At 36.9% G+C, this 121896-nt stretch overlaps 3 protein-coding genes and 3 pseudogenes across 5 annotated transcripts; all 6 read right to left on the bottom strand.

The window, feature by feature from the left end:
- Positions 1–3185: 3185 nt before the first annotated feature.
- Positions 3186–14708, bottom strand: LOC103936660 (cysteine-rich receptor-like protein kinase 29). The gene is made up of 16 exons (XM_048580550.1): positions 14634–14708; positions 9750–9878; positions 9065–9230; positions 8858–8957; positions 8632–8756; positions 8480–8561; positions 8264–8396; positions 7428–7627; positions 6812–6831; positions 5356–6105; positions 4936–5055; positions 4637–4752; positions 4343–4553; positions 3964–4201; positions 3656–3806; positions 3186–3539 (listed from the first exon to the last, which is right to left on the bottom strand). The coding sequence occupies exons 1-16, from the start codon at positions 14706–14708 to the stop codon at positions 3213–3215; spliced, it is 2943 nt and encodes a 980-aa protein (XP_048436507.1). The 3' UTR covers positions 3186–3212.
- A 2965-nt stretch (positions 14709–17673) lies between these two features.
- On the bottom strand, positions 17674–18555 carry LOC103939595 (cysteine-rich receptor-like protein kinase 26). The gene is made up of 3 exons (XM_048580549.1): positions 18425–18555; positions 18117–18267; positions 17674–18000 (listed from the first exon to the last, which is right to left on the bottom strand). The coding sequence occupies exons 1-3, from the start codon at positions 18544–18546 to the stop codon at positions 17674–17676; spliced, it is 600 nt and encodes a 199-aa protein (XP_048436506.1). The 5' UTR covers positions 18547–18555.
- Positions 18556–47904: 29349 nt separating this feature from the next.
- On the bottom strand, positions 47905–49692 carry LOC103962026 (annotated as a pseudogene).
- A 123-nt stretch (positions 49693–49815) lies between these two features.
- LOC125475579 lies at positions 49816–50669 on the bottom strand (annotated as a pseudogene).
- A 2420-nt stretch (positions 50670–53089) lies between these two features.
- LOC103962020 lies at positions 53090–55937 on the bottom strand. Of its 3 annotated transcripts, XM_048580429.1 has the most exons (5): positions 55688–55937; positions 55493–55594; positions 55358–55408; positions 55111–55153; positions 53090–53994 (listed from the first exon to the last, which is right to left on the bottom strand). In XM_048580429.1, the coding sequence occupies exons 1-5, from the start codon at positions 55689–55691 to the stop codon at positions 53799–53801; spliced, it is 396 nt and encodes a 131-aa protein (XP_048436386.1). In that variant the 5' UTR covers positions 55692–55937; the 3' UTR covers positions 53090–53798. The 3 variants fall into 3 exon arrangements, with proteins under 3 accessions (XP_048436386.1, XP_048436385.1, XP_009372958.1); XM_048580428.1 differs by having other exon boundaries at positions 55493–55936; XM_009374683.3 differs by having other exon boundaries at positions 53618–54357; positions 55493–55936.
- A 20388-nt stretch (positions 55938–76325) lies between these two features.
- LOC103962031 lies at positions 76326–79320 on the bottom strand (annotated as a pseudogene).
- Between the last annotated feature and the right edge of the window lie 42576 nt (positions 79321–121896).

The following is a 121896-nucleotide window of genomic DNA, read 5'->3' as shown; positions in this document are numbered from 1 at the left end:
CTAAGTAATAATTATGCAGAACATAAAGAAACCCTACATTGATGGTGTCTGTCAGAATTGCCGAAGATTCCTCGTAAGCCACCAATGCCGAAGTTTACCTAGAATCTGGAAGGGCGCAAAACAGAAAATGTGAGTGGGTAAAAATAAAGTTTTTCAAAACCATTTATCTTCCCAAAAGTAATGATCCCTCACCGTAAAACCCGTATAAGTTTCCCAGAAAATAATGTTGTATACATATATAAAAATATGCTTGAGAATAACAAACCATGTGTATGCCATGTCAATCATCTCAACCATGAATAAGTGAGCTAGGTGAATTGTACTAATATAAAGTGACATATCAGCTGGAGTCACCTAACGTGACCTGTACGGCTAAAACTATAACTCAACGATCAAATCAAATCCTGCACATGAGTCGGAACCACCACTATGGTTTGTACGACAGGCTAGGTATAAATAAATACGCTCAAGTGCTACGATCACGTGAAGGCTGTGCAAAGTATAGCAAGTCACCTACAAATCGGAACCACCTAATGTGGTCTATACGATAAGCTGGCACCTGCCTTGGATCCAAGGTGAGCTTGTGGTGCAGGAGATGAACGATCACGTGAATGCTAGGCCTTGACCTTAGGCAGAGCACTAACACCTAGGTGCAGGATATAAATCACTAAATGCAATCCAACATAATAATACACAACATCATCACTACCATTAAAATATACTCACCTGAGGCTTACCTGAGCGTCTGCAGCGTCAAGCAGTAATATACAGAACTATACGAATGCATATTCTAGTATGTAATGCATACGACATGGCATTTAAAACGTAAAAACCATTTAAACAGTTTTTGGGAAACTTAAGGCACATATACATATATATATATATATATATATGTATATAACCAAAAGCCCACTCACTAATATGTAGCCGGGTCGTAAACCCCAAGTCTTGCGTGGCTGCACTCGTCATCTGGAAACGTTTCACCTATATGTGAAACAACTATTTTAACGTTACTTTTAAGCACATAACCAACACTTTGTAATAACTTCTCATACGTTACTCAATTAGGGTGTTTGAATATACCATCGTGGCCTACTCAACACCACGAGCATCCCCATATTTTTAGAAAAAAATTTCAACATCCCACGTGCCCTCATGTGCCGACCATGCATAGGCACGTGCTTGGCACACTAACGGATTCCTTAAGGGTGTTAGGGAATATTCTGTTAAGTAACAGCATATACCGTTAACTTTACCTGACACCGTTAGTATATTCCATCAACTTTGATGGAATATTCCCCTTTCTTCTTAGGTGGTTTGCCTGATTCCGGCACCGGACGCCTCTACACTCGCCGGTTTCTGGAAAAACTTTAAACCTTAATATCTTCATCATTCAACACCAAATTTCATGAAATTTGTACCAAAATGAAGCTCTCGACTAGGAGAACATATCCATACCTGTTTGAGGCCCTAAATTCAACGGAAAATGACCGGAAAAATCCTTGAAAATATCGACTACTCCTCACACCCACTACCGAGCTTATTCTGACGTCCAAACTTAACCAAAAGTAGTCTAAAACATTAGAGGAGTTGTAATAATACCTTTCTAAGTCTCAAAACTGGCTAAGACCTTTGCGATCACGTCAGAGAAATTACACTCCTTGCTGGAGCTCGAGTATCTCAAGTTTCCATGGTCTTTTCCTCAAACCAAGGGTATGGCTCGACTCGTGAGGTCGAGGGAAACACAATAATACTAACCTTACACTCGATCTGTGAGTGTGTGACAAGATTCAAAGGTTAGGGGGTTTGGTTGTACGGACTCAAAGAGGATTCGAGAAAGGAAGAGAGAAATGGAAAGAAGGTTACATGTGTGTGTAAGTGTGTGTGTCCTACGGGATTGGGCATTTTAAATTGTCCTAAATCCTAATTGGGCTGCATGACAAAACTCATGCAATTTGGGTTCAACCCAATTTCCTCTTTTCCTTCGTAATTCTTCCACTGCAAACCTGACTCAGCCCTGAAGTGTGTCGACATTCTTGTGACGTTGAGAATAATTTAATTATATCAACGAGAAAAATAATTTAAAAATTTTCTATGTACCACCATGTTACAAGGCCCATGAGGGCAAAATAGTCATTTCCACGCATTCGAGGATAAAATATATATTAATTCGAGATAGTTCGTCACATATCTGATGGAGAATAAAATTTTAAAAGATGTCAAAATGTAACATAGGCTGTTAAATTTAAATTTTATGTTCAAAATTTGACATTTGCTTTGGAGATGCTCTTAGGCAATGAATCTGGATCCTCGTTAGATCCTCTTTGTGAGGATCCCGAAGATCCGTTAATCGTGTTCGTTCATCGTACATTGTGCGATTAGAAATCATATTAAATTTAAACACAAATAGTACCTGACAAAAACTGACTGCACGATATACGATGAACAGACACAATTCATAAATCCTCAGGATCCTGTTGGTTAGGCAATAACCCCAAGTCAGTTTCTTCCTCAAGAGTCATGAGCCTTTACACCAGTCCCTTCATTTTTAGTGAATTTGTTTCAAATTTGTATACAATCTCACTTGAATTTGGCTGATGAATCGCCTAATTATCTAATAAATCACCGATTTTATCGATATTAAGTGGATATGTGGAAAGTATTGGCAAAAAGCATTTCGTCAAACACCTTCTGTGCAAGTTAAGAAGGGCAAATTCTTCGCCCTTCATGGTATTTCCGACGACGAAGGGGCGGCCGCCCCTCCTTGCCCTACTGTGGCTTTGCCACTAAATGTACAGTCAAATTTATTGGCAATGTAACATAGTTTTATTGTGGTTGATCCCACATATGATTTATTGGGAAACTTTTGAGTTTTAGTGATAATAGAGAGTCCACGAGTTAAAGTGGAACGAATTTTGAATTTAATCCAATAGAGTTATGATTTTTGAGTTACAGTCACGAAGTAAGATCAAAATTGAATTTCAAGAGGCGTAGTTAACAATAAGCTTTAATTTAACATCGACTACTGCTAGAATAACAGAAAAAATAAAAGAAAAAAGAAAGGCCAATTGATCCCAATAACTTGAGATTAATCAGAACCTGTATACCTAAACAATGAATCACATAAAAAAAAGGGACCAAAACTGTTACAAAACAACAAACATTTCATTGCATCATCGGTCAACCAGTGAGGTTGTGACTTGGAATCGAAGCTATCCATGCAGCAGATATTTCACGGAGCTACTTTTAGACAGACCTAACCTTGTCACACCAGAATTATCCTTCCATCCCAAAGGCGTGTCAGAGGAGGATTCAATGCCACCATCCATAAAAAATGCTGGTTGTGAGGGTACTGGAAGATCAACAGAGTTGGTAGTAAGCATGAGAATAACTGCAGCCATGGTTGGCCTATCAGCTATATTTTGTTGCACACATAATAATCCTATGTGGACGCATCTCATTATTTCTGGTATTGAACCACTCTTCAACAAGGGATCTATTAAATTTGAAGCTGTGTCCTCCTTCCAACTTTTCCATGCCTGCATAAGTTTGTGAATAGTTAGAGATTACAAAGTCAGATAGGACCTTTCTTTCGCTAGTTTAATCTTAATAAATTCCAGGGATAATGTATAGCCCAGCCTTCTGTGTAACTTACATAGCTTAGAAGGTCCTCCACGTTCCCACCGTGACGGAAAGAACTATTTTTCTGTCCAGTAATTATCTCCAAAACTAACACACCGAAGCTATACACATCCGACTTAACAGAAAAGTGCCCGCGCATTACATACTCAGGTGCCATGTAACCACTGCATATCAACAAAAGCAAGGTTAGCCTGTGTTATTATATTTGAAACTTGTAATGATTGTGCCACAATTATCTTGTTGTGTGTTCTTAATTTACTTGCATTGTTAAATGACATGAACTTTAAGATTACAAGCCATACAAGATCTGCTAGTACTTACTAAGTCCCTACAACTCGACTGGTATCACCTTGTGTTTGATCAAGATCAAACAGTCTTGCCATGCCAAAATCTGCAATTTTGGGCTGCATTTCTGCATCTAACAAAATGTTACTTGCTTTCATATCACGATGAATTATTCTGAGACGAGAATCTTCATGAAGGTAAAGGAGTCCTCGCCCAATTCCTAATATGATCTTGTAGCGACTGTCCCAGTCCAAATGTTTGCGCTTGATTGGATCTGCACATTCAAGTAAGAAGACTATTTTGTAATGGCTGTTATTGACTTTTGTTGCACTGTACTCTTTTTGGGAAGCATGTACATAGAAGAATTTTCAATACATTCCAAAATAAAACCAGAAATCCAAGTTCTCAACCCTACCAAATATGAAATGATCGAGGCTTGCATTAGGGACAAACTCATAGATAAGAACCCTTTCGTTTCCTTCCAAGCAGAAACCAAGAAGCCTTACTAAATTGCGGTGTTGAAGTTTGGCTACTAACATGACCTCATTTTTAAATTCTATATCTCCTTGTGCAGAATCTCTAGAAAGCCTTTTAACCGCTATATCTTCTTGGTTCAAAATCCTACCCTGCATTCAACCACCATCTGAATGTTAACTTATTTCTCACAATAATAATTTTAACTGATGTCTTTATTGATACGATTCATTACCCTGTAAACTGTACCAAATCCACCTCGTCCAAGCTTATTGGCTTCAGAAAAGTTATTTGTAGCCGTTCTTATGGAGGCAAGGTCGAACTGCAAGGCTTCTGTATTAAGAATTTCATCTGCTTTTTTGCATGAGAGAGAAGCAATATTAAACCAAAAACCAAATAAGGCCATTGCATGTATATTTAATTAAAAGGATACATATTTGTTAATGTGTGAGTCTAAGCGCTTACATCAATTGTAGGTGTTCCCTGAGGTCATTCTGTTTCAAGGGAAGTAAAAATTAACTGATCTAAACTTACCTCCAAGTTTTGCCTTTATCTTCTTCACTCTCAGATAAACGCAGATCGATACAATTAGTACCACGGAAACAACTGTGACAACCGTAATGATGACAGTCCGAGAAGTATTACTCTTCTTTCCTGCAAAAATCATAAATATAGCTTCTCTGATCATATCAGATTATGTATGGGTCTGAATTTTCAATTGGCTAATTCTTTTCTATCACTAGGTATAACGAATGATAATTTATTTTACTTTGAGAACCAAATTGCAAATTAACTTGTTTCTAGCTGGTGCTGCAATCCGAATGAAGTAATCAGACATATTGCTCAGAATACGCCGGATAGAAAAATGATGCCAAGATGTCCAATTTGATCTCAAATAATTAAACAACAATTTTTTATTTTTGAAAGAGTAATAGGACTTGATATATATAATACCTCCTGGAATCGCAGTATTGGCAGGTGGTGTTGCTAATGGTGGGGATGGTGGTGGTGTCTCATTTGTATCTCCAACAAAGGGGATAGGTTCATACCTTAAGCTACAGCTTGGGGTCACAATTCGCACACCAATTGATCCATTACAACATGATCCCAGACCTCCCGAAGCATACTCTAAGCAATCAATACAACTTTGGTTGGACAAATCTGGGGTGCACTGAGCAAGACCGTATATTGTTATATTAGAACTTGGAATGTTTGCATTTCCCGATGCAAACTTACGAAGATCACCACCCGTTGCTGCTTTGCCTCCTAATCCGTTAAATAAGCGAGAGACCTCTTGATTGAACGCATCCAAGCCTGTGGATACCTTTCCTGTATTGATAGCGTAGTAAGTCGGATAAATTTCCTTCATGTGATCTATGGAGCGGTTTGAGTAGCGTAACATACAATTGGGTAACCATCCAATTGCCTCCTTCTGATTGGTACACTTAATCGTGAGACCGTTTGCAGCGTCTGAAAGGCAGGTACCGCAAGCTTCCTTTGTAATATCTCCTCGACAGAGAGCGATTGCATAAACTCTGTCCTTGTTTTCGCCAAGGGAGGAATTGTAAAAGCCGTGGCCGTTGCTGGCATCGAATAAGGTGGAGAGGAGGCTATCGAGGTTTGTTTGATAGGTGCTGCCAGTGGTGTAGTTACCTTTGTCGTCAAAACAGTAGGCTGCTGGAATTCCAGGAGTTCCAAGCTGGGCTTCAGTGAAATTAACGTTGATGATAAGTAACAAGATTTGTGTACAAAGGAACAATAATCTGATAAATCTTGAGGAAACCATGGCAAAAGTTGAAAGAATAATGTGGTCATCAACTGCAGGCTAATTAAAAGCCAATGGGAGGAACATTTTCATGAGTCTATGATTATTTTAATTCTTTGAAATTTTGACTGGAATGAGTCTGGGGCGACTTCGTTCTGACTAAGACAACATGAAATATTGGGAATATTTGAGGTTTCGCCGCCGCGGTTGAAACCATCCAATCCAAGTTCTTGCATGTTGAAATTGTAGGTGCAGTTGCCAGTTGGATTAAAACGCAGTCCCTTCTGCGTATTAGTGAAGAACTAGTCAAAATGTTTGCTGCGGGACTTGAATGCATCAGCCTTAACCACATGAATAAGACACATTTAACTTGAAAAAAAAGTCAACATAATCGTGAAGGAACAAAAAAGATATATGAGTGAACAGTGTCGGTAAGGTATGTAGTTCAGCTTTTACATACATTCAACCAAGCGAAACAAAAAAGCAAAAAAAAGTGGGTTGTTCTTGTTTCAGCACTTAATCTTTCAAGCACTAATGTTCAAAGCAATGAAGATGCAGGATGCCTGTTTCCATGAGTTATAGAAGAAATAGATGGAAGATGCAGTCCACACATATTTTGCCTATGCATTTAAGGTGGCAAAATACATGCCCTGCAGGCCAGACACCTGTTTAAGTAGTTAACAAAAAACAAAAGCACTGTTCTATTGTTTTAGCAAATAAGTTTTCAAACACACATGTTCAAAGGCAAAAACATGGAGAACGGCTTTGTAGCAGTTGATAATGGAAACTAAGGTCATTCATTTTTTCCGTGGGCGGACATCTTTAGCACTATAGTACAAAACATAAACCATAGTTTAGGAAACACTGATGGGACGGATGTTATGCAGGCATGCGTGCGAAAAACAAATTGTAATTCACCTATCTTTGGTTTTTTTGGCTTGAGACTTTGTTCTTAGTGCGGCAATTGGCTCCTTGTCCACAAGCTCAATCTTAGGGACAACCAGATAGTGGAATTCTCTAGCAATTCTAGCAAAATTGGTTGTCTCTGTTTGCCCGATGCGAGTTTTTTTTTGCTGTGAATGAAGGTACAATTTATAAGGTTAGAGAGAATCATGATAGGCATGGAAAAGAGTGAAAGAGCGGTGCAAAAATATTGGCTAACAATTTTTGATAAGCGGTAAAACACATATGTATACCCAAAATAAGCAAGCATATTCATTAAGATTTACATATGAAACGATAATTGAGAGGAAAACTTAACCTGTCAGATTTGGCTGATTCATTAAGGAACAACACCCTCTTTGAAGTCTTGGCAGGTGTAACTGATTGGGGCTGTTGGTCCAGGCGTTGGGAAGGTGTCAATAGGACGGGGGTCGCTTCACTCATAATTGCTTTTCCTACGATGGCAGCAGGCATTTGTGGATCGATTGATGCAATCGATGGGTTTGAGGGCAACTGATCCTGGAGCAGTCCATAAATGATGAAGTCTGTCTCCGAAAGTCATTGTTTTGATTTTCGAAAGGGAGCTAAAATCTCTTTGTCTCGTCGACCAATTTTTTCAGAATGGGTAGCACCATGAAGGGATCCTCATATCCGTCCTCTATCACCAAAGTGTGGCAAGAAACATGAAGTATCTTTTCGTCATGCCTTCTTATCATGAGGACGTTGTGTTCATTCGTGCTATCTTCCACAATAAGATTTATTTTAAACCTATGCAAGGGTTGGATATTTTTATGTTAGACAACCATTACTGTTAATATCAACCCGAAACTACATACTGTTTAATAAACCATGTTTATTGCACTCAAACGATCCTGACGTTTTCTTGACAGCTTTATGACAAGACGGGCACAACTTGTACCACCAACCCCTAGTCAAATTGAATCCAACGACAGTAGCTCGGCATGCAAAACTTGGATTCTGTTATGGAATCACAGACTTTTTAAATAATGAAAGACATTTAACCATCACCTTGTCAACATGGAATATAAATGAATAAAGAAACAAAGCAAGAAGTAGCCAAGGAAGATGCACCAATAAAATTCTATTATTAAAACGATGCGATTTTTGTTAACAGGTTGGTGATAAGAGACTAACCTTGTGTAAAACAGGATCAAGCAGAAGCAACTCATCAATCGTTTTGGACTCATAATTAGGATCGACCGTATGGTCTGCATACATCTCGGCTGAGATGGGCAGGATTCGAACAGGTGATCTTAGATGCTCAAACCTGTTTCGTGCATGTTTAGGTTGAGAAAAATTAAACGAAGAAATATAAATGCCAAAGTTATTAAAGGAGGGTTGTCGATTTACTTTTGTTTGTATTGGGAGAGCTGTGGAATGTCCGGATTGAAAACACAAACAGTTGATCCCATGCTTCCAAGAACAGGGTTTCCTATAGATAAAACATAACAAGCAACAAACTGAAGCTTTAAGCAGCTAAATAAAGCAAGTTGGGGTATAACCTTGGTATTGTTTAACTTTGAGGCTTGTTAAAGCAATGAATATAGGTGGTAGAAGTGATTGCATTCCGCTGTCCTCAAAACTGGTTGCAGCTTCTCCCCATAAGGTGATCCTAACTGTTTCGCCCCTGTAAGTTTAAAAAAAAAAAAAAAAAAGTGATGTTTTTTTATACGTCATAAATACGACACGTGTAAATCGTAATTCAAACTTCACGAAAACAAGAATGACATGATATTTTGCAAGTTAAGATTTCTCTTATTCGCAATTCTTGAGTTTTTGACAGTGACGTCTTCAGTTGGTTGCATAGCCGTTAAACAACCAAATACATCTGCAAATGATATTCAGTGGTGGAAATGATTGTGCACCGAAGCTAACAAAAAAAATTATAATGATGATTTCAGATTTAAGTGCAGCACTTAAAACTAAATTTATTACTTGTCAGATGAGCATCGTTGTTGATTCTCTTATAAAGCTGATCAAGGTCAATATTGAACCATTGCTTTGGGATCTCCTGGTTTGTTTTGTCAATGGGAACGATTGCGGTTTTCTTGTTCAATTCAACCACGGCAGGATGAGGGACAACTGAAGCAATTGAAGCAACCTTGTAAAAGAACTTTTAATTATATTTTTATGGGTAAAAAAAAAAACAGACAAAACATATTAAGAAAAAGAAGAATTGATGGTTTCTACTCATTTTCGTTTGCACATTTTAAAAATCTTGTTCAAACAGAATAAAATATAATATCTTTAGTGAAATGCAAAGAGAACAAAAGTGTCCATGACACACATTGAAATTTGTTTTTGTAAGAACAAAATCGTAATCCATGCCATTATATGGAGAAGATGGAATTTTGATTTCTTGTGCATATGCATGAATCCATTGGCCCGGTATAAAAATTAATATTGAGGCCCATGATTGAATCCAATAAAACAATAAACCAGACAAACGTTAATCATGTGGAAGTGATGTATAATTGGGCAGCGAAATGCATAGAGCAGTTAGTTCATGAACTTTAGGGCATGTTTGACCACAAAATTTGTTGTACTAAGAACACAGCGTGCACACTTTGATACATAAAAACGTTAGCATCTTACGATAACAAAAAGGTGTAAAACTCACATGTTTATCGACAAACACACAATCAAGACTTTGAGGCTGAGGATCATCTCCGATGGTTTTTGTGACCCACATCTTTTGTTTGCTGGCTGGTATGGCCTCAAACAATGAACTGGCATCACCTCCATCAATCTAGATAGATAAAAAATTGAGAAACGAATTAAATTGAAAACTGAATAAGCTGATTTATCAAAGTAATGGTGGAGTCATGTTTAGAAAAATAAACAAAAGGACAAAATAATAACGCAAACTTAAAGTCATGCTAGCTCAAATGGATAACACAGGAAGCGGCATACCAAAGTCTTAATTCATAAGCAATGGCTTATAACCCTTACATCAAAGGCAGCAACAAGAGCAGATTATGATGTTGCGATGGGAGTCCGAACTAAAGTGCAAAAAATTAGAGAGATTCAGAGTAAGAATTCAAGGTGAAAACAAATGGACAGAGGGAAATAAACTTAATATGTGACAGTCTAATGGACTTAATCTGTGGCAGATTCCACATAAACAAAAATGCATTTGGACTTAATTTAAAAAAAAAAAAAAAAATGCACTGCATAAAGACCACCACTGAGCCACTCAACACTACAATTTTCTTTTCCTTTTCCCCCATTTTTCTCAGCCACCAACCAAAAGGTAAGCCTCAAAATGTCAACTTTCATTTCCCTGCCTACACTTGCCCTAACCATCCCTAAACTGACAGTTTGGAGAAGGAAAAGGATTGAACCCATTACCAAAACATAAACCTAGACCCTAATTATTAAATCAAATTTGTTTAACAACACACATCAAAATAATCCTAGGTTCTTTTGAAAAAAAAAAAAAAAAAAAAAAAACCCCAGGATTTCGTCAGTGCTTAAAACTTATGTAAGCAAGCACCAGAAAAATACAGAGAAATGGAAGAAACCTACAATCATATCCCAATCACAAAATGGCCAAAAAAAAAAAACCGTAACCAAACCAGCCGTAAATAAATCAAAGGCAGCAATCTAACCAAACCAGTAACCATGAAAAGCAATAAACAATGGACTGTCCCAAATAAAACCTCCAAAACATAAGCACAGACGAAAAAACATGCAGGATCACCCGTACAATAACAAACAATAGGAACATGAACAAAAATAGGCAAAACACGTATGGTGCGATTTTTGCAGTGGGACTGTAAAAATCAAAGATCAGCAAAGAAGGAAGAAAAAGAGAAATTAAGAGCAAGGTAGCAACCAAAAATACAAAAGTCAGTTAACAAATAGAAATCAGCACAAAATATCTCCCAACTCTCCTAATTTCATAATCTAACGACATTTCTTGTACTTCCAAGCAAAAGGTGACGACTGAACCAGAACCAAACAGTGAATAAACCATAAAGATAAAAAGATCCTGTCCAGATACAATCAGAAGATGAGCAGTCAGAGAGGGACACAAATAGTTTACAATAATTTGCTGCTTGGGTATGGATTTGGGATCCTCTTCTGAGCCAATGGAGAGGATCTTCCTGATCCATTATCGTGGACCGTTGGATTTTTATCTAACAGCTATAATTATTATAACTTTAAAGGACCCCCCTGTTTGTAGCCGTTGGATAAAAATCCAACGGCTCATGATTATGGGTTAGGAGGATCCTCTCCATTAGGTCAGTTGAGGATCCAAATCCCTTGGGTATGATATATATGTTGTAATCAATTCACTCAATCAACATCTCCAATGATGATATGTTGTCAGAGAATCTTGAAAATGCTCATGCACTTTCTTTGCAGGGAATTGATTATTTGAAGTAGGATAACTGTAATAATGATGACTCCAAGCCAACTTTTAGGTAAAATTCATGCTCAAATGAAATACATCTACAACTTTTGAGATGATAAATGTTCAAGTAAAATTTACATTAAATGAAGCAAGAATAAACTTGTAACAGCTACAACATTTAAATCACAAACCATGAAATACCAAAAGGATCCACCGAAGGCTAGACTTGGGCTCTTGATACTACTTGAAGGAAAAATCTTGTCTAACTAAGACCGTTTGAGCATACATACATAATAACTCTTAAAGTAAGCATGCACTAAAAAAACATTTCTATAAGTCATGAAATTCAAAACGTAGTGTTGGTGAACCAAGTTTCTTTACTAATTAAAGAGAGTAGAGTTTAGAGCTTTCACACCCTTGAAACTCATCTTTGGTTCACAGGGTTATCACCTAAGTAAAGAGCCTTCAAGTTCTCTCCAAGCTCCTTGTATGCTTCCTTGTCTTTGAAGTTCTCTCCTTGTATATTTGCTTATTATCTTCTCCTTTGCTCCTTAAGGATTTGAGGAAAGGACCTCCTAAAGCTTGCAAGATTCTAAGCCTCTACATCTCCAAACCAAGGATGAGAGGTGAAGACGAGATGGATTGCTTAGAAGAAGTTTGATGCTAGTAAACTTCTCTAGGAAGGCCAGCCCCTTTAGAAAGAAAATAGAGAGAGAGAGAGAGAGAGAGAGAGAGAGAGAGAGAGAGGTTCATTTTTTTGCCTTAAAGAAACCCTAATGAGGTTAAAGCCACTGTCACACTCTTTCTTAGCATGGCCGGTTTTGACTTTGGTTTTGGGTTGATTTCCATTTTGTTTTAATTGTCATACAACCAAAACTCAATGGGCCTTATGGACCAAAACTCATATTGATGCCCGAAACCTGAAACTAACATAAAGCCTAATACGAATCTTTTTCATATGATTAATTACATAACTAATTAATCTTGACTATACTCAATTAAACTATTTAATTGCTTATCCATGTCATTGATATTTCTTCACATTCTTCCTTACTCAGTATACGATCCATTAGGTTCCAGTTATTGAGGTAGTGGGCGATTGTAACCTTAACAATCGATTTTGAATTGAGATTAACTTTCAATTATCCCATTTGTTGAAGATTAGTGGTCGCTAATCTTCAGGGGTTCCACAAACTATGAGTGACACCTAGCAATATGTTATGGCTACCCAAGCTAGTATAAGTGGTTGGAGAACCTATTGAGTGACAACTATAATGCAATACAGTCATTCTCTAATTCAATACTCTTGACTACATTGTTTAAGTGATAGTTTGTTGCATGTCTACTATCCAATGTGATACTTCTCTATGTGATTCTATTGAATGTGATTTGGAAAATGCTTCCTTAATCTCATTCATAAGCTTTGGCCAAAAACTCTTGAATCATATCTTAGAGTATTCTCTTTCCACCATGGAAGGTTAGAGATGTAGGAGTTTTGAGACCCTCTTGTCCCACATCGGGCAACAATGTTTTTTCACTAGCCTTCATATAGGCTTATTCCTTCTTCTTCTTAGTAATTAAAACTTGGACCATTTAGAAATGGATTGAAGGTTTGGGCTTTATGGTTGTGTGGATTAGGCTTGATGATTATACTATAATATTAATATAATAAATTAATATTAATTAATCAAGACAAGGGTCTTGGGCCTCGGGGCACTTGGGGCCAAGGAATTAAAATTAATCTGATCAATTAGTTTTAATTTCGATTTAAGTTTTTAATTAAATTAATTAAAAACGTTTTGATTAATAGACACAACTCTTTGGAAAGAGTTGTATAGCTTCAGATACATCCAAAGGGTGTTTGAAGAGGTATGAAAGAGCCTATATAACTGAAGTCCTCAGTTCCATCAAAAATCATCTTTTCTTCCTCCTTGTCTTCCGTACAAAATTTCCAGAGAGTAAACACACAGAGCAATTCGCTAGAATTCTATAATCTAGTGTGCGGGTTGTAGAATTAGGTAGTTGTATCTTGGTCGAGCAGACATTGTAGAACCACAAGCACAAGAGTGGGACGGAAATACTATTCGAAGGACATAGCTTTTGCGCTAGCCTCTACCTTTGATTCATTCAAGTTAGTATTATTATAATTTTTGTATTTATTGTGTAATGGTATTCTGTATTGCAAGTGGTTTTGAATAATAAAGTATAAGTATTTCGATTCTGTATTTCTGTTATTTTTGTTGTTTCTAAATTATTCTCCAACAAGAGATTCCTTGTTGTACATTTTCATGCCTACATGGTTAGGTAGCTTAACCCTAACAATTTCGTGGAAATCCTCAGTGGAATGCCTTTAATATAGTCAAAGATAAGGGATCTAACTACTAGACATCTATGATGTCTCAGGTCAAAGGACTACCTTGTATTATTGTAACTTTTGTGTTCTAACACGAATGTATGTTAGAACTCTCTGTCAATCATTGTTTAACGTACTTAATACTCTTTTGAGCACCTATATGCTTGTCTGGGTGTCTAACATTTAATGACTTGAGACTAGTCATACTTCCACTTGAGTTAACATAACACAAACTAACCTTAGTGGATTGTCAATGCCCCATCGATAATCTTATGGTTAGAAATATTTTAGGAATGAACATAAGAGAAAGGTCTCATTGATCTAACTTGCTTAGATGACTTCTACCATAAATTAAATACATTTCTTGGATTATGTTATTGATTAAACACATCATACAGTATATAGAGATTCACATAAGCTTTCCCCTTTCATTAAACAAATAAGAGTTTAACATGATAAGTATTCCATAAGCTATTACATCAAATGAGTGGCATTAAGGGAATATGTCTAACAACATCATCCCACTCCATCAGTCCGACCCAAGGTAAGGTACTCATTATGTCACAATGATGATCTGGTGGCTAGCAAGTATCTCACAGTCACTTTACTGTTGAAGTCCTAACAGGGATTCACAGTCTATCGTCCTATAGGTTCTTTGACCAGAGTGGGTATTGAGGGTACTCTACATCATACTCAACAGCCCCTACTCAGATGCCAATTCGTTCAATCAAATCCCAGTTGCAAAATTCCAATTTCATGGTTGATTGGTCAGCCTGATTGGTTAGACTGACGTGAATGACCCATGCTGCGTAGAAGATAGACTGCTCTAACCCATGCGGCGCATAGGTTAGACTGTTATGAGCCATGTTGCAGAGGAGTTTGAGTGAATAGTGACATTTTCTTGACTTCAATTACTCTGATGTCTTAGAGAGTTGGCAGAGCACTCAAACCAACTCCTCAACACCTATAAATAGCCGTCTTGACTCCTCTCAAATGGTTAGACAATTGGAACTATCTCAAAATACTTAACATCCATTGTACCTACTTTCACCATTCTCTAACTTGATCGTTGAAGTACCTAACCATGAACCATTATTCCTGGTATTTGGTTTCACGATCTCTTCTGTCTTTATTTTTGCATGCGCGCTCTTCTATCATGAGCAGAATTAGGACTAACAATATTCTAAACCAAGATCGAAGAACATCAAGGTGTTAGAGACGATTGCAAGGTTTTGTTGATGGAAGCTATAGCCCTAGGCTTCTTGCAAGCCACCAGAAGTGTTGATTGAAGCATTGATCTTGATCAATGTTTTCCAGATTTGATCCATGGTGGGGACATCTTCTTCACCAGAAGTATCGTCCTGTTCTAGGTTGATGGAGATGCAAGGACTTTTCTTTGAAATAACATTGTTAGTAAAGTGATTTGGTTAAAAGGTTCTTGAGTTCAACTCTCAATAAAAGCACCAATTGTTGGAGCCAAATTTGCGCACCCCTATATGTAGAGGAGATGAAAAAACTTGTGTAGCCTGCAAGATAGTAAACAACTGTAAGCAAAGGACCGACAGGTGTATGCCAAAGGTTCTTTGACAGTCAAGTTAGTAAACAATATTATGAGACTTAATTATAGGCAAGAGAATAAGTGCACGATAATTGCTTTACTAGAGATGAACCTAGAAGGATGTATTTATACCAATCACGATAAAGTTCTTTTAGGATATGGATTCCGTATTAAACCGAGAGAATCCTTAAGAATATCTTGGAGTAGATATTTCATTCTCTTAAGAGTTGGATTACTTACGGTGCACGCCAATCCTTAAATCGTAGGGATTTCAAGAATATAGGAAACTTGGCTGATCCCAAACTGGATCAGGTTTCCGTGTTTTGCGAAACAAGTATGATCAATCTCAATGAAGTCTTCAGACTTCGCCCACTACTCCAGGGCAAGATGATGGTGGCAACGCTAATTCGTCTATCAACTTCGATGCGGAAGCTATTAAGTCCATGACCAAACTTCTGAGTTATTCGTATTCGGATCCCCCTTACTACGATCCTAGAAAATCATGGTCCCACATTTATAATGGGATATATATATATATATATATATATATATATATATATATACACACACAATTATATGTGAAAATACTTGAGGTTGTTCATAGAGCATGAGAACTTTAGTGTTGCATTATTTTGAGGTAAAGTGCACACAAAGACATTAAGACAAAAATGTCATTAGGGGTCACGTGATAAATTACATTTTATGCAGTATATAATCAACACGTGAAGATGAATCAAAATCATCAAATATCCTTTTTTCTACAATGAAGATATTGGCGATTATGATTAAAGAGAAAAGAGTGACGGACCCCACATTTCAATCTTAGTGTGTTACAATATCATATGAGTTCATGCTTTATGTCTAATTCTTTGATTACTTAAGAAATATATTATGATCATTATCTTCTCTTTTATACAAATTATTATTATATTATCTTAAACAAATTCAACTTAACAATTGGTCTAAGATTCAAAGGGGAGTGGTTGAGGAGAGTGAGGACAGGGCACGAACTTCCAAGGTTTGGCTTCTGCAATAGACCAAATAACAGATCCACGCAGCTGCAACAATGTGGAAGTTAAAGGAAAGGGAAGAGACAAATAAACGGAGAACAAGTCTAAAAGACAATAAAATAGAAGCTTATAAAATGTAAAAAAAAAGATATTTATAATGTCCTTGTACTTGGATCTTCAAAAAATAATATTGTCATGAATTATGTATCTCATTAGCTATGGAGTATATTCTTCTCATGTCGTTGAAGTGTCAAATCGGTATCCATCACAATGTTGAAGAATGATTCGACAGTCCGGTAAAACGTAATTTAGGAAGGTCTCCGCATCTCAAATCTTCCTTCGCAATGCTTAATTTAATTTAGGGCTTAATTTTAGCTATGCTTTTAAAATTAGATTTTAATTTTACTTTGTTTTATATAACTCAAAAATCGTCATTTTACTCTTTGAAATTCAAAGTTTGTTCCCCTTTGCTACATAGAACTCGATTTTGATCTCATTTGCCCCCTAAAACTTAAAAGTCATTATTTTAGTTTATAAAACTCACAATTCGCTTCACATTTGTCTTAGGTTTGTTAATTCCGCTAGGTGGGTTTAATTTGGTGTATTAGGCTAATCAATTTATTTATTTATTTTTCCTAATCTCTGCAACTTGAGCACAACAACCCAAAAAAATCCACTTCATAATTTCTTCTTGTAAAAGATTCACTTTATAATCAAATTCATTGACACATTTAATATAGTCTTATTGGGCGGTGGATCTCACATATGATCCACTGGATGACTTTTGAATTTCAGCGGAAAAAGAGAATACACAAGTCAAAGTGGAACAAATTTTGAGTTTCAGTGAGTAAAGTTGTGACTCTTGGGTTATAGAGGTAAGGTAAGACCAAAATCGAGTTTCAAGGGGCGTAGTTAAAAATAGGGAGTTTTAACGAAAAACCCACGGTACTGTTCACTTTAACGAAAAACCATATTTTTACATTAAAAAGTCAATCCTGGTACTATTCACTTTACAATTTATTTTGTCTTTATTATTAAAACTTAAAGTTTTAAAGTTATTTTCATTAGTTTTCCTTTAAAAATAAGCTTTAATTTAATGTAGACTATCGCTTGAGTAATAAAAAAGAAAGGCCAATTCACCCCAATCACTTAAGATTAGTCAGAAACTGTATACCTAAACAAGGAATCACATTTACATAACAACAACATAAACATTTCATAGCATCATCGATCAACTAGTGAAGTTGTAACTTGGAATCGAAGCTATCCATGTAGCAGATATTCTACAGAGTTTCTTTTAGACAGATCTAATCTTGTCACACCAGAATTATCCTTCCATCCCAAAGACGTATCAGATGAGGATTCAATGCCACCATCCATATAAAATGCTGGTTGTGAGGGTACTGGAAGATCCAGAGAGTAGCTAGTAAGCATGAGAATAACTGTAGCCATGGTTGGCCTATCAGCTATATTTGGTTGCACACATAACAATCCTATGTGGATGCATCTCATTATTTCTGGTATTGAACCACTCTTCGATATGGGATCTATTAAATTTGAAGCTGTGTCCTCCTTCCAACTTTTCCAGGCCTGCATAAGTTTGTGAGTAGTTAGGAATTAACAAAGTCAGATAGGACCTTTCATTCGTTAGTATAATCTGAATAAGTTGCAGGGATATGTATAGCCCAACTCTTTGTGTTACTTACATAACTTAGAAGGTCCTCCACGTTCCCACCAGGACGGAAAGAACTATTTTTCTGTCCAGTAATTATCTCCAAAACTAACACACCAAAGCTGTACACATCCGACTTAACAGAAAAGTGTCCGTGCATTACATATTCAGGTGCCATATAACCACTGCATATCAACAAAAGCAAGTTTAACATTTTTTATTATATTTGAAACTTGTCATGGTCATGCCCAAATTATATTGTTGTGTGTTCTTAATTTACTTGAATTGTTAAATGACATGAGCTTTGAGATTATAAGCCACACAAGATCTGCTAGTACTTACTACGTCCCTACAACTCGACTGGTAGCACCTTGTGTTTGATCAAGATCAAACAGTCTTGCCATTCCAAAATCTGCAATTTTGGGTTGCATTTCTCTATCTAAAAAAATGTTACTTGCTTTCATATCACGATGAATTATTCAAGACGAGAATCTTCATTTAGGTAAAGGAGTCCTCGCCCAATGGTGGTGTTTCATAATACCTGCTGGAATCGCAGTATTGGCCGGTGGTGTTGCCAATGGTGGGGATGGTGGTGGTGCCCCATTTGTATCTCCAACAAAGGGGAAAATTTCATACCTCAAGCTACAACTTGGGGTCACAGCTCTCACACCAGGTGATCCATTACAACATGATCCAAGACCTCCCGAAGCATACTCTAAGCAATCAATACAACTTTGCTCGGACAAATCTGGGGTGCACTGAGCAAGACCATATATTGTTATATTAGCACTTGGAATGGTTGCGTTTCCTGATGCAAACTTCCGAAGATCACCACTCGTTGCTGCTTTGCCTCCTAGTCCATTAAATAAGCGAGAAAGCTCTTGATTGAATGCATCAAAGCCCGTGGATACATTGTATACATTCCAAGCATAGTAAGCCGGACTAATTTCCATTATGCCATATATGGAGCGGTTTGAGTAGCGTAACATACAATTGGGTAACCATCTAATTGCCTCCTTCTGATTAGGACAATTATTCGTGAGACCGTTCGCAATGTCAGAAAGGCAGGTACCGCAAGTTTCCTTTCTAATATCTCCTCGACAGAGCCCGATTGCATAAACTCTGTCGTTGTTTTCGCCGAGGGAGGAATTGTAAAAGCCGTAGCCTGGGAGATCGAATTATACGTAGTAAAAAAAACAGGCCACCGTGTTGCCTTTGATTAGTAATTGTTGTGATTAAACACACTAAGCCTGGGAAATCAAATTATAGAAAGTTGGGTTGGGGGTTTGACAGATTAGGATAGGTCTCTTGGTTTAGGTTTGACTCTTTTTAATCAATCGTGCTGCCTTGGATTCATTACACTTTTTAATCTTCGGTTAATGTTTGTTCAGTTTTCTTTGCTTTTTTCACACATGGTTTATTTGTTCAGTTTTCTTTACTTTTTTGTTCTAGTTTCAAATGCAAGGATTAGTTTCTAATGTTATATTTTTATGGTTCAAAAAGTGTATAGATGTCGCAATTGATCACTCATCATCGTATTGTGACCAATACGCCTCCTGCATTATCACCATCTACTGCTCCAGCCGTGAGTGCTCCATTGATTGGGGAGCCTACACCCCTTAATGAGGCTACTTCTACGGCGTCCAAGGTGCCCGTCTCATCGACATTATCAGTGTTGGTTCAGCCGCTCAATGCACAGCGGCCTCACCGACTTTGCTGCGAGCCGGAGCCTTCTGATCACACTTCCTCGGCATCCAGAGTCAAGGATGAGGCCTCCCAGCTATGTAGTTTTTTCTAATTCTCACTACATTGTATTTTTTTTTTTTCATTTTAAACCTAATATTTTTATGCTGGGGAAAATTTGTTGGATTGTGAAAATGTGTTGCGGGTTATGAATTACTGTTATTTTACTGTTTTAAGGTTTTGAGAAATGCTATACTATTAGAGGAGGTTGTGTCGAATTTTTTGTACAAATTTAAGCTTAGGGTTTTCACCATTTAAGTATTTTTGGCCAGCTAAAAAAAACACCAGGGGCCCTAGTCGAATGCTGAAGCAGGCACAAAACGTACATCAAGCACCTTCAAGATGAAGATTGCGCATGACCCGCGACATCATGGAGCCGTTACCTCACAGCAGCACAGCAACATCGCTAATAGCTATGGTGTTGTTATTCGACAAAATTGTCCTTTTCAGTGGGAGTCTTGGGCAGAAATTCCGGAGGAGATGAAGAAACTGGTGTGAGACAAGTTGTCGGTTAGTATATTAATTTTTAGCCTTTATCATTTTTTTAATTTTGTTTACAAATATTAAAAACCAAAATATATTATCTTAATATTATTAAATTTCTTACTATTATTTTATTGTTTTTCATATTCGTGGGTCATTTATGATCTTCAGGACAGATCCCCCGAGACCATCGCCTACTTAGAGGAGACCTTAGCAACCTGGTACAAACAATGGAAGAACAATTTTCACACGTATTTTAAGCGATGGGATGATTTGGAGATTGCTCGCCTACATGTTCCAAGCGAGTTGCAGGACCGACCGAAGGATTAGGAGTGGCTCTACAAACATTTTACGGACCCAAATTTTGTGGTATGTACATAATATTTTAATAATAATTTATTATTGTTTTACTTATTTTTTTAAGCTTTTTTTTATAAATTTATTTCAAATAGTAGCACTAACATGTATATTGTGTGTTTAACAGAAGAAATATGTTGCTGGCAAGAAACTTCTCCACCATTCCTGTTCGATGCCCTTTTCGTATAGGCTTGAGGCACGATGTCAAGTAAAAGTATATTAACTTAGAAATTTTATTCAATTTTTTTATTATTATTGATTAATAAAATTTTCTTAATGTTTTTTTTCTTCAGGAGGGTTCTAAGTTCCCAGAGATTGACATGTTCAAGGATGTTTACATTCGACCTGGTAATGAGACCACTGAGCAGCTTCATGTAAGTACATGTAATTATTATTATTCTTATATGTATTAATCGTTCAAATATTATTTATATTTTGTTATTAAACATTATATGTTTTTTCTTTATTATTACAGGCTGCTATGGTGGAAAAGAGTACTGCTGTTCTCCAAGAAGCAACATCCCAGCTTTCCCCGAAGACCCCGATCAAGGAAATCACGGTACCTGAGGATGTAGGTTTTTAGATCATGACTGATGTCCTGGATCAGAACTTCGGTCGTCGTCATGGCAAGGTTGTTCGATGTATGGGGAAAGCGTGGGTTCATGAGATGAATGCCCCTTCTTCCAAATCGAACACAGCAGAGGTCGAAGGAGGAAGTGACAACCCTAAGGGGTCAGCTTGCGGTCCAGGAAAAGCAGATAAGGGCACAGGACGAGCAGATGAGGGTGCAGATAAAGGCCCAGGGCGAGGAGATGAGGAACTATGCCAGGACGGTGAGCTTGCGATCCAGGAAAAGCAGATAAGGGCACAGGGTGAGCAGATGAGGGTGCAGATAAGGGCCCAGGGCAAGAGACCTTGTATGAGCCATACAGATGTCCGGCCTCCAAGTCTCGCTACCAGCACTTCATCCTGCTCCACCTTCGACCTCAGAGCCACCTTGCCCTACCGATACCCATTAGCCTGATGTATCAAACCTAGAAGACTACTTGTAGTTTTTTCATTTTTGTTCGGACATCTTGTATGTACATTTTCATATATTTTATAATTAAGTACTTTTGCTTGGTTAATTAATTATTGTTTAGAATTTAATTACAATATTTATCAAAAATTAAAAAATATATATATTTTTGACCAAAATAAAAAAAATAAAAAAAAAATAAAAAAAAAAGGGTTTGCGCGACGCACTTCTTACGTCGTGCAAAGAGACTTTGCATGATGCATCCCTACGTCGTGCAAAGCCAGTTTGCACGATGCACCCCACTTTGGCTTTGCACGACGTAGGAGGTGCGTCGCACAAAGTCTCTCTGTGCGATGTAGGTTACTTCTTCGTCCCGCAAACCCTTTTGTTACTGCATTGGCACGACGGTTGGCGCACGACAAAGGTTCGTTGCGCTAATGTTCGCACGATAGTTTTTTAACTTTGCGCGACGAAGGACCTACGTTGTGCAAAGTGTTTTTTGTTCTAGTTTTTACATTCATTTCTCTGTTTTCTCTCTACTGCTTAAAGCTCCTTTTCTGCAATGCTTTGATTTTCTGCATAATTCGAAGACTGTTATCAATATGAAGATAAATGCTTGAATCCTAACATGCATATAAACAAATGAAAACAAGACTCAAAATATAGCTGATTGGAATGAGCTTCCATGAGACATGATATTCTTATTCAATACATAATTCAATAATCTTATCAAAATAATCTTAATATCCATGGAAATTGGAAAAGTGCCTCTCATCGACTAATAGACGGTTCCCTTCGTGAGGATTGGGACATGTGAAGGGAAGGCAAGTTCCTATGAAAACAACTTTACTTCCCCGGAAGTTAATTACTTAATTAACTCCATATAGTCATGAAGGAGAGCTGTCCAGAAATTGAATGATACATATCGAGAGAGCTGATGATCATGAACTGGTCCTAAAAATGATCAACTTATAACGTTGAAGTTTCAAAGCTGTATAGTATGGGGCTCGTTGATCGTGGTCGGCATTCTTTGCTGCTAACCCCGACTGCGAAGCAGAGAGAGTGGTACGGTGGGGGGACCTGTAAATTGCTCGAGATTTTATGCTCCAAAGACAGAGATAGTCATTGTATGGTTTAACAAGGAAGGTCTCTGAACTTTGTACCGGGACCATCTATTCCAGGGTAGCTAGTTTTATAAGTTCGTGTATTACTGTATGCATGGTACGTACGGGTTGTCATCGAGAGCTTTGAAATGCAACATGACATGGTGGCAAGTGGCAACACGTATAGCTAACCTAGCTTGATTATCCAGTTACATAATATATATATATATATATATATATATATATATATATATATATATATATAATACGCTTATAATTCTCTTAACACAGCTAGTTATTGAAATTCTTTGATTGACGACTTATAAACTCAATATTTGCAATATCTGTTCTTTCACAAAATACAAGATAACATAAAAAAAAAATGTACAAATTTTTTCAAGGGACAGATCCGTGACATTACTTTTTTTACACATATTACCGTTAGATTAAGGGTTTATGATTTTTTTGTAGAACCGTAAATGTCCATTTTCTTCACCACAAATGAATATCTTAATGGTTTTAGATTTATCTAATTTTTTGTAGGGATGGTCTATAAATGATGTTCTAAAAGATAGGTTGATAGGATCATTAAACTACATTACAGATTGGACCACAAAATGTGTCAACAGTTATGTAAAAAAAAGTGGTGTCACAAATCTGTCTCCATATTTATATATTTGTATACATTCTAGATTATTTTTTAAACTTAGGTCTTTTTTATATGTAACTAAACGGTATAATCCACAAAGTTTATATGTCAATGTTGTTAGAATATTGGGATTTGGTTACAATATATATTTACATATGTTTAATACAATCGTCATCTCAACTGTCAGATAGGGATTGCATTATATACATATATTCACATGTATTATATATGACCATTAACTAATGATTGTATTAAATATATGTAAGTATTATAGTCAATTTCAGAACTTTATACTATTACTGTCTAGGACCAATCCTTAACAATACTCATGACTTTAAATGGCAATTACATTGTTCGTTCGATCTATTGATCTGATAGAATAATTTCATTCAAGCACAGCACGTTGTCTAAAGACAATATATCTGGCGTGCCATGTCATGAAATAACATAATTTTGAACATAAAAGCTATTAGCTATTCACATATCAAATTATAAACTATTCAAGCAAGTTCTTGAACCAGAAAGGCGAGTGTCATGAGAGTAATTCTAATACTATAGATTTTTTATTGTCATCATAATTTGTACAGAAAAATCTAACTTTACAGGAACATCCAATGCATTTCGTTTCTAAACTATGTAGAAGATGTTTCTATATAATTAGATTAAGGTTTATAAAAAGTCAAATCGAGATTAGATTTTCATTAACCAGCCTTGAGTAATTTGGATTATGTAATCATTAATTTATCTTGGTTGAACCTTCTTTTGGCCACAAGATTAGGTCGAACTTAAAGAACTAATAATATTTATATGGATTCGCATTTAGGTCAGCAAAAGGGTGTGCTATCTACACATTTTTTTTTTTTTTACTTTTTACACATTCCTTGTTAGTTTTTATCCTTTAATCTTCTTCAATTTATCTGATCTAATAATCGAAAGTTTAAAAAAGTGTGAAAAATAAAAATAAAAATGTATGAATAGCACATCATGTCAGCAAATTGTCGCCATTTTTGGAGAATTAGGTATTGTTGTAAAATCGACTATGTGTGTACAGTGGAATAAATAAAACAAGACACAAAATTTACGAGGTTCCTCTACAGTCAGTGTGACTGGAGTACGTCCTCGGGCAGCAGTGATGCTTTCATTATAATTTGGAATAATAGAAGTACAAAGATAACTCTATGTATTCTCTTTTCTCCTCTTCCTCTCTTTCTTTTTCTGCTCTATCTTCGAAGCATACGGAGTGCTCTATTTATAGAGCAACTCCAAGCACACATCTTTGACAAATGATCTCCACATATCAATATTTTGCCAAGGTTTTCAACCCTTTGGCAACGTTTTCAATGTTGTGGCAGGTATTCAATACTGTGGGCATTCATTACCCACTAGTATTTTCAACACTCCCCCTTGGATGCCCACATATCAACATGAGTTGCCTCGTTAAGATCTTGATCTATTTTGGATGCTCCCCCTTGATGAGTATCTCCCCCTGATTTCAAATTATTTAAGCTGATCATTGATCCTGCTGCTTTAGTCTTTTAGCGGTGATAGTTGCCGAATGAAGTGTTTCACTTGTTGTTAACTTTCCACAGACTTGTTCTTGAACTGGGTTGGAGGGCCTTTCAGCTAGACTTCCTCCAAAGGTCTGAATTTACCTATTTTATCTGGAGCTGAATTTGATTCAAGGGTGGTGGACACTTGATCTTGAATCGGACTTGTGATTTCTTCAAAGGCCGTCTACACTTGATCTTGAATGAAATTGGATCATGAGGAGCTTCATGTGACAAATGATCTTAGACTTTGTCGGGGATGAACTGAAATGTGTTTGTTGTGCTTGTCTCCACATGCTTCAATGTATCATTTTCACTTGCCTTACTTGCTCTCCTTGCAGAAGTGATATTTTCCTTATGCAGGTTTGGCATCTTCTCTTGTAGTATTTGTCATCTGATACAGGAGTGGAATGCAAACCTTGTATTTGAATGGACCATCACTTCTTGGTGGCAGCGCAAGTTTGAGTGGAGGTTCCGACATATTGCTTTCTTTATCCTTGTCTTGGCAGGTAAGAACAAGGACAAAGGAAAGGACAGGGAGATTGCATGATATGAGATACTCTTGCTCTCGTCCCTGATGATATGAGATACTCTTGCTCTGGTGTGACTTGTTTGTAGAGGTATTCTCAGAGAGGAAGAAAACTGAGTATTTCGAGATACTTTGTGAAAGATGCATTCTCGGAGATGAGGAAGAGTTAGATATTTTTCAGTTCTGCCTTGCCGTGGAGGACAAAGGTTGACATATATATTGATTTTCCAATAGCAGGTAGTAAAGCTGTGCCTTTACTCTTGTCAGCAACTGTGGTGTAATTAGAACAGTAAGATTCACGCGTTTTCAACTTTATCAGAAATCTTTGACAAAGTTGCACGTGATATCCAAGAGCTGAGATTGCGTCTGAGAAATGTTGACAGACGTCATACAGGGAAATCCAGCTTTTGAGATTCGAAAATCGGTGTCTCTTCAATTTTTGAATAAGTGCTCCTGTTGTCCCTCCTTTTATAGAGATATCAATTTTGTTCAGTAACACTCAAAAAATTGTTGCCTGCAGAAATTTCCCTTTCTTGCACTTCTGAGATTTTATCTAACTTCCTTCATCATTTCTGAAAATGGCTTGCCCATCTAACATTTGTTTAGATTTGAGTCTCAGGATTGATACAGACGAGCAGCGTCAGGATAACATATGGCGCCCGTCCTTCTCAACTTCTAATGGTCCTCTTACGGTTGGGGACTCTGTGATGAAGAATAACATAACTGCTACAGTGGTAGCCAGAAATCTTCTCACTCCAAAGGACAACAGAATCCTTTCAAACCGGTCTGATGAGGCGGCCGTTCAAGACTCGTTGGCTCTCAGTGTTCAATGTGCGGGCTCTGTATCCAATATGGGACAGCGCCTACTTGCTCGAACTCACCAAGTTGAATCATTAATGGCTGAGGTGGCAAATCTTAAACAAGAGATTAGAGGGCTCAAGCATGAGAATAGAGTGTTACACATGCTTTCAAATAATTACTCTACGAGCATGAAAAGAAAGCTCGATCAGCTACTGGAATCTGAAGGTCGGACTCAAAATGACAATCGGGGGTTCGAGTCTTTATTCCAAAGACATCCATTGTCTTAGCTGTCTGGAGTTCCACCAAGTATTGAGACTCCAAATAATCAACTTCTGGTGTTTTCCCCTTCTGGGGTACTTCCGAGTACTGAGGCTTCACATGAGTAACCTTTGTGAAGGTTCCCTTCTGTTTGTTTGTTTTAACTCATGTGTATGTAATTTCTCGAAGATATTAATATATAAGCTTTATTTCATTCAGTGTATTGTGTTAAATACAATAAAGCATATATTTCACTAAGATGTGGTACTTCTGGACCAAATATCAATTTATCTTTACTCTTGCGAAGATAAATGATTATTCTTAGTGTCGAAATCATTTGAGTATTCAACTCATAATCTTCAATCCATATGATTCTTTAATGTCATAAACATCATGGATAAGATTCGTGTTGGCATATTGTTCGATTCTGCAGTTCGAGACAATATTTCTCTCAACACTTTATAATCTTTCTTGACTCTTCAGGAGTCCCAATTTAATATCATCAACTCTTGCAAGAGATTTTAGTATGTTGCAACAATACCATAATGAAAATACTCACTAAGGCAATTTATACCATCCATTGGTATTGAGTACATATTTTATGCTTTACCCTTATGGGGTTTTCTTCAAGCAATTTGAATCCTTCAGGGATTTTCTACATTTCATGACACATTTTCCTTTAGAATTTATACAGAGCAATTCGCTTCCATGTATATTTGAGGGATTTACTCATGGAGATATGATGTGGGCGACTCATAACCCTTTGTATATAATTCTCCATTCATATGAACTCCTTTACAACCTTGTGTCATATCATGTGAGTGTATTTCACAGTATTACAAATGCCCATATGTAACCTTCTAGGTTCAACATCTTTTGGCTATTTGTATTGTATCCAAGTATATAAGTCTATTTTTCCACGTTCTTACAAAATTGTAATGGAATTGCCTATTTCCATTTTGGCCCATAATTTCGTTGATGGAAAAAGAACGGGACTCAATATCACCACAGCTCATTGATGAATTTAGTAGCTACTTGTAAGAACCAAAATTACCATTGGTTATCATCAATTTTTTGATCCCATATTCTCATGTGCATGCGCATGCATAAAAACTTTTCATTTCTTTTGGGATATCCATTGCCTCTTCAAGGGCATTACACTATCTCTTCCAGGATAGTTATAGTTTAGAGAATACAGATCATAACCTCCTCTTGAGCGTTATAGAGCTTGGATTTTTAATCTCCACTTCGGGAGTTAAGTCATTGGAACTTATACGTCTGTCATGCTTCATGCATGAGACATCAATATTCCCATATCCGCGGATTAACCTTTTCGGGACAAGTATCCTTGCGGCAACTGTTATGCGTTTGGCATGTGACAGTTATGCAATAGTTCAGTAGTGCCATATTCTTCTTCTTTCGAAGGACTGAACCTTTTGAGTCTGAGGATCTGCCACGCTTCAGGCGTGCAACAGATAAATCATTTGCTGCCATATTATTTTGTTCAATAGGGACATTAATTCTTGTAGGCACACTTGCAGCAAGTATATGTGATTTTATCATTTTCGTTGCATCATTAAATGCATCTGGCATTTGATTTGCATATCGTTGCATCATTCAATTATTCTCACTTTGTTTTGTATATTGATTGCTTCATGAATCAAAATACGACAAATTCTCTTCGTTCTTCTGGAACGGTTTTTTCTCATCATTCTTCTGGAATGATATTTGCTCATCGTTCTTCTGAAACAAAGTTATTTTCTCCCCCTAACGGCAGGAAAACTGTCTTATCAAAATGACAGTCCGCAAACCACGCGGTAAATGTATCCCCAATCAAGGGTTTTAAATATTGAATGATAGATGATGTTTAACATCAATGCCTAATCCGCAATGATGCTTCATTTCAGTATGTTGTGGCAGTGCAATAGGCACATAGATAACCAAAAACTCGTAAATATATAATGTTTGGCTGGTTCCCAAACACGAGTTGTACTGAGAAGTATTGATGGTTGTCAACAGGTCTCAACCAAATCAATAATGCATCATGTAAAATGACATGTACCCATGTAAAAACGGGCAATTTTATTTTCGTGAGCAGAGCGCGGGTAATCTATTTCATCCGCTTAATAAATGCTTCTGCTAAACCATTTTTGAGTATGGACATAAGGAACTTCTGGTCCTTATTTAATAGTCTTACAGACCGAGACTCTTATGGCTTTTTTATTGCAATTAAGTTGAGGCACTGCGGCACTTCAAACTTAAGATACTTATCAAGGAACTTTATGTCCTAATCTTGAGGATCAAGGGACTTTATGCCCGATCTTTTTGTTTGATGGAACCTCAGGTCCAATCATTTTTATATGATGAGGATCAAGAAACTGCAGGTTCTGATCTGATCAAGGAACTTCGGGTCCAGTATGTACTCATCGTAACAAAAAGAAGTACAATAAATAAATTAAAGCAATAGGCGGTAATTTCAGCCATAATGAATAAATTGCATTTAAGTAAATAAAGCTTGTGACAAGGGCTTTAATTCAGCACCATTCACATAAATCAAAACTTAAAGCAGTAGGCGGTAAAACCGTCCATGATAAATAAATTACTTTAAAGTAAATAGAACTTGTGAAAGGGTTTTAAACCAACACAAATTCACATAAATAATAAGAAGTATCATACCTCCTTTTATTTATTATTTTTCTTTCGTTTGTCAGTACTTATTCAAACTTTACTTTTCTTATTTCTGTAGCATGGTGCCATGCACCAACAGAAACCATTTATATCATTTTGACTAAATGGTGTCATGCACCATTCTGCACCATTCAAATCCTTTATATATATATATATATATAATTTTTTTCTTATGTTGCAGTCAACATCCCTTTTTTTCTTCTTTCTCTGTCTCTGCCAGTCTCAAAACGCAGGGCCAGCTGGGTAGTTATGGAAGTTGCCCAAATTCAATTCAATCCAAAAGGCTACAAGAGACTGGCGTTGTTCTTGCATGACCCAGGGAACATGTCATCGTTAAGCAAGAACTTCCTTACAGAGACATAGATGATAGTGGGGTTGACAGAGGCACAAGAGAGGGAGGCCTGTGTGGATTCATTCTTGCCATCACCATCTCAAACAACCAAGTATTCATGGGAGTTCTCAAGATTCGTTGAAAACAACGTGATCTGGGTTTCCAAGTCTGATGAGATTCTTCTGGATCTCTGGAAACCAGTTGTCAAGTACGAGTTTTCTCATCTCGTGACGACTTCAGGTCGTAAATTTCAATTCTCACCGGAATTCGGTGGGGCGCTTCTGGCGCAGTGGGAGAGACGAAAAATGGACATACCTTTTATTCTGTGAGATTTTAGATGACGGAGGTGAGAGGTGGATAGTGCTTCATCGGATTTATGGCGTTGTGCTTTCCACTAACATGAGAGCTTTTCGTGCTGATAACGTGTTGTAAAATCGACTATGTGTGTACAGTGGAATAAATAAAACAAGACACAAAATTTACGAGGTTCCTCTACAGTCAGTGTGACTGGAGTACGTCCTCGGGCAGCAGTGATGCTTTCATTATAATTTGGAATAATAGAAGTACAAAGATAACTCTATGTATTCTCTTTTCTCCTCTTCCTCTCTTTCTTTTTCTGCTCTATCTTCGAAGCATACGGAGTGCTCTATTTATAGAGCAACTCCAAGCACACATCTTTGACAAATGATCTCCACATATCAATATTTTGCCAAGGTTTTCAACCCTTTGGCAACGTTTTCAATGTTGTGGCAGGTATTCAATACTGTGGGCATTCATTACCCACTAGTATTTTCAACAGGTATAATATTATATGAAGTGGCAGCGAGGCAAATCGAAACTCCAAGTTGCCCTCCAAGCCTAGAACTGTTAGAAACCAACAGGTGTAAGTAAAGTTGAAGAAAGACCATAAATTAATATGATAAAATAGTAGGCCATGCCCTTGCTAACAGCTGAAATGCGCTGCAACTATAAGTCTATATTCCATGAAGAATAAAGATATTTACCTTAGATTTTAGGGTAAATTACACTTTCATACCTAATGTTTGGGTCTATTTCAATTCCTTACAATATCTTCAAAACATTTCACTTTCATACCTTAAATACTATTTTATTTCAAAATAATACCTCCATTACATTTTCCATCCATTGATATGTTAAATGTTGACGTGGCTACCACATATATGCCACGTGGCTGCCAAATGTCTACCACGTGGCAAATAAAATAATTTTTTAATTTTTTTTAAAAAACCTGAATTTTCTCAAAAAAAAAAAAAAAAAAATGAAAACCATTATCCCTCCCCCCACCCCCCCCCCCCCAGCGACCCACATCCCTTTCCCTAACCCAAAACAAGAAGAAGAAGAGGGAGGAAGAAGGAAAAAAAAAAAACCTGCAGCAGCAGCAGTAGGAAAAAGAAGAAGGAAAAAAAAACCCCAAATCCAGTTCGTCCCCCACCCCCACCCCCGGCGCCGCGCAACCTCCCCCCTTCCCCGCCCTTCTCGGGTCAGGATCTCGTGATTTTCAGTATGGGTGGATTTTGAAAATACTTTGAGTTTGAGATGATTTTTGGATTGGTTTTGTGATAGATCCACCTAATCTCAGGTGGAATTTTTGTGGGTGATGGAGGATGGGAGAAAGGGGTGGCTCGGGTGGGAAGAACTGGGGCTTTTTTTTTTTTTTTTCCTCCCTCTTCTTCTTCTTGCACGTTTTTGGGTTCTGGGTTAAGGTCGCTGGGTGGGGTGCGGGGGAAGGCACTGGTTTCAATTTTATTTTTTTTTTCAATTTTTTTTTCTTTTTTTGAGAAAATTCAGGTTTTAAAAAAAAATATATATATATTTTATTTGCCACGTGGCATTTATGTGGCAGACACATTAGCATTTAACAAATCAATAGATGAAAAATGTAACGGAGATATTATTTTGAAATAAAATAGTACTAAGGTATGAAAGTGAAATATTTTAAAGATGTTGTAAGGAATTGAAATAGACTCCAAACATGAGGTATAAAAGTGTAATTTACCCTAGATTTTATTTCGCTAACCTGGATTGTGTATATTTCATTTCTAGCTCCTCTAGATCGTCGTATCCAAACACCATCATTCATTGAGGTTGTTGGGATCTTATATCCTCATTGACCCCTAATGCATTAAGTTTTGTTCTTCTTGTCTCTTTGGTGTCTTGCTAGCTTTCGACAAGTACAGATCAACATTGTCTTAATTAGATATTGCGGTACGTGGCTAGGATTACGCAATTTTAATTTAGGATTACGCAATTTTAATTTTACTCATTAAAATTCAATGTTCTCTTACCATCATATTACGATGAGTAAGAAAATATTGAGAATCACCCAATGATTCAAAGAGTCAACATATTTTAACTGTCCGCAAAATGAAAAACTAATTTCAAGATGTACAATTATTTTGGACCCAATCCCCTGCCTCCCCTGTCGCCTCTCACTTGTCACCAATGATGGGGTAGAGGATATGTCTGTTTGAGTAGTTTCTAGTTTGCCTTTAATTTTGGGTAAAATAAAGAATTAACGTTGTATTTTTGTTAATAGCCAGATCATTTATGCTAGGTGAAAATATAGAAAGCACCTAAAAGAATTTACCTTTTTTTTTTTTTTTTAACAAACGATAATGTGGAGCCAAAAATAATCGAGAAAAACATGGAGGCGACACATGGATTCTTAGGTAAAAAGATAAAATTATCCTCGAGGTAAATCGAAACTCTGACGCACAAACAGCAGACAATCACGACTCAATCAAGGTCAAAAGTGATCAAAATAGGTATTTATTCAAAACCTATTTCATCCATCCTCATCAAATCCTCCCCACAAGGTAACCTTCAATTATTCATTCAAAATAGGATTAATTACCTAAATTAATTGATTAATTTCCTAATTAATTAATTAATTAATTTTCTAATTGATTGCAAGATATTATTTTGACATATATCTTGCAATTACACCCAGAAACCACCATAAGTGGCCAGACCCCTTTTCTCCATAATAAGGGCTGGCCATACCCCTATAAATAGCTTTCATTTCTCCTAAAAACCTAATTCCAACTCTCTTGCAAAAAATCTCCAAATTCTCTGAACATTTTTCCCTCAAATTCCAACTTTGGCATCGGAGGTTCTTCCGTCAAAGCCTCCCCCCCCCCCCCAAATTCATCATTTGGGAGCGTGAGGCTCTTGGCCTTGAGCTAAGGTGTTAATTGTTTTGCAGATGCATTTTCATCCAAGAAGAAGAAGGCGGAAATTTGCATCCATAAATTGGTGTTTTCATTGAGAGTTTGAGTCATACGCTCGTAGAAGACTCTCGCATTCAAGATTTTTCGTTTTCTTGTTCATTTGTAAATTTTTCGTACGTTCTTATTTTTTAAATAAAAATTCTTCGATAAAACATAAAAGAAAAGTATAATGGCAAGAGATTCAAAAACCTCGACGAACGGAAATTCCAACGTTCAAGAATTAGGATCACGGCGATCCACAAGGCTCAACACGACGATGAGTAGAGCGGCACCACCATGGGGCACCACCGTAGCAACAACCATGGTGGCCACCACGGCAACCACCCTCGGTACAGCCCACGACGCCACGACCATTGCCCAAGCCGTGTCATTTAAGCCACACAGGCGGAAGACTAACGCGACCACAACGTGTTGCCGAACCAAGCCCAAGCCCAACACCCATATGTGCCACACACCGAGCAACCCACTCCCATGGTCTTTCAAGCAATTCCCACCGGTCCAAGACTGGTACAACCATCCCGACTTTAGATTTCTGGACCGACAATTGACGGGGGCATTTTTACCATATTTCTCCATGGATTTGACATTTCCCAAATTAAATCTCGCGCCCGGAGTCTACCACACTTCCACTGCTCAAGGAGACGCATTCCTTCCAACTATTCCAACCCAAATAGAGAACAACACTTGTCTTGACAAGTCATAGAGTTGACAAGGGCCTTCGCACAACAGACAACCTCGGTAAATCAGCTCTTGCAACTCACCGAGATGCAATGTGTCGCAGACGAGGTGTCCCGAAGTAGGACAAAGGCAGATGAAGAACTTTTTCAGCAACATCCCAGCAAACAGTTACTTGATCAACCACGAACCGAGCGTTCGAGCAGTGTACACTCTCGACTGGGGCCCCAAGATAGCGTATACTCCCGTCTTAGCGTGCGAATGAGCATGCACTCTCGATTAGGCTTACAGACGAGCATACATTCACAGTTGAGGCCACACTCTAATAGTCAACATGAGCAACTTTCTAGGCGAAGTGTACATTCGTGGTTAGGCCCGCAAGGAGCATCTTCCACCTCACATCGAAGTTGGCAGCACTAAGGACGGAAAGAAGTAGTCACTCAGTCTAGCTCAAGTTCAACCAACAGCCTGCGAAAAATTCCCTCACCTACAAGGAATGAACCACATGTATCGCAGTTGCGACATAGACGAATTGAGCATGTAGAAGAGAAACCTAGACTAGCAGGTCAAGACCAAGAGCAGCCAATAGCTCCACTACCCCCAACAAAGGCAGATTCAAGAAAAGGTAGAGAGACTCTAAAATAAGCAATTGCACGATTTCCAACGCAACGAAGTCACCGATGAAGCACTACGACGAGACATGATCAACATGAGTAGGTCACCCTTCATGGACGAGATCGAGCAGGCAAAGTCTACATGCAAGTTTAACATGCCACATTTCACATCTTTCAAATAAGGCATGCCTATATGCCTCAAGGAAGTCTCTAAACAAGTCATCGGATCTAATTTTGAAGTGAACAGCCTTGAAGTAGCCAACCTTGCTTAAAGACCTGCCTTGACGATACAATGGTGGCACACCATCATCATTCTTGTGGCTCGAGGAAAGACATGCTTGAAGAAATTCTACAAAGACGCGAAGAAAATTTGTTAGACGGCTGCTTGCGCAAAAAAATAAAAAAATTGGGAATACGGCGTAACAGGCCTTAGGGCCAAATCAGGGCCCTCGGCCTTTCTGTCTTCTCCCTCAGGCACAAGCCCGAGCCCAAAAAAAACAAATTTGGCACTCTTCAGTCTAATCAAGCGAGCCAAGCCTAGCGGCCTGCTACTCTCTTTCTCTCCTATCATGCACGGGGCCAACCCCAGCCCAATATATATATATATAAAATAAAAAAAAAAAAAAAAAAGGTATCAGGCCTCATGACCCAAAAGACAACAGCCATGGGGAACCCAGCCTGCGCTGGCCTTATCTTTCCATACAACCCATACATAAAGGCCCAGATCGTGGCGCCCCAGCACCCAAGCCTACCAACCGTGCATCGAACCAAGGCCCTTGCCGCCAACCCCTCAACCTAAGCCGAGCCACCATCGCACCAAAGTCGCCCTACTACAACAACTGTACTGTGGCTCTTCAGCCACTTTCTCATAGATCCTCAACCCCCGTCGAGCCAAATTTCAAGCCCCGAGGCTCCCAGAAATTAAGAAGACAAGGAAAATTAATTTTTCTTACCTTGGAGAGGCGTGGAGAAAGAAAACAACGAAAGACGGTCCTTTGCACGGGCATGTGTAAAAGATTGCTAGGGGAGGGGGAACAAATATCCTTTAGCCTTCTCTCTCTTGTAGGGTAGAATGAATTTCTCTCCAAAGTTGGTTTAATAATCTACTTAAGGTAGACTTAAATAGACTATGGGAGAAATTTATTTCCCTTTCCTAGAAGGATCTAATTTCCTATTGAAAAGGGAATCTACATCAAAATAGGAAACAATCCTATGTTTCCTAAAGCAAGAAGATCTTTACACCTGCTGCCTTTTCTTGCGAGTAGCCCAACAACTTTAATTATTAAAAATATGAGAATCATGAACATGTTCAGAGTATACCACTAATCAAGAATACAATGGAAAGAATATTATAAAAAGGTATGATTACAAAGAAAGAGGTCATACACAGAGAGGAAGACTCAAAGCTACCTATACAAGAATGCCTTAATGATGTGATCGTACGCCTCGTTTCTAAGTCCTAAAGGGGGCACAAAACAAAGAGTGAGTGGACCAAAGTTTATAATAATGTTAGTAAACTGCTTTTATTTAAACGTAGTAACCCTCAGTTTTAGAAAACTCATATAGCATAATATGTAGTAGGTTTTTCTGAAAACCCTAACATGCCATAAAACCTTCGTAAAACATATATCATAGTGTACTTATTAGTGGTATCATAGAAGCCCAAAGGCAAACTTATCACCCCGAGGTGAAGCTGTACTACACACGTCAGTGAAGAAATGTGGTCCATCACCCAAAGGTGAAGTTGTACAACTTTGGGTTATGCTAGAGAAGAAATGAAAGTTGTACGACACTGGGTTACGCTAGTGAAGAAATATGGTCCATCACTCATAGGTGAAGTTGTACAACTCTGGGTTGGGCAAAAGAAGAAATAAAACATATCACACGGACACTAGCCTTGACTAGTGAAGTTAGGAGTATAATCACAAAGTATCTCAATGCACGTAAACTGGGTCATATGGCCATGGATAGGTATATACCTGTGTTGTGTATGTGTTGTATGATTACCCACTAATTAAGCATAGAAACATAATTCAAATCTTTCATATCATAAATCTAGAGGAGCGTTCTAGTGCGAAAGATCGTCATAAACCATATTCATAAATATTTCAATGGACGTAAATTCGATAATTCATACGCATTTCATAAAACGTGAAATCATACAATTCATGTATCCATTTCTAGCATTAAAATCATGCATTTAGGAAGGGGTCCACTCACAGATACTTTGCCACCGAAGAATCGTTCAAGTTAGGGAGGATGGAGTCATCACTAACAAGCGCACCTAAGCACATAAAATGACCAATTAGTAAAACCCTGCTAAAACGATTGAATTTAGGGAAACGGATAATGGATTTGGAATCAGATTTTCAAAATACCCTAAAAAAGATACTAGGCAAATTTCATAAAAAAAGTCCACAGTCAACCAAAACGTCACCCAAGTCGCTAAGCCGATCAACTACGCTAAAACTTCGGAATTTCACTACACAGATGCCAAAAATGGACTTGGGGCATCGAAATTAACCTAGGGGGTTCTTGAGAAAGTTTCGTAAATATCAACACACATAATATTTAAGAGAATATTATGATTGGGTCAGATCCGGGTCATGGGTCAGGTCGACCCAGCTCGTTGGAAACCCATCGGTTTCTGCAGATTTTGGTTGGATTTCTAGGGATTCTTCAAAGCTCTATAACTTCTTCAATACTTAATTAAATTGAGTGATTCAAAATGAAAATCATACCTCGGAACAAGACGAACAAATTGGTACCTTTCTCGACGACTAATTCATTGTAGTTTGGTTGAAAAATGGTCTTAAAGTCGCGGAAGTCGCTAGAAACTGGGGGAAAACCCTCAGATATGTTTTCTGCGTCAAAACATCACCAATCTCTTAAGAATATCAGAAACAACATGAGGCAGTTATCTAGGACGTTCTAAGTTAGTTTCGAGGTTTACCTTTGTTGGAAATGACGAGAGCTCGTCGTGGGTTTGTCGGGGAATAAAATGGACAGTGGCCTCTGCCATTGTCGGGGTTCCAAGGCCTTGGCCTAGGTTCTAGATGAGGATGATCAGATGGTGGTGGTGGTCCAGCGTGGGTGAGTGGTGGTGGCGTCTCGATGCCTCTGTGATTCAGGGTTAGAAAGAGAATGAAAATATAGAGTGAAGTGAGGGGGAGAGAGATGAATTCCGGGCAAAAGGGGACAAAGGGACACGGGGAAGTGTGGGCCCAATTGGCTCACAATACAAGACCATAAAAGATGAAACGGGAAAATATCTCGAGAGACATGAAATTACTGAATTACTCTTGACGTACTGAAATTCATAAAGCTTTTGTTATAGCTCCGAATTCAATTATGCTTACGTTCACTCGTTCGTAACAACAAGTACTATAAGAATACGCTAAGAGAATGGGTCATACATCTTAGGACACAATAGTCAAAATATATCGCCTCTAAGGGCATTTTGGTCAATTCACTCTTTTCGAAGTAAAATATAGTAAAATTATGAACGGGTCCTAACATGGTTCATCCCACTCTCTCTCTCTCTCTCTCTCTCTCATTTCAAGAGATGTCTAAAAAAATGTCAAATGTAAATTTGAAGGCTTATGTGGTAATGCCAAATTTCCTTTTGCTCCAACCCATATGTTTTTTCTTATTCAATTAATACTTGTAGGACCTACTTGTAGAACAAATAAGGGTGTATTTTTTCTCGCCACCATAATTATGGTGTCTGCTCATCTTACACCTAATCATTTACCAAGTGTTTTTTCACCTAACTCTTAGTTAACTTTCACATTGAATGTTACTTTTTTTACTTTGAAAAAAAAATTAACCAAGGAAGTGAAAGGACAAGTGTCAAATAATTAGGTGTATAGTGATCATACATCAAAGTTTAAGGTGGTGAGCAATAATGCTCCCAACAAATAAATATAAACTAATTTTCATCATTTATGATTGTTGCATTACTAGGATCATACAACAAAACATTTAAAAAATAATTTGACATAAGATTTTCTCATTTCAAATTGGCAGAACACAATAAATATGTCAATGCACGTATGATTAGAATATCTGTTGGAGATCTGCCTTCAAATTTTTATTAAGTCGCATTCCACTTAGAGCAGCTCCACCGGAGCTTTTTTTGCCCAGCACCAAGTCCAAATAACAGCCCGGCATGCAGGAATGTGCTCCAGCCCGCCAACTTGCCTGGCACCCAGCCCGTGCCAGTCAAGAGCCCAGCCCAAAATGGACAGACCCATTCTCCGGTCTGTTTCTGGCACGTGCACAACACGCGGGAGGCGGGGCGCGTAGCCGACAGCTTTGCAGGCGCTGGGGCCCGCGTGCAGACCCACTTGCAGTCGTCCGGGTGAAGGATACGTGGCCTCCTCAGAGCCGTTGGATTTCCAACGGCTAGTTTTTTAGGCCGTTGGATTTCCAACGGTAAAAAAAATTTAAATTTAAATTTTAAATTGGACCGTCCGATCACAGATCAACGGTCCACGTTTATTTCACCAAAAATTTAAAAAAAAAAAAAAAAAAGGCCCAACGGTCAGAAATTTGACCGTTGGCCACGTGGCGTAATGAGTGCTGTTGGATTTGATTATTTTTCAAATCCAACGGTCCCGATTAATTACAACATTAAAATTTATTAAAAAATGTCAAAAATTTTTAAAAAAATACAGAAAAATTTTAAAAAATTAATTTTTTTTTTCTATAAATACCTAACCCTCATCTTCCACCTTACACCACATTTCAATATTTTCTACACTTTCTATACTTTCTACATTTGAATATTTTGTACACTTTGAGAGAAAAAAATGACTTCGTGGAAGCTCAGTGAAGATGTTACGTTGTGTGAATGTTGGGTTCGCACTACTCATGACCCGATTACGGGTAATGAGATGGATAAGCGAGAAATGTGGAGTAAAATTACGAAATCGTTCAACGATGTACATGGAAAAGATGCCAGATCTAGTCAAGGTCTTCAAGGTCGTTGGAAAAAACTCAACGCATCCTTTACTTGTTGGAAAAACGCCCTCTCTCATGCTTCTGGTAATTTGCGTAGTGGGACAAGTTTAGCGGATGAGGTAACAATATTTTTATTTATTTATATGCATTCCACCCACATCAATATTTTAATTTATTTAATTTCTTATGTAATTTTTATGTAATATGCATTCCAAATACTTATGTAATTTTTATGTAATTTTTATATAATTTTTATGCATTCCACAATTCTTATTTAATTTCTTATGTAATTTTTATGTAATATGCATTCCAAATACTTATGTAATTTTTATGTAATTTTTATATAATTTTTATGCATTCCACAATTCTTATGTAATTTTTATGTAATTTTTATAGACACTACAAGCACAAGCATTCTACAATGCAAAGAACCATAACAAATCATTCAACAAATGGGAATGTTGGCAAATTGTCAAAGATTGCCCTAGATACAAAATTGTGGCAACCGGTCCAGAAGTTGTCATGCACGGTATGGGTCTACACAGTTCGCCAGAAGCAGACACAGCCGAACAAGAAGCCAACACATTTGAAGACACGGAAGGGATGCCTGAACAAGTGCCAGAGACCCAACCGACTCGTCAGTCCCTCAGGCCTCAAGGTAAAAAGGCATCAAAGAAAAAAGGTAGTTCTTCCAAAAATGACTACACTAAATATATGGAGGAACTTACTCGTCAAGGTGAAATGAACATGGCATGGGAAAAGGCTAGAGATGAGGAAAAAGCTGCTGCTGTGGCAACAATTATTGCAGCTACTGAGGCTCGTGATGCGGCGTCTGAGAGACAAAGAGAAATAGTTAATCGAGAGAACGAGATGATTAGAGAAGCACTTCATCGAGAGAATGAGATGCTTAGAGAAGAAAGGATGGCTCAAACAGATCGTGACACTATGAACAAGTCTCTAGTAGGACTGTCTCCGAATTCAAAATATTTTTGGACATCAGAAAAAAGAGATGTCGTGCGAAGGAGGCGTGCAAGAGATGCCGAAACAAGTCAAGGGGGTTCCAGCTACAGAAATCCTAGCAACCAAGATCCTAGCACCACATATCCTAACTCCACAGACTTTGTATAATTTCGCATTTATTTGTACTACTTTATTTAATTTCTTATGTAATTTCTTATTTATTTTTAGAACTTTATTTAATTTCTTATGTAATTTCTTATTTATTTTTAGAACTTTATTTAATTTCTTATGTAATTTCTTATTTACTTTTAGAACTTTATTTAATTTCTTATGTAATTTCTTATTTATTTTTAGAACTTTATTTAATTTCTTATGTAATTTCTTATTTATTTTTAGAACTTTATTTAATTTCTTATGTAATTTCTTGTTTATTTTTAGAACTTTATTTAATTTCTTATTTACTTTTAGAACTTTATTTAATTTCTTATGTAATTTCTTATTTATTTTTAGAACTTTATTTAATTTCTTATGTAATTTCTTATTTACTTTTAGAACTTTATTTAATTTAAACTTAAAATTACATAACCTCACCATTTAAACTTAAAAAAAAAACCATTTAAACTTAAAACACCAAATAAAATTACATAAAACACCATTTAAACTTAAAACATCATTTAAACTTAAAATTACATAACCTCACCATTTAAACTTAAAAAAAAAAAGCAAACACACTAAATAAGGTTACTTAAAAAACAATACACTTTATTCTTCAACCACAAGCCTTATTTTAATTATTTTCGCCTTCGTGCAATCTCCACTGATGGTCAATCAAGTCATTTTGGCGGGCTATGTGCCAGTATGGCTCTTGCAATGAAGTGTATCGTTGAACGATCAATTCATTGTAACGTCCATCCCGTTCCAACGGCTCGTGTTGCACGGGATCTTCGGTCTGGTCATGAGCATAGTAGATTTGTGTTCTTGAGTTGTTCATCGGATCCGGCTCGTATTCATCGACGGCATCATAATCATACTCGTCTTCAACAATCATGTTGTGGAGAATAATACACGTCATCATGATGGATCGAAGAGCCTCGACATCAAACATTCTAGCTGCACCCCTGACAATGGCCCAACGAGCTTGCAGGATACTAAAACAACGCTCGACATCCTTCCTACACCCTTCTTGACACTTTGCGAAGTGTTTATCTTTTTCACTCTGCGGGTGTGGCACTGTTTTGACAAATGTTGACCACCTTGGGTAAATACCATCTGCAAGGTAGTATGGTCCCTCGTATTTAGTACCATTAACCCAATATGTGCATCTCGGCCCACGCCCTTGTAGCAGTTCGTCAAACACTGGAGATTGGGCAAGGACATTTAGGTCATTCTGAGCTCCTGGAACACCAAAAAAAGCATGCCAAATCCATGTATCAAAAGAAGCCACCGCTTCCAAAATGATGCTTTTGGCTCCTTTTCTGTCGCCATAAGCTCCTTACCACGCACTTGGACAGTTTTTCCATGTCCAGTGCATGCAGTCGATGCTTCCAATCATGCCAGGGAAGCCTCGCATCTCACCCTTCCTCAGAAGCCTTCGCATGTCCCTTGGCGTGGGTTGCCGAAGGTACTCATTGGTGTAGAGGGCTTCAATTGCAGAGCAAAACCGCATCAGGGACTCCAGAACTGTTGTTTTTCCCATCCTTGCGATCTCATCCACTTGATCTGCAGATGCTCCATATGCAAGCATTCGCAAGGCAGCCGTAATTTTTTGCTCAGGAAGAAGACCTAGCACATGAAAAGCATCCTTTTTTTGCACAAAATATGGATCATGGTTGCAAACATCACTCATGATTTTAGCGAAACTTCGTTGCATTCTAAAACGACGTCTAAAAACATGATCAGGGTAAACGTTGTTGGGAATAAAATAATCTTCCAAGAGATCTTTACCTCGTCTTTCCCTTCTTCTATCGATGTTTGCCGCACGTCCGGGTTTGGCTATCTGACCCATAGCTTGCATGATACGGCGGGAATGTGAGGCCCTCCGCCTTCTATGGTGATCATCCTCATCCTCCTCCATTGCGAAGACCTCATCTCCACCTCCATCTTGGTCAAGATTGACCAATTCTTCCTGTTGTGCCAACAACCTTTTCTGCTGCTCTTGCAACTGTTTATATGCTCTCCTTGAAGAAGACATTGTAAGAACTCAAGATTTGAAAACGATAAAGAAGAATTCTGAGCTAAAAAAAAGGATTGAGTTTAGTGTGAGGATGGATGTAGGGATGTAGGGTTTATATGGACAAAAAAGAAGAAGATGAGGTTCTGGACAATGCCACGTGGCACTACGTGATTGGTTGAAAATCTTAGCGGAAATCTATTAAAAAAATAGTACGTTCGGATAATGACACGTGGCGTGACGAGATTGGTTAAAAATCTTATCGAAATCTTGCCTAAATAATTGTAAACCGGAAGTGACACGTGGGTTGTCGGGATTGGTTGAAAATCTTAGCGGAAATCTATTCAAAAAATAGTACGTTCGGATAATGACACGTGGCGTGACGAGATTGGTTAAAAATCCTATCCGAAATTAAAACTATTTTTTTTTATTATTTTATAAAAAAATTATTTAATATTTTAAATGGACTGGGTGCCAGCGCATTTTGTAGGGGTGGAGATCGTTTGTGCCAGCGCATTTTTAGACTAGGTGCCAGCACATTTTTTTTTGGGTGGAGATGCTTTGGCCTATTACTGTTCATTGAGTCTGTTACTGTTCAATTAAGTGGATAAATGGGCTGGGTGCTGGCGCAAAGTGGATAGGGGTGGAGTTGCTCTTAGGATATAGCATTTCCCTTGGAGGCGGTCCCACTCAAACGCAAACCGGCGATGCAACCAAAGTACAGCAGATTCCTCTTCTCATCTGCAACCCGTCAAAATTGCTCATTCCTCTTCCCACTAGCCTTCTCATCCCTCACACCCAACAATTCTCTCACAAACCCATTAAACCCTTTCCATCTCTGCTGAATTGTGGTGCCTCGAACCGGGCATTAATGGCAGCGACCACTAGACTGGCGGTGGATGTTGAGGTGGCGCTAGTCACTGGACTGGCGGAGGGACTCAACGAAGGTTTAAGGGCAAGGATGTGTGGGCCTCATGAGAGGATGTTGTTGGACTCAGGGTTGAGCTCGAGCTAGCCGTTAATAGCGGAGAACGAGTTTGACTTCCACGGTTGAGTCAGGACAATTTATGCAACTATTCCAAAAACCGGCCCATTATGCTTGGCCATATTAGAAAATTTGCAGTTTTCGACACAAAACCAAGAGGTCCATGACTTTATCTTTTTTTTTTTTTTTTTTTTTTTTTGGTCGAAAGTGATGGATTTTATCCAAGAAGTCATACTTTACATCTTCAGCAAGAATATCAAATAAGAATTCTGAAAAACACAGCCTCATTGCAGCACCCCCTTCCCTGGAAGCCATTGAGGCAACCGCATGAGTTGCTTTGTTGCAACACCGAGAAACACAGGAGTACAATATGTTAGTGTTTGGATTGATTTATAAGTGATTTTATGGTGGTTTTTGTATGAAAATTCAACAAGAAATTGAAGAGCTCGATGAGTTGGAATTGCAGAAAAGTTAGAGAAGCTGAAATGAAGTTCGTTACTCCTTCAATTCCCTTGGATTTGATTACATCACACACAATGTGTGTGCCTGAGAATATAGTCATTTCCCACACAAGCAACGTCAATGTGACCACGTAAAGGCAAGTGTTGCAGGCATCGGGTTCATCATCTCCTCTTCAGGCCCCGATTGCATTAACTTTGCCTACGTTCTGTTGGGGATAAGAGGGAGATGTAAAACCCAAGCCTTCCCGTTAGCTGGGAGAGGGAAGAGAAGGCGATTGAAGTTTGTGTGGTCGGTACTATTAGTGGTGTAGTTACCATTGTAGTTGGAGAAACATTTGAATTGAAAATGTGCTGCCTGAGCAAGGACTTGTATGATGATATTGGTTATTACGATTAAGAGAGAAGGGAGACGGACCATACATTTCAATCTTAGTAATTTTTTATTTACTTAATGAACATATTATGACTATTATCTTCTTTTTAATATAATTATATTTCTAAAATTAAACTAAAAACTTGGTCTAAGATTCAAAGGGGAGTGGTTGAGGAGAGTAAGGACAAAGAACTTCCAAGGTTTGGGTTCTGCCATTGACCAAACGACATGTCCACGAGGTTGTAATGGCCGGAGTAGCACCTTACTCCGGCACCAAGTATTAAACCCATGGAAAATATTTTACTCTGCAATTGTCTTCGTGCATTGATTGGATTAAGGACGGGAAAGTGTAGTCTTGGTTCTGGAATGGCCTTCAGCCTTTATCTTGTTTTTGTCTTTTTGTCTATTCTTTTTGCCCCCATTTTAGAGTTACGGGTTTTGATATACGAAACATGACACTAAGGAAAGATTCCTTCCTTATTTTGAATTGCCTATCAATTTCCAGTGAGTTTTAAATGAAAGTTATTTGGGGACTTGGTCGCCTGCATGTGGATGAGAAACACCTTTGGAATCCTGGTCGAACCTGAGAGTTTCCAATCGAACTACCTTGGCTGACTTGGCTGAAGCATTTTCGCATATCAGAGCTCGGTTGGAATAAAATTCCACTTGGATTGCCTAGTCTAAATGCCCTCTTCAATGCAGAAAACCAAGAAGCCTAACTAAATTTCGGTGTTGAAGTCTGGCCACTAAGGAGACCTCATTTTTGAACTGTAAATCCCCTTATGAAGAATACTTAGAGAGCCTTTTCACAACCTTCTTCATTGAAAAGCCTACCCTGCATTTGAGGAGTTCGAAAGTTAACTAATTAAATGTTCATTTAGGCATATATAGAAAATTTCTGTCGTTAGTGATATGATGACGTTCCAATACCAACATGTTAATCTAGCTTTGCATTTTAGCTCTCGCGCGAGAAAATGTGTGGAGTCACTAAGACAAGTGTTGCAGGCATTGGGTTCATCATCTCCTCTACAGTCCCCGATTGCATTAACTTTGTCTACGTTCTGTTAGGGATAAGAGGGAGATGTAAAACCCAAGCCTTCCCGTTAATTGGGAGAGGGGAGAGGAGGCGATTGAAGTTTGTGTGGTAGGTACTATTAGTGGTGTAGTTACCATTGTAGTTGGAGCAACATTTGAATTGAAAATGTGCTGGCTGAGCAAGGACTTGAATGATGATATTGGTTATTACGATTAAGAGAGAAAAGGGAGACGGACCATACATTTCAATCTTAGTAATTTTTTAAGGGATAATTTGATATAGATCCAATTTTGTGAGTCATTACTATAATTAGTCCATTGCATTGAAATAGGTCCAATAATTGATATTCCACGTAAGCATATTTATAATTTGTACCATATTTATCCCTTAAACTTATAAATTGTAGTAAATATTCAAAATTTCTTAATTATATCATTATTTGTGATTTAACTAATCCCTTAATTGTAGGATTAGTTATAGCAATAAAATCTCAACCCCAAGTCCGTTTCATCCCTCCTTTTTTTTCCTTCTTCTAAACAATTTCCTTTGTTAGATCATGGAATCAATCATCCTCTTTCTTCTATCATATTTCATGGGTGATATTTTGTGTTCCTCCCTCCAAATTCTTTCATGACAATTTCAGTTTTTACATAGCTTTCACAATTTTTTTACATATTCGTTCGGCAATACAGTATCCATTGCAAGCAATAATACAGTATCATGCTTTTATATTTGCTCTATTATATTTTTGTGCGTATCATAAAGGTAAACTAAAACTTAGTATTTGTTCCTTTTTTTTTTTGTTTAGTATTTGTTCCTTTAATAGAGGTATATTATATCATATTTCTATTCTAATGTTCTGCCATGGAGGTTCAACATTTTTCTTCCTATACAATAGGTAGTTTATTTTTATTTTGTTGGTAGATTATATCTGTTTTGTAGGTATAAAGCATTTTTCTTCCTATACAATAGGTAGTTTATTTTGTTTTGTAGGTAGATTACATCTGTTTTGTTGGTATAAAGTATTTTTCTTCCTATACAATAGGTAGTTACTAAATTATAGGGATAATTTGATATAGATCCAATTTTGTGAGTCATTACTATAATTAGTCCATTGCATTGAAATAGGTCCAATAATTGATATTCCACGTAAGCATATTTATAATTTGTACCATATTTATCCCTTAAACTTATAAATTGTAGTAAATATTCAAAATTTCTTAATTATATCATTATTTGTGATTTAACTAATCCCTTAATTGTAGGATTAGTTATAGCAATAAAATCTCAACCCCAAGTCCGTTTCATCCCTCCTTTTTTTTCCTTCTTCTAAACAATTTCCTTTGTTAGATCATGGAATCAATCATCCTCTTTCTTCTATCATATTTCATGGGTGATATTTTGTGTTCCTCCCTCCAAATTCTTTCATGACAATTTCAGTTTTTACATAGCTTTCACAATTTTTTTACATATTCGTTCGGCAATACAGTATCCATTGCAAGCAATAATACAGTATCATGCTTTTATATTTGCTCTATTATATTTTTGTGCGTATCATAAAGGTAAACTAAAACTTAGTATTTGTTCCTTTTTTTTTTGTTTAGTATTTGTTCCTTTAATAGAGGTATATTATATCATATTTCTATTCTAATGTTCTGCCATGGAGGTTCAACATTTTTCTTCCTATACAATAGGTAGTTTATTTTTATTTTGTTGGTAGATTATATCTGTTTTGTAGGTATAAAGCATTTTTCTTCCTATACAATAGGTAGTTTATTTTGTTTTGTAGGTAGATTACATCTGTTTTGTTGGTATAAAGTATTTTTCTTCCTATACAATAGGTAGTTACTAAATTATATCAGTTTTGTAGGTAAACATCATTAGGTGGTTACTAGATAATATTTTAGTTAGTATTTAAATATTCAAAATTAAAAACTGAATAAATGATACAAAAATTAAAGAATTTAAATATTTTTATCTAAAATGGCAAAATTGGTATAAAAATATGTAATTGGATAACTGGACTTAGTTAAAAAATTACCTTTGTTTTTGGACCTAGATCGAAAAGCCCCATTTTTTAATTACTTAATGAACATATTATGATTATTATCTTCTTTTTAATACAATGATATTTCATCATTTTCTAAAATAAATTAAACTAAAAACTTGGTCTAAGATTCAAAGGGGAGTGGTTGAGGAGAGTGAGGACAAAGAACTTCCACGGTTTGGGTTCTGCCATTGACCAAACGACATATCCACGCGGTTGCAATAAAATGGAAATTAAAGGAAAGGGAAGAGACAAATAACATGGAAGAACAAGATTAAAAGATAATAAAATGGAATATTATAAAACATAGAAGAAAATGAAATTTATAATGTCCTTGTACTTAGAGCTTCAAAAAGTAATATTTTCATGAATTAATCGGTTTCCATCACAATGTTAGGGAATGATTCGACCGCCCGAGAAAGCATAATTTAGGAAAGGTCTATGCATCTCAAATCCTCCTTTCCATAACTTAATTTACTGTAGGCTATCGATCGAATAACAGAAAAGAAAGGCCACTTGATCCCAATAACTTGAGATTAATCGGAACCTGTACACCTAAACAATGAATCACATAAAAAAGAACGGCCAAAAGTGTTATTCGTTGCGTCATCGACAACTAGTGAGGTAACAATTTGGAACCAAAGCTATCAATGTGGTAGTTTTTGTACATAGTTGCTTTTAGACCGATCTAACCTCATCACACCAGAATTAGCTTCCCATCCCAAAGATGCTACATTACACTCCAAACATCTCACAGTGGAGTGCACATCAACAAGCTCTACCGAGGAGATCGTTCGGTAATTGAAACCTCATTTACCGACTGTTGGATAGAGCTACTTCGAGGTTGATCCAACCCTTGGATCGCGGTTATGTCTGATCCAATAATAAAAAATGCTGGTTGTGAGGGTAAAGGAAGGTCAAGAGAGTTGCTATGCTAGTAAGCATGTGAAGAACAGCAGCCATAGTTGGCCTATCAGCTATATTTTGTTGCACGCATAATAATCCTATGTGGATGCATCTCATTGTTTCTGGTATTGAACCGCTCTTCAACAGGGGATCTATTAAATTTGAAGCCGTGTCCTCCTTCCAACTTTTACATGCCTGCATAACTTTTTCAAAAGTTAGAATTAGAAATTAACAAAGTCAGGCAGGACGTTTCTTTCGTTAGTTTAATCTTAATTGCAGGGATATCTATAGCCCAACTTTTTGTGTTACTTACATAGCTTAGAAGGTCCTCCATGTTCCCACCATGACGGAAAGAACTATTTTTTCTGTCCAGTAATTATCTCTAAAATCAACACACCAAAGCTATACACATCGGACTTAACAGAAAAGTGCCCGCGCATTACATACTCAGGAGCCGTGTAACCACTACATATCAACGAAAGTAAGGTTAGCTTTTGTTATTCTATTTGAAACTTGCAATAGTTATGCCCAAATTATATTGTCGTGTGTTCTTAATTTATTGTATTGTTAATGACTTGAACTTTGAGATACAAGATCTGCTAGTACTTACTAGGTCCCAACAACTCGATTGGTATCACCTTGTGTTTGATCAAGATCAAACAGTCTTGCCATGCCGAAATCTGCAATCTTGGGTTGCATTTCTGCATCTAACAAAATGTTACTTGCTTTCAAATTGCGATGAATTATTCTAAGACGAGAATCTTCATGAAGGTAAAGGAGTCCTCTCCCAATTCAAAATATGATCTTGTAGTGACTATCTCAATGCAAATGTGCTCGCATGGTTGGATCTGCATATTGAAGCAAGTAGACTATTTTGTAATGACTGTTAATGACGTTTGATGAAGTGTACTCTATTTGCAAAGCATGTACATAGAAGAACTTACAATACATTCCAAAATAAAAACAGAAATCCAGTTCCCAACCCTACCAAATATGAAATGATCGAGGCTTGCATTAGGGACAAACTCATAGATAAGAAGCCTTTTGTTTCCTTCCAAGCAGAAACCAAGGACCTAACTAAATTGCGGTGTTGAAGTTTGGCTACTAACGTGACCTCATTTTTAAATTCTATATCTCCTTGTGCAGAATCTTTAGAAAGCCTTTTAACCGGTATATCTTCTTAGTTCAAAAGCGTACCCTGCATTCAACCGCCATCTGAATGTTAACTTATTTCTCACAATAATCACTTAACCGACATCAATGGGGATAAGATTCGTTACCCTGTAAACAGCACCAAATCCACCTCGTCAAAGCTTATTTGCTTCAGAAAAGTTATTTGTAGCTATTCTTATGGAGCCAAAGTCGAACTTCAAAGCTTCTGTATTAAGAATTTCATCTCCTTCTTTGCATGAGAGAGAAGCAATATGAAGCCAAAAACTAAATAAGGCTATTGCAAGCATATTCTGTTTCAAGGGAAGTAAAAATTAACTGATCTAAACTTGCCTCCAAGTTTTCCCTTCATCTTCTTCAATCTCAGATAAATGCAGATCGATATAATTAGTACCAGGGAAATAACAACCGTGACAACCGTAATGATGACAGTCCGAGAAGTATTACTCTCCTTTCCTGCACAAATCAGAAATATAGCTTCTCTGATCATATCAGATTATATGTGGGCCCTTCAATTAGCTAAATCTTTTCTATGACTAGGTGTAATGAATGATAATTTATTAAACATTGAGAACCAAATTACAAATTAATTTGTTTCTAGTTGGTGCTACAATCCGAAGGAAAGAATCAGACATGATGCCAAGATGTAATACCTCCTGGACTCGCAGTATTGGCTGGTGTTGTCTCGGTTGTATCTTTTAAAAAAGGGTAAATTTCATACCTTGAGCCACAGCTTGGTGTCATTCTCACACCAACTGATACACTACAACATGATCCAAACATTCCGAAAGTAGAATTTAAGCAATCAGTACAACTTTGCTCGGATAATTCTGGGGTGCACTGAACAAGTCCATATATTGTTATATAAGAACTTGGAAGGTTTGCGTTTCCTGTTGCAAATTTAAGAAGATCACCACCCGTTGCTGCTTTTTGTCCTAGTCGATTCAGCAAGTGAGAGATCTCCTGACCGAACGCTTCCAAGCCGATTGATACAGGTGCAATTTCAACATCTTTCAGGTATAAATCTGGATTAGTTTCCATCATGCCGTATGTGGAGCGGTTTGATCAGTAGCGTAACATACAATCGTTCTGCCATCCAATTGCCTCCTTCTGATTATTAGTACAATGTTCCCTTAGATAGTTTGCAGCGTCAGTAAGGCACTTACTGGAAATGTCCTTTTCAATTAGTCCCCCACGGAGCCCGATTGTATAGACTCTGTCAATGTTTTCGCCACGGGAGGAATTGAAAAAGCCATAGCCGTTGTTGTAAGAGTGTAAGTCAAAGAGGAGGCCATTGAGGTTTGTTTGATAGGTGGTGCCAGTAGTGTAGTTACCTTTGTCGTTAGAACAGTGGAATATTGGAACATCACGAGGTCCAAGCAGGGCTTGAGTGAAATTAACGCTGATGATGAGTAACAAAATTTGTGTACAAAGGAAGAATAATCTGATTAATCTTGAGGAAACCATGGCCAAAAATAAAAATGAGTGTTAACTGCATGCATGATAATTAAACGTCATTGGGATGGGGGAACTTCTGATTATTTTAATTAATTGATACATTGACTGAAATGGGTCTGGTGTAACTTCCGACTGAGTTTTCGCCGCCGCTGTTGAAACTATCCAAGTTCCTTGTGCGTTGAAATTGCTAAATTGGTGGTCAGTAGGATTAAAATGCAGTGAAGAATAATCATTATAAAAAACAAGGGTAAATTACACTTTCATACCTTAGGTTTGGAGTCTATTTCAATTCCTTACAACATCTTCAAAACATTTCACTTTTATACCTTAAGTACTATTTTATTTCAAAATAATACATCTGTTACATTTTTCATTCATTGATCTGTTAAATGTTGACTTGGCTGCCATATATATGCCACGTGGCTGCCAAATGTTTGTCACGTGGTAAATAAAATAATTTTTTAGTTTTTTTTTTAAACCTGAATTTTCTCAAAAAAAAAAAAAAAAAAAATTAAACCCACTATCAACCCCCCAAGATCCACATCACTATTCCTAACCCAAAACCCAAAAAACCTGTTGTAGCAGCAAGAAGAAGAAGAAGAAGAAGAAGAAGAAGATGGAGGAAGAAGAAGGAAAAAAAAAAACCTGCAGCAGCAGCAGCAGGAAGAAGAAGAAGATGAGGGAGGAAGAAGAAGAAGGAAAAAAAAACCCCAAACCCAGTTCGTCCCCCCCCCCCCCCCCGCCCCGGGGGAAGGCACTGGTTTCAATTTTTTTTATTCTTTTTTTGAGAAAATTCAGGTTTTCTAAAAAAAATTATTTGCCACGTGGCAGACATGTCAGCATTTAACAAATCAATCGATGGAAAATGTAACGGATGTGTTATTTCGAAATAAAATAGTACTTGAGGTATGAAAGTGAAATATTTTAAAGATGTTGTAAGGAATTGAAATAGACCCCAAATCTGAGGTATGAAAGTGTAATTTACCCAAAAAATAAAGAACACAAATGTAGTTTATGTGGTAAAACGTCACACACAATGAAAAAGTCCGCAAACACACTGCTAATTCCTAAATAAGGACTTTTAGGGGGCGTTTGTTGCGCCGGACTATCTCGGACTGGATTAGCTTCAAGGACTAAGCTGGATTGGCTTACACTAGATTAAACTGGACTAACTTAATGAAGCGTTTGGTGCAGTATTGGACTAAGAAGCTGAATAATAACAAATTCTAATATTATATTATTTAATATATAAATTATTAATATTTTATTATGATCTTATCTTTTTCTCCATCTTTTCCTACCATTTCCGTCCCACTCTTTACCTCTTCTCTCATCGTCCCACCCTCTCCCTCTTTTTTTCCTCTTAGACCTCTCAATTCATGTCTCTTTCTCATTCCTAGTCAAACTCCTTATTGATTCCAGTCTCTATTTCTCTGTCCTCCCTCCCTCTCTAGCTATGCGTTGTTCGAACGGAACCTCACGGCTCCAATTTTCTCGACGAGTTGCATGTTTCTTGATGTGTTTTCTGGCCAACCCTCGTTAAATTGGATGAAGTTAGCACCGCCAAAAAATTCATCACCAACCCTGGACCGAGATCTTAGCTTTGAATGCTCGAATCTGTCATGGATTTGAAGAAGCCCAAATAGGCCGAGACTTCCAGGCCATTTTCTGGACACATTCGACCACATTTTGGCCTTGATTCAAGTAAAATCGTAATCTTGTCACTCCCAGCTTCAATTTGGTATATTTTATATGAAAGTTGGTTGTGAAATGGATCTGAAAGAGAGTCTGAAAGTTAATGATTGATCTAGGTGACCGGAGATGACGAGGAGTCTGTCGGGAGTGGTCGTTGAGCATGACGAGGACGAAAGCGAGGTATTTAGCTAGTCCCATGTTATGGGAGGCCGCTAAGACCTCTTAGGAAGGGTTTTGTCTTCCCCTTTGTCTCATTAATGCGTCCAGCATGGAACAAACACAGTATTGGACTAGGTAGTCCGTCCATCCAATTGTGAGGCAAACAAAGCCCCTATCTATAACATAAATTAATTATCATGTAGTCCGACGACTCTGTAGAAATATTCATAATATTTTTCCGACTTATTCATCCATGCTCACACACACGTGGACCACTCACATGCCGTAACGTGATTTTGCTGATTTTGTGATTAGTTTTTATTTTTAAAAATATTACAATTGCGAAATTTGCACCATATTTCTCATAAAAATAAAACTCACATATGTTAATAGCCTTATATTAAGAGGTGATATAAATATAATACAAAAAATACGATAAGTGTAACATTATTTTTTATCTTTTGTTAATCCAAAGTAAAATTATTTAACTTATGCCTTCACCTCGAGAAAAAAAAAGGTACAACCACTTAGAAATTGTTGTGGCCTATTCTGAGGGGTATGGCAAAGAAGAGACAGTGTTGAACAACAAAAATATATAACATATAAAGAAAAGATAGAGTCCATACAAATTGGGTCAAACTCCAAGACAAAACAAAAGATATAATTCAGCTCAAAAAAATTAGGATGGACTTTACATACAGATCAACATCCATAAATAAAATAAAAAGAAAAAGAAAAGAAAATATGTATTTCTTCCTACAAAAGGGGGAAGTAACATGCAACAGGGTCTCCTATTTTTCTGCAAGGCGTGGAAAAACTGCACAGTTAGCGGGAGAGGTTAAGAGAAAGTGGCAAGAGGTCATGGCCTCCATCTTCCCCCACGTAACAAACTCTAGAGCCTTCCTAGGATGCCTATAAACAGGCATCAGCTGCAGCAAGAGAAGAAAAAAAAAACAGAAAGAGAGGGGATACTCTGCAGAAAAATAGAGAAACTTTGAGAGAAAATACCAAAAGCAACGAAGTGCTGCCGGAAAAGTGAACAAGGAGTTCAACCATTCGTGCTTTCGAATCAAGATCCAAAGAAGAACATTCATCACCAGGTATGAAACAAGTTCTGTTAATTTATTTATCTCTCTTGTTTAATGTTGTGTTGCAGACAAAACTGAAAAATGGGGCATAATCAACTACCTAGGAACCTGTAATCTTCAGTTTATACAAGATAATTGCCAACAAGCCACCATAAAAGGTTTCTGTTCAAGAAGGGTTTCTTAAATGGTAGCCCGACTACTCTTCCATACCTGCAACAACAACACAAAGCAGTCCAAAAAAAAGGCAGCCACATGTTTTCTTTCTGCCTAAATCTGAAGAGAACAAAAGTACACAAGAGTTCCACTCTTCGCCACTGCCGTCATTCCCTTGAATTTCTTCGGGGTGGCCTAGACCATCCCGTGAAGTTCCAATCAAGTCTAAGTAATCCATGCTTGCCGTCCATGCCAAGAAAGAAAGGAGCAATCGGTGTCACGACAAGCAAAGGTTTTGGATAAAGAAAGAGCAAAGTTTCATTCGACTCTGAATATTGACGGTAAGTCTTCTAGGTAACATGAATGCCATTCACATGGTTATCATGTTGGGCAAAGTTAAGGAAACTTGAAAAACAACAAAGGATCATTCTAATTGCCATCGGTCAAAAATCAAGCCAAGGAAGCAGATATAGAAAGTCAAGTCTTATATGTAAAGTCATTCTTTGCGGTCCAATGAGAAAATAGATGCATTTGTGGACAAATAAAAGGGAAAAGAAGCCAAATGCAACTTTTGTTCCCCTTGACCGACTCATGCTTGGTCTCTGTGAAGAAAAATAACAAGGGATCAGCATATAACAAAATGCAACTCAAAAGGAAAGAAATTGTTCTGTTTGTAATTCTTTGATATTTTCTTTGCTACTCACGAGTACAAGACGAGGAGAAGGCCTTTGCATAAAATCTTATGAAAATTCACTTGGGATAAGAGTCCAAGAAAAAGGAGAAATTAAAAGTGATGATGTCTCCCTTTCTATTTGTAAAGCTCCAGCAAAATATAATGGAATGGTGTTTGCACAAGTATTTCAAAAATAGACCAAAGTCAAAGCATGGGACTTTACCCAAAGAAAAGTTAAAGCTTGGGACAAATAGCTGCTATGTTTGGAAAAATGGTGCAGCTATGTTTGAGGAAACATGCCATGTAAAACTCTTCAATATCAAACCATATTTACTCATGGGTACTGACAACAACTATACTTGACTAAGATGTCACAAGTAGCTGCTTTGTTTGAAAAAATGGAGCAGCTATGTTTGAGGAAACATGCCGTGTAAAGCACTTCAAATATCAAACTATATTTACTCATGGATACTGAGGACAAAATGTTATGGATGACTAATGTTGATGAGAAAGAAAAGCAAGCAGGACAAAACTAACGACGAGCACGGCTATTATAAAACCACTCACTTGACATTCAAATGGAAAAGTATAGTGCCTATTCTGATTAAGCATAGAAGGCAACACGCAAATAGAAGCAAAAAGAAATGAGGGCGTCCTACAAATTTTAGAGTGCAATTCTCACCTTTGGAGCCATGAATCAACGCTTGTTTTCAACGACCTCGATGCTGCAAAATAGTTGGTCCAACAACCATGTCAAAAACCAAGTCAAACTGATACCGAAAAACTACTCGTGATAAACGAAAAGCTAAATGAATTTAGACTACAAAAGCTACCAACAACAACTGGGCTTTGTCATCTACCAGTACACAAAAAAAAAAAAAAAAAAAAAAAAAAAAAAAAGGTTTGGACGATTCAATGAAGCTCATTACCTAAAGGACACAGCAACAACCAAATCGAAGAGATACTGTTGCTAGTGACGCCTGCACGACATAATTAAACCAATTAGTTGCAGTTCATAGTTTCAACACACTCCGAATGAAACCCAGAAAGCGAAAATGAGTAACCTGCTTGATCTCTCCCCTCCTCTTCGTTTTGAGTTTTAGATCCACAAAGGAAGCACACGAGCAAAAGAACAAGGCAGCAAAAAAAACAAAGGCTCTCGTGACCTGCATAGAAGAAAAGAAAAAACCTCTGCAATATAGGAGCAAAAGAGAATAAATTGGGGCAATTCAAAAGAGTTTGAACTCCACCAATCTTACCCATCTTCGTTTGGAATTCAACAGCTAATAAACTTAAAAGGAATTTCTACAAAAAAAAAAAAAACAAAACAAAACAAAACAAAACAAAACGAAAAAAAAAAAAAAAAACGAAGAAGAAGAAAACATTGCGAAATCGACGGGAAGCTCGAGTATATCGACATCCCTGTTTGGAGGAATGAATACCGGAGCAGGGAAGATTTCTGATTGGGTTTTGGAACTGTGCATCTCACGTGGGACTTGGAGTCCCACTTTCTACTTAAGGAAAATACAAAGTCCTATTTCACTTTGAACTGTGCATCTCACGTGGGTTTCTACTTGAGATAAAAACGAAGTCCTATTTCACAAAGGCCTATTAGATATTACCAAAGGTCATAAATGGGTTTTAAATAAATCCAATTGACTTCCAATTGACTACTCATTTTGCCAAGTCCGAACACAAGTAGGCAAATCCAAATCAAGCATATTTACAAACTAAGCCGGTTTGATTCCGTTAACGATACATAGACAGTCTGATATTAAATTTTAGACACAATCGTAAAACTGAAACAAATTCCTGGTTTATATAAACTAAATTCACTTCTACTACTTTGATCAAGTAAATTCTACAAAGAGTAAAAGAGAAGTCTTCAAGCACAAATTCCTAGATTTCCAATTAATGGATGCTGCTCATGCAACAAAGTTTCTAGTTTTTTAGGGAATGTTGCTCCATATGAGATTGAAGTAAAACAACAATTTTGTATTCACTGTAAGCCTTATATTTTTGGACTCCGTGAATAAAAATAGAGCCGCTCAAAAGGCACGAAGCCACATCAAACTTCAAATGACATAAAGCCAATTCAAATTACAAATGGCACAAAGATGCCTCGAATGGCACAAAGCCGTATCAAATCCAAAAAGGCACGAAGCTGAAGAAAAAACTCAAATGGCATGAGGCCGTATCAAATATCAAACGACATGAAGCCGCAACAAGATTCAAATCGTACGAAGCCACATCTTGCTCCAATGGCTCAAAGTCTTCGCCCACACAAGCTAAAACTGCACAAGACATGAAATGCTCCTTGCCAGCACGAGCTGAAAGGCATCAAACCCCAACAAATACATAAGGAACTACAAGTGACTTGATCCCTCATGAGGGTACATACGCAATCTAGGGCTCTACCTAGATGCAGTCACAAAATTAAATAAACATCCAAATCCCCCAAGTTACGATTTATTCATATTAGAATCAAAGGGTATTCATTTCCCTAAAGAAGGGTTGTAATTAATAGGCGTGTAGCCTAGAATGGGTCGGACTCAAATTAATAAAACCCTCTTTGAAAAAAGAACAAGGGTGAAATTGTGTCGAGTGAATTATTTGTTTAAGCTTTTTGTCGTCATTGGAAGAGGCCTGGCAGTGCTTGCTATGCAAGTTATGGGCGTTGCTGGCAACGGTCTCAACGTGGGACTAACAAGGAGGAGGGAGACGGCGAGAGGAAGCTGGGTTTGGGTTCGGATGAGTTTGCTGGGATTGGGTTAGCCGTAGTTGGGTTGCTAGGTTTTTGATAGAGGAGGAGGCTACAAGAGAGAGGGAGGGTAAAAATGAGGGAGCTGAGGGAGAGAGATGGAGGGTAAACAGTGGAATTAATGAAAAAGATGAGGGATATTGTTGTCCAAAAAAATTATAATTTTGTGTTCCATAAGCTGGAACAAGTTGTTCTAGGGTGGAAGGTGGAATGAAAAAATGACTAGGATTTGTTCCATGGGACAGCGTGTCCCAGACAATTTGGCGCACCAAACATGGGACAAGTGTGTTCCGTCCCATTGCATTCCATCCCATCCCACGTACCAAACGGTACCTTATTTATAGTCAACCATGAGTAAGTGAAACATGTTTTCTAAGTAATACAAATCATAATATGAAACAATTAGTAGCATAAAGAGTAAACTAATTGTACCAATGATTTACACACACACACACATTTGTACTAAAATTTATACCACAACACTTTCCCTTGAGTCTATAAATACTTAACTAGTTGTTGCATCAGATCTTCACAGATGATGTAGAAGCAGTTGGTGAAGTCGTCTCCTTTAATCGGCATAAAGAGCGAATACGAGTCGTCAAACAAAGAAAGGAATGCATAAAAGGTAAAACTCATAAAACCTCGCTATGGTAAAAATTCAGTGTAGGATAAAACCCATAGTTTAGAAACATGAGAACCTGCATCAAACCAACACAAAACTTCTTCAAGATGCAAGTAGAACACATAAAGGTATGACTAGCACATGATGGGTGCCTTGTTAAAGCCTAGTCGGGTAGCAAAAACCCAATGGGAAAATACTCCTAATCATAGGGAAAAAGAGTACATTAAGGTTAAGTGAGTATACTTCTGATACTTTCCTCAAGTATACTTCTAAAAAGGTCGACTAGGTTATCTAGGGAACTATTTGCTTAACTTCAATCTTCTGATGCTTTTGCTACTGATGTGAGAAAAAAAACTATGCGCAATATGCTTGGTGTTGTCTCCTTTGATGTATAATTTCGTAATCAAATCAATAGAAGCTACGTTATCTTCATAAATAGTTGTAGGGACGTCAATGATGGAAGAAAGTCCGAAGGTGATTGAAACATGCTCAACAATAGCCCTCAACCATAAGCAATCACACAGGGCTTCATGTAGTGCGAGAAATTTAGCATGGTTCAAAAAAAGTCGCAACTAAGGTTTGCTTGGTTAACCTATAACATATTGCGGTGTTTCTAATGGTAAAGACATAACCTATTTAAGAACGTGTATTGTGTTGGTCAGATAAGTAACATACATTAGCATAACCACAAGGCATGAATCAATTTGAGGTTCAAGGGTGGTGGCTCCTTTTGAGGATGCATATGGATAGAATAAACCAAATCTGAAGTACCCTTAAGGTAACGAATGATGTCTTCAACACCAATCCAATGTCTACATGTAGGCACATTGTTATATCTTGATAAAGAATTAATAGCTAAGCAGATGTACTGTCAAATACATTGAGCTAAGTAAAATAAAGCAGCAAATGCATTAAGGTATGAAACTTCAGGCTCCAAAACCAATTCTTCATCGTTTTTAGGACGAAAATGATCTTGTTTTGCATCTAGCGTACAAACGACTATAGAACTCTATCTTCATTATAACGACACAACACTTTCTGGTGTAGTTCGATTGATGAACCAGAATACCATTCGAACAAATGCTCGATCTCCAAGATGAGACAATATTGAGTTTTTCCAAGAACTTTCATCTCAAATTCTAATTTTAGGTTCACAGCAAGTTTCTGAAGCTCTTTAGGAATCCTAATGAAATTCATGCCATTGACTTAATGTCACGCCCTGATCCAGAAATACGTCCAGGATCGACACGTGACGTCACCAAGTACCATATATCTAACATACCCTGCCTCCAGGATATGTACAAAACATAACTCGAGATCTAACTACGTAATAATTTTTCATATACTTTATGACTGCATCTAATCTACTCGTTAGACTGCCTATGTACCCTTAATAAGGATCAAGCCATTCGTAGTTCATCATTCACAAAATCAGACGTTTATCCCACTGAGTTCAAGCAGAAAAGCCTAGCATTCTTCAATCATTTATTATAACCTGACAGCATGAAATTCCTGGACTCAAGCTACATAACAAACCTTCATGAAAATCACTATTTCTCTTCCATCCAACATATAATTCATTATGTCTCATCATGATTTTGCAATTCACAACATACATCATATTTAAGAACCGACGAAGCAGAAAACCATTATCTAGCCACATTAATTAATTAATCTGATTAAAATAATAACCATCATTCCCATATCTTGTAAATTCATACTTTATGAAATCATAATCGAATCATAGAAAATTCTGAAAGAGTCACTCAGACATCTAACAACTTTTCTAACTCAATTCACAAGATTCTCAAAACCATTGTTCACAAATATATAAAAACTATGGTTAGAGTAACACAGTTAAGCCAAGCTTGCTTCTCCAAATAATGGGATTTCGGGCCACTCAACGGAACCAAACTAAAATATGATCGCCTATCAAATGTACCAAGTACAACTAATCCTCATCACTTCTAGAACACTTATGGTCCCCCAACGCTGATATACCAAGCATAACCATATGGATAGTCTAATAATATAGGCAATGATCACCCAACGTGGATATATGAAGCATGATCACCCCTAACAATCCCCCAACACGGATATACCAAGCATGATCACTCCTAGAATGCGTATGGTCCCTCAACGCGAATATACCAAGCATGGCCATAAACATAGTATAATCATGCAGGCGGTGATCACCCAATGTACGTATACCAAGCATGAGCACCCCTGAATAAGTATGGTCCCCCAACGCAGATTTACCAAGCAGGACCATCCATGTACCTCTGCTACATAGTTCAGTAACTTCAACACACAACTTATCCACACCTCAATCCCTGTGAGTTACAATGTAGTCACCTACACCATCAATTTCTCAAGGCCATCACTAACATGTCACACAAGCATATAAGTGCTACAACATATTTCTAATAGGATTCTAAGATCACATTGTCATAAAAATAATCATACACATCATTCACATTACTAAAAGATAATTAAACGCACATATTACACAAGCGAAATCAATTTTAATAAACATAGGTCTATGCCTAAATATATAAAGATCACATTCCAATAGGAATCACATTTATAAGACCAATTCATATTCGTAAATGATACTAATATAAGAAATTAAGGTAAGAACCATATCCCATATATTCAAGTCACTCTCTAACCAATGTGGGTCCACTAGACTTCACATCGTCTCCCATAGTACCAATTTTAGTATCTAAAACGTTTCGAGACATGTTGACCAAAAGTCAACTCTTGATCAAAGGTAGCGTCCCCAACTCTACGTAATTTGATCTGAAAGATGCACCCATCAGATTTTCGATCCATAACTTCCTAAGGTCCTCATTATGCTCATAGAACATCATAGTAAAATCTCACCACAATCCGACAGTCAGATCTCCGCCAATCACAATTTTCGGTGGCAGTCAACGTTTTATTTTAGAAACTTACAAATTGAATTCGAGAAGATCCGTACAACAAATTTGCGATCTGTAAGTTCCTGGTGTCCTCAAATGTTACATACTATAATGTATTAAATTTTGGTGACGATCCAACAGTCGGATCATCAATTCAATTAATGTCCAAGTGGCGGTCTCTATCAAAACTATAGTCATAAAGGTTTCGTCAATCGAACGTCACATATAGAATCAGGGTATCCAAATTAGTCTAGGAAGGGCAAGTGGGGTCTCCAACCATGTGTTGCCACACGAACCGCCGCACGTGCCGGTCGACTGCCCTGTCTCGTCGGAAAATTCAACTATTCCCAAAAATTACCAAATTTTACAGAATTGTATATCTTAATGAGGGGAGAAATTTTTATACCTGGGTCGAAGTCCAATTCGGCCGGGAAGTGGCCTGGAAATGCCTCGATCCACCAAAAATCCTAGAAATGGGTACACTTTGATTCGTCTTCTTTGGTGTTCCACCGCCCCTAAACTTGTTTGGGGTTTGTTCCTGGCCTCAAGAAAAGTGGTTTGGTAGTGGTGGTAATGATCAAAACTTGCAAAGTCGACGTATTTCGCCGGGACACCCATAGAACCAATGGGTTCTGTTTCTCCCAAAATCGAGGCTAACCAAGGTGCATTTTGGATGGAAATGGAAGAGGGAGGATTGTGGAATATTTTCCAGGTGGTTTCTCAGCATGATTCGCCAGAATTTGGTCACAGAAAACACCGGATCTCATCGTTCTCGCCGGGTTGGTCGCATGAAAGACGGGTCGAATGGGGGTTCGGGTTCCCCTCATTCTCTCCTTTCCCTTCTCTCCCTCCTTTCACCTATCTCTCATTGGTCAGTTCATCTCCTTCTCTTCCCCAATTCATCCTTCCCTCTTGTTCTCTCTTATTCACCCTCTCCTTTTCCCTCTACCCCGCTGCCATCAGGCAATTTTATTTTATTTTTTTATTTTTTATGAAAATAAAACTTCTAAAATGTCCGTAACATTTCTTTATCGTCCGATTCACGTACGACCTTTGTAATACCTTGAAAATCTAAATATATGAATTAGATATTCATAATTACGAAAATAGAATTGGAAAATTTTAAAGTTTTGTTTTCGGACATTATTATAATTAACGTTGTAAAATCTATCGATAAGTAGAAATGACGAAAATACTCCTAGGCGGCTCAATGTAATTTTACAAGGACATATTTTATCCTCATATGTTTTGTCATATTTCTTAACTTATCTGGATAGAGTTCGATCATATGATCGTGTAAGCAAAAACTGTTCGTGAAACAGAGTTATAACGAAGAAGATATAAACGAACAAAGCTAAAGGCAAACTGGTCATTTAACCATAAAGCTAGAGGGCTCTAGATTTTCTGGAGAGCCACGTGTCATCTTGTGATTGGGGAAGGAAGAAAGAAAAAGAAAGAAATGAGGTTTGTAGCCCAATTGGGTGGGGATAGGAATGAAGAAGGAAAATAAATAAATAAATAAATAAATAGAAGGAGGAACCAGTCAAACCAGATCCAATGGACCCGCCAACCCAACCCGGTGCCATCTCCCTACTTCGGCCATCATTGACGACAGGGACAGTGTCAAAATGACCTTCCCTTTGAGGTCAATCGATACCTCTCTCATTTTCACCCTAAAACAGATGAAATGAGGTTCGATTTCACAAGGAACCCTAACATGGGTGCGGCGGGTTTGGGTGGAGATTCACCAAATTTGAAGCTAATTCAGGAAATCACTACCACCAATACACTTCCCTCAACCTCAAGAACAAAGGCCATGCATTGGATGGGGCGTTAGAGTTCGTTTTGGTGTCGAATCAAAACCACCAAATTCTAGGGTTTTATACGGATCGAGGCTAATTTCATGGGTTTCCCGGGCGAATTGGACTTTGGCCCAGGTATGAAAGTTGTTCCTCTCATTGAGATCTATCTTCCTGTAAACTTTGGTAAATTTTGGAGTTCGTCGAAAAATTGGGTTCCGTTCGCCAGAAATCGCCACTCGCGGCGGCGCGTGGCCAGTGAGCCAATGCTGTTTATTTATGTGAATTTCAATATTTTAAGAATGTATTTGATATTTATTTGGCATGTTTCGGTTATTAACACTAATGTTGGATTTTTCCAATAATTGAATAATTACTATAAATGAATAAACGGATGAATGGTGAACTATGAAATGCTTGATCCCGCTCAAGGGTACGTAGGCAGTCTAACAGGGTTAGATGCAACCTTAAATAATCGAGAATAAATCTTTAATTGGTAAATTTGATCTAAGAGATAACAATGGTGATTAATTGAATCGTATGTGTTGGTAAGAGAATTATGGTTATAGATCATGTATGGGATTAAGGGATTTAATTAAAGAATTGCGATTAATGGTAATTAATTAAACGAGAGCTTTGTTCGGGCCTATCACCGATATTACTTTCCGAAATAAATATTTCGGGGCAGAGCGTTACAATCTTCGCCTATGTGCTCGTGGGGTCGAGCACAATTAAAAAAAAACATTAAGAGTGACCCCCGAAGGTCTACGGATTTAATAATTATTTTCAAAAATTCAAACTTTGTAATTAAGTAATTAAAATCTAAAATTAATTTAAATTCGTGAAAATACTATAAAATCCTGCGAATATGAAATACGTAGATTACAATAGTGAAATCCATGAACAGGATTTCACACTTAAACTGCAACTATCACAAATCTAAAATATTAATAAACAAGCATGGTCATAAATCCTTACTCACATATACTGGACTAATCGAATACTCACTCATACGGTTATACCACATCCTCCTAGATTGTTTCAATCAGTAGATTGAGCGCCTCATCATAATTGGTAAGGTGTTTTGTGGTCTATAAGTATTTGATACAATGAGTGTAAGTCCTTCAGGACCTTTCATAAATATTTTTCGTATCAAGTTCCTTATAGAGATATTGGTTATCACATCCATAAACTGCATATTTAGTTTTTCAGAAGCTTTCAAATTGATAAGGTAGTGGAATGTCATAATGTCTTTTTTGGGAGAATGTGTATCCTCATAATCAACCTCAAGGCATTGAGAGAAGCCTTGTGGCATAAGAAGTGCCTTCTATCACATTATTTCATTTTTCTCATTATGATTCCATATGAAAATCTACTTGTAGCGAATGGGCTTCAGATGTGGAGGCGTAGGAACTGCAGACCCAAACAACTTATGTTTCCCGAGTGAATTAAGTTCGACATGAATTGCTTCTTTCCTGTTTGACCAATTTGTTGAATGTTGACACTCATCAACAAAACGTTGTTTGATGTCTTCGCTCAACATGGTATCAGTAGCTAGTGTGTATGCAAATGTGTGGTTGCCTATCATCTCAATCCAATTGCAAACCTCATCCAAGCTAGCTTTGTCACGACCTGATCCCAATACACGTTCAGGACTGACACGTGATGTCACCACGTACCTATTCATCTATCATGCCTTGCCTCCGAGACATGACCAAAACAAATAAAAAATTCAATGATGTAGTAACTTTTCTTTTTTATTTCGTAACTGCATCTAACCTTCATGTTCCAAAAGACGAGATCAACCAGTCGTAGTTCACAATTGATAAAATTTGAAATTTCTTATGGCATTAACAGGAACATAAATTTCCAAAATCCTTGAAAGAAACTCAATGAGCATGACTCACTAGATTCCATACCATATAACGAAAACATATGACAACTAAAATCCTCATTTCCTCATCCACATAGATCACAATATTATCCATTAACAAACCACAATCAACAACATATAACATTCCCATAAACCAACGATGCACAACATTAATCTTTAACCACATTGATTAACGAATAAGATCTAAATAATTTATAAAACCATACTTTAAAAAATTATAAATAAACTAGCTGGAAATCCCAAAGTAAACACACAAACATCCATCGTTCTTTCTTAATCGATTCAAAGGATTCTCAAGTCTTTCATTCATAAACATGCTGAAAACTAGGCTAGAGCGACACAGTTCGACCTCACCTTACAACTCATGTGTTTCTGCATTCTAGACACATCCAAAAAAAACCCAAGTTTTCGACAAGTTTCTGACCAACTTAATGGAACCGATACGAGAAAGGATTTCAAACCACTTAACGGAATCGAGACGAAGCAGGGCATGCAGACAACTTAACGGAACCCTACGGGAACGTAGTTCCAACAACTCAACGAAACCAAATTAGGAAAGATATTCTAGACTACAAAACGATCGAGACGTAGCAGGATATCTAGACCATTCAATGGAACCCCAGTGGAACATGGTTCCAGACCACTTAATGTAACCGAATTAGGAAAAGGATTCCAGACCACTAAACGGAATCCTAACATAATATGATCCCAAACCACTCAACATAATCGAGATGAAGCAGACTACCCGAACCACTCAACGGAACCTCAGCTGAACATAGTTCTGGACTACTTAACAGAATCGAATTTGGGAAATAACCCCTCAATGCAGATTAACCAAGAAGAGTCATCCTAAAATTTGCATGGTCCCCAATGCGGATTAACCAGGCAGAACCATCCACGTACCACACTGCTAAATGGTAGAAATGTCATCACATATCATGCAACATACGTCAAACATCTTACATCCCACATCAAGACACATGGTTTACACTGTGAGTACGTATAATATCAATTACATAGGACAAACAAATTTCTAGTCACACACATATACAAGTTATACTGGATAATTCTAATATGATCTCTAGCTCATATCCTCACACTAACGATCATACATATCATTTATCTCACTTACGAGTCCAATAAACACTTGTATCTTGGTAAGGTGCCACATGCATGCAAACTGAGATGCATATCCCTAGGATGGTCCATTAAACGACGTAGGCCCACTTAGCTCTATAGGGCCCTAGTAATGCTAACTTAAGAATTTAAGAATGATTCAGAGCATGTTGACCAAAAGTCAGCCCTCAGTCAACTTGGATAGATATAGGGTCAACAACCCTACCCAAATATTCGGAAGCTGTACATTAGATTTTTGATCTGTAAATTTTTAAGGTCCGCAAGTGATACACACACCAGCATACTATAGTTTCATGATGATCCAACGGTCGAAATCTTTGTTTATTACAACTGTTATGTGGTGGCCATTTACAAAACTAGGCTCAAACAAAAAAAATTGCATCAAACGAATATCAAAATTGGATTCAAAGCATCGAACTCAGTCTAGGAAGACAAATTCATATCACTGGCTCACTCGCCGCCGCCATGTCCTGTTGCACGAGGCGGTCAGTGATCCCACCTTGCCGAAATTTTCAACAATCACCAAAATGGCTCAAAATTTAACTAGAGGTAAATTACAATGAAGGAAGTAATTTTCATACCTTCCTCGAAGTCTAAAATTGGCCAGAGATAGGTGGAAATCGCCATGAAAGTCGCAGATCACTAGAATGGTATAGCTTCACCACTCTGCCGTGGCTGCTCGAACGATTAATCAGGACCTAGGTTCTTCTTGCCAGGGTCAAGAAATGCCATCTGAGGATGATAGTTGGCTTAAAGGTGGAGGAAGAGGACGTGGTCGTCGTTGGGGAAACCGAAGATTATCGAACTTAACCCATCTAAAACGTGGCCATAGGACAAAGTTTTGGCTAGCCTTTACTCGTCATGGAAAGAAGAACAGAGCGGTGGTGGTGGTGACAACTTTTGTCATCAGAGCTCATAGAAAAGACGTCGAAAAAATGTGATCAGGAACTGGGTCGAGGTTACAGACATCTAGGTCACCCGAATTGGCCGCAGATCCATCTACCAGAAATGGTAAGGTCCTCAAAAAATCTGGGGCCTTGATATTTATAGAGGTCCAAATGAACATTTTACCCTTGATTTTACATGCTTATTTCTCCTTTGTTACAACTCCGTTTCACGGGCGGTTATCGCTTCCGCATTTGTGGATTCGAGCTCTATTCAAAGGTAATATGATTGACCACAAAAGTCTATGGATTTATAATGACTAATTATGAAAATCAAACTTTGCAGTTAACTATAATTCTAAAATTAACGAAAAATAAAATTTAATTCTAGAAAATACAAAATTTAAATCTAAAACTCAATGGACTAAAATCTCACAATTTTGGAGAGATGGGAACATACTCTTTCAGGACGCTTCCATAATCTAGAATAACATCATGTGTTGTAATGCTTGAGTAGGCGATGGTTGGATTCACACTGGTTTCACTAGTTTGTGTTGAAGGCTTCCTCTTCCAGGGTTGTCAATCTGGTGAACTAACGAGTCTACCATGCTTCAGGGTAGGAGCTGATGATTGGCTAGTCACAAGTATACTGAGTCGTGCAACCAATTTTCCTTAAAAGGCAGCTTATATTTTAAAGGCAATGTTTTGACGAATGTGAGGTACATATATCCTTGCATGTGCATTTGTAGAGGGTATATGTGAGGTCGTTATTTTCGCTAGATTATTAAAGGCATTAGGTATACTTTTGAACAACGCATTATAGATCTAAAATATGTTTCACTTTAGTTTCAAATTGGGCAATACAACGATCTAGATGATACATAGTGGGTTAATCCATGACAATTCTTGGCGTTTTTTAGGAACTTTAATGTTCGTATCTCCTCATAACGATGGGAATACTGTCTCATCGACGTGAAAATCTGCAAAACGTGTGGTAAATGGATAGTTTGTCAAGGGCTCTAAATAGCCAATGATTGATGGCAAATCATGACCAACATAGATTTTCATTATTCTCTAAGGACCCATTTTAGTACATAGTTGTGGCACTATTGGCACATAAACTTCACACTAAAACACACGTAAGTACGAGAAGTTAGGCTCGTACTTAGTAGCCAATTGTAATGGTGAATAAAGTTGGGCAGCGATGGGTCTCAATCGAACCAACATAGGTATGTGCAGAATTACATAGCCCCAAGCAAATTCTAGAAGCTTGGTGCGGATGACCAAGAACTGAGCAATCAAGTGATGGCATTTTTATGGATGCTTTTGCTTTGCCATTTTGAGTATGAACATGGGGTACATGATGGTAACTTCAACCCCGACTAACTTGCAATAATCATCAGAAGTCTGCGACGTACTCTCTAGCATTATCAAGTTGAGTTGACTTAATCGGATAATCAAGGTGGGTAGCCCTAAGCTTAGTAATTTGTGCCAGGAGTTTTGCAAATGCGGCGTTGCTTGTGGATAGGAATCAAATATGCGACCAACGTGTCAATGTATTAACCAACATCCTAAAGTAACGAAATGGTCTACATAGTGGTTGGATAGGTCCACATATGTCCCTTTGAATCCTCTGAAGGAAGTTTTTGAACTTTATTCAAAGATGGGCAAGTAATAAACTTAACCCTTAGAACAAGCTTTGCAATAAGCGCTGCCAGGAATGATGTGATTAGTTTGGGGTAAGCGAATGCCAGTGTATAGTTTTGAGGATACAACGCATCATCATGGTTCCTGGATATCCCAAGCGATCATGCCAAAACATATTTTTCACTGCAACCACTCATAGGCCTGACCACGTGATGGTCTGAGGCACGAATGGTTGTGACTTACAACACATTCAAAGAGCCATAATCACATAAACTGATGTGAAGGAATACATCTTCAATGGTTTCATCATGATAATTATTATCCCAATATCTTTAAGGCTCAACAACATTCTTTAGGAATGGGGTGACTGTATGTCTTTGATGGTTAACTAAGTACCATTAGACAACATTATACGACCAGTACCATACCCCTCAATCAAGTTGGATGGGCCTGAAAGGGTTGTCAATGAATTTTTTGGTATGGAGGTAGTAAAATAGTGATGTTCACGCAAGATGGTGTGCGAGGTTGTACTATATGTCAAATAACTAACTTCCCCACAAGACAACTTATAAATAAATTAATTGAATTGGTTAAATTTATAAGGAAATTAAAATTTCAGATTCAGTCAAATCAATTAATTATTTGATAAATAATATGCATAAAGTAATTATCCAAAAAAAATTAAAACACCTACGAATAATCCAATTACATAGAAAATTGTTTGAAAACTTAAACCAAATTTTTTTAGGGGGGAGGGGGTTTGGCAACTAGTGGAACTCAGCCACATATTGGCCCATGTCTAAAAGTTCTAACCTTGTGACAATCAGAAATCTCTAAAGTGGTATCTTTAGGATAATCTACCTGAACAAAGTTAGTCTCCATGACTTTACGAGGTGAGATTCTTAGCAATAATGTAAATGACATTGAGCAATAACATGACTAGGCCTAAGAATTAAAATGATACTCAACAAAGTTAGTCTTCCAATTTGCATGCAAACAAATTAAAAGGATGTCAAGCTCCAGACTAGATGTCTATAAAAAAAAAATTAAATAACCCCGCACCTAGTGCGTGAATAAAAATAAAAATAAGAAAATAAAAATATAAACAAAATTATACAAATAACTCCATTATCCTTACAGGTGTACAAAAAAATTAAAATTCTTAAATCTCTCTTCTAAGGTAATTGCAACTCATCTACAACTTGTCTTGTCAAATAACTCATTTGTAAAATAAAAGGGTGAGGGGTGAGCAGCAATCATCATCGCCTAGTCAGTGGATATATAATATGTCAGTCAAGCAATGTCGTTTTATACACTCTAGAAAATATAATAATAATATCAAAGCCTTAGCCAGAAGTGCCATATCGCATCATCCCTTCATGTCTTCATATATCCTTCATAAATTGTAACTCACCACGTGATCCCTAATGGTCATTCTGCCATAATGTTCCCTTGTGCAGTTTACATTTATCCCTTGGATTAAAGCAACACCAAAGTTCTCATGCTCCATGAACATTGCAAGTAATTCCACATAGATTGGATATATCCCATTATAAACATTTACACAAATCAAACATGCTTGACTTGAAAATAGAGAGATATTTATAAATAGAATAAATCCCACAATGTTTGTGGTTTTCATTTATCAAAAATACGAACTTTTAAACATATTACATAAACCACTCATCTTGATCGATAGCTAAAACCTCAACAAGACAAGTCCCCTATCACTCTCCAAACATCAAACCCTCTAACCTTAAACTCGTTTTCTTTCTTTCTTTCCCCTCACTCTCTTTTCTTTATATTAAAATATATACATATACAAACATGCATATAATATATATACAATCCTATATAATCTGACTATGCATGCATTGCGGCCAACCTACGTTTCTAATATGAGTTGAACAAATGAACGAAAGCAAGTCCTTTTATAGTCGAAATGGACGGTTCCAACACTTAAAGAGCCAGGAAAAGAATATTAATTTAATGTAACATACAGAAATATTAGGAGGAGGATTAGCCACATATAGGTCTATGAATTTCTAGACTGAAAGGATGGCTTGCATGGGTTGTGCCACCACTCATGCTATCTCCAAGTCCAGCTTAAGAAAATGGTGACTAACTATGCTTGGTTCAAAATTGGGATGGGTTTTCCCCTTATTTTTACAGCACCTACTAGTTAAAACACTAGTCACACGCACTTGTCTACTGTAGGTAAAACTTATGACACCTCTACTTCAAAGAGTGCTTACAAGCACCTCATATCTAATACAAGAGATAGTTAACACCGAATGCATGCCACGTCCAGCTATAGAGAGTGTTCTCTAAGTAACTAGAAAATTGCATGTCCATCGTTTCACATACATGCCACTATTTCCTTTTGTTATCACATATGCAACTAAATGAAATCCAATTCTCGCTAAAAAGACAAAAAAAATTTAGCTCTAGCTAATTTGGGCCAAAATTAAATAACCTCGACTATTGGGTCAAGTCACAACTTCATGTTATTACAACTAGAACCCAAAAATTTCAACAATTACAAAAACTTCATTAAATGAGCAAAACAATTTTTACTTTAGACCATCTCCAACCCATGAGATAAAGCTTAAATATAAGCTTTAAATTCCCTATTGAAATTGAGTCTGGCTTAAATTATTCTAGACTCATCAAACTTTTCAAATCATTTTTTTTGTTTGTACTTATAATCCAAAGTTTGTGATCAAATGTGATCAAATCTAATGGTAAAAAAAAATAAAATAAAATAAAATAATGGCCCATAATTATTTAAATCAAATTTCACTTGAAATTTACAACTACCTGTGTATTTGTATGACTTTTAATTATTTTCTGAATTTAAATTCTTATTTTCAAAAAAGTTACTAGAAAAAAAAAACTATAATCATTATTTAATAATTTCGGGCTAAAATTTTAAACGATAACCATTGGAGGGGGAAAACAATTTTTTGGTTATGGCTTAAAATTTTATGGCTTAAACTTTTAAGCTTTATCCCAAGATGGTCTTAGGGATTTTGGACCTTTTTGTAAAGCATAAGCTTTTAGGTCAAAGTGTAATTACACAAAAGTATCAAAAGCTAATGTGCAAGGAAGCCACAAATGTGCCCTACTTTACTAGGGTGGCCGATTTTGGGATACCAAAAGTGTGAGTGAATATTTGGCAAAAGCTCAAAATTCAAAAAGTGAAAGAAAAGTGAGAGGAAAGTGTGAAGATGAACAAAACAAGAACAATGAAGAACATCAATTAAAAGAAACCCAAAACTCTCTCAAACAAAAGGGGATAAAATTTTAGGTTTCTTTGAAATTTCTACGTCACTTTAAATCTCATTTAACAAGACAAATAAGAACACAAACCCCCTCTCCTAAAATAGACAAGGCTGACCCTGTCATACAACTAAAACTCAATGGGCCTTATGGACCAAAACTCATTTGATACCCGAAACCTAAAACTAACATAAAGCCTAATATGAATCTTTCGTATGATTAATTACATAATTAATTAATCTTGACTATACTCAATTAAACTATTAATTGTTTATCCATCTCATTGTATTTCTTCACATTCATCCTTACTTAGTATGCGAACCATTAGGTTCTAGTTACTGAGGTAGTGGGTGATTGTAACCTTAACAATCGATTTTGAATTGAGATTAACTTTCAATTATCCCATTTGTTAAAGACTAGTGGTCACTAATCTTTAGGTGTTCCACAAACTATGAGTGACACCTAGCAATATGTCATGGCTATCCAAGCTAAGTATAAGTGGTTGGAGAACCTATCGAGTGACAACTAGAATGCAATACAGTCATTCTCTAATTCAATACTCTTGACTAAATTGTTTAAGTTGCATGTCTATTATCCAACGTGATACTTCTTTATGTGATTCTACTGAATGTGATTTGGAAAATGCTTCCTTAATCTCATTCATAAGCTTTGGCCAAAAACTTTTGATTCATATCTTAGAGTATTCTCCTTCCACCATGGAAGGTTAGAGATCCCTTGTTGTACATTTTCATGCCTACATGGTTAGGTAGCTTAACCCTAACAAATTTGTGGACATCCTCAGTGGAATGTCTTTAACATAGTCAAAGATAAATGACCTAACTATGATGTTTCAGGTCAAAGAACTATCTTGTATTATTGCAACTTTTGTGTTCTAACATGAAATGTATGTTAGAAATCTTTGTCGATCGTTGTTCCATGTACTCAATACTCTTTTAAGCACCTATATGTTTGTCTTAGTTTCTAACATTTAATGACTTGAGACTAGTCATACTCCCACTTGAGTTAACATAACACATACTAACCTTAGTGGATTGTCAATGCTCCATCGATAATCTTATGGTTAGGAACATTTTAGGAATGAACATAAGAGAAAGGTGTCATTGATCTAACTTGCTTAGATCACTTCTATCTGAAATTACATACATTTCTTGGATTATGTTATTGATTAAAAACATCATACAATATATAGAGATTCTCATACGCTTTCCTCTTTCATTAAACAAATAAGAGTTTAACATGATAAGTATTCCATAAGCTATTACATCAAATGAGTGGCATTAAAGGAATACGCCCAACAACATCATCCCACTCCATCGGTCCAACCGAGAGTAAGGTGCACATTATGTCACAATGAAGATATATTTGGTGGCTAGCAAGTATCTCACAGTCACTCTACAGTTGAAGTCCTAACAAGGATACACGGTCTATCGTTCTATAGGTTCTCTGACCAGAGTGGGTATCGAGGATACTCTCCATCGTACTCAACAACTCTTACTTAGATGCCAATTTGTTCAATTAAATCCCAGTTGTAAAATCCTAATTTCATGGTTGATTGGTCAGCCTGATTGGCCAGACCAACGTGAATGACCCACGATCCTCAGAAGATAGACTTTTCTAACCTATATTGTGCATAGGTTAGACTGTTACGAGCCATGCTGCAGAGGAGTCTGAGTGGACATGGACATTCTATTGACTCCATTACTTTGATGACTTAGAGAGTTGGCAGAGCACTCAAACCAACTCCACAACACCTATAAATATCCATCTTGACTCCTCTCAAATGGTTAGACAATTTGAACTATCTTAAAATACTTAACATCCATTATACTTACTTTCACCATTCTCTAACTTGATTGTCGAAGTACCTAACCATGAACCATTATCCCTGGTGCTTTGTTTCACGATCTCTTCTGTCTTTATTTTTTCATGTGCGCTTTTCCACCGTGAGTAGAATTGGGACTAACAATATTCTAAACCAGGATCAAAGAACATTAGGGTGTTAGAGACGATTGGAAGGGTTTTGTTGATGGAAGCTACAACCCTAGGCTTCTTGCAAGCCACTAGAAGTGTTGATTGAAGCATCGATCTTGATCAATGTTTTCTAGATTTGATTATGGTAAGGACATCTTCTTCACCAGAAGTATCATGGTGTTCTGGGTCAACGGAGATGGAAGGATTTTTCTTTGAAATAACATTGTTGGTAGAGTGATGATAGGAGCATATTTATGCGACTTAGTTAGCTTTTTTTCTTGCATTTACATAGTTAGTTTCTATTTATTATAGCGATTTAAGCTATTTTCATATGTTTGTAGGTTTAAATGACAAAGTTGGCAAGAAAGTGCAATTTGGAGCTATTTGGAGCAGTTTTGGGCTTGGAATGGATTGCACATGCATAGAGCAAGGTGGATGGACGAAATTGAAGTTCAAAAGAGGCTAGGAATGTACTTAACATCTGGAAGAATTAAATCAAAGACTTGGAGGATAAGGAATTAGCTATGAAGAAGGAAACATTATCCAAATTACCTTATCTTATCCAAACCTTATCCAACCTTATCTTATCTTATCCTATCCTAATCTTTTGCTACCTTAATTCCTGCTACAAAGAGGACATCCAAATGACATTAGAACACCTAAATATCAGGTTTCTAGAAGCCCTATCCTTCTACATTTGTGCCGCACCTTTCATCCCTTTCCTTCTAGAAATCTGCCACAATACCCTTTCTAGAAGGCCTATTCCTGCTGCAGGTTTTGAATCCCTTTCCCCTTTGGTCTCTGCCGTGTAACCCTAGTCTTTTTCCCCTAGGATTGTGCAATCCTTTTCCCTTCAGAAATTGTGTGAACCCTAGCCTATAAATACCTCATTATGCCGCACAAATCAGATCACCACCCTCTACCATCAGATCACCACCCTCTACCATATCACCACCATCCACACTCAAGAGCCTAAATTCAGAAAATTCCCATTGTGTCGCAGCAAGGAAGGAAGGAGGAGCCACCTAGAGCCATACTTGCCATTCAAGACGTTGGATTGTTGGAGCGTTTCTAGGTGTATTCTATCTTTGTTTTCAATGTTTAAATTTAATTATCTTTGTTTTGCGCACATGAGGAACTAAATTCGTTTTAGTTAGAGGTGAATTCAAAACCATGAATATATATATATATATATGTGATATGAATTAATTTCCTCTTGTTATTGTTTCGTAAAACATGAATGCGATTTACGTATTTGTTTGATTGATAACTTATTCTTATATGTTGATTAAGGAGGCCTACTTCGTTTTCATGCATGGATTTGATGCTAAAATATAAGGGAATTTCACCTAATCGTTATGATCTTATATTTACAAGTAGTGGAGGTTGCTAGTCACAATCATTTTAAGTAAATCCTATTTGTATTCGGATCCGCCTTACTACGATCCTGGAAAATCATGGTCCCACATTTATGATGGGAGGTAAAGTGCACACAAAGATATTAAGGCAAAAATATCATTAGGGATCACGTGATAAATTACATTTTATGAAGCATATAATGAACACGTAAAAGGATGGATGAAATCATCAAATACGCTTTTGCTCTACAATGATGATATTGGCGATTATGATTAAAGAGAAAAGAGTGACGGACCCCACATTTCAATCTTAGTGTGTTACAATATCATATGCTTTCATGCTTTATGTCTAATTCTTTGATTACTTAAAAATATATATTATGATTATTATCTTCTATTAGTATTATATTATGTTAAACAAATTAAACTTTAAAATTGGTCTAAGATTCGAAGGGGAGTAGTTGAGGAGAGTGAGAACAGGGCACGAACTTCCAAGGTTTGGCCTCTGCAATAGACCAAATAACATATCCACGCTGCTGCAACAATGTGGAAGTTAAAGGAAAGGGAAGAGACAAATAAACGGAGAACAAGTCTAAAAGACAATAAAATGGAAGCTTATAAAATGTATAAGAAAATGATATTTATAATGTCCTTGTACTTGGATCTTCAAAAACTAATATTGTCATGAATTATATCTCTCATTAGCTACGGAGTATATTCTTCTCATGTCGTTGAAATGTTCAATCGGTATCCATCACAATGTTGAAGAATGATTCGACCGTCCGATAAAACGTAATTTAGGAAGGTCTCCGCATCTCAAATCTTCATTCGCATTGCTTAATTTAATTTAAGGCGTAATTTTAGCTACCCTTGTAAAATTAGATTTTAATTTGACTTTGTTTTATGTAACTTAAAAATCTTCATTTTACGCTTTGAAACTCAAAATTCGTTCTCCTTTACTATCTAGAACTCGATTTTAATCTCATTTGCCCCCTAAAACTTAAAAGTCATCATTTTAGTCAATAAACTCAAAATTCGCTTCACATTTGTCTTAGGTCTATTAATTCCGCTAGGTGGGTTTAATTTGGTGTATCAAGCTAATCAATTTTATTTTTATTTTTTTTCATCTCTACAACTCAAGCACAACAACCCAAAAAAAAACAAAAAACAAAAATCCACTTCATAATTTCTTCTTGTAAAAAATCCACTTTATAATCAAATTCATTGGCACGTTTAACATAGTCTTATTAGGCGGTGAATCTCACATATGATCCACTTGATGACTTTTGAGTTTCAAGGAGAAGAGAGAATACACAAGTCAAAGTGAAACAAATTTTGAGTTTCAGTGAGTAAAGTGGTAATTTTTGGGTTATAGAGATAATGTAAGATCAAAATCGAGTTTCAAGGAGTGTACTTAAAAATAAGCTTTAATTTATGTAGACTATCGCTCGAGTACAAAAAAGAAAGGCCAATTGACCCCAATCACTTAAGATTAATCGGAAACTGTATACCAAAACAAGGAATCACATTTACATAACAACATAAACATTTCATTGCATCATCGATCAACTAGTGAAGTTGTAACTTGGAATCGAAGCTATCCATCTAACACATATTCTACAGAGTTGCTTTTAGACAGATCTAACCTTATCACACCAGAATTATCCTTCCATCCCAAAGACGTATCAGATGAGGATTCAATGCCACCATCCATATAAAATGCTGGTTGTGAGGGTACTGGAAGATCCAGAGAGTAGCTAGTAAGCATGAGAATAACTGTAGCCATGGTTGGCCTATCAGCTGTATTTGGTTGCACACATAACAATCCTATGTGGATGCATCTCATTATTTCTGGTATTGAACCACTCTTCGATATGGGATCTATTAGATTTGAAGCTGTGTCCTCCTTCCAACTTTTCCAGGCCTGCGTAAGTTTGTGAATTGTTAGAAATTAACAAAGTCAGATAGGACCTTTCATTCGTTAGTTTAATCTGAATAAATTGAAGGGATATGTATAACTCTTTGTGTTACTTACATAGCTTAGAAGGTCCTCCACGTTCCCACCACGACGGAAAGAACTATTTTTCTGTCCACTAATTATCTCCAAAACTAACACACCAAAGCTATACACATCGGACTTAACAGAAAAGTGTCCGCGCATTACATATTCAGGTGCCATATAACCACTGCATATCAACAAAAGCAGGTTTAACATTTTTTATTATATTCGAAACTTGTCATGGTCATGCCCAAATTATATTGTTGTGTGTTCTTAATTTACTTGATATGTTAAATGACATGAGCTTTGAGATTATAAGCCATACAAGATCTGCTAGTACTTACTACGTCCCTACAACTCGATTGGTTGCACCTTGTGTTTGATCAAGATCAAACAGTCTTGCCATTCCAAAATCTGCAATTTTGGGTTGCATTTCTCCATCTAACAAAATGTTACTTGCTTTCATATCACGATGAATTATTCTAAGACGAGAATCTTCATGAAGGTAAAGGAGTCCTCGTCCAATTCCTAATATGATCTTGTAGCGACTGTCCCAGTCCAAATGTGTGCTCTTGACCGGATCTGCACATTCAAGCAAGAAGACTTTTGTAATGACTGTTAATGACGTTTATAGCAGTGTACTCATTTTGGAAAGCATGTACATAGAAGAATTTACCATACATTCCAAAATAAAATCAGAAATCCAAGTTCCTAACCCTACCAAATATGAAATGATCGAGGCTTGCATTTGGGACAAACTCATAGATAAGAAGCCTTTCGTTTCCTTCCAAGCAGAAACCAAGGAGCCTAACTAAATTGCGGTGTTGAAGTCTGGCTACTAACGTGACCTCATTTTTAAATTCTATATCTCCTTGTGCAGAATCCCTAGAAAGCCTTTTAACCGCTATATCTTCTTGGTTCAAAAGCCTACCCTGCATTCAACCACCATCTGAATGTTAACTTATTTCTCACAATAATCATTTAACTGACATCTTTAGTGATACGATTCATTACCCTGTAAACAGTACCAAATCCACCTCGTCCAAGCTTATTTTCTTCGGAAAAGTTATTTGTAGCCGTTCTTATGGAGCCAAAGTCGAACTGCAAGGCTTCTGTATTAAGAATTTCATCTCCTTTTTTGCATGAGAGAGAAGCAATATGAAACCAAAAACTAAATAAGGCCATTGCACGCTTATTTAATTAAAAAGATACATATATGTTAATATTTGAGTTTAAATTCTTATATCAATAGTAGGTGTTCCATGAGGCCATTCTGTTTCATGGAAAGTAAAAGCTAACTGATCTAAAACTTACCTCCAAGTTTTTCCTTCATCTTCTTCACTCTCAGATAAATGCAGATTGATATAATTAGTACCAGGGAAACAACAACTGCGACAACCGTAATGATCACAGTCCGAGAAATTTTACTCTTCTTTCCTGCACAAATCAGAAATATAGCTTATCTGATCATATCGGATTATATATGGGCCTGAATTTTCAATTATCTAAATCTTTTCTATCACTAGATATAACGAATGATAATTTATTAAACTTCGAGACCAAGTTACAAATTAATTTGTTTCTAGTTGGTGCTACAATCCGAAGGAAAGAATCAGACATATTACTCAGAATAAGGTGGGATAGAAAAATGATGCCAAGATGTCCAATTTGCATATCAAATAATTAAACCACATTTTTTTTTCAAAGAGTAATGGGATTTGACGTATATAATACCTGCTGGAATCGCAGTATTGGCCGGTGGTGTTGCCAATGGTGGGGATGGTGGTGGTGTTGCCAATGGTGGGGATGGTGGTGGTGTCCCATTTGTTTGTCCAACAAAGGGGAAATTTTCATACCTTAAGCTACAACTTGGGGTCACAGCTCTCACACCAAGTGATCCATTACAACATGATCCAAGACCTCCCGAAGCATACTCTAAGCAATGAATACAACTTTGCTCGGACAAATCTGGGGTGCACTGAGCAAGACCATATATTGTTATATTAGAACTTCGAATGGTTGCGTTTCCTGATGCAAACTTCCGAAGATCACCACTCGTTGCTGCTTTGCCTCCTAGTCCATTAAATAAGCGAGAAAGCTCTTGATTGAATGCATCAAAGCCCGTGGATACATTGTCTACATTCCAAGCATTGTAAGCCGGACTAATTTCCATTATGCCATATATGGAGCGGTTTGAGTAGCGTAACATACAATTGGGTAACCATCCAATTGCCTCCTTCTGATTAGGACAATTATTCGTGAGACCGTTCGCAGCGTCAGAAAGGCAGGTACCGCAAGTTTCCTTTGTAATATCTCCTCGACAGAGCCCGATTGCATAAACTGTGTCGTTGTTTTCGCCAAGGGAGGAATTATAAAAGCCGTAGCCGTTGTTGGCATCGAATAAGGTGGAGAGGAGGCTATTGAGGTTTGTTTGATAGGTGCTGCCAGTGGTGTAGTTGCCTTTGTCGTTAAAACAGTAGGCTGCTGGAATTCCATGAGGTCCAAGCTGGGCTTGAGTGAAATTAACGTTGATGATGAGTAACAAAATTTGCGTACAAATGGACGATAATCTGATTAATCTTGAGGAAACCATGGCAAAAGTAAAAAGAATAAGGTGATCTTCAACTGCATAAATGCTAATTAAAAGCCAATGGGAAGGATATTCTCACGAGTTCTTGAGTATTTTAATTGATTGAAAGATTGATTGGAATGGGTGTGGTGTGACTTCTGATTAAGACAGGGCGATCGTTTCAAGGTTTCACTCTAGTGTGACTTCTAACTAAGACAACGTTGGCGGTCATTTTAAGGTTTAACTCTGATGTGGCTTCTGACTAGGACAACATTGGCGGTCATTGGAGGAGGATTATGTCCTCTTAATCTCTCTCTCATTCTCTCGCCTCCAACTTAAAATATTATGATTAAGTCACGTTATCATCTTATATTGATTTTTTTTTTAGATACAAAAGGACAAAAACCAAAATTTGAGAGGAGGGGAGGGAAGGGAATGAAAATAGAATGGAAGAAAATCCTACCCCTTAAAACAATCCAATCCAAGTTCTTAGAGCATTGAAATTGTAGGTGTAGTAATTAGTATTAAAATGCAGCTTCAGCGCTTTTGCGAGTGAAGAACAAGAAAATAATGTTCTTGTGTTGGTGAGGGATTAAAAATTATATGAAAGATTGTGTGATATAAGATTATTACTATTTACGTTAGAAAAATTTTACAAGCAAAATATTTAATCAATAAAAGTCCACATATAAAAAAACGTAGATTTTTTTCTATTTACGGGCATTATGTGTATATAAAACTAATTTACCATTTTTGTCTTAAGCAGCAAAATTCCCATTCCATCAGGTTATCATTCCACTTCTTCATATCATCTGCAACAAAAGAAATTATATCAACATAGAAGTGATACTCATCAATTGAAGTCCACATTGTAGAAAGCCTTGCCAGAAAAAAAAAGGACGGAAAATTGAAAACCCAAAACATGATACAATTCATCAACCAAAGGTACAAAGCGGACTATGTGATTTTATGTGAAAACATCATATATTCACCATTTATTATCAAGCACAAATCCAGCAAGAGTTTACTTTGAAGTATACATATATAAGAATAAAGTTTAGTAAGAATAAAGTTTAGTAGATTTATACAGTATAGATAAAGTTTTACAACATCCAATTCTTAAACTGATTAAAATTAAAAATTAGCTACGTATTGATCAAATATGAAAAAAAATGGTGATCATTTCAAAAGTTAAGATTTATAAATTCATTATTTCAACTAAACTTTTAAATATTTATGTTGGTGTCACTTTTCTAGGTTAGCTATATTTGAGTCTTCAGGACCCAAATGCAACCGAGAAGAAATTAGCATATATGGTCGGCAGGAAAATATAGAAACCTTGTTACATATACAAAGCATTGGTACTCACTATGTTCCCACCACTCTTCTTGTATTGGTTTTCGTCTTATCCTTACCAAATATCAATGTTCTAAAAATCGGTCTAGGCGCCGAGCGATGGCCAATCATCGGGATTAACTCTTAATCGGGAGAAAAATCAGGGAAGCGATGAGGTGGGCACCGAGGCAGTCTGGGTGAACCTTGGGCGGCCTAGGCAATCGACTGGTTGGATTAGGCGGTCTAGAATTTCAAATTTTTTTTTTTTTCAAACTTGAGAAAGGATGAGTGCAGTGTGTCATGGAATTTCTGAGTTTGCTAGTTCTTATGTTGTGAAGACAAAAGGAGGAAAAAGGTGAGAAAATGAGTTTCTCTCTCATCCTTTCTGACACGCCCCAATATCCCCAAATACCAGGATAGGCACGTGCTGACCGACACATGAAGGTGATGAAACCATTTTAAACATGTATGTAAATTAAAATATGTAATTAGAAAGAAATATATTAATGCAGGAACGTGTTCAAAGTATACAACTAATTAAGAATAATGTGAAAGGATGATTATAAAAAAATATATGAACCAAGGAATGGGTACCACACAGAGAAACCTCAAAGATCCCGATGTGAAATTTCCCTGACACCAGGACTGTTTGCCTCGATTTTAACTCTTGAGGGGTCGCAAACCTGAAAATGTGATTAGACCAAAGTTTATAATAATAATACTAATAATAAGAAAACCATTTTATTTATAAACATACAAACCCCCTGTTTTGAAAACATATATTATACTACATAATAGGTTTTTCTAAAAACCCTACCATGCCAGGAAATCATTCGTAAAACAAGTATGAGTAAAACCATGCTCAATAATGATACAATCATCGCCTGAAGGCAAATCCATAAATCTCATTAATCTTGTACTCTCTAAGGGTATCATAGTCGCTGTGGCTAGTGAATCTCTTCGACCCTGCTTTCGACAGTGAAGCTGGGGGCATGGCATAAATATCATCAACTCCTCATCCGCCCAAAGGCAATACTTCTCCATTACCTGAAGGTGAAGCTGTACGACACTAGGTTACGCCAATGAAGAAACATGGTAGGCCTCATCACTCGCAGGTGAAGCTGTACGACTTTGGGTTACGCCGAAGAAGAAATATATACACCGAAAACATATCTCAAAAACTCATATCAAATCCAGAGCTCTAAAGCTCAAAGCCTTATCTCATAAATCCATGATAAATCATATCCGTAAATCCACTTGAATCACAATCGTAAATCCAATATTTCATAACCTTTAGTAATACATAATTTTAATGAATCGTAATTATTTAGTAAACCACAAATATAGAAGTTCGTAAAGCATAATATAAAACATACCCAAATCATGAATTATGAAATGCATGCTAGGCTAATATTTTATAAAAGCATATAAGTTTAGAAGGGATCCACTCATAGGTATTTTATTGCCTGGGAACCTCTCGAGCTAGCGAGGATGACTTCGTTTCCTGCCAATGTGCCTAAACACAATTAAGGACCATTTAGTAAAACTCTACAAAAGCATTAGAATTTGGGAAAACAGACGGCGGATTCAGATTCAGCACGTTGAAAAACCTAAGGAGGGACCTCAGGTTTCCCCCTAAGCGCCACCACACCAGCCGCCACTAGGTGGCGACCAGCAGCCTCGACTTGTCGAAAAATTCAATAAGTTCAAAAATTCCCAAATTTTACAGAAATAAAGATGTCATTGATAGGAACAACTTTCATACATGGGCCGAAATCCAATTCGGCCAGAAAGTGACCCGAAAATCCTTTAAACCGTCAGAAACCTAAAAAATAGGTGTTTGTCGATTTGTCTCCTCCGATTGTTCATCGCCCCCAAACTTGTTTGGGGTTTGATCTAGATGTCAAGGGGAGTCGAGTGACGATGGTGGTCGATGGTGATGATTGCAGAAACGGTCGAACGCCACCGTGGTGTCCTCGAAGCCGTCAACGCGAAACCCACAAACCTAGGCCTATAATCCATCAATTAATTGATGAAAATGGAAGATAAGAGGTCACTGAGTAGGTTGCAAGTGGTGGCGATGATCAATTCGTCGGGAAAACGCCAGAATCAATGTCGGGGTGTGTGGAGTAATCGGGTCGGGTCATGCAGGAATTGGGTCGAAGGATCCGGTGCTTCTCTCTTCTTTCTTTTCTCCTTTCTTTCCTCTCCCATTGGTCCATTGTTTTCCCCCTTTCTCCCCATTGGGCAGCTTCCCCTCATTTCTCTTATTTCCCTTACCTCTTCTCTATCCATCTCTCTCAGTTCCTTCTTTTATCCTCTCATCCTTCCATCTTGGCCACACACGTGGCACCATCTCATTGCTCCAACAAAGTCTAGAGCCTTCTAGATTTCTGGTCAAATGACCATTTTTCCCTCTACTTCGTTTTTTAATAACTCCTTTGTTATAACTCCAAATTACGTTCCGTTTGCACCCACGCCTTCGTAGCGACGAGTACTACGAGGATACACCAAGAGAACGGATCTTATGTGACACAACAAGGTGATCAACAAAAGTCAACACATCTGCCTCGAATGGCATTTTCGTAATTTCACATTTAACAATTATAAAATTCATAGTAATTGAGGACGGGTTGTTACACTTTCACTCCCACGTGACCACCCTCAAACTTTCCCATTTAATTTATTTTTTAATTTTGTCCAATCACGTTTGGACAGCTAGCATCAATTTGATCTTCCCAAAAAAGAAAATGGTTTGTCAATACCTAGCACCAAGTTACTATTGATTGTTTTCATAAAAAACATAGGTCGTCAATCCCTAGGTGTGTTTTTGCTAATTGGTGTGGCTCCCCTCTTTATGTGTCCAGTGTCTCATTTTGCTTTCTACACCCACATATTTGACACTTTTATTTGTTTTTAAATTCAATATAAATTAATATGATCTCTAAAAATATTAAGTTACTACGAACTTGTTTATCTTATAACTTAAATTCATCAAATTACTAAAAATATATAATAAATTTACTTAAATCCGCTTAGTCCACCTAGTCGCCTAGGCGCTAAGCTCCATCATGCCGCCTGACTAGAACCTAGCGTTTTTTAGAATCTTGACAAATATTATTTGGAGTTAACCACGTTATCCTCACCAACAATGAGAAATGAAATATATGTTATAAAGGTAACTACGTACTGCACAATCAAAAGATTAGCTAAAGATAACATATCCAAAATGTATGTTAGAAATTATTGAAATTACAAAAACAAATCCAAAAATGAAAAAGAAGAAAAATTGTTGAACAATTGGCTAATGATTAAACTTAACATGTTACTTACTATAATTCTCCGCAAAATAATACTTTTCACATAGATCTGAACCCATCTTCCATTTTTAAAATTGCTCGCAATTTTTTCTTTTCCCACAATTCTTTTCTTTTGTCCACATCCATTTATCACACATAATCCAATACAATAGCAGCTCGAAATACAAAATTAACAAAAGTAAAGATCAAACACTGAACTGATGACATGGATGCGCTACAAGCGCTCTCTAACAAAATCGCTTCTTGAAAAGTGAAACCAAACAAAGAAGCCACAATTAGGAATGTCAATTCTAATCGTTAAAATCAATAATCTTGAATAACCACCAAAATGAATTGGATTTATGTATGGAAATTTGGGTATATTTTTGGATATGGGCAAAAACCATGAATAATATTCGATGGTTTTGGATATGGTTATAGGGTCCCCAATCCGTATCCGTTCCCGAATCCGAACCGAATTATGTATAATATAATAGTATTTATATATAATTATATAATACATATATATATATATATATTATTCACCGAATCCATGACCTTGAGGATACAAAAGTTTCACTGTGTGAGTTGTATTTTGTGGGCAAGTTAAAAAGTTTTGATATGAATCAAAATCTATAATAATCCAAACCAACAGTACTTATCGGAGATATCAAAGATCAGCCAACATTATCAATATTTAGCTTTAATTTTTATGCTCCACAAAATCCATTCATTAAATCATTTTATACGTCAAATATTTAATGACGAAATTAATATTTACTAAATTATCATGCGTCAATTGAACAAATATACTTTTTGTATTGACGAAAATGAGTATAACTGTTAACCAATGATGAATTTGCTACCCGGTGGGTATGATTATGGATAATACCTGATGGTTAATTGGCGGTTATAGACATGGTTAATTTTTCATGATTATGAAGATGGATATAGCATTTCGGTCCTCAAACCGAACCGTTGTCATCTTTAACCACATCAATTTAACTCCATTTCTATAATTCCAAGCATTAAATTCCATAGAAAAAAAATATAACAATTAAAAATCCTGAATGAAATATATATTGAGAAGTTTGAAATCCAACAAACAGAAACCAAACACAATCAGAACAATCCGAATTGGGCACCCATTCCATGAAACAGAGGCTACGATTGTGAGATCCCCAAATCGAAGTGGGTATTGTGAGTTCCCCAAATCAGGCACCCACTCCATGAAGCCTTCAACCCTACCTTCTTTTTCTCTCCCCTAAATTGTGCACCCACCTCATGAAGCCTCTCAGAATGACATCGATACCAAACACCCCCCACCTAAGTGGAAAATGACCAAAGTAGTCCCAATTCCTGTCTGTTCGATCCAGATTAAATAAAGAAAAATAGTCATTTCCCCTACCCACAAGGCATCAGACTCCGGGCCCAAACGCAATAGCCTAAGCCCTTTTTTTGGTAGAGAAGGGCTTAAATGTAGAAACTCGATGGCAAAACCATGAATAACTTAAAATCAAATCCTAGATAAATAATGCAATCACATCCTTCAACTTTTCTTCTTTTCTAAGAAACTGGAAATTCATTACCAGGGAAAAAGCCAAAGAGAATAAGGGAATCCGAAAAATAGCGGCCAAATGAGTTACATAACAACAAAGAAGGATTAAGACAAATAAGGTACCGCCGCTAAGGCACAAGCAAGGCACAAACGTCAACCCAAAACTTGCAAATCCTATAACCAATAAAGGGCAAGTCTGCCCATCCTTGTTCAGGATTCTCACCAGAAAGGATGGGGGCTTATCGACTCAAACCACTTAGCGCATTCCCGACAGTTGTTGCAACGCCACAAAATCAGCCACTTCATTTGATGATTTTCACACCTAAGACAAGGAGCAAGACTAAATGGTCCTCACAATCTACATCACATGGCTCAAGATAAGATAGATCTCCCAATCACAGCTCTCCAAACCGTGTTTCAGAAACAAAACAACAAGCTTGGAAAAAGATTCCACCACAACATCCGAGAAGTTCCTCCTTGATTGCCCGAGCTTCTGCCATAATGACACTCAATATGGCCATCTCAACCCAGCCCACCTCCAAACACCATCGACCACCGTCCAGCATAACAATCCCTACATGACACCTAGCCTCTATCCCAATCCAGGTGTCATCCACGTTCACCTTAACGGAATGGAGGGGAGGGGGAGACTAAGGAAGAGACCTGCCAATTTGATTAGTCCTGACGACCTGCCTAAAATGAGAAGTCTTCGATGCCATAAAAAAAACAACCCCAACTCGGTAGAAATCGCATGAATAATGACGGAATGAGATAGGGGGCATTGCTCAAAGATGGCTTTGCATCTTGACTTCAAAAAGTACCAACAAGTGAGAGCAACCAAGGAGAGGAATTTAACGTTGTCCTTGGTGTTCCCAACTGCCACCCTACCACAACCCAGTAGCCAAGCATTAGTGGTAAAGATTGAAGCATGGCCAATTCGGAAGCTAAGATGACCACTGAACCAAATGGCCTCCACCCATGGCAGAGAAGGAGAATGTGTTTAACAGATTCCTCCTGATCATTACACAATGGAAACAAAGAAGAGGGAGAACATCTTTGATTAAATAAGTTTGATTTTATGGCCAAAGCCCCTTTAACCCCATGCCACCAAAAAAAAAAAAAAAAAAAAAATCTGAACTTTCGGAGTAGTATCCAAGCTCTAAATAAGCCTTCATACAAAATGATTCACGATTTAAGAGGGGTGTCGTGAGACAGGAACTCCGATTTCTATTTTTTCCATGTTGCCACCAATACCCGGATTTAACTAAAGTATTTCCTTTTTTTATCGAACAACCAGATCGCATGCACCTCCTTAACCAGGATGACCTCAGAAATAGAGTCCAACTGCAACACCCTATATTCTTGATTAGTGATAGAACTCATTGAATGGTCCAAGGCCACCGTTGCCCCATCCATAAGATTGGATTACCTATAAGTAAGACCAGGGATCCACCGATCCCTTTATATATTAACATGTGCCCCACTAAGAATTTGTCAATGGGCCCCCTTGAGAATCAGATCTCTTCCGTCTAGCAATCTGGACCAACTCATGCCAATTGATACATTGCGTGCTGCAGGAAAAATTAAACTTAGCCAACTAGAATTTCACAATCACAGCATCAATATCTTTGCAAAGGTTCTCCGGAAACACGTTCATCGAATAAGACAGCACTACCAAGGCAACCGCCTTAATCAGGACCTCGTGGCCCGCCTGGGATAAAAACTGGTGCTTCCACCCTTGAGTCTTTGCAGTAACCCTCTCCTTAACATATCCCAAGGCCTCACGTTTATATTTCCCTCAGACCGTCGGAATGCCAAGATATGTATCAGGATCCTCGACTTTAGTCATATTCAGAATAGTACACGAAGCATTTCGAAGTACTGATGAAGTGTTGGCACTTAAACATATAACCGACTTTTACAGGCTTACCTCTTGTTCGGAGGCTTGGCAAAAAGCTTTCGATAAACAAGAGATATTCTTACATTATCCTCTGTAGCCTTTAGAAATATGAGAGTGTCGTTTGTGAATAAGAGATAAGATAAGCGGGGCCCATGAACACTAATCTAAATCCCATTCAAACCCCAGTTCGCCACACTAAGTAGAAGGTATGAAAGGACCTCACTAACAATAAAAAAAATTTAAAAAAAAAAAAAAAAAAGATAAGGGGAGAGCAGGTCACCTTGACGAAGTTCCCGTGATAGTTTAAAATTTTTTTCAAGGCACCCATTGAGAAGGACCGAGAACTCTACAATTGACACACTTCGCATAACGAGGTCCACTCAATGTCTAGCAAACCCCATTTTCACCATTACCGCCTTAAGGAAATCTCACTCCACATGCTCATAGGCCTTATTTATGTCTAATTTAATTCCCAACTCGAAATTGCGCTTCTTTTTTCCAGAGCTTGAGGAAATGGAAGACTTTGTGTACGATTACAATGTTATCTTGGATCTATTAGCCTTGCACAAAAGCATTTTGACTAGGTGAGATAATCTTCGGCGAAAATAGTTTCAACCTATTAACCAATATCTTGGAGAGAACCTTGTATGAAAAGTAACAAAGGCTAATTGGCTGGAATTGGTTCACAAATTCTGGATTGGGGGTTTTCGGGATTAGCAAAATGTGTGTGGGATTAAGGCTACGTGGGCAAGCCCCAACGTTCAAGCATCTAACTGCCAACCCCTTAACTTCCCCATAAATGAGATCCCAATATAAGTGGAAAAATATGCCTTGAAACCTATCAGGCCCCAGAATTTTTTAGCCCCCCATTTGAAAAACAGCCTCCTTAATCTCGAAATCCTTAATTGGTTAGACCAGTGCCTCATTCATCTAGGACATGATAACCATGTCCACACAGTCTAGCAGATCACCCAAATCATGATGACTTACTGAAGTGAACAGGTTTTGAAAATTACTCTCTACCATGCGCTGAACCCCAAAAAGACTCTCTACCTAATTGCCCAGCTGGTCCCACACCTTGATCACGCAATTATGCCTTTTGTGCTGAATGGTGGACTAATGAAAGAAAGCCTTATTAGAATCACCAGCTTAGAGCCATTTAATACGAGCCTCTAGTGCCAAAATTACTCATCTTTCTTGAGCATGTTTAAACGGCTAGTGGTTTCCTTTATCACATCCAGATTTTCCTCCCAATTTATTTGCAAAGATCCAGATCCTCTGATAAGTTAACGATCATCAACTTTCTTTCTTACAGGTTTTCTCTACTTCATTTCTTAAGGTTCTCTTTGGCACCCCAATTTTCCTTCACCACTTGTATAGCCAAGTACCCTTGATGTGGTGGCTCCAGCTATTAACCACAACCTTTTGTAGCCCACATCCAAAGTCCAGAAGGCCTAAACCTGAAAAGGCATGATCTTTTAATCAAGTTAGGGCAGGAGTTGACGATTAGAGGAGTATGATCAGATGTTTTCACAATGGCATGGGTGACCATAGTTTGTAGCCAACGCTCATGCCAATACCCATTTACCAGCTCGCGGTCCAATTACTCTTCCACCAGCCTGTTGTTCCGAGTCTTTCTCCATGTAAATTTAGGTCCACAAAAGCCAAAATCTATCAATTCCATCTTCGCCATAAAATCATGCAGGTACATGGGCTGAAAGTGCGACCCCTGATTTTCGACCTCCTTCTCTTAGTCCCAAAGAAGTTCATTCAAATCACCACCACAGAACCAGAGATGATTAGAAGGCTGGAACACCTCCACCTCCCATTTCCAAAACTTATCCTTCTTAGATCTATAAAGGTTACCATACACTCAAGATGCATGAATCCATTCATTATGTCCCTCTAAGCAAAGTTCGGAGTGGATCAATTTTTTTGTGAAAAATACTACTTCACAAGTATCGTCCTACCAGAGACTCAAGCCACCCTATGCCTTAATTGGAGGAACATTGAAGCCATTGTTGTAGCCTATCCACCTTTTTACCTCATCAATTTTGTTGCCTTGAACTGGATTGACATAACTTATAGCACTCATGGGCACGTCAGAGCTGGACCAGTTTGTTGGGCTATCTCCAGATTGAAATATCTCTTTTGTCACTCTAGGGGGCCCTCGTCCACAATTTCTTCAATTTGGAGTCTCTTATTATGAGGATTATTCCTCACCCTTATAAAGCGCCACGTTTTCTTGACAACAAATCCATTCCTCATAACCACCTAATGTGGTCTACCTATTGAACCCCGAGCCATTGGACCATGAATAGTTAAAATCTTCTCACCCATATATCTGGTTCTATCTGGGCTATCATGCAAGACATTCATCGTGCTTCAATCATGAAATGTTCTGTCCTAAACCTCCAGGGGCTGCAGGTTATCCATCCCCAGATCTTCTTCCTTCTGCACTCCTGCTCGAGAATGTTCCCTTTCTCGCCTATTAGGTATTTCGTTTCTCCTTGCTAGCCCCAGCAGGCCTACGATCTCTCTGCAACATAGGTAGAGTATTGGCCAGCTCCAAGAAGTCTCGCACCGTCTTAGTCATGGGCCAATCCCCATAAGCAGCCACGTCATTGTTACTAGGTAGGAATGTACATTCATTGACAGCATGCCCAATTCTTCCACATCTATAACAAAAGTCCTAAAGTCTCTTGTATCTGAACTTTATCCATGAGTCACGATCACCCGTGTTTGCTAACCAGCATCCCTTGGCAAAGGGAATCGTGGTATTAACCAGGACGCTCACCCTAAGAAAACCTCTGGCAAGAGATATGTCTTCAAGCTCAAAGAACTCTCCCGCTTCCCCATATAGCTTCCTCACATTTTCCTATGTTCTAAGGTTAAGAAGAACCCTTTTCATTTGGATCCATAAATGAACTAAGTGCATATATATCTCCTCCAAAGATAGTCCTATGGACCACATCTTCACAGATAGGTTTTGTTTCATTACCGCCCAAGGAACCTGCATCAAGATACGGTTAGCCACATCTTCATCCCTAACAAAGATGATATACATATTACATATTGTCATTGACTTAATTGACTTGTGTATCTCCAAACTCTTTCCAAGAACTTCTCAGAATGTTACATACCCCCCACTTTTTTAGTTGTTAGTCCATTAATACCGAGCTAACCAACTTGATTCCTTGTTCCATGCTCCAGAGCTCTAGAACCCTCTCCAATTGAACCGCAAGCTCTTCAACGTTTTCTTGTGCCATAATCCTTATGTTTCCCATCCGTACTCTGTTTTGCTTTCTTACTATTCCTCCAGTAGCAAAGATATCCCTTCCAAAATCTCGTACTTTGGAGCTATTAAAGCTTCCCAGGTGATTGTGGTTCTTAAATCCCTGAGTAAAGCACCAATGAAGAATATATCCAAGAAAGATAATCAGGCAGGCAAAAAGTGTTATCCCTCTAGACAATGTTTAGATTGAAAGCAAGATCTGGGCCCAAATCTTGTAATTACTCCATTGTTCTGAATAGTTAGCCATCATATCGCAAACTAAAGGTGCTAACACGGATGTTGTTGTCTTTCTTCCCATTAATCAGCCTCCAGCCACTAAGACTAAGACAGGGGAACCATGAGATAGGGGAGTTAAAGGCAATTAAGAGAATGAGGGAACCAGGGCAGATGATGTAAGTGGGCAAAGAGCTTCGATTTAATAATGAACTTGAAGGTGGTTAGGACCAAAGGGAACAAAAGGAAAATTTCAAAAACCATCACCCACCAACAAAATTAAGGCTTGCGAACTCACAAATTGGGGAACAAAGTTAAGAATATAGGTAGATTAGGACTGTGAAATAATAAGGAGCCTTGTGGGTAGATAAGGGCAGAGACAGCAAAGGTTAATTGCCAAGAAATGCATCCACCAACAAATCTAGGGTTTGTGTGAAACTTAAGTGGGGAAAAACGACAAAGAGGACCCTAGCTTAGACCCCACCCCAACACAGACCCCAACTACACAATCTCCCAGGGAAAGAGGTACTGGACTTTGTTGTATGAGGAAAGATGCTCACGGCAGAGAATAAGGCTCTCACAAAAAGAGAAAAACTCTCACAATAGAGAGAGACTCTCACACCAGACAGAAATATTGACAATTCCTCATAATATAGCATCCCCAACTTTAGACTATAGTAATAACTACAAATATGTAGATACAAAGAACAAAGATTCACATAGTATAGCACACTGCTAGTTCCACTAATCAAGGAATAAGGATTTTTACAAGTCTCAATAAGACGGACACTTAAATTATCACTAACAAAACAATGTGTCTGCATCGATTTTTAGAATATCTTTCCAACATTTTAATTATGAATTTGAATTTTCTGACTAAAATTTAAGAAAATCCTTAAAAATTAAAGAAATTTATGTGGCAGCAAGTGACAAATGCTCACAAACATGTAGAGCACTAACATGCTGACATCACTATCAAGGTACGCAGAATCGAAATCGAACTGAACTGAATGTGAGTTCAGCGTGTTGATTGCATGCGTAATTTGTTTAGATTTTCGAGATCTCTTTGAATAGAAATGTTCATTTTCAATTTTGGGGGCATGTGAAATTGAAGATTTGATAGTTGCATTTTGGTTGATTTGTGCTGGTAGGTTGTGTAATTGATTGATCACTGATTTTTCTGTTGCGTAATGATCTGATTCTGTAAGTATATGCAATTCTTTGTGATTACTGATTAGTGTACCCCACCAATTTGAAATTGTGTTTATTGTGTATTACAAGTTCAGACATTGTGGAATTTCGCAGCTAGATGTAGTTGGACTCTGCTTAAGACTTTGATGTTCCAAAATGAAGTGTCATTAGCTATGGTCAAATGTCATCGAAAAAGACATTTTTCCGTCTAAATACGTATTTTCCGATAGAAAAAAAATAAATAAATAAACCCTTGCTAGGTGTCAGAAATTGTCAGATTGGAAATTTTTTTTTTTTCTGACCAGCTGTCGAAAATACTTTATTCCACACACAAGATTTGTCGTTAGTAGTTAGTTTTTGTCAAAATAAAAATTTGAAAACAACAAACTTCTTTCGTTTCCAACATGTTAATATGATCACCAACACATAAATTGTTAAACCCCGCCCCCAAACTAACTGTAAATTCATTTTTTTTCCCCTAAAGATTTATTGAAATTACAATTATACCTTATATCCCTTACCCAATCCGGGTTTCTTTTGGGATATTCCTCATATTTTCTCTCCTCTCATTGCCTGCCACGTGACAGCCCACTAACTCACCCTATATATATCTCTCTCTTTTTTCCCCAAGCTCTCTCTCTTTCTCTCTCTCTCTCTCTCACTCTCTCAACTCACTCTTCTCTCTCTGCCCTTACCCAACCGACGACACACCCACACACACCCAGGCACCCCCACACCCAAGGAGATCCAACAGGGACGACAACACCACACTCACCACCGTGGAAGCACTCTCTCTCTCTCCCTCTCTTTGTCCATGTGGAACACGGTGAACCTTGGCGAATCCCATGGTGTTTGAGTGAAAACCCGGCCACCTCCAATTGTTTCATGGTGAATCTCAGGTTCCAACCTTTCCCTCTTGTCTCTATCTTTAATTTGCTAGTTAGATCGGAGATTAGTAGGTTGGTTTGCCATTGATCGGAGCACAAGAGGCTCCGGCCTCTTTCCCTAATGAGAAACAAAATCAAGGCCTTTGGGCCTAAACCAAAAGCCCAAGCCTTAGGGTAGCACAAAACCCAAACCCTTGTCTTTTAGGCCTTCGGGCCATTTAGAACTCGGACCTTGGCCCGTTAAACCCAAATCCATATAATTATTTATTTTATTTAATTTCCAAAACCCAAAGGCACTTGAGCCGGGCTTTCAAGCCCAGGCCTTTTGACCCAAAACCCTTAAACCTTTTTAGACCGAAGCCTTCGAGCTGTGCATAGCTTGGGCCACCAACCTAAGGAACCCAAGCCCAAGATCTCAGGCCTAGGCCCAAACCCTAAGCCCAGTTGTGGGTGAGCATGCGTGTGACTGGCGCATGGGATACACGCGCCATCAACTTTTCCGGCGACGCATGACCATACTCGAGGTTCCATTTAATGTTTTTCGACGTCCTAAATCTGTTTATGACGTCCATTTCCTGAAATTCAATCATTTGAGTATAGTTTTATTAATTGTACCCTTTATGTGCTTAGGTATGAATATTAGAGACAATTTCATCATTTCTATTTCGTACGGCTCTTCGACAATGGAGTATCTGCGAGTGGACCCCTTCTAAAATGCATGTTTTAATAGTAGAAATGCATACATGAAAAGCATGATTTAATGACTACATTTTATGAAACACTTTATGAGATATTATGCTTACTGAGAATATTTTGAATTACCATATTTTATCGAATTGATGTTCTTTGCAGTATATATGATGGATGACTATATACTGCTTACAAACATGTTTTTACACACTTCTTTATAGTATATATGATGGATGACTGTATGCTATGAAGATGTTTTTGAGATATATGTACCTATGTTTGGAAAGTGTATATTCAATGTTTTTGCGCATATCTAGTGGTCACTAGTCTACCTACAGGTGAAGATAAGAGTTGGCTTTGGGCCGGGAGAAATAATCTCTAGCTTTGGGCCAAGAGACCTGGTAGTTGACTGCAGGCTGGGAGATATAATTATTGAACACCACGGGTTACTAGGATACCACTAGTTAGCACACACTATATACGAGATATGTTTCATGAAAGGTTTTATAGCATGCTAGGGTTTCGGAAAACCTATCACATATTATGCTATTAGTTTTCAAAAAACTTTTGGGGTTAGTATGTTGATAACTGCTTCAGTATTATATATATACACACACACACACACACCAACTTGGTCCACTCATGTTTGTTTTGTGCCCCCTCAGAACATAGGAATGAGGAATACGATTCGAGATACAAGACGTTCCCCTACCAGTGATACCACGCCATCCTCTCTGCTTTGACTTCTATTGTAATAGCACCTCTCTATTTTATCTTCCGTTTGTACTCTGAATTAGTTGTACGCTCTGAACATGTCGTGCATTATCTATCTTTTATCATTGTTGGCAGTTGAATATTAGTATATTATTTTTGTAATGCGAACGAAATTTATACGCATGTTTTACATGTTCTTAGCATATGCATTTATTAAATAGTTTGTGTCACCCTCAGGTGTCGGCCACGTGGCCATCCCGATGTCCCTCGAACATCAGGATCGGGGTGTGTCATAAATGAGCATCGAAAATACTTTCCATGCAACATCTATTTTTTGCGATGATGTATTTTCAACAAAATCTCAGGTTTCAGAAATTTTATTTCCAACAATGAAATATGTATTTTTGATGGCCTAGCTTGTTGTAAACAATAGGGTAAATTACAATTTACCCACTTAAGTTTAGATGCAATTGCAATCTCATACATCTTTAAAACATTTTAATTTCATATTTTGATTATTATTTTATTGCAATTTCATACATCCATTAGTCAAATCGTCAATTGACCAATAAGGGACGACGTGACATATAAAAAATCCACATATTTAGATGATGTGGTAAATAAAAATAATTAAACATTAAAAAATTCACAAAAAAAAAAAAACAAAATGGGCCCCACCCATTTTATTTTTTACCATGTTCAGTAGTCATTAACGAGAACGAAAAGGCATGAAAAGATACAAAAATATTGTAAAAGAATTGAACGAGATATTTTATATTAACGAAATCACCTACAAGTTATCTTAGAAAAAAACCTAAACTAATAAATTTAAAATACGTATTACAATCCTAAAATATGTCCTATAACAGTTGTCTGTTTCCACTTCCAAACAAACATTGAGGAGTTTGGTTGCAGCTTTCAAGTCTTCATGAGTTCACGTGTGGGGACTACAACAATTGACCATATAAAATAAATTTCTTCTACGACAAAAAACAATGATTTATGCATTCAAACCACGATAAATTGACCATATGAAATAAATTTCTGCTGCGATACATTTCTGCTCGAAGTAATCTACCTCATGATTGCTAGAATCTCCCTCATGATTTCCTTGTCCCTCTTTTCCAGCGACACGCGCGCTTAAATCAAACAGAAGAAAATAATGAACCATGATTCAGAAATGAATAAAACAAATTGTAGATTCATGCAACACAAATTGTAGATTCATGCAACACGGGGGACATATTATTTCCGTCTTCAAAACTGAATTGTTGTCATCCCTACTCTTCTCAAAAACCTCCCTGCCGGTCTCAAAGCTGAAGTTTCACCTCTCTAGAACTTCATTGGTTACCTTACTCATTATGACCAGAACAACCCTGTAATTTGCCCACTCGAAGGGCTCCCTGGTTCAACCTTGGAGCTTCCATGACGCAACTTCTCATCTAAAGAACGCATCTCATCTCAAAAATCCTATTCAGGTTTTCTGCCAGATGATGAAAAGGATTACCAGGAGGATTATAGAGCATGGCATTAGAAAAAGTCAGCATCAAATTAACCAAGGATTGTATCCAAATTACTAAATAAAAAGAATTTACAGAACTTCAACATCAAATTAACCAAGCATCAAACCCAACTCAAATTTGTTGACTTCCGAACTATCCGAGTACAAAAAAATCACGCCATTGACTTATAACGCAATTTGGCCCCAAATACCACGTAATTACCAAAATCCCAAAAACATAAAGCACCAAAAAACACCATACAAATTCATCACACCACCGCCACCAGAAAAAGAAAAACCCAAAAATTAAAAGTAACAAGTAGGGGTGGGCATAAAAACCGTGGAACAGAGAAACCAAATCGAACTGCGACAAAATAAACCATGTTGACAAAAAATAGTCAAACATAGGTTCAAGAACTAAACGAACCGTTCATAGCGGTTCCAGTTTCGGTTTTCATGTTGGTAGAACCACTTTTAACTGAACCGAACCGAACCGAACCGTGAATATAAATAAATAATTAAATTTAATAGTTGATACAGGTGTCACTAAATAAGTGGTGAAACCCAAACTGGTTTCACCTAGTGTGACAACATTTCTCTTTCACTTGCATGATTCACCTGTTGAGATAAGGCACATAATTGGGAGGACAAACAAAAAAAAAAAAAAAAAAAAAAAAAAAAAAAAAAGGGTCATTTTCACTCATAGATCTCCAAATTTGACATTCAGGTCTCGATTTCATATTTTTCTTTGATACAATGATCTTAAGTGTTCGGTTACATCTTGCTTTTTTCTTTCCCTTTTTCTTGGGATTTATTTTAATCTCTTGATAAGTCCCTTTTATGCTTAAACTATTGTATTCGTACATTCTTATTGCATAGTGGGTGTATTTGTATGTGTGGATGTATATTTGTATTATGAATGTATATGTACATTTGAATTGTGTTTCTTTTTTTGTTTGCTTGGTGTCAAGGACATTTGCATTTGATTTAGTATTTGTAAAGGATATGTTTTGGTTGTAACTTTGTATAACCATTTTAGAAGTCGTATTTGAATGCAAGCATCCAAAAAACAAGAAAAAAAAAAAACCAAGCAAACTTTGAATACCATTTTGATTTGGTATTCAAATGGTTTAGTATTCGAAACCGTAAGTCAGCATGAACCAAACCGGAACCCTTTGGATAAAGTGCATGTGTTTATATATATTGTTACAGTTATTATTTAAATAGACATTGAATTTGTAAATTCCTAGTAGAGTGTATATAGGAATCCTATCTTATTCCTATAGGCTTTGTATTACATGTGAGGCAAGTAAGCCCACAATGTTTACTCTCAATAAAGGCATAAGTGATAGGAATCGGCATCGCAAAAATTACACAAACTCTCTCTTTTCTCTATCTTTGTCGCTGCTCTCTCTCTCTTTACATTCATTTAAATTAGCCTACAACACAATATCAAGCACGCTCTCGATGCTATGCTAAGGATCTTAACAATTACAAACCCATTAACTATATCCATCACGAAATCCAAAAAAAAATCTAAAACACAGTTTCAATTTTGATATATTTTTTTTTCAGTCTTGATTGCATCAAACATTCACCATGAAGTATGAACCCAACTTTACGTATTTCGAATTATAGATTATGTTTAAATTTAGTTCGCAATTATATCATTATTGAATGTAAATTGAATATGTGTGAATAAGAAAAGAAAAAAAAGAAAAAGAAAAAAGAAATCTGTTTTTTCAAACCCTAATGCGTACGAGCCGCGACCTATAACCACCGAGCCACACTAAGCTAGCCCGCTCCCTATAAACGATGTTGTTTTTGCATCGTCCTCTCTACATAATTGGGCCGTCGCTCAGGCTTGCCTAAAGAGCTCAAGCTTGCCTAAAGATGATCTTGCAGTCATCTTTTTTACCGTTTTCTTGTGAACCCATCACCCCCGATGGCTAGAAATCGTCCCTCACAGTGAAAGCTCGTCATCTCCAACCACCTATATCGAGATTTGAAAGATTTTTGTTGAATCTCTTTGATTTTGGAGCCCCTTCTCGTGAATACATGCTCGCCGACGACCACCTCGATCATTTTTTAGCTCTAGGTGTCGTTGGCCTTCGATCACAGCCATAATGCATCTACAACAACACCTGTGACCTTCTCCTGCAAATTCGAAACCATATGGATATGGGATTAAATTTAGTGTTTCATTGTATAATCGTATTCGTCAATTTTCTTCACTATAAATGAATGTTTTAATGGTTTTATATATGTCTAATTGTTTTGGAAAGATGAAGTATGAATAATGGATAGGGTTAGGAATGAGGATATCTGAGGTAAAGTGGAGTGGCCACAATTGAAGATAAGATGAGAGAAAATCGGTTAAGATGGTTTGGACAAGTGGACCGCAGACCTACAAATGCTCCGGTTAAAAGATGTGACTATGAGGTTAGGCTCAACACAAATGGGGTAGAGGAAGACCTAGGAAGACTTTGAAAGAGACGATAAGAAAAGATATCAAGTATTTTGAGCCAATGAAAGACTTGGCGCAAAACCAAGCGAAATAGCATTATAAGATTCATAGAGTTGACCCCATTTAGTGGGATAAGACTTGGTTGTTGTTGTTGTTGTTGTATGATCTATGAATTACTTAAGTCTAAAGTAGGGACAAAATTGCATTATATTCATCTTACCTACGAAAGTGGACTTCAATTTTAAGTTAATTACAATTGTGCCATTATGTTTGTGTGGGTTGTGCTTCAGCCGGGTTGGGCCTTTTTCTTTGGGCTGACATAACCCATTGAAAAGGTTTAACCCCTGAAGGGTCAAATGGCATTTGTGCCCTCTTTACATTCCAAATCTAACAGACAGATTGGCATGGGTCTTTAGGTCATTCAAGATTTTGTTGGGGGGGTTTGTCTGGGTTTAATGGGATTAAGGGAGTGGATGAGGACTATGGTGGTGTTGCAAGGACAGAAAAAGCGAGAATGAGAGAGACTGAGGGAGAGAAAAAAAAAGTGAGGGAAAGAATGCTTGCTAAAGAGGACATAGAAGGGGAAAGAGAGAGAAAGAAAGAGAAAGAGTGAGCGAAAGCGCACACAAAGACATGAAGGCTGGAAATTGAGGACGAAATCCATGCTTACAGAGAATGATTGAGATTTGAAGCCCTGCCTGCCTCAGCTGATTGAAAATGTGATAGGTACCAATTAATCGAAGCTGGGTTTCGACCTCAATCTGTTGCAATAATGGAGGAATATGGAGATAGAGATAAAGAGCACAGAAAACGTGTTTTGTATTTTTTAATATATTTTTCATATAACTGTTAGTAAAGTGAGAGTGTTATTGCTCCATTTAAGAGCAACTCCACCGGAGGCTATAGCCTAGTGGACATGCAACCCAAAAGCTTATCTCCCTTGCTCCAGCCCATGCGGGCAATTGGGCTCGGGGAAGGCCCGGTGGACAGGCTAGGTAGGAATCCACAGCCCGAGAGCCTGACGGCCAACTGATGCAAGATTGACGTCATGATGACATCAGCCATGTTATAAAATTAATAAAAAATATAAAATATTAATAAAAAATGTAAAAATTTAATTAAAAAATGTAAAAAAAATTAATAAAAGGGTAAAAAATTAATAATTTTTTTTAAATGTAAAATATTAATAAAAAATCAGAAAAATAAATAAAAAATAAAAAATAAAATTGATTTAATTTTGAGAGTTTTAACGAAAAGCCCACGATATTGTTCACTTTAATGAAAAACTACATTTTTACACTAAAAAGTCAAACTTAGTACTATTCACTTTACCCTTTATTTTGTCCTTATCATTAAAACTCAAAGTTTTCAAGTCTTTTTCATTAGTTTTCCTTTTAATTTTTCTATAAATATGTTATCATTATCTTCAAACTTACACCACAATTTTATATTTTCTCAAATACTTTAGTTTGTAATTTCTTATTTAATGACACGTGGTACAATGAGACTGAATAAAAATCTTATCAGAAATTACAAATAAAATTATTTTTTATTATTTTATAAAATAAAAAATACTAATATTTTAGTGTCTATTGCCATGGCTATTCAATTTAGGGATAGAGATGCAAAAGGTAGTTACTATTCATTAAAGGCAATTACTATTCACTAGGGGATTCAATAATAAGTTGCCCTAGGGGGCCTTTGATATGCTGAAGTTGTTCTAAAGGGACTAGAGACGGAAGTGCCAACAAGGCATTCCACTCACTAACAAACTCCATAAATGACAAAATAAAAAATTACGATAAAAAACTATTTTTCTTAGTGATCGAGCAATTCACTAAATAAAGGATCCTATCATTACTCCCTCCTTATGACAACCTTGTCCTCAAGGTTCACAACTGAAACTCTAGAAACTTGATCTTGAATTCAATGAAATCTTCCCAAGTTGCATCATTAGCAACTTGACCAACCCAATCGATGAGCATTTCCGTAAAGGCATAACTCTGCCTGCCATTCCTAAGGAATGCATGTCGCAAAGTAACAACACTGTTTCAGATCTCCAATTAGTCTTAACCAATTCATATTATTAAGATTTTTCCATTTCCCAAAACTCTTATGTAGATCCAACTCCGCCCGCATTTCCTAGGGAATGCAGGTTGCAGAGTATCGATTCGATGTTAAAAGTCATCCAACAAACCAATTCGTCATCGATGAGGTACCATCTCGACACGAGTTTTCTTTTTTTCTTGAATACGATGTGACTATTCATGCAGTATGAAGGTTGCACAACCGTGCCGAAAAACAACAAATCCGGAAGTCGTGACATCCAAATGATGTCATGACCAACACACTACTACAATAACAGAAGATCCTAAGTATGCTCTGATACCAAATTGACATGCCCGACCCTAATATTCTCTCAAACACCAGGATAGGCATGTGCTGGCCGACACCCGAAGGTGACGAAGCCATATTAGAATGCATGAGAACAAGAAATATGAATAAAATAATACAAATTTAAATATAATAAATATGCATTTAAGGAACGTGTTCAGAGCATACACTAATCTAGAACACTAAAAAGAAATAATATAAATTGAATGAACCAAGAGATGGGTCCTACACCGAAAGGACTCGAAGATGTCGATGCAGAAGTGCCTTGATGCTGGGATTGTACACCTCAAATCTAAATCCTGAGGGGGCGCAAAACAAACATGAGTGGACCAAGTTGATATATATATATATATATATAATACTGAAATAGTTATCAACATACTAACTCCCAAAATTTAATGAAAACTCAATAGCATAATATGTAGTAAGTTTTCCGAAAACCCTAGCATGCCATAAAACCTTTCATGAAACATATCTCGTTTATAGTGTGCTACAGAGCTGTATCCAATAACAATTTTCCCGGCCCAATGCCAGCTCCATGTCTCTAGGCTGAAAGCCAAAGATTATTTCTCCCGACCCAATGCCAATAACCATATCCCTCGCCCGTAGGTGGAACAGTGACCACTAGATAGGCACAAAACCATTGAACATAGTCTTTCCAAACATAGGTACATATATCTCAAAACATCTTCATAGTATAAAGTCATCTATCATCTATACTATAAAGAAGTGTGTAAAAACATGTTCTAAATAGTATATAGTCATCCATCACATATACTACAAAGAACATCTGTTCGATAAAATATGGTATTTCCAAAATATTCTCAGTAAGCATAATATCTCATAAAACGTTTAATAAAACGTAATCATTAAATAATGCTTTTCATGTATGCATTTATACTATTAAAACATGCATTTTAGAAGGGGTCCACTCACAGATACTTCGTTGTCGAATAGTTGTAAGAAATAGGAATGACAGAAATGCCGCTAACAATTACACCTAAGCACATAAATGGTACAATTAATAAAACTATATTCAGACGATTGAATTTGGGAAAACAAACGTCAAAAATAGATCCAGGACGTTGAAATTAGTCTAGGAGGGGTCCCGGATGAAACCTGAAAAAAGTCAACAAAAGTCAACATTGACTGTTGACCGATCAAGGTCAAAGTCAAAGTCAACGGGTTAGGTTAACCAGGTTAGATCAATCGGTTTAGTGGGTTGGATCCGAATTGGGCCTGAAGGAGTGGGCTTAGGCCTTAAAGGGTTACTGGGTTTAGGGTTTTGGGCTTTGAGCCCGGCCCAAAGGAAAAGGGTTTAAGGTTACTAGGTTTAGGGTATAAGGCTTATGGGTTGAAGCCCTTTGGTCTTGGGTTAAGGGTTTAGCGAGCCAAAGGCCCTAGGTTTCTAGGCCCAAAGGCCTTGGTTCTTTTGGGTTTTTAACATAAAACAAATAAATAAAAATAAGTAAATAAAATAGGTGGGTTGGGCTTAACGAGCTTAAGGCCCCGAGTTCTACGAGGCCCAAAAGGCTTGGGTTCAACGGACTCGGGTCACTCGACCCATTTCTTATCAGGGAAGAAGGCCGGAGCTTTTCGAGCTCCAGTCACCGTCGTTTGGTCACCTTAACCTACAATCTACCTACAAAATTGAAGGTAGAGGTGAGAGGGAGAAGTCGGTTACCTTTGTTTCGCTGAGAAATGGTCGGAGGTGGCCGGATCTTTGCTCGAAATTCACTAAGCTCGCCGGAGTCTGGGTTCTCAACCTCGTCGAGTTTCTCAGAGACTAGAGAGAGTGAGAAAGAGTCCACGATGGTGGTGGTGGCCATGTGTCGTCGTTGGGGTGTTGGGTTCGAAGATGGTGTGGGTAGCTTGAGGAGGGAGAGTGCGAGAGAGAGAGAGAGAGAGAGAGAGATGAGTGAGGGAGAGCGAGAGTGAGTTGTGAGAGAGGCTCGGGAAAGGAGAGAGAGAGATAAGGAGAAAGTACTCACAAGGAGAGGAAGAAGAAAATAGAAGGAAAGGGAATTGGGGACAAATGTGTAAGGGTGGGTCCCATGTGGCTCACCTATTAAGGCCAAAAGCCAAAAATTCCAAAAATATCTCACCCAAAATCATGAAATTACCAAAGTGCCATCCCGTTCCAAAATCCGTTTAAATAATCGGGATGGGTTGTTACAAATGGTCCTTTAATGATTATAATGAGTATAACGGTTCTTTTTTCTTATGACACTTGTATGATCAGTTGACGTCACATCATTGTTATAAGAAATGACTTTTACATGTTAGAAGTAAAGTAACGTTTTTTTATTAATTAAAAAACCCCAAGTTTTGGGCCTTAAATTGTCTTGGGATCAGTTGGGTTAACTTGGGCTGGCCTAAACTTGTCTACAGTGGGTAGGCAACGATCGATAGGCTTCCATTGCAAATTTGCAAGATAAGGAGAGGCTGCGACTAGTCCACGCAGAAAACTTCGATATCAAATCAAGATTGTGTTGAAATATAAACAAGCATAAGCTAGCTAGCCCTAGCTGCATGCATATCCCTATCATTTTGTTGTATAAAATTTACACAAAACCAGGTATAGTCGTAATAAGGTTTCGCTTTGTTTCTTTGGGGGCTTTATCTCAGATCTAACCGTCCAATAAGCTGATATACCGAGGTCTTTGTAATTGAATGGGCCACTTTGGACGATGACTTCCTCTATCTAGGTATATATGATTCAGGGTGTGTGTATACCCAATCATAGTTTAACATCTACTTTAAAAAAATCGAAAACAAAAAGATGACAGTAGTCGGAACCTATCAAACGTCTCATTTCATCTAAATGATAAAAAAAAAATTAAAAAAAAAAAAAAAAAAAAAAAAAAAAAAAGAAAGCCGGTGCTTTCATTGAAATTTGTAGCAGGGGAGGGAACTACGAGCGATGGTTTTTCAACGTAAATGTTATTGATTAGCACTCCCTGTATGTTGTAGCCCACCCTAATTTAGAGAAAATGTACCAGTTCTAAGCCACCACCCCACTCTCACCCCTCAGCCCACATCCCTTCGAATTCCTACCTCAAAGACTCATCCAACCTCAACATATCTAAGTCAAGCCACCACCCCATTCTCATCCCTCAGCCCACATCCCTTCGAATTCCTACCTAACCCAACCTCAACATATCTAAGTCACCGAGTGCATGATGATATGTTTGAGAGAATTTACTTTTCAGAGTATTTTTTTTTTTATCTTTTTATGTTTTCATAAAAATAAAAAAAAGTTTATCCTAAACACGGCAACTGATGTTACCATCATGTAGAATTATTATTTTTCATTCAGAAAAAAATATATATCTTAAAAATGGAACATATCAACATTATCGTTCACATTTGTTATAACATGTGAAATAATTATATATGTTTCAGATACACATAAAGGTTTCTCCACAAAAAGGGAGTCGGCAAGAATTTACTTAATAAAGCAAAGCAAATCTCCTCCAATGCATATGCATGTTGCAGACATGCAGTAGATCTCTCTTATAAAGCAAGATCCCAGGTTCCCAGTTGAGCAAAATGGATGATTGCGAGAAGAATTAGCCATGATGAATATAGATATTATTGAAAGCGCAATGAGATCTATTCCGGCATGCTGTATCCAATATTTGAATTATGGACCCACTAAACAGTTTTGTAGGCTACCACATGCCATGCTTATATATGTATCCAACTTTCAAGGCTTGAACTGGTATTGTTGCCCTTCAACTCCCAAACCCTAAAGCTAGAGAGAAAGAGAGAGAGAGAGAGAGAGAATATTCTTTCCATTCATTGCAGTCAGTCTCATGATTTTATTGCTTGGCAAACAGTGGGAATGGGGCCATAAAGATTTGAGGAACGCACGCAAGTAGTAATATTCTTCACGCGGTCATGATCGTCCTGACGAACCAAACGTTATACGCTGCAGGGATCACAGCCTTTCTGATATCTAGATGCCAATGCAGTCCATTAACTTGCTTTTCGTTGGCTTCTTATGTATATATGATTGACAGTAAGAACATGAAATCCAAGAACACGTCTTCGTATGTCTATATGATTGACAGTAAGAACATAAAATCCACGAACACTGGATAGTAATATCACTATCAAATTTGTAAACTTTGGATTTTGTCCGCTCACTCTAACTCGACAATATATCGATTCTTTGTGAGGCTAATGCTACAAATTCGAAATTGGTCTATGAAAATTGTACATGTTGTTCGCAAGAATTCTTATTTTACTCTATTGAATTTGTTGAACTTAAAAGCACCCAATCGAAAACCAATGCGGGGCATGTTGTCGGTCGATAAAACACGAGACAAAACAAATTATATTATGTTACCATATGCAATGCTCATACCATGCATGTAGAAGTTAGTGGTTTTCAAAGTCAATTAGACAAGGAAGAATCTAGTAATATACAATAATGCGTATTTGAATGCATGGCTTTACTTATTCTCTCAGTATAAGAATTACTCAAAACTCTCCTAGTTGAATTAATTAACATGTTATTATACAAACAGCAACGGTGTAGAATTAACCATTTCATTTTTAATTTTTCTGTTAGAAATAAAGAAAATTAAGGGGAAAGAGTCAGAAGACATGAGAGGAATGACACATATAGAAGAGTAGAGGAAAGTTAGTAAGACAGATGTAAAATAACTGTCTGGAAATATACACCAAATGAAAATTAAAACAAAATACAATTATTGGTACTTTAGTACTACGGTCTAGTGGTATTTCTCTTCACTTGTAAGTGAGATGTCTTAGGTTCGATTCTCGCCAAAGACAAATTTGAACCACATTATTGCTAGCCCATTATAAGCTAAGTCCACCCCCCCCCACCTCTCCATTAGTGTGTATAATATCGTATGTTCAAAAAAGAAAAAAAAAAAATTATTAAGTTGTCTTCACTTCTAAATTTGTTTTCCTTCATTGTTTTTTTGTTTATTTTCTTTCATCACGTGATCCCTTTTCAATCATTTTTTCGCCAACATACTTTTCTCATCTTCAGGTGAAAACTGAACTAAAAATGAAATGATTAACCAACAAGTTAATGTTGTTTAGTAATATATATTGATGAAATATTTATTTAACAATTAATATTAGTAAATGTTGTGAACTCAGCTTCTGAATTGCTCCATATGTATTGCATCAAATGTTACTTGGAATATTTCAGTTTTGAACGGATAAAGCTCCAGAGCTTTTAAAGCTTGGTTTGTACTTGGTTTTGGGTAATTAATATGAGCCCAGTCAAAGTCTCCTTATTAGCAATCTGAGAATGTAGCGCACGAATCACATCAACCTTCACGTTTACATCTGCAATTTAAACATTAATCATAAATACCAAATGCTCATAAGTTATGTAAGAAAAAAAAAAAAAAAAAAAAAAAAAAAAAAAACAAATAAATAAAAGCAAACAGTCCATAGGCCTACCCATCCTTCAATTCTACAAATACATGTAATAGGAACCACAAGGGTAAGCCCATAACTATTTGAAGGTTATCTCTGATTCACTTAAATACTTATTGCAAAATTGTGATGACCAAAGCAATGCCACTGTTGGCCAGCAAATTATTCCCCAATACAAGTCTCTTGTTCGAGAGGGTCCTCAAGTGTTGGATCCAAGAGTCAAGGAGATGCCGTTGAGAGGTCCTCAAGTGTTGGATCTAAGAGTCAAGCAATGCCACGTTGTTTGTGATGCTAGGCGTATTGTTGCCTAATATAATAAAAATTAACTTTCTCAAAAGGAAATGACAACTTCTGGTGTTGTCGGGCTAGCTTGAGGCTGTGATCTTATTTTTTCCCTGCCATGACGACACCAACAAATTAAGTATTTTGTAGTCATAATATTGCAATTTAAGCCACTTTGGAGTTTGCTGATATTTCTCCAAGTGATGTGTCTTTCCTTAGCAAAATAGTTTGATTTCAAATTTCATTTCCATCAAATTTTTACAGTGGTAATAATAAAGAAATTAGAAAGTTTGATTAGTTATTTCTTAGTTATATTACAATATCATTTGTTTTTGTTTTAATATATATATATATGTATATATACAAATCATTAGTTGGTATCGATGGCAAAGAAGGAGGCATCTTCGTTAAATCCTTCAGCTACATAGAATGCCCACAATATATCTATATTTTGTGATGCATGCATCAAGGAGGTTAAGGCCGGACATCGTCCGGGTACTCACTTTAACAAAGAAGGATATGCAAATATTAGAGCTAACTTCAAGGCAGAGACAGGGCATGATTATGAAAGAGTGCAATTGAAAAATAAGTGGGATGCACTTAAAAATGAGTGGAAGTTGCGGAAAGAGCTAGTTGGTAAAGAAATTGGCCTAGGGTGGAATTCGAGCAAGGGTACCATTAATGCCTCTGAGGAGTGGTGGAATAATAAAATTCAAGTTTGTGTATTTATCTTTTAATATGTATTATGTCATGCAATATGTATTAACCATATTCTTTCTTACTTGTAGATAAATAAATAATATGGAAGATTGCGAAAAAAGGGCATTAGTCCTGAGATGGAGGACAAGTTAGATACGATGTTCTCAAACACAGTTGCTACTGGTGAACATGCCTGGGCAACTTCATCTGAAGTACTACCACCAGAGACAAGAGAGGAATCTATAATACAAATTGATTCGGATGATGAGGAAGAAACTGAGACTATTCAGGATCTAAGGCAAGCTACTAGGAAGGGAAATAAAAAAAAGCGGCTAACCAAGAAGAATTGCAAAAGAAGAAGGTTGATAAGAAAGGGAACAAAATTGGAGGTGCTGCAAAACTTTGTGATCAAATTGACCGTCTTGTTGAAGCTTATGAAAGCAGGAGTTCTGCAAACTTATTGATGACGCAGCTGCATATAGGCAGTAGTATTCCGGAAGTGATAGTGGTTGTTGCACAATTGCCTAGTTGTGAGCCACCTAGTGAGTTATGGTTGTTTGCTACATGTTTATTTTGCAGTGCAGAGAAGCGAGAGATGTTTGCTACGATAAAAGGTCCTAAAGTCCGGCTGACTTGGTTGAAATTTATGTTCAACAATCAACAATAAGGAGCTAAAACTATGAATTACGACTATGTGTGGTTTGTACTTTGCATTAAGATTATGTGTTGAATGTTGCTTGTATTTTGTGTTTACTGAATGTTGGATTATGATTTCTTGTTAAACGTTGGATCAAATTCCTTACATTGGTAGAAAAGGAATGTTGACTCAAAATGTTATGGCTGCATGTAATTTTGACATGCAATTCACATTTGCTTGTGCCAGATAGGAATACATTGCACATGATACAAGGGTTTTTCTATCCGTGCTACGGAATCCAAATTTAAACGTTTCTAAGCCTCCAAATGGTAATCTTCATACTTATTATAACATTTTAAATACTTGCTTTGTATAATTATTACAATACAAAACAAAATTTTCAATTGTCAGGAAAATATTACTTGGTAAATGCGGGGTACCCATAAATGAGAGGTTATTTGGGACGATATAAAGGTGAAAGATATCATCTCCCGGATTTTCGTAGGGGTGTGGAACCAACGGGTCATAAAGAGGTATTCAACCCCATGCATTCTTCTCTTAGGAGCATCATTGAACGAACGTTTGGGGTATGGAAGAAAAGATGGGCAATTTTAAGGGATATGCCTAATTGCCCGTTCAATAAGCAAGTGAAGATTGTCAAAACTACGATGGCTCTTCATAACTACATATGAAGGTATTCTGAACCTGATTGTCTTTTTGATGACCCCAGGGACTTTTGTGAAGAGAGCAATAGTAGTGATGATGATGATGATGAATACCAAAATTATCAAGTTGAAGGATCACATGAGATAGAAGCATTAAGAAATAAAATAGTGGCAAGTTTGATGAATGCATATAATTAGACTACTTTCAAATACATTAACAAATTTGTACTAATGAATCCTAACTATTCAGTCTAAAATATTTAAATTGAAGTAGTGTCATACTAATTAATATTTAAGATAAAGTTTATAAATATTTTTCTTTTAAAAATAAAGTATAATTTGTAATTCACCTTTATTTGTTAAGAAAATTAAATTAATGGCACATCTAGTATTATACCCTTTTTAGTCATTTCACACAGTCACAGTTATTTTACATAAAAGTTTACCAAACACTATTATACTGTTTTTTTTTTTTTCAAAACCACTTTTACAAAAAGAGTTTACCAAACACTCTGCTACTTTATCTGCTTAATACATATACAACTCTAAAGGTCACTTCAGTCATTAATGTTATTTATGTAGCATCGCTATCATCTCAGTGCGCCCCAAAGGTGTCAGGGTGGTTTTAGTCTTTTTCGTCAGGGATGGCCAATAGTATTTATCAAATACAGCCAAAAATTAACCCTTAATTTCAAAAATGTCATTTTTTATAAAATCTTTTAAATATATCCAAAATTCCACCTAAATAGACAAAAATATCCTTAAATTTAACAATCAAATAAATTAAAGGCTTTTTAGCCAAAATGGTTCATGACATTGACATAACTCCTTAATTTAGTCTTTAACAATTAATGATAATCAATAGTAGTGTTCTTGAATTTGTCTATCGTGAATCATTTTAGTCTTTATTTGAATTTGTCCATCTTGATCATTTTATTTTTTTTTGTGAAAAATCTGTCATTGCTCTGTTAGTGTGATGATATGGTGCCATATGGGTCTCACAAATACAATCATATAACAACATGTGGATTAACTTTAAAAACTAATTTTATATTTAAAACTAAAAATGATATTAGTAAAAAAAAAGCCTTGAAGGCATGATTGAAATTCTGCTATTCTCACTTACGGTAACCGCGGCTATGCTCAATGTTGGTGATGAGGGGGTCAAAGTGGATAGGGTTGTGGTGGTGGAGTGTAGAAGCAAAGGTGAGTTGGATCGAAGCTTGAGGCGATGGTAGCTAAAAAGCCTTTAATTTATTTAATTATTAAATTTAAGGGTATTTGTGTATATTTAAATGAAATTTTAGATATATTGAAAGTTTTTATAAAAAGTGACATTTTTTAATTGAAGAGTTAATTTTTTGTTATATTTAATAAATACTCGATGGCCAACGTTTGCATATTTACAGTCCAAGTGCCACGTGAGTGCCAGGTTGACGGTAAGTGTAGGTCACGTGACATCAGCGTTGCCGTCTAGGTCCGGACTACTAACCCCCATGACGCAAACTTGACCGTGGGCATCTACGACGCGTCGTACCATTCTTCATCTTCCCCCAAAACTAATTAAGGCAAAAAGATAATGTCCCCAACTACATTTGCTCCATCATAACTCCATCATCATGCATGAAAATTGAATTAATAAAAAAATAATAACGAATTCTTCAAAGCAAATTCTAAATGCTATTTATAAGAAACCAAAAAAACAATTATTATTATTACTACTTAGTATTATAGTCTAGTTGTATTCTTTTTACTTGTCAAAAATAGGTTTTATGTTCGATTCTCGTTAAAGACGAATTTGAACCACATTATGGCTAATCCATTGTGAAGTTAAACTCTCCCCCCTCCCTCTTAATATAGATAATATCGTTTGTTAAAAAACAACAATTGCTATTAACACACCATAAAAATGGTTGGATACTATTTCATTGTTTACTTCATTTGAAAAAAAAAAAATTGCATAATGTTATTTACAAAGTTAATAAACCTTCTTTCAAAACCGAAAGAGTTTTTCAAAAATAGTCTGCAACGATACGTTAGTATTTTGTGATTTTGGATTATGACACTCCGGGTGCTTAGTAAATATTTCTAATTACTTTTCTGGTCACATTTAGGCCTATAATGTGACATCCCACATCGTCCAGGGAAGTGGACCATGTAAGCCTTATATGTATATTCCCATCTATACCTAGCATGATGCCTTTTGGGAGCTCATTGGCTTCGGGTTCCATGGGAACTCTGAAGTTAAGCGAGTAGCGCGTGAGAGCAATCCCATGATAAGTGACCCACTAGGAAGTTCTCGTGAGTTCCCAGAAACAAAACCGTGAGGACGTGGTTGGGGCCCAAAACGGATAATATCATGCTACGGTGGAGTCGGGCCCGGAATGTGGTGGGGGCCTGGGCCAGGATGTGACATATAAACTGTTTCTTATACCTATTTTCTTCTTTGATGCAAATAAGCAAAACAAATAAAAGTGTTAGGATGTGAGGACACTCATTTTCTTTACACACATATTTCAATTCATCATTCCATAGATCATCGCAAAAAAAGTTAAACAAATCCATTTATAGTGAAGGAAATGGACGAATACGGTTTTGCAAAGAAACACTAAAATGACTATCATAATTATCATTTAATCAAGTAGTCATATGATTTAGAATTGGGTGATTTTTTATAGACGTGATTTTTTAAGGAATACTTAAAAATCAAGGGTTCATATCTTTAAAAAAAGTTACAAAATGAGTCCTATAAATGTTTGTCAAAAAATAAGTGTCCCTCGATCCTAACCCCAAATACCTTTTTTCTAAAATTTCATGTATTTTTGGTGCAAATTCTAAATCTCAATCTTGAATATTTAAATACATTCATTCTCTTTTCTACAATGGTTTGAGTGAATTTGCTTTTTATATACAGGGATATTTATATAATACTATTGCTATAGTGTGAGCCCTTCTTTTATCTATTTTTTTTTTTTTTATGAGGAATGTTAGTTGCCTTTTTCATTTGTCTTCCTCTATTCTCTCACTCAATTGATGCCATGCAAACTTATCTTACACCTAAATTAAATCTCAATTGTGTTTGATAAATCCACATGGCATCCATTGAATGGGAAAGACAAGAGGAGAAGGCAAGTGGAGAAGGTTGCTTGCATTCTTTTTTTTTTATTGGGAGTCTTAACGAAACATTCTTGGTACTATTCACTTTTAACGTTAAGAACATTTTTACTTTAAAAAGTGACTCATAATATTATTCACTTACAACACCTTTTTATCCTTTTGGTTAAAACTCAAAGTTTTCAAGCCATTTTCATTCGTTTTTATTTTTTTTATTTCATTATTCTCTCTTTAGCTGCCATAAATTACTGGAATCTTAGATAGTTGGATATTAAAAATACTTTTCTTCATGGAGATTTGCAATAGGAGGTATACATGAAGCAACCTCAAGGCTTTGTCGATACATCTTATCCTACACATGTCTGCAAGCTAGTAAAATCACTGTATTGATTGAAACAAACTCCAAGAGCTTAGAATTTGAAATTTAAAAGTTGAGCATTAGGGTTTTGTGCTTCAGCTTCACATACTAGCTTGTTTGTCAGGAAAGGTAGACCATATATGATCATCTTGTTATTATATGTTGATGACATTATTTTAATTGGTCTAGATGTTGTGAAGATACAAAGAGTTATAAAATAATTGTATGAGGTATTTCACTTAAAAGACATAGGATCGCTCACATATTTTTTGGGTTTACAGATCACTTATACAAGGAAAATGGTGATATTTTTGTAAACTGGTCTAAATATATCAAGGATTTGATACATCAAGCTGGTCTAGAGACATGTAAGCCAGCAACTACTCCCTGAAACCTCACTATCAAATGCTACATTTAGAAGGCAACTTGTTAACTGCTTTGTACATAAGTATAGTAGGTTCTTTACAATATTTGACTTTTATTAGGCCAGATATTGCCTAGGTAGTAAATATAGTGTATCAGTTCATGTCTTCACAAACTAAATTTCATTTTGGAGCTATCAAAAGAATCCTTAGGTATCTACAAGAGCCAATGAACACGGGAGTGTTATATTTAACAAACACATTACCTCAGTTAAATGATTTTTCAGACTTTGATTGGACAGATCATTTAAACACAAGAAGATCAGTCACTGGCTATGTGGTTTTTTCTGGGAAACAATACTATCTCATGGCAATCTAAGAAGCAAAACTCAGTGTCTTGAAGCTCCACTGAGGCTGACTACAAAGTTTTAGCACACACTGCTGCAGATATAGCCTGGGTGAGGAACGTTTTGAAAGATCTGGGTCAAGATGTTTTTTCATTCAAGAATAAAACATCTTGACCCAGATCACCAGTTTGTGAGAGAACAAGTTCAACAATGAGATTTGGAGGTGTTATACATTCCAACTAAAGATCAACTGCAGACATTTTGACAAATGGATTACACAGTCCTTCATTTGTTAAACACTGCTACAATCTCAAACTAGAGAACTCCAGTTGAGATTGAGGGGGGGATGTTGAATATAGTTAACTTTGCCACATCATCATTCGAGTGCCATGTCAACAATAGTTGTTAAAAGTCTGTTAGAAGTTTGTTAGAGAGGTTAGAAGTTTGGTATTTTGGTTAAATGAGCTAAGCCACTAGAGCTCTATATAACAAACCAATTATGTATTATGTCTTCATTCAAGTTCATCAATAGAAAAGTTTACACTAGTAGAAAAACATGTTTGCACGACAGAGCAAATTTCGTCGCACAAAGTATGTTTGCGCGACGCAAAACACAAAACGTCGCCCAAACGGCCTTTGCACGACAAAGGCCTTTTGCACGACGTTTTGTGCGTCACACAAGATCTTGCCGCCAAACAAAGAATGCTTTACCCTTTTTTTGCCAACTTTGCGTGACGCCAATGCACCTATGTCGCGCAAAGTCAGCTACTTTTTCTGCTCCACTTAATCAGTTTAGGAGGCAGAAACTGCAAACCCAGTTGTAGCAGCCACCTCCCTCCCCCATCTCTCTTCAAAACCTTCTCCAATCCCTCCCTTGCTCATAAATTCAACATACAAATATTTCATTTCTTTTCATCATGCAATCCCTCCCTTGCTATTTGATGGTTTTTGATTTGGAGTAAGCATATCTAATTTAGCTGTTGAGAATTGAATTTTTTTTTTTGAGAAACGTGAATTGAATACTTTTGATGGCTTATATATATGAAGTTTCAATCATTTGTTTTGAATGTTTATTGTATAACGGTATAGAATCAGTTGAATTTGATGAGAGAATGCTTGTTATTTGTTGCAGCTTTACATTACAATAAAAATGAAGCCTAAGAGAAATTCCCATCACCTTCATCTATGGATTTGGTTGTCATTCTAGTCCCACAAGACGATCTTGTTTTCTCGTTATGTTTGTGCTACTAGGCCAACATGCCAAAGCAATATCTTCCCCTTTTAGGCCAGCCAATTGCATAATACAGGTAACTGACTCACATTCTCTCAGTCAAACCACTTGGGGAACTTTTCTAATTTTAGGACACAACTTATCAAACCAACTACAATGCGTTATTTATTTTTTTTAATTAGCTAAATGTTTATCTATCATGAATAAGCACTTTCAGTTTGTAACTTTAGAAGGATTATAAAATGAAAGAACTATTTGGACTATTTGGCTGCAAGACCCAGTTGCTTGTAGATGTCAAAAGTTCCTACCGACAATACCAAGTTTGAGTTGGTGGATTATTGGATGCCAATTTCTAAACACAGTTACTCTTTTGTGACTGAAACCTGACCTATTTGGGTCTTTATAGTTCTAGTTGCAATAGTCTTTTTCATATTCTCTTGTGTAGATGCGTAAAGTGAAATAAATGGTGCATAAATCACTTTATATTACAATGAAAATGAAGTCTAAGACAAATTTAACTACATTTGAGATGTCACAGTGTACATAAATCACTTTATTTTCCTCGCTAAATTAATTTTTATTAATTTTATCTATTTTATTTAGTTTTAGTAATTATTTAGTTTATTTGTATGCACATATTTTTGTACATCACCTACAAAATTGTTTTGTGTTGTATGAAGTTAATACTACTTAACTTCGTACACTTTTTCTTCAAGAAAAGCTTAGTTTCCTATTTGAGAATTAGTTGGATTTTGTGCATGGATGCAAAAGCATGACTGCGGTCCAGTTAATTCTTGAATTGTCCCATTTTTTGGACAATTTGGGAATGCATAGTTATGTGTTGTAGTTTGCAGTACACGGATTAGGTTTCGATAATGGAAATTTTGATAACATTTCATGATGGTATTCGAGTACACGGTGGATATAATGTATCTACGGCGTGCACTTGAAGAACTGTAAGAAGATGCTACCAAAATTAGCCCACGCCGAAATTTAATCCATTGGAATCGAAAATTACAGCACATAATTGTGCATTCCTGAATGGGATAGGGCCCTTACTGGAGGAATAAAGTGATAAGACAATAGTTGAAGTTGTTGTAATTCTTATACTTTTATTGGGACTGCAGACAAAATGGACAGATAGTGGATACATAATCATAATAGATGTGTTGTTGAGTACTTAGATGGAATAGATAAGTTCATTGAATTCGCAACTAGACGCAACCTAGGTTCAACTCATATCCGATGTCCGTGTAGGAGGTGTAACAACTCAATATGGGAGACATTCGAAAATGTTCGATTTCATTTAGTAAGAAATGGGATAATGGAGACCTATACTACTTGGTATCATCATGGAGAACGATTAGACCAAGCTTCGTCTTCATACGTGACACAAGTGGACACTGTTGAATCTAATGTGGATCCTAGTGAACAAGTTATGAATATTCTAAATGACGTTTATCCATACGCCTCGAGCAACACCAATCAGGAAGGGGGAGATGACGGCCGTCCAACCATGGACAATGAGGCATTCAAAAACTATGAAAAACTGTTGAAAAATGCCAAACAAGAATTATAGTCGGGTGGCGAGAACTTTTCGGTGCTCACAGCAATTGTGGAGTAGTGCATGGCAAGATCAAGTTTTGTTTATCAAATAAGTGTTTTGATTACTTTTTGGGAGTTATCAAGAGGATGCTTCCAAAGGAGAATTGTTTACCTGAAGATTATAAAAATGCCCAAAAAGTGTTGAAGGCTTTCGGATTGGGGTATGAAAAAATTCACGCATGTGTAAATAATTGTATATTGTTTTATGAAGAGAATAAACAGTTGATTAAATGCCTTGTCTGCAATGAGCTATGGTTTAAAATGACATCACAGAATAGAAAGATCAAGATTTCCACAAAAAGTAATGCATTATCTTCCATTGAAGCCTAGGTTGCAGCGATTGTACATGTCGATGCATACCGCAATCGACATGAGATGGCATAAAGAAGGACGGGTAAATTATGATGTTATGAGACATCCTGCAGATGGAGAGGCATGGAAAGAATTCAATCGGATGTACCCTGATTTTGCAGCTGACCCGCGCAACGTTAGATTGGGACTTGCCACCGACGGATTTAATTCGTTTGGGGTTTTAAACCGAATCCACAACACTTGGGTGGTCATCTTGTTTTCTTATAATTTGCCACCTTGGAAGTGCATGAAAAAAAAAAAAAACATGATGTTGACTCTTTTAATAACCAAAGATCTAGGAAAGTCTATTGATGTTTATTTGTGGGCATTGGTTGATGAGTTAAAAGATTTATGGGAAAATGGTGTTCATACATACAATTAGTATACAGGGTAGATGTTCACCATGCGAGCTGTAGTGATGTCGACAGTAAACAATTTTCCCGCATATGCAATGGTTTCTGGGTGGATGACAAAGGGTTATTTGGCATGTCCAATATGCAAGGAGAATGTAACATCGTCATGGCATGCGAGAAAAGTTTGTTATCTTGGTCATCGTAGATGACTCCCTTGGGACAACGAGTGGCATCAGAACAATAAAGCCTTCTACAACACAAAAAAGACGCGGTCAAGACCAAGATAATGGTCCGGAGATGAGATTTTGGATCAGTTAAACCTTTTGAATTTGGTCATTTCGGCAAAGAGGTCAGTAAGCCCAAACCAACTACACATCTGAACTGGACGCACAAGATTATGTTATTTGAGCTCCCGTACTGGTCAAAGTTAAATTGAGACACAACCTAGATGTTATGCATATTGAGAAAAATGTGTTTGATACTTTGGTCGGGACAATTCTAAACATTGAAGGAAAAACAAAGGACATGATCGAAGCTCGCCTCGATTTGGAATGAATGGGCATTAGGTCATCCTTGTGGATGAAGAGAGTCGGTGGTACATTGAAGAAAGGACATCCTTTTTTTACATTTAAGCCAAATGGGAAGAAAAAGTTTTTCAACTTTATTTCTTCTATAAAGTTTCCAAATGGGTATGCTTTCAATATCTCACGTTGCGTGAACGTGAGGGGGTGTAAATTTTCAAACATGAAGAGTCATGACTGTCATGTGATACTCTAACGCCTTCTTGCGGTTGGTATTCAACACTTATTACATGTTCAATGACATTTACGTTCGACCTGGTAATGAGACCACTGAGCAACTTCATGTAAGTATATATAATTATTATTATTCTTATATGTATGAATCGTTCAAATATTATTTATATTTTGTTATTAAACATTATATGTTTTTTCTTTATTATTACAGGCTGCTATGGTGGAAAAGAGCACTGCTGTTCTCCAAGAAACAACATCGCAGCTTCCCCCGAAGACCCCGATTAAGGACATCACGGTACCCGAGGATGTAGTTTTCAGATCATGACTGATGTCCTAGATCAGAACTTCGGTCATCGTCATGGCAAGGTTGTTCGATGTATAGGGAAAACGCGGGTTCGTGAGACGAGTGTCTCTTCTTCCAGATCGAACACAACAAAGGTCGATGCATTGAAGGAGGAAGTGACAACCCTAAGGGGTCAGCTTGTTGTCCAAGAAGAGCAGATGAAGGCCCAGGGCGAGTAGATGAGGGTGCAAATAAGGGCCTAGGGCGAGGAGATGAAGAACTATGCCGGGATGGTGAGAAACCTTGTATGAGCCATACAGATGTCTGGCCTCCAAGTCTCGCTACCAGCACTTCATCCTGCTCCACCTTCCACCTCAGAGCCACCTGGCCCTACCGATACCCAGTAGCCTGATTATCAAACCTAGAAGACTACTTGTAGTTTTTTGTTCGGACATCTTGTATGTACATTTTCATATATTTTATAATTAAGTACTTTTGCTTGGTTAATTAATTACTGTTTAGAATTTAATTACAATATTTATCAAAAATTAAAAAATATTTTTTTTTTTACCAAAATAAAAAAAAAGGGTTTGCGTGACGCACCTCCTACGTCGTGCAAAGAGACTTTGCGTGACGCACCCCTACGTTGTGCAAAGCCACTTTGCGTGATGCACCCCACTTTGGCTTTGCATGATGTAGGAGGTGCATCACGCAAAGTCTCACGCGACGTAGGTTACTTCTTCGTTACACAAACCCTTCTGTCACTGCCTTGGCACGATAGTTGGCGGGTGACGAAGGTTCATTGCGCTAATGTTTGCATGACAGTTTTTTTAACTTTGCGCGATGAAAGACCTGCGTCGAGCAAAGTGTTTTTTTGTACTAGTGAATTTACATTCATTTCTCTGTTTTCTCTCTACTGCTTAAGGCTCCTTTTCTGCAATGCTTTGATTTTCTGCATAATTCGAAGACTGTTATCAATATGAAGGTAAATGCTTGAATCCTAACATACATATAAACAAATGAAAACAAGACTCAAAATATAGCTGATTGGTATGAGCTTCCATGAGACATGATATTCTTATTCAATACATAATTCAATAATCTTACCAAAATAATCTTAATATCCATGGAAATTGGAAAAGTGCCTCTCATCGACTAATAGACAGTTCCCTTCGTGAGGATTGGGACATGTGAAGGGAATGCAAGTTCCTATGAAAACTACTTTACTTCCCCGGAAATTAATTACTTAATTAACTCCATATAGTCATGAAGGAGAGCTGTCCAGAAATTGAATGATACTTATCGAGAGAGCTGCAGATCATGAACTGGTCCTAAAAATGATCAGCTTATAACGTTGAAGTTTCAAAGCTGTGTAGTGTGGGGCTCGTCGATCGTTGTCAGCATTCTTTGCTGCTAACCCCGACTGCGAAGCAGAGAGAGTGGTACGGTGGGGGGACCTGTAAATTGCTCGAGATTTTATGCTCCAAAGACAGAGATGGTCATTGTATGGTTTAACAAGAAAGGTCTCTGAACTTTGTACCGGGACCATCTATTCCAAAGTAGCTAGTTTTATGAGTTTGTGTATTACCGTATGCATGGTACGTAAGGGTTGTCATCGAGAGCCTTGAAATGCAACATGACATGGTGGCAACACGTATAGCTAACCTAGCTTGATTATCCAGTTACATTATATATATATATATAACACACTTATAATTCTCTTAACACAGCTAGTTATTGAAATTCTTAGGTTCTCATCCTTTATTTTACTATTCCATTGATTAAAATCATATTCCTTTTCAATTTTTGATCAAGGTTCTTGGTTATTAATAACATCATTAATTATTTCAATAATAAAATATTTTTTTATTTCTAAATATATTCATTTAATGTTAAAAATGTTACAATTAGTATATTTATATTTATGACTAAATTTTTTATTAGTTTAATTTGTACCAATTTTTAATTTGTAATTCTTTTTTAATTTGCCCCAATTTTCTTTTCATTTTTAATTTGTACCCATAAATTAAATTCTTTTTGTGCCCATATTTTTTAAAGTTTATTTGTATTTGTACCCATATATTTTTTTTGTTTGTACTTTTTATTTTTGCTAAATGTACCCATGCTAATTATATGTACCTATTCATGTAAAACTTTTTATTTTGTTATATGTAAAATGTACCCTTTTTTTATATAAAATCTATTCAATTTTTTTAATCCATTTTTAAACTTATATGGGTACATTCTTTTTTCTTTGATTTTAAAATGTATCCATGTCAAGTTTAATCGAAGAAATTTACTAATGTTATTAAGCCTAATATCTTCTTCTTTTTTTTTTTTTTTTTGTGATTTTGAAGAATGTACCCATGTTTTGATACAATAATTTTTTGGTTAATTTTGATGAATGTACCCATGTTCATATATATAAACACACACAATAGTATATTTATATTTTAATATTTTTAATCCCACAAATTATGGTTTTTTTATTTAAAATCTCATTTATATAAACAACTAAAATTTCTAATTTTTAATTTTAAAAATATAGTAACGTACGTATAAATAAATTATCACATTGATTTCAAGGACCTCTATCAAAAATTAAAAACCAACAAGGTTTCAATCAAAGAATATTCATAGCTAAGAACCACATCCAAAGTCTTCCTTTACAATATCTGTTCTTTCAAAAATACAAGATAACATATAAAAAAAAATGTACAAATTTTTTCAAGGGACGGATCTGTGACATTACTTTTTTTACACATATTTTGTCACACTTTTTTGTCTGTAATGTATTTTAATGATCCGAACAGACTATCTTTTAAGTATTCCTTCAAATATCAGGTTTACCCAAAATCACCCAAATCTGAAACTATATGACCGTTAGATTAAGGGTTTATGATTTTTTTTTTTGTAGAACCGTAAATGTCCATTTTCTTCACCACAAATGAATATCTTAATGGTTTTAGATTTATCTAATTTTTTGTAGGGATGGTCTATGAATGATGTTCTAAAAGATAGGTTGATCGGATCATTAAACTACATTACGGATTGGGCCACAAAAATGTGTGTCAAAAGTTATATAAAAAAAAATGGTGTCACAAATCTGTCTCCATATTTATATATTTGTATACATTCTAGATTATTTTTTTAAACTTAAGATCTTTTTTATATGTAACTAAACGGTATAATCCACAAAGTTTATATGTCAATGTTGTTAGAATATTGGGATTTGGTTACAATATATATTTACATATTTTTAATACAATCGTCATCTCAACTGTCAGATAGTGATTGTATTATATACATATATTCACATGTATTATATCTGACCATTAACTAATGATTGTATTAAATATATGTAAGTATTGTAGTCAATTTCAGAACTTTATACTATTACTGTCTAGGACTAATCCATAACAATACTCATGACTTTAAATGGCAATTATATTGTTCGTTCGATCTATTGATCTGGTAGAATAATTTCATTCAAGCACAACACGTTGTCTAAGGACAATATCTGGCGTGCCATGTCATAAAATAGCATAATTTTGAACATAAAAGCTATTAGCTATTCACATATCAAATTATAAGCTATTCAAGCACGTTCTTGAACCAGAAATGTGAGTGTCATGAGAGTAATTATAATACTATAGATTTTTTATTGTCATCATAATTTGTACAGAAAAATCTAACTTTACAGGAACATCCAATGCATTTCGTTTCTAAACTATGTAGAAGGTGTTTCTATATAATTAGATTAAGGTTTATAATAAGTCAAATCGAGATTAGTTTTCATTAACCAGCCTTAAGTAATTTGGATTATGTAACCATTAATTTATCTTGGTTGAACCTTCTTTTGGCCACAAGATTAGGTCGAACTTAAAGAACTAATAATATTTATATGGATTCACATTTAGGTCAGCAAAGCAGTGTGCTATTCACACATTCTTTTTTACTTTTCACACATTCCTTGTTAGTTTTTATCATTTGATCTTCTTCAATTTATCTGATCTAACGGTCGAAAATTTAAAAAAGTGTGTGAAAAAAAAAATGTGTGAATAGCACATCATGTCAGCAAATTGTCGCCATTTTTGGAGAATTAGGTATAATATTATATGAAGTGGCAATGAGGCAAATCGAAACTCCAAGCTGCCCTCCAAGCCTAGAACTGTTAGAAACCAACAAGTGTACAGTCAGACTTAGCATTCGTATCGTGTTTTTCGTGTTCATGTCGTTTTCGTGTCATACCGGATAGCTTAACGGGTCGTATCGTGTAATACCTGTTAAACTAAACAGGTAATATGACCCAACCCGAAATCAACCCATTAATATTATCAGGTAATATGACCCGACCTGTTACCCGTTAAGAAAAATATATTTTAAATCAATAAAAATGAAAATGAAAAACATAATTTGACCCAAAAAAATGTAAAACATAATACTAAATTAGTATAAACATACTAAATTTCGGAGTTGACCCCTTCATGAAGGTTGTAAAGACTTTCATTACGAGTGATTACATTTTTCACACTTCTACAATAATTTTTATTAATTTTATTAATTTTGCACTCAAATAAAAAACATTGTTCATGAGATTTGGAGGGTTTTAAAAATCTAAACAATCATCCAACCATCGTCTAAGTGTTGAGGATGCAATTATGAACGTTTGTTATGCTTTCACATATTT

Source organism: the organism of the source record quoted next, unplaced genomic scaffold, assembly GCF_019419815.1.
Source record: "Pyrus x bretschneideri cultivar Hongxiangsu unplaced genomic scaffold, Pyrus_bretschneideri_v1 Contig15, whole genome shotgun sequence".
Taxonomy (NCBI): Eukaryota; Viridiplantae; Streptophyta; class Magnoliopsida; order Rosales; family Rosaceae; genus Pyrus; species Pyrus x bretschneideri.
Note: the sequence above shows the minus strand (reverse complement) of the source record. Positions and strands in the feature narration are given on the sequence as shown.

Excerpts from the sequence above, each read along its gene's own strand:
- LOC103936660 (XM_048580550.1), bottom strand. The coding sequence starts at position 14,708 with ATGGCTCATAACAGTCTAACCTATGCGCCGCATGGGTTAGAGCAGTCT. Across the intron at positions 9,879-14,633 it reads ACGCAGCATGGGTCATTCAC|ATTGATGGAGGTGATGCCAG; the intron begins GTCAGTCTAACC and ends TTATCTATCTAG. Across the intron at positions 8,397-8,479 it reads CTCTCCCAATACAAACAAAA|GTTTGAGCATCTAAGATCAC; the intron begins GTAAATCGACAA and ends TGCACGAAACAG.
- LOC103939595 (XM_048580549.1), bottom strand. The coding sequence starts at position 18,546 with ATGAAAGCAAGTAACATTTTTTTAGATAGAGAAATGCAACCCAAAATT. Across the intron at positions 18,268-18,424 it reads AGTCGAGTTGTAGGGACGTA|TGGTTATATGGCACCTGAAT; the intron begins GTAAGTACTAGC and ends GTTGATATGCAG. Across the intron at positions 18,001-18,116 it reads TGGAGGACCTTCTAAGTTAT|GCCTGGAAAAGTTGGAAGGA; the intron begins GTAAGTAACACA and ends AAACTTATGCAG.
- LOC103962020 (XM_048580428.1), bottom strand. The coding sequence starts at position 55,691 with ATGGGTAAGATTGGTGGAGTTCAAACTCTTTTGAATTGCCCCAATTTA. Across the intron at positions 55,409-55,492 it reads GGAGGGGAGAGATCAAGCAG|GCGTCACTAGCAACAGTATC; the intron begins GTTACTCATTTT and ends TATGTCGTGCAG. Across the intron at positions 53,995-55,110 it reads GTTGATTCATGGCTCCAAAG|CATGGATTACTTAGACTTGA; the intron begins GTGAGAATTGCA and ends ATGGACGGCAAG.